Source organism: Mytilus californianus, unplaced genomic scaffold (assembly GCF_021869535.1).
Source record: "Mytilus californianus isolate M0D057914Y unplaced genomic scaffold, xbMytCali1.0.p SCAF_8, whole genome shotgun sequence".
NCBI lineage: Eukaryota > Metazoa > Mollusca > Bivalvia > Mytilida > Mytilidae > Mytilus > Mytilus californianus.
The window spans coordinates 41,685,983-41,830,161 of record NW_026262734.1 but is presented as its reverse complement, the minus strand read 5'-3'; the positions used below and the strand labels follow the sequence as shown (position 1 = coordinate 41,830,161).

Genomic DNA, 144,179 nt, shown 5'->3' with positions numbered 1-144,179 from the left:
TACTTTTGAATCCATTTCAAAGATGAGAAATATAAATACGACTATATAATTTTGATAGTATAAAGAGTTTTTCTAGATTTAATTTTATGGATGAATGAAATATATTAGATGCTATTGGATTAATTGATTGGTGTTTAACGCCACTTTCAGCCCTATTGGCTATTTCATGAGTTAATACTAAGATTCCATCATGGCTAAGAGCACTAACAGCAGCATGAAAAGCCAGGGAAACCATGTTTTTTCAAAAGCTACCTCTTGTAAAAGGGATGGTGCAGATGGCCAGCTTTTGTCTAGAACAGTTTTCGGTAGATTCCGTTGTATTTTATAGAGATAATTGTGTTTTGTACACTGTATAAATTCTCTGTTCTCATCACATTCTGCTTCCTTTCTGTGTATAAATCCATTGATAAATCTAAAAATATACAAAACTAAATTCATTGAACTTGAAAATTTCATTTTAAGACAATTTTTTAACAGATTGTGTTAATACCAAAAGAAAACTCATAATTATATTTGCAAATCTGTATATCAAGACGAACATTCATAGAACTTATATTACATCAGAAAATGTTCACTTTCTTTCCAAATGATCTATTTTCTTCAAATCCTTTTTACTCTATAAACAGATTCATCGGCAATTACATAACATTTTTCGTTTAAAATTATAGTATACCAGAGTAACTAGTTAAAGGAGCTGCTGGCATTCATAAAGGGATTTCTTACAGAAATAGCTGTTTTTATTTGAAAATGCTATCAATGATGGAGGCAAACAATTCTGACTCTGAGATCAAGAGTCTTCAGCATTTGGATAAAAACACAAATTTATCACATACTTTGCAAGTACTTCATCATGAACATATGTACTCTTGATATGACCACAACTATTGACAAATTGTAAAATACCCTTTACCAAAACCTGAAATGGGACTGCAGGATGATGCAGACCAGAAAACATGACCCACCCCATTATTATCCTATGTAAGGTGTAAACATACCAAACTAGTTATAATATCTCACTAGGATTCATAAAAAAAAAACTTCTTATACTTTTTTAAATTCCCTGATCTAAGATTTATACTTGCAGAGCTATACTTATTAATGTACAGGTGTACTTAGTATTTAAGTTTTACATGTAAGTTATACATTAATGGAAAAAAACAGATCTTGCCCAAGAAATTTTCCCTATTCCAGAAACCCTATAAAGGATTTAGTGTGGATTCATTTTTATTCGTGGGATACCAATTTTCAGGCATTTAGTTGGTACAGGTGAATCAAAAATTTAAATGTTCTTTCTAGAGGCGTGTATGCAGACTCGTGTTAAGACATGAAAATACAATTTTTCCTCAATCCAGAAAAATCAATACCCACAGAAATGAATGAAATTGCTTTAAATCAAGTGAAATTCAAATTAATGACCATAGCACTTACTTGCGTATAACTTGTGTAGCATGTTTTCTTTTCTCCATCAGTTTCTTGGCTTGATATCTCCTCCAGTAGCTCTGCAATATTATAGCTGAAAGAAGAACATTACAAAATTGGTATATCAATAACCCTCTGGTTTCAAACTGTTCTAAAGAACCTACTGTGGATTGGGTTATTTTCGTGGGTAACAATTTTCATGGATCTAGGTATACATGCATGTTTGTGAATATTTGATTCGTGGTTTTAACAATGTCTGTATAAATTCTTATAGAAAATTTGCATTTCATTGAACATCTAAATTTGTGGTTCCAGGGTATCCAACAAATAATAATGAATCCACAGTATATGAAATTCCTTGTTAAATATTTCTCCTCTTTGGACAATGTATAATGTCTACAAAAGGCATTAATTTTAAAAGATATCAGCATTTCAATATTCACTCTTATAAATACTAAATATAATTTGTTCATATATTTAGCTGTATATCAGGAAAAACATGGACATATTCAGGGAAGCCCTGTCCCTGTTTTTAGCTAAAAATTTGTGTTATTTTTTAGTGCATTTTTCCGATTTTTTAACTCCCACAACTGCTTTATTTCAGCAAACATCCTGGATATGCACCTGTAAAATCATTAAATAAATAAACTAACTGTCTATGAAACACAAAAAAAAATAATAAACAAATTCTTTTTCATTTCTTTCTTGGTGTATATTATTGAGATAACGATGATCATTTTTTGAATGAAATGATAAAACCATTGATTTTCTGATTTATTTAATAATTATATTTTTTCTAGAATGTCTTCTCATTTGACCTCACATTGAACCTGACCAATGTCATATTAATATTATTATTCTTAAGCATTTAGGTAATTCATTCTTACTTGAAGATCTAAGTTTTTTGTATTTCTTCTTCTGTGCAAACCCTCTGTACTGTGCCTGCACAGCTGTCGCTAAAAAGATACAAGGCTGAATATAAATGCATGTATACTTTCAATACATACCAACAGGTTCACTTTGATTTTGATAAGCAACTGTAATTTTACAATTAATTATCAATGATTTACAGACCTACTAGGGTCAACACTCAAATATCACCTTTATAATGATCATGACGAGGCTAATATTTTCAAAGAAGGTCAAAGTCAATACCAAACATGCAGTTTGGGCTTACACAAGGACCTTTAATCATATAACCCTCATCAAACATAGCTAATGGCAGTTAGGCTTACATTTAACCGAAAAACAAAAAAGTCATCAAGACTCTGATGTCTAACAGAATTCAAACCTAGTATTTAATACAAGAGCAAAATATTTGCTGTTCTATGAGTCATTAAACTGACTTGTATAAATACTGAATATAATTCACTAAACACAGAAAAGATTGATCAATTGAACCAGGATTTTTGTCAGAGGCAGAACTAATAAATGTTTCTTTCTTTGCTAGAATTATCAGTTAAGAATATAAAACAGGATTTGTTATTACCTAAATCATGTTTTCTGTGCTGGAAGGCATCTTCTGTTGCAAACAGTACTCTAGGAAATCTTATAAACAGCTTTGTCCTACAATTATACGAAAAACATAAATCTATATTAAAACATTACTTGCACAGAAAATAAAAGAACCATTAAAGTACCTAATTTAACAAAATAACTTAAAAGTTCAAGAGTTCATTATGCTTTTTTGTTTTTAAAATTGTTAAATGAAAAAAAAATATTTCAAATGTTATGGTCTTAAACCAGACCCTAAATGTTGCCAGGTCAGCTAATTAGAACTTCTGAAATTTTCAATGACCATTATTAATTGTTTTTTTTCATGCTAACATAATGAATAGAAATCCCATTACAGAACATTAATTTACTCCTTTTCATAATTGATTGAACAATGTCCCAACAACAATCACTGTAACTGCAATAAAAATAAAATTAAAGGGTTAACAACTGACAGTCAGTTTGTTCTTTGGTTCAAAGTATCGTCAGATTTACTTAGTATTGACGATGATATAGTTTTTGGCATAGTATATATTCCTCCAGAATACACAAACTACTCATCTCAAGATGCTTACAGTCAGTTAGAAAATGAATATATTATTTTTTCTAATACTTATAAATATGTGTCATTACTAGGAGATTTTAACGGACGAACAGCAGACGACGACGATTTTATTATTATACATAATGATAAACATACCAATAATCTAACCGATTTTATAGAGAATAAAGTGTATATGCTTGATGAATTTAATATACCAAAGAAAAGAAATTCTTTGGACAGGGTAAAAAATGGCTACGGGAAACGATTGTTAGATTTATGTAAAGGAAACAATTTATTTATTGTAAATGGTAGAATTGGTGATGATAGACAGTATGGTAAATTAACATGTAGAAATAGCAGTATTGTAGATTATTGTATTAGTAGTGCTGAGATGTTAAAATATTTTACTAATTTTCATGTACTTGAGTTTTCTACTTTATATTCTGATGTTCATTCCCCATTAGAGATAACTTTGGCGAGCACTAAGCAAGATGTTGAAAACAATCAGTGTTTAAATGCTGGAACAGATACATGTAACCGTCCAGAAAAGATCAAAAAGTGGGACAATGATAAAACTTTAGATTTTCAAAATGGGATAGATGTGGAAGGAGTATACGCTCTAATTGAAGAAATTGATAAAGTTGAAGCAAATATGAAAAAAAAATTAATTGAACATGATTGTAGATAACATGTGTGACTTATTTTTGGACTCTGTCAAGGCAACATTTGGGGTTACTAAAACTAGTGGTTCAAAGAAATCTAAAAACAAGCCAGTAAAATTGGATAAAGAATGGTTTGACAGTGACTGTAAATTTGCTCGCCAAAATTATTGCAAGCTCAAAAGAAAATTTAAAAACAATAGATCAGAACAAAACTGCCAAATTATGAAATCTTCGGAGAAACAATACAAAAAAACTTTAGATAAAGCAATTATTGCACATAGAAAAAAAATGGCTAAAAAAATAAACGTATTGAGATCCAATAACTCAAAAGAGTATTGGAAATTGTTGAACAGTAGAAAAAAAAGAGACCAACCCGACATCCCTATTACTAAATTGTCGTCATCTGGTATATTCATTGAATTATACGAAAAATTATTTAACGTTATATTTCGCACTGGTATTATTTCTGACAGTTGGTTAATTGGTTACATTAAGCCTGTTTATAAAAATAAAGGTAGCAAGTTGGACCCCAAAAATTTTAGACCTATTACCATTTTGAGTTATATGGGGAAACTTTTTAAATCAATTTTATGCGAGCGACTAAATCTTTTCTCTGAAGAATTTATGATTTTAAACGAAAACCAATGTGGTTTTAGAAAGGGTTATTCAACAATTGATAATTTATTTGTAATTCATTCATTATTTGAAATTTTAAAATTAAAAAAGAAAAAACTATTTTGTGCATTCGTCGACTTTGAAAAAGCGTTTGACACAATTTGGCGAGACGCACTGTGGTACAAAATGCTTTTGAATAATATGAATGGATGTATGTATAATGTAATTGTTAATATGTATCAAGGTACTAAGTCGTGTATTTCATATAACAATTCCATGTCTGATTTTTTTCCCATGTAGTAACGGGGTTAGACAAGGCGAAAATTTATCGGCTTTTCTTTTTTCTCTATTTTTGAATGATCTTGATTTTTGCAAACCTGTAATATAGAGGGCCTTAAATCAGTGTCAACAGAGCTTGAAGAAAAACTTGACATATTTTAAAACTTTTTATTATTCTGTATGCTGATGATACTGTGTTGATGGCCGAATCCACAACTGAACTCCAAAAACTATTAGATTGTTTTCTAGATTACACAGATGTATGGAGGCTAAAAGTAAATGTTGATAAAACAAAGGTCGTGGTTTTTTCAAGGAGACAACCATCATGTAATTTTCAATTTTTCTTTAATGAAAAAAAACTGGATATCGTTGATGAATTTAACTACTTGGGCATTATTCTAACAAGAACAGGCAATTTTAATAAAACAAAACAATTTAACGTAGAAAAGGCCACTAAGGCTCTTTACGAAGTGTTAAGACTAGGTCGTATTCATAATCTTTCTATATGTAGTCAGTTGGACTTATTTGATAAAATGGTGAAACCAATATTACTGTACGGTTGTGAAGTATGGGGTATTGGAAATAATGACATAATTGAAAGGGTACAACTGGAATTTTGTAAATTATTATTAGGTCTGAAAACATCAACACCCTCTTACATGATTTATGGGGAGCTTGGAAGATATCCTATAGACTTGGACATAAAAACTAGATTGATCTCATTTTGGGGGAAATTAAATTCTGGTAAAGTGACCAAACTATCATATACTTTATATAAATTGTGTTATCACATGTCTATTAATGAAAATGTGAATTTTTCATGGTTAAACAGAGTTAAGACTATTTTAAATGAATGTGGTATCCCTAATGTATGGGAAACACAGTCATTTATAAATTGCAAATGGTTAGTTTCATTCATCAAGCTAAGACTTAAAGATCAGTTTGTACAAGTCTGGCATTCTCTGCTTGAAAACTCACCAAAAGCACTTAATTATAAACTTTTTAAAGATTTTTTTGGAAAAGAAGATTATTTTGAAATTCTTGGGAACAAACTATCTATTGATTTGTGTAGATTTAGGACCACAAATCACAAGCTCTCTATTGAACAGGGTAGATGGAACAATATAGTTAGAAATAATAGACTGTGTCTTCTATGTAATAAAAATGACATTGGTGATGAATTTCATTACATATTAGAATGTAAATACTTTGAAGAAAACAGGAAACATTGTATGTCACATTATTATTTTAAAAATGCAAATATTGTTAAGTACAAGCAGATTATGTCTTCAAAACACAAATCAAAACTGATTAAACTTTGTAAATTTATAAAGATTATCAACACAGGTATATGTGCTCCTGGCTAAAATTTATTTCATGTATTGTCTTATCAATTGTCTGGTTTGTTCTGTCTTATTGTAAAAATTGTACATAAATGTCTTCTCTATACCTATGTATATGGTTTATTGAGAATAAAGATATATATATATATAACTGTATGATGTCAAATATATATTACTTTAGCACAATTATAGAGAAACACAATTTGTCCTGTACAGGCCATTGCAAAAATTCAAGATTTTTCAACCTTATTTATTTTCTATCAGAGACTTTCTAATATATATCTATTTAACACAGTTAAAGGGAACACAATTGTTGTGTAAAGGCAATTGCTAAATTTCAAGATTTATCAACCTCAATTTTCTTTTCTATCCAAGACTATCTAACCTACATTTAATAACGAACATGTTCATGTGGCCATAATCCACTTATCAACAATATTGCAATCCTTTTTTTCAAAGTGTATACGTACTTGCCAAGTCTGAACTCCTCTGGATCATAGTCTAGATGTTGTACCAATATCTCTACACCATCCTTGGCTGAACCTCTGTAGTGAGGCCATGTCTCTGGACATAAACATTTATACCTTAAAAAAAAATTAATTCCAATGTTTTAATTTTGTAAGATTTCAATATTCATTATCATGTTTCTTTAATAATTAGAAAAAAATATGGAATTCATTTACAGCTTATAAGCCTTAAACATGATTTATAATGACATGTTTTATGGGAACCTGTCTTTCATTGAAGACTAAATGTTAACTTCTAGATGTCTTTATCTTATTTCTTGTTTTCTTAGGTTGCTGTCACATTGACATATATTCAACTCCTCCCTTTTTTTCATATGTTTAAAACAAGGAAATATTTTAGTCTAGTTTTAAAAGTTTTATATGGTCTTTAAATAAAAGTTATCAAAGCACTTGTGAGCACTGAAGGGTAAAGATTGCTTTCATTTTACAATTCTGTGAATTTTTAAATAAAACATTGAATTGTATCTAGCTAGGTAAGTTAAAACTAGAGGCTCTCAAGAGCCTGTGTCGCTCACCTGGATTTACTGATGCTTTGGAAATCATGTAAAATAAGGTTAATATCATAATTAATAGTATTAGATATTAGATATTATAATGATATCTAAGATAATAACAAAAAACTGCAAAATTTTTGTAAAATTACTAACTCAGGGGCAGCAACCCAACAACGGGTTGTCAGATTCGTCTGAAAATTTCAGGGCAGATAAATCTAAATCTGATGAACATTTTTGCCATATTTCAGATTTGCTCTTAATGCTTTAGTTTCAGAGATATAAACCAAAAACTGCATTTTACCCCTATGTTCTATTTTTAACCAAGTCGGCCATGATGGTTGGAAGGCGGGGTCATCGGACAAATTTTTTTAACTAGATACCCTAATAATGATTATGGCCAAGTACGGTTAAATTTGTCTCAGTAGTTTCAGAGAAGAAGATTTTTGTAAAAGAATTGACTATTAAGGGCAATAGCTCCTTAAGGGGTCGACTGACAATTTTGGTAATGACAACTTATTTGTAGATCTTACTTTGCTGAACATTATTGCTGTTTACAGTTTATCTCTATCTATAATAATATTCAAGATAATAACCAAAAACTGCAAAATTTCCTTAAAATTACCTATTCAGGGGCAGCAACCCAACAACAGGTTGTCAGATTTGTCTGAAAATTTCAGGGCAGAAAGATCTTGACCTGATTATCAGTTTTACCCTTGTCAGATTTACTCTAAATGCTTTGGTTTCAGAGATATAAGCCAAAACCTACATTTTACCCCTATGTTCTATTTTTAGCCATGGCGGCCATCTTGGTTGGTTGGCTGGGTCATTGGACACATTTTTAAAACTAGATACCCTACTGATGATTGTGGCTAAGTTTGGTTAAATTTGGCCCAGTGGTTTCAGAGGAGAAGATTTTTGTAAAAAGTTAACGACGACGGGCTACGACGACGACGGACGACGGACGCCAAGTGATGAGAAAAGCTCACTTGGCCCTTTGGGCCAGGTGAGCTAAAAATGAATTAGAGTTATCTTTCTTTGTGCATGATTGTACATTTGTATTCAACCTATTTTTTATAACAGATTCATACACCATACATTACGTAATGTTTTCTTGATAAGTATGGTAATTCAAATACACATCATATTATAACTTAAATATCAAATTATGACATATCATCAATAAATTGCATGACTTTGAATGGATAGGATCTAACTAATGACCACTTCACTGCACTATTTTGTTTGAAGTATCACAGGTATTATCAGCCTAGGAAGATATAAATATCAAGTCAGCACCATAGGGTTTTGATTGCATTACATGCAATCTTTACCCAAAAACTTGAAGCATCAAGTCCCTAAATAAACTGGGTAAAACATTAGCAGTATACTTACAGTATGTTGTATAACTGGCCAAATTTATTTGTTGCAAGGTGATGGACTTCATCATGTGCATTCCTATTATTTAAAACCTACAAAAATCTGCATTTAACTCATAAAAAAGGTCAAAGAAATGTTTAAAGAAAATGAGTTTACCTTCTGAGAAAGACTTCATAAGGTCTCCTGTAAGCAAAGCCAGCTCTCCTTACTCTAAGGTTCTCCATTAGACCTAAATATTTCACCTGATGATGCACAATTCTCTCATCAAAAACACCTGTAAATAAAAGAAACTATATCAGTATTCAATTAAATATTGTTGTCTAACTGTGATTTTTTTATTATTCCTGGCTAACTAACTTACAAGGATTTCATGGGTGAACCATGAATCTAAACATTCAACGAATTTTCTGTTGGGTTGTATACAAACTTTTGCAAAACCACAAAATCAAATTTTCCATGAAAATGAAAGTTTTCCTCAAACCTTGAAAATTGGTACCCAGGAAAATAGAAGAATCCACTGTACTCTAAACTGAATTATAAACAAGAGTCATTTATAATTTGAGCACAAGAAGTTTTCAATCAAATTAAAGAAGAATTTCCAGTGTTTTTCAACTTTGACTTCAAGCTGGAATTTAGCAACTACTCTGTCCTACTTACTATAGTTACAAATTTGAAGATATTTCTATTGTATATATGTTGATACTGCCTTAAACACTGAGAACAACAATTTTTGGTTAAGCATAACATCATAATCCAAATTAAGATTCCCAAGACAATTTCTTTTGCTCTATATTCTGTGTAAAACAATTTTTTTTCAAAATATTCTCAATGGTCTTGATCAAGCCCAATTTTCATGAAATTTTCATAATACATCCCAATTTTTGGTTAAAGTCCTTATAAAAAGTTAAAAAAAAAACCAGAAATTATAGATATTCATAAGGACTATAAAATAGAGGAAATGTTTCTGCTTTCAGTGGTGAATATTAGGCTCGAAAGGAGATCAGAAGATCTGTTAAAAAAAAATCACACTAGCGGAAATTTGGGAACTTAGTATTTCTTAGGGAAGGCAAAATTGTAAACTAACCTCTCATTTTGAAGTCATTAGGTTTAATACATCTGACATATGAAGGTTCTTTTGACATCAATATAACCATCAGCTGTGACAAACTATTTTTAAACTGGGTCCCTGCCTGAAATATACAGAGCTCTCCTTATAAAACAAGGTATACGCTTTTGACAACATGTGACTATCTAACTTTATCATTGCTATTAATTTCTGACTATTCTACCTGAACTGTTTCAGCAATAAATATGAGGGGTGGATGAAAGACACTACTGATTTTCACACTGCATGATAAACATGATAAAAGTTAAAAGAGCTTACAAATCAACAGTGTGATTCGATGTAATAAATTTGAATATTTAATCAATCGAAAAAAATCACTTTCTAAATGTTTTAATTCCCTTCATTAAAGAACTCTCAAGCAACATGATTTTTGTTCAGAAAGTAAAAGCAAATATCAAAAATAAACTCTTTGAATTGTTACATTTGTTCTGAGAAAAATTCTGAAACAAATACAGAACGCAAGGACTATGAATTTACCTTTACAGAATCCAACTCAGTCTTGGTAATATTTTCAAATGTGTACACCAAAACTTTGTGATTGGTTAAAAAACATGAAAAAAACAATGTAAATTCAAAACTAGAGGCTCTAAAGAGCCTGTGTCGCTCACCTTGGTCTATGTGCATATTAAACAAAGGACACAGATGGATTCATGACAAAATTGTGTTTTGGTGATGGTGATGTGTTTGTAGATCTTACTTTACTGAACATTCTTGCTCCTTACTATTATCTCTATCTATAATGAACTTGGTCCGGTAGTTACAGTGGAAAATATTTTGTAAAAATTTACAAAAATTTACAAAATTTATGAAAATTGTAAAAAATTGACTATAAAGGGCAATAACTCCTTAAGGGGTCAATTGACAATTTTGGTCATTTGACTTATTTGTAGATCTAACTTTGCTGTACATTATTGCTGTTTACAGTTTATCTCTATCTATAATAATATTCAAGATAATAACCAAAAGCTGCAAAATTTTCTTAAAATTACCAATTCAGGGGCAGCAACCCAACAACAGGTTGCCTGATTGGTCTGAAAATTTCAGGGCAGATAGATCTTGCCCTAATGAACAATTTTATCCTCATCAGATTTGCTCTAAATGCTTTGGTTTCAGAGATATGAGCCAAAAACTGCATTTTACCCTATGTACTATTTTTTAGCCATGTCGGCCATCTTGGTTCGCGGGCGGGGTCATCGGACACATTTTTTAAACTAGATACCCTAATGATGATTGTGGACAAGTTTGGTTAAATTTGTCTTAGTAGTTTCAGAGGAGAAGATTTTTGTAAAAGATTACAAAACTTTACGAAAATGGTTAAAAATTGACTATAAAGGGCAATAACTCCTTGAGGGGTCAACTGATCATTTTGGTCAAGTTGACTTATTTGTAGATCTTACTTTGCTGAACATTATTGCTGTTTACAGTTTATCTCTATCTATAATAATATTCAAGATAATAACCAAAAACGGCAAAATTTCCTTAAAATTACCAATTCAGGGGCAGCAACCCAACAACAGGTTGCCTGATTAGTCTGAAAATTTCAGGGCAGATAGATCTTGACCTAATGAACAATTTTATCCTCATCATATTTGCTCTAAATGCTTTGGTTTCAGAGATATGAGCCAAAACTGCATTTTACCCTATGTACTATTTTTTAGCCATGTCGGCCATCTTGGTTTACGGGCGGGGTCATCGGACACATTTTTTAAACTAGATACCCTAATGATGATTGTGGACAAGTTTGGTTATATTTGTCTTAGTAGTTTCAGAGAAGATTTTTGTAAAAGATTACAAAAATTTACGAAAAATGGTTAAAAATTGACTATAAAGGGCAATAACTCCTTAAGGGGTCAATTGACCATTTTGATCAGGTTGACTTATTTGTAGAAGTTACTTTGCTGAACATTATTGCTGTTTACAGTTGATCTCTATCTATAATAATATTCAAGATAATAACCAAAAACGGCAAAATTTCCTTAAAATTACCAACTCAGGGGCAGCAACCCAAGAACGGGTTGTCCGATTCATCTGAAAATTTCAGGGCAGATAGATCTTGACCTGATAAACAATTTTACCATGTCAGATTTGCTCTAAATGTTTTAGTTTCAGAGATATAAGCCAAAAACTGCATTTTACCCCTATGTTCTATTTTTAGCCATGGCGGCCATGTTGGTTGGCAGGCGGGGTCATCGGACACATTTTTTAAACTAAATACCCTAATGATGATTGTGGCCAAGTTTGGTTAAATTTGGCCTAGTAGTTTCAGAGGAGAAGATTTTTGTAAAAGTTAACGGACGACGACGACGGACGCCAAGTGATGAGAAAAGCTCACTTGGCACTTTGGGCCAGGTGAGCTAAAAAGGTGTAATGTTTTTTTCATTTAAGGTAGGAACAAGGAAATTACCCATAGTCCTTTAATTCTGAAACAGTGAGTTAAACTTTTTTTTTTTTTTTTTTTGTGAGTTAAACTTACAGTATCTGGTCTCTTCTTGTTGTACAACTCTGATTTAGGGAAACATTTGGACAAAATAGGATTGGATGTCTCACTCATAGCCTGTAATGTAAACCTCATACTGGCTATTCTTGTTATAAACACATGGTTATATATGTTATACATTTGGAAACAGAATAATTTTACTGGAAACAGACTAAATCTGGTTATCATTATTGAAAATCGGTACAATTTAGAGAAGCTGTAATGTTTAACAGAATCTCCACTGTGGTATAGTCATAAAATATAACATTTTAAAACTATTTAACATTTTAAAAGACTGTAACTATATTTCCATAGATTGAAACCTTTTTTAGACATCTGAATACTGATATTTTAGAAATTTTTGAGAGGATTTATTAGACTAAGTGTGATAGTTGTACAAAGGACAAACATGTGAGTTTACTTATTATTATTTCAGGAAATCCTGCATAGAATCGAGGCTAAAAAAATTAAAATGCAAGTTTTTATTTTTGTAAAATCTGTCCAGTCACAATTTTTGCATTATAAACCCATGGCAAACATTTCTAAATTCAAAGTAACAGCTGATTTGTGGAACCTATGCATAACTTATTAAAATTTCTGAACAATAAATTATCTTACTTAGTTCTTACCTCTTTTAAATCTCTAAACAGCAGATCATTGTTTTTATCTAAGAAACCTTTGACATTATATGTTACTTCCCCAGCATAATGGATGAGTCTAAACTCCTGTAATAAAGAATTATAAAATAATCATAAAAGAAATTTGAAAGGTCATGGTGACTGACTGCTATGGATTTTAGATCAATCAGCGATTATTTTTCAATATTTGAGTTCTTGGATTCGTTATTCTTTTTCATTACATTGACTTTTAAGGTAAATGAAGTAGATTATACATGGAACTTTATCTTTTTCCTGTTCTCTAACTTAATTTTGATTCAAATTCATTGAAACTTCAATTTGGTTTGTGCTTAGTACCAATCTGAGGAGTCAAGCCCTTTCCTATTGATGGTTACAGCATGTTCTTATGTTGTATTATTACACCACTGTCCCAGCTCATGGGAGGGGTTGGGACTAACAAACATATAAACATGTACTCACATCTCTGGCAATGGTCTTCCTGGTAGAGTTATCTGCTCTTGCATGGCACAGGAAATGTGGGTGTGTCCCAATAGTCTCAGATAGTTTGTCTAGGAATGTTATATCAGTAGTATCACCTGGTCTTAAACATTCCTCATCCTGTGAAATAAATTTGTCAGAGTGATTAATTGTATGCTAATTTTGGTATTTAGATGTTATATTAATTGTCAAATATTTTCGGCAATAGCTTTTCTTAAACCAGCGACTCTTTTCACAAAATATCTTACATTTAAAATTGATCGTAAGTTATACTGAAATGTTCATGACTTACGAGTATTTTTTGTGAAAAGAGCCCCAGTCACTCAAGTAAAGTGTAAACTTGACAGTCTGAAAATAAGACTGTTTCACAACACAAGTACCAGTACTTACTACCCTGTCTTATACAACTATCTCATTTATGCACATTAAATCATTACCCAAAAGTTTCAACTTACTAATGGTATTGGATGTTAAGCAAACAACAATCAATCAATTTACAAAAAGTATTACTGAAATCTTTCTTAGGACCAATTTTGCATCATGGCATAGTTTAATAATTGTAAACTAAGAACAGGGATTTTTCTATCCTTTATTATATCTTCATGGATGCGAGTGAACCAACGTCTAATGAAGTGGATACCATGGATATGCAGGGTGGTAATGATAAAACACATAAAACTTATTAGTGTTGTTGATATAATCCATTTAAAAATGAAAAATGGTTGGAAAAAATATGTATATTTCAATTTTCTGCTTTTAAATTTGGAAAAGTTGAGTTAGTGGTTTTCTTTTCAAATTGTTGCATGTTTCTTTTAACTATTAACAATACCTGAATGTCTTAATTGTTGAAATTCTGAAAGAATATTATTACCGTAGAACAGATGTAAAATTTTTAATACATACCAGCAATGTGATGATACCAATCGGTTTACCTTCCACAAGATCACATATTATTTTGTTGTTAAAATAGTGTACTGGTTCCCACTGAAACATAAAATTAGGTAACTATGAACATGAAAATACACATTTATTTCAAGGTTCATACAATGGTTTTAGACAGAGATCCATTGTCCCCTTTTATTTTTTACTAGTAATCAACTTTTAACTTACATTTTAACCAAAGATTGAACTAATTAAAATATGCATGCTTTTGAATTAGAATCATGTCAAAAAATTACTGCTGAAACAAAACATGTCCCTTGAAATAGAAAAAAAGACCCAAATGAATTATATGCAGTCTTAATGATAGGGTTGAAATTTAGTCAAATTTACTTTAGGGTTTTTCCATTTAAATGGATGTGGGTTGTTAGGGACTTCCAAAGTCTATCCATAACAAACGTAAGTTTATAAGAGTATTTTGCATACATCAAATAGACAAAAACAACCATTAATAAACCAAAACCATGTCCAAAAAATAAAACTTCTCTTCATACCCTTTACATCCATTCAAATAGAATATCCCTTTCTATATAAGGATTAAATTTAGTCAAATTAACTTTACTTACCTCAATTCCTTCTCTCTGGTACTCCTCTTGTTCTGATTTTAATGTCAGTTCTATAAATAGCTGTTGTAATTTCTCATTACAGAAGTTAATACAAAATTGTTCAAAACTACAAAATATAAAGTAGAAATCTATTATACTACAGGCTTATATCACTTATGGGGGTAAATATTATCATGAGCAGAACAAATTTGCAATTACAATTTTCATGGATAATTTTCTCCAACAGCCCTGCAATAACTCGGTCATTGCATGGCGGAATTTTGCAAGTAGTGTTATGAATATGTCCCAGTACAAACTTAGGATCACTGTCTTTATCAATCCAAAATGCTTTTTCCTTAAGAGGTAGAGCCAATTTTACTTGAATTCATTTCATTCACAGGATCTAAAGCTATGAGTAACTAGAGAGGTAATCAAAGTGATCAAAGATACTGCAGCCTGCAGCAACTGAGAGATCATGATTTGTTTAGTGTTCCAAAACATCCCATCAAAATTTCAATCAATTTCAAAGGGGATCTCCATTTATCAACTGGAAATAAAAAAAAATTTAACTTTTCATACAATCAAGTACCATAACTCTGTAAGGATAAAAATGAAAACCACAAAAACAGAACTTAACTTGTCTTAAGTGATCAAATAAATTTCAATTAAATTCAAAATGTGGTTTTCTATTGATCATCTGTAAACCAAAAGTGACTGACAGACGTATATGAGGATTTGTATATACCTCCAACTCTGTCAAGTGGGGGTATAAAAACCTATTAACATGATTGCGTTGAATTTTTCATTAAACAACATTATTAACAAACATGAATAATTTGTCATAAAAAAAGACCTAATTGATGATCAATATTTCCCCATGTCAGAATTTTTATAATTTGTAACACTCACCTATTAACACCAACTATTTCAAAACCATAAATATCTAGCAATCCCATCAGATTACATTTAGATCTTCTCTGAAAATAAAATCATATTTTTTTCAAAACTTTATTATTATATAACTTTATTTCTGACCAAATCATATAGTTTACCCCAATTTCTTGAAATTTATTTTTATGAAATTTTTGCCATGAATTTTTATCTTTAAAAAAGTAAATTTTTAATCTCTTGAAATGTTTTTTTTTTTTAGAATTTCCAAAATACATGGGACATAAATAGGTCTCAATTATGTCTGGCATATAAAAATGAAATATTCTTGTGTAATAATAAAGTAAGTAATGAGTAAACTGTCTTACCCTACTACTCAATGATTCATTGATTTTCTGGACAATCCAAGTAAACAATCTGTCATACACTCCCTTGGCCAAGGCATCTCTGGCATACAAGGCTTGTTCCTTTGTTAATGAGGATTTCAACTGAAGACAAAAAAAATAATACTTTGAAGCAGAATGACACTTAAATACATTATAATCCATTGTCATCTGCTATTTTATGAAAAATTCTACATAATACTTTTTCATATGTAATGTACAATACTGCTAAGTGAAAAATGCACAAAATATCAGTAGCATATTGCAATTTGTAAACAGAATTACATTTTAATGATCTCTTATCGAGAAGAAATGTTTGAAACTTAATAAGCGAGAAGAAATGTTTGAAACTTAATAAGCGAGAAGAAATGTTTGAAACTTAATAAGCGAGAAGAAATGTTTGAAACTTAATAAGCGAGAAGAAATGTTTGAAACTTAATAAGCAAGAAGAAATAATTGAAACTTCAATAAGCGAGAAGAAATGTTTGAAACTTAATAAGCTAGAAGAAATGTTTGAAACTTAATAAGCGAGAAGAAATACTTGAAACTTTAATAAGCGAGAAGAAATGTTTGAAACTTAATAAGCGAGAAGAAATACTTGAAACTTTAACACGCGAGAAGAAATGTTTGAAACTTAAGCAAGTAAGGATTATCCCATGTATTTTCTCATTTGTTTAGTTTAAAGAAATCTCATATTTTTTAGAGGACAAACCTTTTCTCCATTAGCTTCAATAGTTTTGTTCTGTAAGGCAGAGACCAATATCTCTTCAGGACATCCCAGTAACTGAAAATAAACATTAGAAATTGATTCTTAAATCATAAATAACATACTTTAACTCTGACATTAATTAGTTTTGAGTTCCCCTCTAGTTTTTCCTGGTGTTGGTATTGCCAAATCTTTAGTTGGTTTGTTTTGTGGACTATTTTTCTTTGCTTTCTTTGTGCTTTTGGTTTTTTTTTTCTTTGACTTGTTTTTTTATTACCCCTTGGTATCTTCTCAGTCTTTGACTATTTGTGCTGATTCTTCATCATAAAACTGAATCAGGATCCATCATTAAGATCTACATATGTGTGTGTAGAAGATGACGTAGGCTAAAATTGGAATCTTATGTTCAACCTTTTTTTATCTTTACAACATTCAATTTAAAATTTATCTCGTTATTTTCTGTTGCATGTAAGTGCAGGAAGTTGAGAGGATTCGCTGTATGTTAAGGCAAACTTAAAGTTTTTATTTTGTAAAGTGGAAAGAGGTCTTAAGATTAAAATCTTTGTTTTGACACAAATATAGGCTTTTCCAACTGTTGTTTCAAGAGAAAAAGAAACAAACCTGTGAAATGATTTCTACTGGAGCTTTATCACAAATATATGCTTGTCCATCTTTCGTGTCCTCAAACTTTAGATTACCCAAGTGTAAAACTGATCCAACTATAGAAAACACAGCCTGCAATAGAAAATGAAAAACAAAATTTTATTTTACTGTAGATTCATTTGTTTTCATGGGTAACATTTTTCTTGGATAGCAGAAATTTGTAACTTTCTTTTATATTTGATTTTATGGTTATCCCAGTTTGTATACAAGCCTATATGAAGTTTGTACTTTGTTTTAAGGTGGTACATAACACTACAGGGAGATAACTCTGTAAAAATAAGCTGAACGTTTTAATCGCATTCTATTGTTGAGGAAATATTAAGCTTCTAAATGATCAAAATTAGTGTTTGTCAAACTGCTATATATCCAATGAAATTTTTCCGATGAAGTATGTGGTTCAAGTTTTTTGAAATTTTTATATTTTTGTCAAAGGGTCAAAGTAAATATTTTGTCAAAATTTTATGAAAATTAAACAAGCCAATTAATTTTAGTCAACGTGTTTGGTACAACCTTAACTTTTAAATTTGTGGTTTACCTATAACAATGAAGTCCACGAAAAATTGTAACCCAGGAATAATAATGAATCCACAGTATCTAAATTATGGAAAACTTTAACATCAATGTAGTTTAAATTATTTTGTACTAATGGTTATGACGACCAGCATAAAACTCTCAAACAACCTGGCCATAACTGAGGGAAGGCCTCATATTGAATTCCAGAATTCATTAAAGATTCTTTATTTTGTATTGAATGAAAAACAAATAAACAAGAATGAGTCCATAGTACACGGATGCCCCACTGGCACTATCATTTTCTATGTTCAGTGGACCATGAAATTGGGGTCAAAACTCTAATTTGGCATTACAATTAGAAAGATCATATCATAGGGAACATGTGTACTAAGTTTCAAGTTGATTGGACTTCAACTTCATCAAAAACTACCTTGACCAAAAACTTTAGCCTGAAGTGCGACAGACGGAGGAATGGACGAACGGACGGACGAATGAACGGACGAACAGACGCACAGACCAAAAAACATAATGCCCATAAATGGGACATAAAAAGAAGAAAAGATTGTAGAAACTTGCCATAATTTGTGTTTAAAAGAAACCATTAGTAAGTCACTGTCTTATACCTTAATTAGCTTGTTATCTGCATGTATATTCAGAAAGATATTGTTAGACATTGATTTAACATATTATCAACTTTAAAGGAAATAGTCAATCAATAAATATAACCTATGGCTATTTGTTTTATTATAAACTATATAATGACTGTTTTTACAACAGTTATGTTTGCATGTTAAACAGGTGTTAAGCCAAATATAGAGCAATAAATATTCCCCTAGGTACATGTAACTCCTGATGGGAATATACATATGACAAAATCTCAGGGATTTCTGCAAGTTCAGAAATGGATGAATACTTGTCAGATAATTATATTAATATGTCAAAAGACCCCCTTTTATATTGGTATATTAACTGTCAACGTTTTCAACGTCTAGCTAAGTTAGTAGCCCAATATTTGGCTATTCCAGCCAAATCTGCACCGCTTGAACATTTATTCAGGACTTCTGGAAAGACATTTAGGCCCGAAAGGTGCAGGCTGGCTGATCGATGGAACATTTGAAAAATTGATGATGGTGAACTGTAGTGGTAGAATGCTAAAATAAGTAATATTTTAAAATACAAAAATGTACATACTCGTATAAGTTGAACACTGTTATATGTATGTCAGAAACATCATTTTATGTTCTAATTGTTATTACTATAAAGCAATGTATGATACTTATATACATATCATAGAATAAATGCATGTTTTCAATATTTTATCTAAATTTTCCTTTCAAAAGTAATTGAAGTATTTAATCACATTTGTCAAGTAATTGGAAAGTAATTAATTACATTGGTAAAAAAAGTCAAATGCAATGTGTAATTTAATTGAAGATTTTGTAATTGTAATTGAATGTAATTAATTTCTTTAAAAAGTAATTGACCCCATGTCATGAAAGTGCATATGTGTATAAAAATACTATTTAGTATGGTTTTAATTTACTGATAACAAAATCAATATTCATACAAAAAAAAACAATATTCAAAGATCTAATTACAGTGTTGAATTGGTAACCTTTTAGAATAAGTTTATTTAAAGGATTGATAAGTTTACCTGGATCATATATAAATTCCCAGTAGTTCACAAGATAACAGTCCACAGTGAGACATGTCACCCTACCCAGAAACATTATTCTAACCTCGAGTGGATAAGTCTTTGCTCTTACTCTATAAATAACAATTTTACAGTCTTTGGTGTGACTCAGCCACAACAGCAAGCATAGGCAAACATGCTACCATGAGACCATCGAGGTGGTCCTTTACATTTAGGATTTTCTTAATAATGATTACAGAGAACATATATAGACTTACATCTTGATCTTGTTTGGAGAAGTCACAAACTTCCATGGCTATTTTCACAGCATGGAAATCTTTATGGTCATTCAAAGAATCTACTTTTGTACTGTTTCCCTGTATAAATACACATAATGCTATTGTTTTATGGCATGTGGTCTGAAGGAAAACTGATGTACTACAGTTAAATGTATTAAAAGGATACTGAAAACAATAGTTTCATGATTTCTCCCCTTTTTAAACTATGGCAAAGAAAGTTAACATTTGTTTTTAAAAAAACTATAGTGCAATTCCATATTTTAATTACTGCATAGAACATATCAGTATTTATTGCACATTTAGGAATTTACTAAGTGTTAACTCTGAATTACATTGGGAAAGCATCTGTTTGTGATAATAGCAAATATATACTTCTGAGAAGAAGTAATTTGAATAAAATACTCTTCTTTTCTTTAATGGTTGAGCAGTTGTTAAATTTGTGCATTGTGCAGACATTTTTATTCCCACTATTGTCTTACAATTGTATTTTTAATTCCCCTTGTAACATATGTTATCAGTATATTAAATTTTCTCTCAAAATTTTTAGAATACAACACATTCATTGTTTGGTTTTTTTTGCTATTTTAAGTAGCAATTCTTATGTACAAAAATGTATTTATAAACAATATAAAATTTAAATAATGTGTCCTCAACTTATACATAATATTACTAACCTGTTTTAAGTAATGGTACAACTCAGGGTCTTTTTGAATCTTCAGTTTACTCAGTAACATGGGTGTGGCTCCCTGGACCAGCTGATAGAATATATGGAAATTCCTCTCCCCTTCTGAATGATGCACAACTCTGGACTTCTCCAAAAGGTAGTTCAATATATGTCCCCCTACTGGACCTCCCTAAATGAGAGTTCTTAGTCATTTCAAAATAAAAATGATCCTTTACAAGTAACTATAATGATATGTAACGAACTATTAAAAATAATTTTCAATGTATATGAAAATATTTATTTCAGAAAACAAAAGTTTAATTAGAAGTTGATCTTTCAAACTATATTTCTCGTGTTGCAGATTATCAGTATTTTGGAATATTTTTATTGCATAAAACAAGTAATAAAACTTTAAAATAGGTTAAACAAAAGCTATGAAAAGTTAAGGGATTCACAGGAAATGTATTGCAACTATTAATGATGGTTGGCTATTTTAAGTTTCAGTGTAACTCAGAGTAAGCTATGTATTTTAAATTATATAAAGTATAAAATTTTGTTCCTTGAACAGAGACATATGGAATGACTGACAGACCTAAATCATTACATCACTTGATGGAAAAGTAGGTGATAAAATACACTAATACAATAAATCTGATCAATTACACAAGCAGCTATAGAGGAAATCAAAAAGTTATCATCAATCATGAACTTATGCCCCTTTCTTTTCATTAAGAACTATAATTACATGCAAACAAATCATTACTTAGTTCTAATCATGCAACTTATCAAAAGGAAGATTCAAGTTGTGTTATCTAAAATCTTTGTTTTCACAGACTTCAACTGAGTGTTGCATAAACAAATCTGTTCAGTGTATAAGCTAGTCTATAAAATAAATACCTTAAAATCAAACTGTATGTCCATGTACTTCCCAAATCTACTGGAATTGTCATTTCTGTTTGTTTTAGCATTTCCAAAGGCCTGAAAAATTTAAGAAATCTCACGTTTCAAGACAAGATTTGGATTTAAATAATAAAAGTAATTTGGTTTGGCTGATAAGTAGTTTGCTAAATTCAAAACTCGTATTTCAAATCCTTTTCAACCTTTTACATAACTAAACATTGGAGACAATATTTGTGATTTTTGGAAAACTTAAACTGCTGGTCCTGGATTTTGTGGCCTTTGCTTTTCTCACAGATTAAGTCAAACAATAGGACAAAAATGTGAATTTTCTGTTCTCTGATAAGCATGTTGCATTCAAGATAAGATCAAATACAAATAAGCTTAGAGTTAGAATAATGTCTCCAGGTGAAATATATGGTTTGCCCACTGTATGTCACTATCAGAATGTATGTGTCAGACTGGTATAAAGAGGGTCATATCACATTGCTGTTGCCCTGAATATGGTTGATTGTTGTGATATAGCATTTTTTGTGCTAATGTGATGTGCAGAAATCTTCAATTAATTTGGTTGAAGGATCACTCCCTGGGCAATTGCAAATCAATATACTAATCCTTACATTAATGGTTTTAAGGATGTTTGCTCCTCTGTTTCATAATAACAAGCTTTTTAAAAGACTATTATAAATTGATAGTTTATAAATAACGGTATTTAAAAAGCAGAAAAAATGATAAGTCCGTTTCCTTGTTTTAGAGATATAATCTTTTGAAAATTTGGTGGGAAATTGATTCGCTCTAAAGTTTTCATACGTTTAACATTGGCTCCTTTTTTCTTTCAAAAACTGCAAAAATAACAAGGATCTTATAAGATTTTCAAAAATGGCCTTTTAAAACTATATGTAACAAAATTATAAAAAGAAAAGTAGGGGTCAGCAGGCAAAATTTTTATTGGCACTACATGGATAAAACTAGAGGATTCCGAATATCTGACAAAAAGTCAATAACAAGAGTAGCGAACACCCTTAAGTTCAGAAAAATGATATGGACAATACAGATAAGGACACTATTTGAACTTCTGCTGTTTTTTACCACACAAATAAAATAATTAAACAGTCAAAATATAAAATCTAGCAAAATGTTTTTAGCCCTTCTACTGGTGAAATGACAATCTCCATGAACATTGTAAAGAAAACTGATAAATGGAAGTGTAACTAAGGGTATAACATGTAATGTTTTGATGTTCCTTAAAAATGAACCTCATTTGTACCTCTAATAAAGGATTTGACTGCAGAAGGCGTTCCTTTACTCTCTCTAGATCTTTTGAGTGAACACTGCTGGCTGCTATATAATGTAAAATCTTCTTAGAAGCCTCTGTCTTTCCTGCACCGGATTCTCCAGAAATAAGGACACAAACATCACGGGTCTCTGATCGCATGGTTCTAAAGGCGGCATCAGCAATAGCATATCTATAACGGAAACAATAAAAAGTAAACGCATCTCAATCTTACAAATTAATTTGATTTTTAAAACATGATTATACCATAACTAATTAAAGAATTCAAATATAGAAAAATATTCAACAAGTGTCCAAATAACACATTAATTCAGGAATGTGCATAGCGCATCAGTTAATTATCAGTGTTGTTCAGTCATGAGATGAATATGTTTCAATATTTGAACTATGTGTACTAAATTTTATGTTTATAGGACTATGACTTTGTTAAACTACCTTTAACCATAATCTTAATAACCTTATATGAGAAGGATGAACAGGTGGACAAAAGCCTTGAAAAACATTATTTGTAAGCACAATAATTAATTTTGCAATTTTGTCTATTGTTCAACAACCAAAATGATAAATGCATTAAATAAAATTCTGATTTTACAGTATGGAAATGAGACATTTCCATACTGTAAAATCAGAATTTTATTTAGTGCATTTATTTATTATGTGCCTGACAATTTTCTGGAAAATTAAAATTTTACTGCCATGTTAAGGTGGTACATAACACTACAGGGAGATAACTCTGTAAAAATAAGCTGAACGTTTTAATCATGTTCTATTGTCAATGATTGTTAAGGAAATATTAAGCTTCTCAATGATCAAAATTAGTGTTTGTCAAACTGCTATATATCCAATGAAATTTTTCCGATAAAGTGTGTGGTTCAAGTTTTTTGAAGTTTTTGTTTGTCAAAGGGTCAAAGTAAATATTTTGTCAAAATTTTATGAAAATCAAATGAGCCAAATTAATTTTAGTCAAGGTGTTTGGTACCACCTTAACAAGCTTGCTCAGAAAATAATATATTTGCTTGGATTTGTTGAAAGCCTTTCCAGATTATGTCAAGTTTTAGTTGACAAATGTGTATTTAGTCATTGAATTTAATCAGTCAATATTTTAATGATGTAATATCATAAATTTCCTATGCACATGTTTTATAATCTGAGATACCAAATCAATAATCAATCACCAGAATTACTTCCATGTCACCATAATTAGAAATTTGAACGATCTGTCATATAACTCCATAAGGTATACCTATATATATACATGCCACCTGGATAAAATTACAAAATCTGCAATTTGAGACTTAATTTTGACAGATTAATAACATGAATGTGTTGCAGTTCTATTTCCTTATTTTATGTTTCAGTTTCTTATTGCGAATACTTACACTTGTTAACATTCCTAAATAATTTCTTTCTTCTTATTTATTAAATTTAGATATTTTGCATGTAGTATAAAATTTGCCTCAGTATTTTAGCTTAAGGCTATTGAAAAAAAGAATTTATTCTTATTTCAGTCTGACCATAAATCGAATATTGGAAATTAAAACCATTACTTCAAAACCTATGTACAAGTGTTAACTAATCATTGCATTATTGCAACAGGTCAATTCTTTTTTATTTCATAAAGACATTTATTATAAATATCCTGCTGTCCACGCTTCGCATTATAAAACAATCTAACAACACTCTATTCTTCTTTCTGTTTTAAAGATCCCCTGATTTTTTCATCATAATACACAGTGACACCTTCAAAAATTTCACTGTCTGATGATATAACTACCAGAACAGAAAGTAAAACGGAGTGTCATCAGATCCTAATGTAAGCATAGCATGGACACAGGATTTTGTATTTTAAACAAAGTGAGCTGTTATTGGATGTTTAAAAAAAATACCAGGTGTTGAAAGCAAAACTGATGAAGTGGAACTCAGGAATATTTAAGGTAAAGTTAATTGAAGCAAGCTGTTTCATTAGTGTACTATTGATTTCAATTCAAAACAAACATTTTAACTTTACTATAGATCAAATTCAAATCGAATTGACAAATGTACAATAAACGGTTGACACAGAGATGTCTCGCCTGTATGTAACTATGTTAGTCAAATGCAAATGTTGAAATTAAATTGCAAAACTTTAACATGTAATTTCTGTGTCATTTGTCTATTGTGGAGAGTTGTCTCATTGGCAATCATACCACATATTCTTATTTTTATATGTAAAACATTCATTGGCAATGAACCATGACAAAAAGTGCAAGTTCAAAGATATGCCATAACTAGTACTGTATATCAAATATAACTGAGTTTATATGTTATCTATGCTAAAGTTCCAAAATCAAATAAAAGAACAGAGTTCCAATGTCCCCCGCGTTGCACATATTTTATATTTCCAAGGGGCATAACTCTTTTAAATAAACAGCTTCACCATGAGCACATGATACGCCCGTCATCTTGTGTGTGAATTTTTATGCAATAATCATAAATAGTTTCTGACATACGGCGCGGCATGCGAAAACCCCCCTTTTTTACAAAAAAAATCAATATCTCTAAAATAAAATTTTGAATCAAAACCAAAAAGTATACAGATCTTTAGATTAATATAACTAAGAAGTGTGTAAAATTTTAAGCAATAATCATAAATCAGGGACAAATAATCTCCATTGATTTGAGATGTTCTAATGCTAATGCAACTGCATACCAAATATCATTGACTTTCCATTAATACCCTCAACTGACCTAATCACAAACTTTACGCGGCCAGAAACAGCAGGCCAAAGTCTTGCCTTTGTGACTTCTTGAAGGCTAGACAAAAATCAGTGAACATGATTAAGCTAGAGTATAAGTTTTGGTAAAACATTCTAAATATAATGGTGCAGTACTCCTAGTAAACATACATGTGTGGTGGCAACTCATAGAAGTTGACATTTCTATATGTTTGTATAATTTCATCGTTGTAGATATCTAACTGATGGTATGGGTTAACTGATACTAGAACTGGTCCTATGTAAGTCTGAAATGTAACAGAAAAAAATTAAAGAGTAAAAATCTTCTCTGTAAATCAATGCACAGCTACAAATATCAATGGACACATTGGTTAAACTGGAACAAAAGCAAGAGGTAAGCATGAATTTTAGTCCTTCATTAGGGCTATTCCACGAAAAAATAAGAGGGTTAGTGCACCACACTTTTTATATACACCATCACCCATTCTTTTATTTTCATTTAGCTGTAGCAGTTTTATTTGCTTCTCTCCCAATTAGCCACCAAAAAAAAATTGTGGTGTCCATCACTCCCAAACATTTTTTCCCGGAATATCACTTATTCAGATACGTGCATCAAATCTCAGCTTATTTTCTAACTGTCTAAGATCATAATAAGGAGGACTATAGTGCTGCATACAAGGAGAAAGGTAAGACTACATGTATATGACTGTGATTTATACCTGGGGTTTGAAAAAAAACAATACAATACAACTTCTTTTGAAGGATGTCTGGAAAGTTAAAAATATTTTATAAAATGCTGATTTTTTTTCACAAATGCAGATTAACAGGGATGTAAGGTGAATACTTTTCTACTAAATATCCTGACTGAACAGTATCTACACCTTCAATGTAAACAAGAAATCTCCTGTTAGTAGTCATGCTGTTTATACATGGAGTGTAAGTTACAATGTAAAGCTATATATCTAAATATAGTGATACAGCGTAAAACTGATTGACCGTAAAACATGACAAATATATCTGTATTGGTATCAAATTTTAAAGATTTGACTTAAACGTCCTGTAGAAGGTTAAGAAAAGGATAAGACACTTTAAAAGTTACTCCATTGATTTCTCTTTGTGATCATGATGATATGGTACAATTAATCTTTTTTTCTAATAATTCTTTCCTGCAAATCCATCCCATCTTCTCAATTGCAAATTCCACATTCATCATGTTCATAAACATAATTTATAAGTTACCCACTATTTTTCAATTTGTGCTTTTTTTTTAAACTTTTTTCAGCTACAATATTCTTAAGTCATTGTAAGTGTTTCTATACAATATAATCCAGTAGCTTAACTGTTGACACTGATATACCTTGCTTGTGAGTAATTTCATGAGTATAATGAAAATATTGTAATCCAAAGAGCAACACTTTAACATAACTAAATAGACTAGCTAAATAAAAAATTCAAAGCCAATGCAACCACATACCAAATATTGACTTATCAATAGTGGTTCTTTTCAAAGTGACCTAAACATATACTTTGACAATTGTTGACTATTGCTTTTGTTGACGTAAGAAAAATATCTCTTAATTTACTTGAAGCACCAGGGTGATTGCTAGTGATTGGAGGTTTATCAGTCCTCGAAATTAGCACAGGACTGACAGGACATGTCCTGTAAAAATATACTCGGTCTTGTCGATTTTTGTTAATTTTGTAATACATTCTTAAGAAAAATTTTGAAGAATCATCAATTCAGTCCTGTAAATGCCAAACCCCAATTTCTATGACTGGTTTATAATGACACTCTGATTTCATTCCCATCGTTACCTTTGACATTATAACAAAAGAGTCAACAGTGTCCTGGTATTTCAGAGTGAATCACTATAATAACCTGTATTTACTGTGAAAAATCATCACCACAAGTGATGTTTAACTGAATCATCACATGTGCTGTATATAAAGAAATATGAATTTAACTGTATATTTTTCAAGCTTACATAAATAAGATTTTCTGTAAATCTTTTCTTCAAGTTCTCTACGAAGGCTTCAGGGTGTTCATAATCCTCAAGTAAGACAAAATCCTGCACACCAATATGGTCACGCTTAGTTAATTCATTTTCCATAGTTGATCACTTCAAATTCATAACCTGCAAAACAAAAGTCTAATGAATAATAAAATGTGGACTGGCTGAGGACATAAAGCAAGATCAGTGGAAACTGATATGACCTTGATTCCTGAAAAAATATAAATACCCATTTCACGAACAAATGATATCCCATTCCATCTATGAACATGATGCAAATTCAAAGCAATTCGATCTACACAGCTGACATTTTATCCTTAGACTTAACCTAAAACACTTAGTTTTATTAGTTTTTAGTTTAAACAGGGAAAAAACAGGCTAATGAAGAAATATATTATTTTTAGATTTTATAATTCTAAATAAAATAACTTTATTATTAAAGTTCAAATCAGACTATCTGTATTAATAATCCAAATCCTGAACAAAGTCCTTAATTATACACTTTAATATCCTGAAGTCGAAACAGCATGTTTATGTAACCTATCATAAATAATAATTTTGATTAAAAGAATACACATCAAAATAATTGTATTGTTAAGTTAACAGTTTTATTCTATGCAGTTCTTCATAATAAAATTGAGAATGGAAACGGGGAACAACCCTACCAAAGAGCAGATTCATAATACTTGTTCTACTTTCTAAATGACAGACAGGTGTTTGCTTAAATCCTACTGGTATTAGACCTACAGGTATTTGCACTAGTCCTATAGTATTTGGAGACACACTTAGAAAGTTGACTTCATTAAAGCACTAAAAAAAATCTTCATTAGTGATTATCTAATTGCTTTTATGTACAGTGTTATGCAAAAAGTAAGTTTTTTTCAAAAGATTATTTTCAATTTAATTATGGTTGGATTTTAACAAACCATGCGTTGAAAGACACAGAAATGACTGAGGTATATTCTGTTTATTTAATTATAGGCTTGTCTTAAGTTGTTTTTGTTAAATCTCCTGATATGAACATGTGCATTTATTAATTTTTTACGTTTTAATTTTGTTGAAATATATAAAAATTTTCTAAATAAAATAATAAACAAATAAACCTGTGAAAATTCTGCTTCTAAGTTCTATTGGTACCTACATGTCTTCTTTAAAATCCCATTAAAAACTTCCTCACAATATTTTTTGGTAACATAAATTTTTTAATGTAGTTTCATATAAAATATATATACATGTATAGCAAAAAAATATGTAGATGACGAATACTGATTGCATAACGCTGTATGTCATGATCAATTAATCAACTTGAAGGACTACAACTTTTTGTGAATTTCTTATCCACAAAGGACAATATAAATGCACGATTTCTGTGCAAGGTTTACTTTATTTTCCTAACATAACAACCTGATGGTCAAGATCATGATCAAAATTTTGCAATTTGTGATATCAACATTTATACAGTACTATTAGATGCTAAATTATAGTAAATACAAATTTTGTATACATGCACTATTTTTTTCAAAAATTATTCCTAAAAAAAAGTCGGTCTGGTTGGAGGCACTTTACAAAATTTAATTCATACAAGTAGGTCATGCATATAAATAACATATATAAGAGCAACAGTCCCTATTCCATGTATTCCCATTCAATAAAAAAATAAAATCTTGTAAAATCAACTTAATTAAGTGATGGGTTGAAGACAGTTATATTGCAGCTTTCCAATACCCTCACCCCAAAATACATCTTTTTCTGGATTAGCTATTATAAATTTCATTTTGAATTTAGTGACAGCTTAAACAATGTAAAAGTAACTGCTATAACTTTTCTCTCAAATTGAAATATTCCAAAAGATAAGCTATATATATCAGACCATTTATCAAATAGAAAAAAAGGAGAATAAGTTTTAAATCAAGACTGTGGTGAGATTCTTCAATATCTTAAAAGATCTTTAAATAAATATTGAAATATAAAATATATATCATATAAATTCTTTATATGTAACAATCATAATTTATGAAAAATTCAACTACAATTTTACAAAACCTTACCTCATAAAGATAACATGTAACAAATAAATTTTTTAAAAGTACATAATAATAAATCACGTTTAAACTATGTAATATAAAGATGATGAAGTCATTGTTAAAACATGTAGGTGTTTCTCACCTGGACGTAATCAATACAGGTATTCAGTATTGTATACCTGGCCAGGTGAGGCTGCTGATATCATTGTAATTTATTGTATATCTATAATATTTCCTTTTTATAATGACATTGACATGCAACAAAAAGAGTGAACAAAATAATGTGATAATGTGATATAAACATTATCATGATTATGATGTATGAGATCAATGATCTGACTAATCTGTTGATCATTGATAAAAATCAATGATCATCTGGTCTATTAGTTTGTAAATATCAATACAGAAATAGATATTAAAGAAACCTAAGCTTTAGGCAGTTTCTATTTAAAAGTTTTCTAGGGCATGCCCTTGTCTATAAAATTTGAAATAAATTCAATTATTCCAAATGTACTACATTTGTATCTTGAAATCAGTTTTTGGTGTACTGCACCTCAAAAACAGAAGTAGCTATTAAGCCTTACATGTCCCTTATTTCACTAACTAAAAAGGATACATAATAAATACTGGTCAGTTGAAGCAGTGTTTAGGGGAGAGGGGGACTTCTAAAAGTAACCAAAAAAATTTAAAAAACAAAAAACCTTCTGTATGCTAATAGTTTAGTGCTTATAGTCAGTGTCCTCTATTATTTTCTTTTATATTTGCAATATTTTTTTGATGTTACAAAAAATTGTATGTTTTTGCCTCCTCCTCCACAACCCCCCCCCCCCCCCCCCCACACACACACACACACACCTTTCAGCTCCTATGCCAGTGCTGGTATAACCTTTAACCATTGATTGGGATGCATGAACAATCAATTAGCTGAGTAGTATAATAAAGTAATCATTTTATTTCAAAGCAGATAAATAAGGGATCCAATTGTATATAAGTCAGAATCAATTGTACTTGTTTAAATAAGGTTCAATATTAATAATGTACTTTAAAGGTTCAATGTATTTAAATTTAAATTCTGATTCATCCTGTAAGATAAAACTTACTCTTTTATTGGTTACAAAAATCTGTGTTAGTGATTCAGCCTACAGTATTTATCTTTAGAAATATGACTGCTATATCACTTTAGCCAAGTCATAACAAATGTACTCTGTATACTGTGACCTATAGTTGCTAGCTTCTTTGTCATTTGGTCTCTGGTGGAGAATTGTCTCATTAGCAATCATATCACATCTTCTTACATATGGGAGAGAACAGAAGAGCACACCATAATTTACAACAAAATATTCATGAAAAGTACATTATTGATTAAAATTCATATTCCTTTTATAGAGTAAAGAATACTGCCTTTAGTGAACTTGACTCCTGAAACCCTGTTTTTTTTTTAGTTTACAATGGTTTAAACAGAACTCTTTGAAAATTTGTATGCACAGGACATTGTTTAAATAAGGCCCCAGATAGCTTCAACTGGTTTGAAAGAGTTGTGTAATTTTAGAACTTTTCCAGATTGGAATAAATAGCGATAAGGTGTATAATAGCCAGTGATTTACAGATTATGCCTTAGACTCAACAGAAACCTCACAACTTACCAATAAGATTATTATGCACTGCCTCTTACATGTCTTATGACTTTATTTTCATCTGTCCTCAGAACAAACAAACTCAATTTTTTTCACAAATCATGGAAAATTTACTTCAAAGTAGCAAATCATTTGTAGAAAACAGGAAAAATTGATTTGCCAAAGGTTTTAAATTAACCCTTTCTGAAACTGTGGACATCCAATTTCAGATAAAACTGAAAAGCCTTATAACTTTTTATTTTTGAAAGAAACTATAAGAATTGTTGTTATGCCTCTTTTCTTAAAATATCTATCTGATCATACTGAAATATTGGATTCCCAAATGTGACCTCCCACCTTCAGAATCTGTCACAATTTTTAAAATCAAATATATGTTGCAGTCTCAGCGTTTTTTTTAACGGCATAAGACTGCAACATGTCACATAAAAATGATAAAGATCAAGATTACTCGGATAAATTACATTACTTCAGCCAGGATACCTATTTAAAAATAAGCTTGTATTTTCAGATATAAATTTATCAAATTTTTCAAATACCTCAGTTACTAGATATACCGCACACAGCAGCTTCTTTGTACAAAAGATTTAATTAGGACTACTTTTCTCAAGTCTTCTGCTTGTATGAAGCTTTCATCTGAAATCAATTCCTTCAAACGAATGTCAAAGGATATTATTGCATTGAAGAATTGGAATATATATGACATAATAATCAACAGTTTTGCAATAAAATCAATTTGCTAGTCTCAACATTTTGATACATTTTCTATGTAGATATTTTTTTATTACCTATGTATGCCCATTAAGTCTTTAGCTTCCATATAAAATCAATATTTAATCTCAATCTTTATATTTTCACCAGCTGATGCACATGTAGAATTTTTATAGATATTATCTTCAATGATGTACTTTGAAATAAAAGCTTTAATCATATTTTTTCAATCAAATATCCTAATTATTAAGGATAACCTTGAAGCTTTATGTTTTTGTTTTCAATACAAAACATCATTTTGTTGGCTTAGTTAAGGGATATATATATATATATATATATGTGTAACCTTGTAAATTCTTTCGGTATAATGAAAAACAAGAAATGATTGTAACAGGATGCTGTTACAAAGTCTCCCAAACAAAGTTCCCATAATTAGTCATTCCCAGGGTCGCTGGACATTGGGCAGTCCAGTAAAAATTGGTTTGGTCCAGTAAAGAGATATGAATTAGTGACCCCTGATGACTGACCCTATATATCATTCAAATCTTCATGACATGACAAACAGGAATATATATGCTTTAGGGGTTGGGTTCTTGACCATTTACAAGATATTTGAACATATTCAAATGACAGGGGGTGGGGATGACCCCTTGGGTCTTACCCTGTATATCAATCAAATCTTCTTGGTATGACAAACCAGAATATATATGGTTTAGGGGTGGGGATCTTCACCACTTACAAGATATTAGAACTTTCTTGAATGGCAGAGGATGGGGGGTGACCTCTGGGGACTAACCCTATATCATTCAAATCTTAGTGACATGACGAACAGGAATATATATGGTTTAGGGGTGGGGATCTCGACCATATACAAGATATTAGATCATTGGGGGTGGGGTACCCCTGGGGACTGACCCCATATATCATTCAAATCTTCATGACATGACAAACAGGAATATATGTAGTTTAGGGATGGGGATCATGACCATTTACAAGATATTAGAACATTTGGGGTGGGGGGAACCCCTTGGGACTGACCCTATATATCATTAAATAAAATCTTCGTGACATGATGAACAGGAATATATATGGTTTAGTGATGGGGATCTCAATGATTTACAAGATATTAGAACATTGGGGGTGGGGGAACCCCTGGGGACTAACCCTATATATCATTAAAAATTTTGTAACATGCCAACAGGAATATATATGGTTTAGGGGTGGGGATCTCAACGATTTACAAGATTTTTAACATATTCAAATGACAGGGTGTATGACCGTCATACCCTATATATCATTCATTGTCATGACAAACCAGAATATATATGGTATATATGGGTGGGGATCTTGACCACTTACAAGATATAAGAACTTTCTCAAATGGCAGGGGGTGGGGTGACTCCTGGGGACTAACCCGTAACTTCATTTGATGTGCTTTACAATGACAAACCAGAATATATATGGTATATATGGGTGGGGAACTTGACCACTAGTACAAGATATTAGAACTTTCTCAAATGGCAGGGGGGGGGGGGGGGGGGGGGTGACTCCTGGGGACTAACCCGTAACTTCATTTGATGTGCTTTATCATGACAAACCAGAATATATATGGTATATATGGGTGGGGATCTTGACCACTTACAAGATATTAGAACTTTCTCAAATGGCAGGGGGTGGGGTGACTCCTGGGGACTAACCCGTAACTTCATTTGATGTGCTTTATCATGACAAACCAGAATATAAATGGTATATATGGGTGGGGATCTTGACCACTTACAAGATATTAGAACTTTCTCAAATGGCAGGGGGTGGGGTGACTCCTGGGGACTAACCCGTAACTTCATTTGATGTGCTTTATCATGACAAACCAGAATATATATGGTATATATGGGTGGGGATCTTGACCACTTACAAGATATTAGAACTTTCTCAAATGGCAGGGGGTGGGGTGACTCCTTGGGACTAACCCGTAACTTCATTTGATGTGCTTTATCATGACAAACCAGAATATATATGGTATATATGGGTGGGGATCTTGACCACTTACAAGATATTAGAACTTTCTCAAATGGCAGGGGGTGGGGTGACTCCTGGAGACTAACCTGTAACTTCATTTGATGTGCTTTATCATGACAAAACAGAATATATATGGTATATATGGGTGGGGATCTTGACCACTTACAAGATATTAGAACTTTCTCAAATGGCAGGGGGTGGGGTGACTCCTGGGGACTAACCCGTAACTTCATTTGATGTGCTTTATCATGACAAACCAGAATATATATGGTATATATGGGTGGGGATCTTGACCACTTACAAGATATTAGAACTTTCTCAAATGGCAAGGGGTGGGGTGACTCCTGGGGACTAACCCGTAACTTCATTTGATGTGCTTTATCATGACAAACCAGAATATATATGGTATATATGGGTGGGGATCTTGACCACTTACAAGATATAAGAACTTTCTCAAATGGCAGGGGGTGGGGTGACTCCTGGGGACTAACCCGTAACTTCATTTGATGTGCTTTACAATGACAAACCAGAATATATATGGTATATATGGGTGGGGAACTTGACCACTTACAAGATATTAGAACTTTCTCAAATGGCAGGGGGGGGGGGGGTGACTCCTGGGGACTAACCCGTAACTTCATTTGATGTGCTTTATCATGACAAACCAGAATATATATGGTATATATGGGTGGGGATCTTGACCACTTACAAGATATTAGAACTTTCTCAAATGGCAGGGGGTGGGGTGACTCCTGGGGACTAACCCGTAACTTCATTTGATGTGCTTTATCATGACAAACCAGAATATAAATGGTATATATGGGTGGGGATCTTGACCACTTACAAGATAATTTAGAACTTTCTCAAATGGCAGGGGGTGGGGTGACTCCTGGGGACTAACCCGTAACTTCATTTGATGTGCTTTATCATGACAAACCAGAATATATATGGTATATATGGGTGGGGATCTTGACCACTTACAAGATATTAGAACTTTCTCAAATGGCAGGGGGTGGGGTGACTCCTGGGGACTAACCCGTAACTTCATTTGATGTGCTTTATCATGACAAACCAGAATATATATGGTATATATGGGTGGGGATCTTGACCACTTACAAGATATTAGAACTTTCTCAAATGGCAGGGGGTGGGGTGACTCCTGGAGACTAACCTGTAACTTCATTTGATGTGCTTTATCATGACAAAACAGAATATATATGGTATATATGGGTGGGGATCTTGACCACTTACAAGATATTAGAACTTTCTCAAATGGCAGGGGGTGGGGTGACTCCTGGGGACTAACCCGTAACTTCATTTGATGTGCTTTATCATGACAAACCAGAATATATATGGTATATATGGGTGGGGATCTTGACCACTTACAAGATATTAGAACTTTCTCAAATGGCAAGGGGTGGGGTGACTCCTGGGGACTAACCCGTAACTTCATTTGATGTGCTTTATCATGACAAACCAGAATATATATGGTATATATGGGTGGGGATCTTGACCACTTACAAGATATTAGAACTTTCTCAAATGGCAGGGGGTGGGGTGACTCCTGGGGACTAACCGTAACTTCATTTGATGTGCTTTATCATGACAAACCAGAATATATATGGTATATATGGGTGGGGATCTTGACCACTTACAAGATAATTTAGAACTTTCTCAAATGGCAGGGGGTGGGGTGACTCCTGGGGACTAACCGTAACTTCATTTGATGTGCTTTATCATGACAAACCAGAATATATATGGTATATATGGGTGGGGATCTTGACCACTTACAAGATAATTTAGAACTTTCTCAAATGGCAGGGGGTGGGGTGACTCCTGGGGACTAACCCGTAACTTCATTTGATGTGCTTTATCATGACAAACCAGAATATATATGGTATATATGGGTGGGGATCTTGACCACTTACAAGATATTAGAACTTTCTCAAATGGCAAGGGGTGGGGTGACTCCTGGGGACTAACCCGTAACTTCATTTGATGTGCTTTATCATGACAAACCAGAATATATATGGTATATATGGGTGGGGATCTTGACCACTTACAAGATATTAGAACTTTCTCAAATGGCAAGGGGTGGGGTGACTCCTGGGGACTAACCCGTAACTTAATTTGATGTGCTTTATCATGACAAACCAGAATATATATGGTATATATGGGTGGGGATCTTGACCACTTACAAGATATTAGAACTTTCTCAAATGGCAGGGGGTGGGGTGACTCCTGGGGACTAACCCGTAACTTCATTTGATGTGCTTTATCATGACAAACCAGAATATATATGGTATATATGGGTGGGGATCTTGACCACTTACAAGATAATTTAGAACTTTCTCAAATGGCAGGGGGTGGGGTGACTCCTGGGGACTAACCCGTAACTTCATTTGATGTGCTTTATCATGACAAACCAGAATATATATGGTATATATGGGTGGGGATCTTGACCACTTACAAGATATTAGAACTTTCTCAAATGGCAGGGGGTGGGGTGACTCCTGGGGACTAACCCGTAACTTCATTTGATGTGCTTTATCATGACAAACCAGAATATATATGGTATATATGGGTGGGGATCTTGACCACTTACAAGATATTAGAACTTTCTCAAATGGCAGGGGGTGGGGTGACTCCTGGGGACTAACCCGTAACTTCATTTGATGTGCTTTATCATGACAAACCAGAATATATATGGTATATATGGGTGGGGATCTTGACCACTTACAAGATATTAGAACTTTCTCAAATGGCAGGGGGTGGGGTGACTCCTGGGGACTAACCCGTAACTTCATTTGATGTGCTTTATCATGACAAACCAGAATATATATGGTATATATGGGTGGGGATCTTGACCACTTACAAGATATTAGAACTTTCTCAAATGGCAGGGGGTGGGGTGACTCCTGGGGACTAACCCGTAACTTCATTTGATGTGCTTTATCATGACAAACCAGAATATATATGGTATATATGGGTGGGGATCTTGACCACTTACAAGATATTAGAACTTTCTCAAATGGCAGGGGGTGGGGTGACTCCTGGGGACTAACCGTAACTTCATTTGATGTGCTTTATCATGACAAACCAGAATATATATGGTATATATGGGTGGGGATCTTGACCACTTACAAGATAATTTAGAACTTTCTCAAATGGCAGGGGGTGGGGTGACTCCTGGGGACTAACCGTAACTTCATTTGATGTGCTTTATCATGACAAACCAGAATATATATGGTATATATGGGTGGGGATCTTGACCACTTACAAGATAATTTAGAACTTTCTCAAATGGCAGGGGGTGGGGTGACTCCTGGGGACTAACCCGTAACTTCATTTGATGTGCTTTATCATGACAAACCAGAATATATATGGTATATATGGGTGGGGATCTCGACCACTTACAAGATATTAGAACTTTCTCAAATGGCAGGGGGTGGGGTGACTCCTGGGGACTAACCCGTAACTTCATTTGATGTGCTTTATCATGACAAACCAGAATATATATGGTATATATGGGTGGGGATCTTGACCACTTACAAGATATTAGAACTTTCTCAAATGGCAAGGGGTGGGGTGACTCCTGGGGACTAACCCGTAACTTAATTTGATGTGCTTTATCATGACAAACCAGAATATATATGGTATATATGGGTGGGGATCTTGACCACTTACAAGATATTAGAACTTTCTCAAATGGCAGGGGGTGGGGTGACTCCTGGGGACTAACCCGTAACTTCATTTGATGTGCTTTATCATGACAAACCAGAATATATATGGTATATATGGGTGGGGATCTTGACCACTTAAAAGATAATTTAGAACTTTCTCAAATGGCAGGGGGTGGGGTGACTCCTGGGGACTAACCCGTAACTTCATTTGATGTGCTTTATCATGACAAACCAGAATATATATGGTATATATGGGTGGGGATCTTGACCACTTACAAGATATTAGAACTTTCTCAAATGGCAGGGGGTGGGGTGACTCCTGGGGACTAACCCGTAACTTCATTTGATGTGCTTTATCATGACAAACCAGAATATATATGGTATATATGGGTGGGGATCTTGACCACTTACAAGATATTAGAACTTTCTCAAATGGCAGGGGGTGGGGTGACTCCTGGGGACTAACCCGTAACTTCATTTGATGTGCTTTATCATGACAAACCAGAATATATATGGTATATATGGGTGGGGATCTTGACCACTTACAAGATATTAGAACTTTCTCAAATGGCAGGGGGTGGGGTGACTCCTGGGGACTAACCTGTAACTTCATTTGATGTGCTTTATCATGACAAACCAGAATATATATGGTATATATGGGTGGGGATCTTGACCACTTACAAGATATTAGAACTTTCTCAAATGGCAGGAGGTGGGGTGACTCCTGGGGACTAACCCGTAACTTCATTTGATGTGCTTTATCATGACAAACCAGAATATATATGGTATATATGGGTGGGGATCTTGACCACTTACAAGATATTAGAACTTTCTCAAATGGCAGGGGGTGGGGTGACCCCTGGGAACTAACCCTTTATTTCATTAGATGTGCTTTATTATGTAAAACATTTCAATTATAAAAAAAAACGATTGTGTCTATCACTAACTGTTTTCAAGTTATAATCATTTGAAAATAAAATAAAGAACTGCGCCATGAGCGCATGATACGCCAGTCGCTTTTTCAAAGAATAAAGTTCCATAACTCCTCAATGTCATATCAGAAATTTATAAAAAAAACTAAAGGGAGGGTTATTTTAATAGATATAAACCAGTCACCAAAGTTTCATGAAAACTGCTTAAAGAACTTTTGAGTTATTGGTCGAAAACTGGAAAATCCCCCTTTTTTAATGAATAAAACCCCATAACTCGGAAATGTAAAATCCAAAATTTATAGAAATTGAAAGGGAGCTCACGTCAATATATATGAACAATTAACCAAAGTTTCAAGCAAATTGGTTAAAACTTTTTTGAGTTATTGTCCAACATGATTCAAACCAGAATATATATGGTACATGTATATATGGGTGGGGATCTTGACCACTTACAAGATATTAGAACTTTCTCAAATGGCAGGGGGTGGGGTGACTCCTGGGGACTAACACGTAACTTCATTTGATGTGCTTTATCATGACAAACCAGAATATATATGGTATATATGGGTGGGGATCTTGACCACTTACAAGATATTAGAACTTTCTCAAATGGCAGGGGGTGGGGTGACTCCTGGGGACTAACCCGTAACTTCATTTGATGTGCTTTATCATGACAAACCAGAATATATATGGTATATATGGGTGGGGATCTTGACCACTTACAAGATATTAGAACTTTCTCAAATGGCAGGGGGTGGGGTGACTCCTGGGGACTAACCCGTAACTTCATTTGATGTGCTTTATCATGACAAACCAGAATATATATGGTATATATGGGTGGGGATCTTGACCACTTACAAGATATTAGAACTTTCTCAAATGGCAGGGGGTGGGGTGACTCCTGGAGACTAACCTGTAACTTCATTTGATGTGCTTTATCATGACAAACCAGAATATATATGGTATATATGGGTGGGGATCTTGACCACTTACAAGATATTAGAACTTTCTCAAATGGCAGGGGGTGGGGTGACTCCTGGGGACTAACCCGTAACTTCATTTGATGTGCTTTATCATGACAAACCAGAATATATATGGTATAAATGGGTGGGGATCTTGACCACTTACAAGATATTAGAACTTTCTCAAATGGCAAGGGGTGGGGTGACTCCTGGGGACTAACCCGTAACTTCATTTGATGTGCTTTATCATGACAAACCAGAATATATATGGTATATATGGGTGGGGATCTTGACCACTTACAAGATATTAGAACTTTCTCAAATGGCAGGGGGTGGGGTGACTCCTGGGGACTAACCGTAACTTCATTTGATGTGCTTTATCATGACAAACCAGAATATATATGGTATATATGGGTGGGGATCTTGACCACTTACAAGATAATTTAGAACTTTCTCAAATGGCAGGGGGTGGGGTGACTCCTGGGGACTAACCCGTAACTTCATTTGATGTGCTTTATCATGACAAACCAGAATATATATGGTATATATGGGTGGGGATCTTGACCACTTACAAGATATTAGAACTTTCTCAAATGGCAGGGGGTGGGGTGACTCCTGGGGACTAACCCGTAACTTCATTTGATGTGCTTTATCATGACAAACCAGAATATATATGGTATATATGGGTGGGGATCTTGACCACTTACAAGATATTAGAACTTTCTCAAATGGCAGGGGGTGGGGTGACTCCTGGGGACTAACCCGTAACTTCATTTGATGTGCTTTATCATGACAAACCAGAATATATATGGTATATATGGGTGGGGATCTTGACCACTTACAAGATATTAGAACTTTCTCAAATGGCAGGGGGTGGGGTGACTCCTGGGGACTAACCTATAACTTCATTTGATGTGCTTTATCATGACAAACCAGAATATATATGGTATATATGGGTGGGGATCTTGACCACTTACAAGATATTAGAACTTTCTCAAATGGCAGGAGGTGGGGTGACTCCTGGGGACTAACCCGTAACTTCATTTGATGTGCTTTATCATGACAAACCAGAATATATATGGTATATATGGGTGGGGATCTTGACCACTTACAAGATATTAGAACTTTCTCAAATGGCAGGGGGTGGGGTGACCCCTGGGAACTAACCCTTTATTTCATTAGATGTGCTTTATTATGTAAAACATTTCAATTATAAAAAAAAACGATTGTGTCTATCACTAACTGTTTTCAAGTTATAATCATTTGAAAATAAAATAAAGAACTGCGCCATGAGCGCATGATACGCCAGTCGCTTTTTCAAAGAATAAAGTTCCATAACTCCTCAATGTCATATCAGAAATTTATAAAAAAAACTAAAGGGAGGGTTATTTTAATAGATATAAACCAGTCACCAAAGTTTCATGAAAACTGCTTAAAGAACTTTTGAGTTATTGGTCGAAAACTGGAAAATCCCCCTTTTTTAATGAATAAAACCCCATAACTAGGAAATGTAAAATCCAAAATTTATAAAAATTGAAAGGGAGCTCACGTCAATATATATGAACAATTAACCAAAGTTTCAAGCAAATTGGTTAAACTTTTTTGAGTTATTGTCCAACATGATGACGACGGACGGATGGATGGACAACGGTATACCATAATACGTCCCATAAACGGGCGTATAAAAATTAAAATCCGATAAGGTTCTATAGAAAACCCCTCCTTCCTTTTTGCCCCTCAAAGTACCCCTTTATAAACCCCATTGCACCACTAGACATGTTAGTCTAACATATATTGTAGAACCCTAAGTTAATCTGATTTGGAGAACAGGTGCAGACAAGTTCAAAATTTAGAAAAAGAAGAAGAAGAAGAACCAATAAGTCTCCAAACTTTATTTTGCAGACTTAATAAAGAGTACATTTTGTTTTTCTCAGGTCTCACCAATGTAAGACTTTAAATCAAACTTTTATGTACTTCCTGCTTTATTTTTTAAAATTTAGAAGATTATAAGTGTTAACATGGTTAAGGGATGTTTAAACACATCAGAGACATCAAGAGTATTTTTTTTTCATCTTTTTAAATACTTGGCTTCAACAATTAAAGTTGCATTAGCTGTCAAAATCATGTTCATCGATTAATGACTCAAATTCTCATATTTGATTTATACATACTAAAACGTATATGTATTCAAATTACAAAAAGTCTAAAATAAACCATTAACAATGCATGGACTAGATAATATGTATAACATGTGTGTATTTTTGTCTAGACGCCATCTAATTAATTATCTAGATGACCTCCGACTGCGACTGCGGATGGTCATATAAGCTGATATAAACATAAATATAAATAGATAGCTACCACATGCAATTGAATTTTTCTAGGTCTGTTTGATTTCATATTGTAGGTTAAAAAGTATGTTTATCATCATTTTTACCTACATATAAGAATGATTTTTTTGTGAATCGAATCAGTCAACCATATGGTTCATCCATCCTTGTTTCACTTTCAAGGTTGACATTCTTTTCCTTTTAATAGCTGAATACATGCGTAACTCATCTCTAGCTAAGGGGTTTAATTGAAGGTCACATGAATACGGATTCAATGAGACTGAATTATTCACTTGCAAGTGAATAATTCATCAGCAATGATTCTTAGCTTATTTTGACAAAATTGAACCAAATGGCTAATAAAAGCGAATTATTATTTCACTATTTCACTTCCATTAATGATTGAACCAAAAAAATCATATTTTAATTTTTTTTATACATGTATCTCATAGCTAATGGCCCTTTAAGACATAATAAACTGCTTCGCCGAGCGCAGTTGGAAACGACCGCAGAGGTCCAACCCTGAACAGTTGGGGCAAAAATGGACACAATATTCAAGCTTGATATAGGTCTGAATTTGGATTGTAATTAAATATTTGACACATTACAGGTTTCTGACACAGAATAAATGTAGTCAAAGAACTTGAAATTGGTTATATGATTTGAATTTATATTCAATTGAAGATTTCTTGCTGTTGTGCAATACACTGTGCTGTTGCGCAATACTTTGGAATTTTTCTTTGGAAAATTGACAATTTCTTAAATCTTGAGGAAAATTTAACCCCCCCCCCCCATCTGCAGATTTCTTAAGACTATTAAAGCCTTTTTTAAAAATCAACTTATGGTCTGAAAGTCTTAAAAAAAACACTTAAATTGTTTTATAGGTATAATTTTTTTTAGCCAGCCACTTATACCATGGCTACATGTACAAATGAAATGAAAACATTTCAGTTTGCATTAATCAAATGCATCATGTACAGTAAAGACCTACAATGACCAACAGAGTCTTAATACTTGAAAATGAGTAGACTACATGAACATGTTTATCAGATACAAAAACATTTCAGATGATGATTATATCACAATAAGCTGATGCATTGCAAGCTTTCCCATAAACCTTAATTTAAAAGAGTTCCCATAAAGTTAACATAATTGAGTTTCTAACATTTTTAAAACAGGAGATGTTAGTGATCTTCAAGAGTTTAGTTCTACATTTGTACATGTAATAGCACTTTGATTTTATAAAAAAAATGTTACAGCTGCACACATTATTCTGGTAACCCTGTCTAACATGGTCAACAATTGGGACACACCAATCATATCATAAGTTACAATTTCAATACCTAACTAATATGGTAATTAACACTTGGTATGAATGAACTAATATAGTTCCCATTGGTTTAGATTTAGTGAAAATTCAAAGCATATTAATTTTTTTTTCTTTCTTTCCTTAGATAACTTTTAGTCATATTCAAGTCAACTGTTTTAAATACATTTTTGTACTCAATTAAAGTTCCTCTTTATGATCATGTCTAGTCATAAATAATAGAATAAAATTCTTCTTATAATATAAATTCATTTCATAAATTCACAAAATAATTTAACAGTAAAAAGTACATCTTACTTTTTGTTGCAGACTACATACATGACATTTGTATGTGTATGTATGTCCAAAAGTCCAATACTGCAATATATATATGTTACATGTGGATATTTACAGCGCTATCAATGCAGCAGATGCTGATTTCTGTTTGTTCTCTTAGAAATGACCTCATTAAAAAGATTTACAATCATGAATTTTAAACTAAGGCTGTACATATCCTAGATCTATTAAACATTTGTATATTTCTTTAAATTCTCGTTTGAAGTATAAAATTGAAGGGCTTATGCAAAAACATAACCAGGAAGCAGAGTTATATACACTTACTATTTAAACATGTAAAATACTGACATCTGACCTGAACAGCAATTAATCAGATGCATTCTAAATAAATGTTAAATCACAGCCGATCCCTAGGTTTAAATAATCATGCTAAAGTATAAACATATATACCATGTATACAAATCACATTCACTGAGCATATTACAAAATAACACTTGAATTTTTTCTGTATTCCCAAATGATCTTGATCATGTTGATTTTTATCATTTTATCTTATATTTTTTTAGACAACTTAATCTTTTTGCTTTTTATAAAATTTAAACATAAACAAATCTTAAGTTCTATCATAGACTTCAATGAAAAAATGTGATTTTTATAATATAATCCATAATTGAAAGATGTCACCATTTATAATTTGAAACATGCAATGTACTATACTATACAATGAATAATTCTTTTCAGTGGGGGTTGTTAAATATGGATAGCAAAACAGGAATTCAATCATAAGCATTTTGTTGTTGCTAGTATTGTGTTAAATGGCTTGTCATTTTAAAAAACAGTATACATTGATCCTGTTGAACAAGTAACTTATTTTTGTCATTCAAATCTTAACAGTTTATCATGTTTATCAAGGATATAAGAAAGTCTATTAGTATAAAAAAAATCTTTTAGTCTGTAAAATCTAGATCTTTACATACATAACATATTCTTTTGATTTAATGTTTTAATTTATTGGTAAATATGGAAATAAAATAATACTGACAGAAAAAAATATTACATATATGTAAAGGCTTACCTGAAGCCAGCTATCTGTCTGATTTCCAGGTAAACCTTCGAAGACTGTTACCTGTTCAGGTAGACATTATGGGTGAGACCACAACAAATTCCTTGATAGTCCCCATAAACCAATAAACACTTCCTTCCTCTTATCAATTAATCCTACTTTTATGAGAAGCTCAAGTTTGTTTTATCAGGATTAAGTACTTTACGGCTATCATTAAAATGTTTGATTTCACTTTTAAAAATGTTACAAACAAAATGTTTTGTGATATGTAAAAGCTTTGCTACTGACTTTATACAGAATTTATATATGTATGTACCATTAAACAGAAGTACAAGTTTCATGCTTTGTTTTGAGGTTTTTATATTTTTAAGGTGTTCCTCTGTCAATATTAGAGGTAAACAGACATGAAAGATATTTTCAAGGGTCAACTTGAATTCATAATTTTTCAAGACTATGTAACAATATTGGCAGCTTCATGTTTAATGTTGTGAAGATTTTTTTATCATTTTTATTACAAGTAAACATTGCAACCAGGGGAGAAATATAGGCATCAGTTGTCACTCCATCATTGTGTAATCTGAAAATTTAAGGCAACACAAATATTTCGAAATCCTTTTTATTTTGTTTTGGAAAATGAATAATTGAGGTATATTTCTTGGTTACAATCTTCTCTTTTTAATGACTTAATCGTCAACAAAAATATCTGAGATACAGACTTGACCACATAAACTTTACCTTGATCACTGAACCATGAAATGAGGTTGAGGTCAGGTTAACTTGGTCTGATGGACATGTAAACCTTACAAGGAACCCATATATTATCATGATTATAGGTATCTTATTAAAATGTATAATAAGTGAGAATTAACATGACAAAAAAACTGTTTTTTCAAGCAGTCGCTGAATCATGAGAATGCTGTCAAGGACAATGGACATATGACAGACCGAAACTTTGTAACATACGGCATCTGCATACAAGGTTATGTATGAAGCGTTCTGGTCTTCTACCATGTCTACCTTCTGAAATATAAAGCTTGAAACAAATAGTTTCAACGTCGCAGCCAAATTGTAATCCCTATATCCCGAAAACAGCCAAGACCATAATCAAATGACAATATCAAATATAAGATTTCAGTAAGTTATTTTCAGAATTTCTACATGTATATTATATTTTAATGAAACCCACATTAATAAAACCATGGATTTGTATAGTAAGATCTTACTATACAAATCCTTGATAAAACAGAATGCTGGACAGAAATCTGTCACATGTACAAAAAGTCATATCATAAAAAGTCGCACTATTCAATCTTTAAAAATTATACCATTATGATAGTTAATTTAGCCATGTTAGCTGACGTAATATTATTTTGATATACTGTAAATAATTAATAATAACTTCAATATGTTTATCATGATTTAATTGATATAATATTAATTCAGTTTATATGGATTAAATGCTATACTTTTTACATTAGTCATTACCATATTTTTTATGTCTTTTTTTATTTCCTGACTCAAGCTGTTTCCTTTAAAATAACATTACTTATGTCAGCTGTATTTATTACTCATATGAGAGTTTTAATTGTCACAAAGGTTTGTAAATCATGCATTGTCATACATGTATCTACAGGATATAGGTAAAAGAGGGGGGTCAAGCTAGAAGTGAGAATTATTTACTTGATGGGATAAATCAGATAATTCAACAGAACATGGGTGCAAAGACTGCACACTTTACAAAAATGGTTATTATGTATTGCATGAAACTGGAAAATTTACCTTTCTAACCTTTCTTCCCTATTTACTTGCAATATCCCGCCAGTCAGTTTGTAAATAAATCATCACACGTGATTGTGATTGTGACTGACATTTTGGCGCGAACATAAAACTATACGGAAAGAATGTGTATACATTCCGGGATAGGATATTTCTATGTCACAGCTGGTTCATAATACATTGTGTCTGATCCCAGATTGTGTTTTTTGTTTTTCTCAAGTCAAAGGCACATGCCGTTACAAAAAATATGCCTATCAATACTTTTGATTAACACAGGTTAAGGAAGGTATGGCATGGTATGAGGCGATGATTTAGTCAAAATTATTGCATTTAAAGAACTCTTGAAATATTTCAGGACCTCCGATATAATTCGATTTCAGGATCGATCTATAACATCAAAGAATTATATATTTAAATATACAATTCCTTAATAACATGTATAAAGCATTGAGGAGCTTCTGAAATATTTCAGGACCTCAGAAATTCGATTTCATGATATCCTAAAAATAATTCAGGTCCTCCACAAATATTCGGTCAACATAACTTTATTTCAGTCCTTACACGAATATTTCAGGATATCCTTAATATCAAGTTATTTAGCTCCATGATTATATATTCCAGGACCTCCACAATTCAATTTCAGGATATCATTAAATATTTAAGGAGGCCTATTATTATTTCAGGACCTCCACAATTCGATGAAAGGATATAATTAATGAAATCGAATTGTAGAGGTCCTGAAATAATTGTGGACATCCATGGGCCCCCCCCCTTTCGTGGGAAAAATTTGATTGATTATATAGGGAATCACTGAAGCATGACTGGAGCCCCCCTCCCCCCCCCCCGCCCCCTTATTCAGTCAGCGGGCCCCCCTTATGAAAAGTTATGGATCCGCCACTGGGGGTCTAAATACAGCACAAACAACATTTTCCAAAAGACCAAAAAAGTGAAAAAGTATATTTTAACAAAACGCATTTGACTAACAGGTCGAACAACAAAATTAATGTTCTTAAACCCTGCTGACTGCCATTGGCGATTGCCAAATAAACGGATCACCGATGTAATAAATGGATCTTAATTATAAATTTAATACTAAACAGAAAACAATAAACTTGCGGAAAAGATGTTATACCGCAAACAAAAGGTGCAAAGGTTTTTGTACACCATATCCGGATTTCGACAATTAATGTCTCTTAAGTGATGTTAGGAATCAAAACGGGATTCGGAAAGCCATACAATTTACCTCAATTTAGGATAGACTCTTGAATTTTGAGGAGTCAAAATAGGATGAACGGATCATATTTAAACCCGAAGGCAAATATAATACAAGCCCAAACGAAAAAATATAAACAAGTCTAAATTGAAAACAACGTTCAAACCTATGATTGCGTTGGATAAAAACCGCAATTTTTATACGTGTGCATGCAATTTATATACCATGGAAACCAGACCAAGAACAACATGATTCGTTCATGAAACTTTTATACGACGATAACTTACACCTAAGGGAGCAACCATTTAAATTCAAGGGGGGGGGGGGGGGGGGGGTTATGGTTTTTTGTCAGAAATTTTTCTTACCGATCGTACACAAACAATTTTTCTGGACGAAGAGTCATCTGACCAGTCACCTCAGGCACCTCTGGCATTCCATCCAGACAGATACACACTTCTTACGGTAACTCTTCTTACTTTAAAAAACTTAAAAAAAAAAAACAGGGCTACATTCTTCATAAACTTCAAACTCGGCTAAATTTCTGGACATTATACAGCAATCAAACTTAAAATTGCAAAAACATACATAGAACATCATAGATAATGGCAAGAAATCACTAGGCTCCTTAAAAAGATATTTAAAAACATCAAGCTACATCAAAATCAGGCTTGTCTGGCACTTGTTCGACCAAAACTGGAGTATTCATGCTCAATTTTTTTCCTCATACTACTGAGCAGATTACAAAAATTTAGATGGTCCAAATAAGAACTGCCAGATATGTGTGATATGTCTGCAATCGATACCATACTTTCAAAAGCGTATCAAAATTTTAAAATGGTTAGCATTACAAGAAAGGAGAACACTTTCAAGATTAAATTATGTTCTACAAGATTATAAAAAAACAAATCATGACTCCACATACCGGCCAATCTTAACCACTAAAGATACATACAATTCCCATTCTTTCCGTATACAATAGTTCAATGGAATTTACTCCCACTCCATACAATGGCCGTTCCACAGTCGACACATTTAGAAAACAGATCACTTCAGCTTATCTCACAGAGCTCCAGATAAGAATTCACAAATTGGGGTTTTTACCCACCATTTTTATATGTAATTGGGTGATAAAGTTTTTTAATTGCATTATCAATTCCAATTCACCCCTCAAGCAAATATCAAATTGGGTTTTTCACCACCAAGCTCCTTAATGTATTGGGTTTTTTCATCAACACAATATTGAATATTTAGGCATGTTATAATCACATTATATCAACCCCAGATGTGTTTCCATCTTAAATGTGTTTCTTTCTTTGTAGAATATGTGCTAGCTGTTTTATTTGGTTTATTCACTGACTAGCAATTGTACATTTAATTTGTGAACCGTTTTAAACGTTCTGTCAGTTTTGTATTTTCTCAAAACTTATGTAAACTGCAGCTGGTGTCACTAGTTGGACAGGAACTAATTGCCTTTCTAGATCCCATATGATCACCCTACAGTTTAATTATAGTTGGGGTAGGTGTGACTAAGTGTTTAGATTTTTGTGTAATATATTTGAAATTTAGGTGCTGTAAGAAAGTTTTGCCAGTCCTTTCACCTATTTGCCAGTCCTTTCACCTATTTGCCAGATCTACTTTTTAATAAAAATAAAAAGTAGTTTCCAGATTTAAGATATACCCCCAAAACCTTGAGGTTTATAGGGTGGTTTATAATGACAGAGACCACATTCAACTTAAATTTACAAATAATTCTGCAACATCAAGTAAATAAATGACAATGTTATACTGCACTTGCCAATAAGACAACTATCTTAAGCATCTAGAACAATTAGACCAAAAACAAAGAAAGTGTCAAGCTGCATTGACGTAAAAAACGGATATGTGTATTCACTCATCAACTAAAATGAAAAAATAATATATAAACTGTTTTCTTTTAATTCAATTTACATAAATCTGGGTTAAGTTGTCCCTTATCAGAACTTGTGGTTTCCGATGCTTTCAAACTACATATCATGTCATAATTGATTTGGCCTTTCACTTTTTCCAACTGATTTCTTTTTTGACGGAACCCCGTGTTTATCGCTCTAGCAATGTTCTCGTTATGGTACGCAAACACGACCGTGCGTTCAATTGCCGCTTCCTAAAATCACTAGCTGAGTCTTGTTATCATCATAACTTTCCCTCAGCTATCAAAAAGAAGCAGAAAACATGCTTCTATTCAATATTTTTACCGGACATTTACTTTCGTTTTAATTCATTGTATGTTATGATAATGCCCTAGCAATTCGAAAAAATATGACAGCATGTCACACGCTAATTGGATAAACGCCGAGAAGATCGAAATGTTTTCATAAACACGTGTACCTTTTGAGCAACGGAAAATTCCAACAGGGACCCATTACAGCTACTTGATGCAGGGCTCTATTTTTAGAACGAAAGGACATTTTCCAATTATAAATATTATAAAAATAGATTTACGCGACGACTGTAATCAAGTAAGGGTAAATAACGCAAACGATAGCGAATAAAAGCGTTAAGAACCCATGTTTTTGGCATATAATTGGGTTTTCCTTTGAATTAATTGGGTTATTGAACCCTGCAATGGGCAATTGCATTGGGTTTTTAATTATTTTTATTGCGTGATCACGCAAATACGCAGCTTATCTGGAGCTCTGTCTCAGTATCTTCATGTAAACACATTTACCTAGTATGTGCATGGTTTTAATTTCAAATCAAAATTTTGCACGCCCAATCATTTATTATATAATATACATTATCAGATATAACAAGCCATAGGTTAAGCATCGAAGCAGATTAGAAAACATTAAAAACTTATTTGAAACAAATTAAATAGGTAGGTAGAATTCCGGTCCATTTTTCGAATGATACCACCCATATTCTAATGTTTTGCCGGGAATTGGCGAGGAGCGGCGGTTGGAACCCCCTTTTTTTGACGATCAATGCTTTTGGATGGGGACATAATTTATGGTTGGAAACCCCCCCCCCCCCCTTTATCCTGGGTAGGAACCCCCTTTTAAAAATGGCTGGATCCGCCCCTGCTCCCTAAAATAATTTTCAGATAAATGTGCTTTAAAAACTCGAAGCAACTTACTAGAGGTACACAGAAAAACATGTGCAATTTTAAAATGTATGTGGCAGCCAGATTAACAACACGAAGTAAGATATTGACAAGGTTTGATCCAGATCCACTCCGTCAGAATTTTTTTTTTTTTTTATAATCAAATTTTTTAATGAAAATTACCACAACAAGAAGTCGATTGAAGATTGCAATCAATGTATTACCAGTAGGGTTTTTCTTGCTGATTTTTTTTATTAATCAAGAGGCAATGAATATTAGCTGAAGCTGCTATTTTCTTTTATATGGCAAACGTTTCTCTTTATCTATTACCTATATAGTTTTTAAGAAATAGTCATAAACTGCGAATTAAGCTAAAAAAGGACATTTCAGGTGCAAAATGGGTGAACATTTTACTGTAGACCTGGTTGTCATTTCTAACTTTTCAGTTTTCCTCTTACACCTTTTTTTATATTAAAATAAGGCAAAAATATCGTTTTACCGTAGTTTAGTTTAAACATATTTTATTTGCAAAAAAAAAACTAACAAAAAGGATTAGACACAAGTTAGTCCAACTTAGATAGTCTTCTCCTAAGATACAATATTAGACAATAGAATTTCATAGCATGCAAATATCAAATTTATTATTACAAAATATATATTCAAACATCTGTACTTTAAATGACATATTAAGAAACAGTATAGAAAAGGGGAAAGAAAGGAAGAAGTAAAAAAAATATATATGCATGTGTGTGTGTGTGTGGATCACTACATTCAGCTTATACACATGATCAGTAAACAAGGAACCTTTTGGTCTTTTTTATATAATCAAAAACATTTCTAAATATTTCTTCATTTTGCTCATTTGTCAGATTTATACTACCAGATATTAAAATCTTTAGATCCAAGACAAGGTCATCTGGTAACCAACTAAGACTATTCCTAAGAATGTGACGTAAATTTGTATATAAAGGACATTTAAAGAAGAAATGATTAGATTCTTCACGGGGATTCCCACAGCGACAAGATGGATCTGATACAAATATTATTTGAAAGAGATCATAATTAAGGAATGTAGCTGAACATCTAAATTGCGTTAAAATAATAATACCGTATTTGGCACAACTTCTTCGTATTGATTTAACCTTTTGACTTTTTTTATTCGAGTGACACCAATGAGTCTTTGTAGACGAAACACGCGTCTGACGTACCAAGTTATAAGCCTGGTATATCTGATTAGTTTTTACAACCACTGCCAGGGTCAATACCACTGTTGGTGGACGTTTGGTTTCTCTTGGGTCACCAGCCTAGTAGTCATCACTTGAGTGTTGACATGAGATATCATTGATATGTTAACTTTTCTGTAAATTTTAGATTTACCGTTTATAAAATGTAAACAAATTATCGAAGCACTATAGTTTTTCTACCCCCAGGCAAAGAAAACATTGGCCGTATTTGGCACAACTTTTCGGAATTTTTGGTTTTCAACGCTTTTCAAATTCATATTAATTTTGGTCTTTTAACTGTTTTCATTCAAGCGCCACTGATGAGTCTTATGTAGACAGAACGTGCGTCTGGCGCACCAAGTTATATGCCTGGTATCTTTGTGGATTTGTATAACCACAGGGTCTATGCCAATGCTGGTGGAAGTTTCGTCCCCGAGAATATCACCAGCCATTACTTTTGTTTTGTGTTGACATGAAATATCATTAAAATGTTCATTTTCTGTAAAGGAGAAAGTACGAAGATGAATAGACTTTTTACAAGTATCACCCTAAACGTTAGCTTGACAACTCCCCCCCCCCCCCCCCCCCCCCCCCCCCCCCCCCCCCCCCCCCCCCCCCCACACACACACACACTTTTTCAAAATCCTGGATCCGTACCTGGTAAGATCATTGTGTGAAAACCTATGTTTACGATCTTAAATAAGCCACTCTTTTGTTTTCTGATGTTTGTTTTAAACATGATGACAACTTCAAAAGTATGATATTTTTCAGGATTTCAGCCGAATTGCCTGTTTTTATGCATTTGGTAGGTTATTTCCTTCTGAACAACATTGGCCACACCCTTTGACCAAAATAAATTTGTATTCGGGTAAGAATTCTATGTTGAAAGTTTTTAAGATCATTGTCTTACAAAAGGTACGTACTAGTATCACATGAACATTAACAATTAATAAACAATGAAAATTTACTCGTCAGATGAATCCTGTCAGACGGACATATACTTTGACCTATAATGGTTTACTTTTACAAATTGTGACTTGGATGGAGAGTTGTCTCATTGGCACTCATACCACATCTTCTTATATCTATATACACCTTGCGTAATTCCATTCTATTAAACGAATACAGTTGACTAATTACTTATAGAACCTGAGAAACAGAACTTATTACGAAAACTTAAAACCGACGAATGAACCTTGAAAAGGAGGTCCAAATCAAAGGATCAACGCCACAAGGGCATATACACCTTACAATAATTATATATGTCAACTGAGATATGATTGACCTATTATTTAAAATATCTGAGTCAAAGACTTTATCACCGTCAAACTTAACGTGGATCAATGAACCATATAATTTTATTAACCCTCTCAGAGAAAGATGAATCTCCCTCAGGTAAAATTGACCTGCGATAGATTTGGATCTGGCTGTTATTTTAGGTCCCTTTTCGTCATATAGCTCTCCAACTGTTTTGGTTCTTATAAATCTTTCGATCGCTTTCAAATATTCGCCATTGAGCGTTCCCGACGAAGGTTAGTATAGAAAAGCATTTCGGACGCATACAATTCATAAAAAAGAGTTGTTTTCATTTATAATAGACATGTAGACCTTAAATCAAGGCTGTAATTGTTTGCACCTGTCCTAAGTCAGGAATCTGATGTTCAGTAGTTGTCGTTTGTTGATGTGGTTCATAAGTGTTTCTCGTTTCTCGTTTTTTATATAGATTAGACCGTTGGTTTTCCCGTTTGAATGGTTTTACACTAGTAATTTTTGGGGCCCTTTATAGCTTGCTGTTCGGTGTGAGCCAAGGCTCCGTGTTGAAGACCGTACTTTGACCTATAATGGTTTACTTTCATAAATTTTGACTTGGATGGAGAGTTGTCTCATTGGCACTCATACCACATCTTCTTCTATCTATGAGTAGCTTACCGGTGGAAAAATGGGATCATTATTTGATCACTCAAACAAGCTATCCATTCAATCTGTCAAACATTTCTAAGAAGATGTTTTTATTTTTTCCCATTGGGTCCTGTGTTAACTGTCTTTCAGTGGTAGTCATCTTGGAAATTTACAATCGGAATCTAAATTACAATCTCGGTACAGCCGGCATCTTCATACAGGTATATTGCTTACATCCACTTCATTTAAACTTTGGTGGATAACTGTCTCATTAGCAATCATACCACATCTCCTTGTTTTCATATATATATTATCAATTAAATGTGTCAAACGGTTTCGAAGTTGTTTGTATGTATTTCCCGTAAGGTCTTATGTTAACGTTTTGAAAACTCTGCCATTCTTAAGCCTTGCAGTCATGTTGAATATTCGATCGGCACCAAAATTAAAATCCTGTACTGGATCTTCACAAGAACATTGCTGCCAAGTTTGGTTCCATTTGGTTCAGTATTTTCAAAGGAGAAGATTAGACTGTAAAAGGTTAACAGACGGATGGACGACAACAACGGACACAAAGTGATGTATTTCTCTTTGTAAATCGTCATGCAGTATTTCCTGCACGCTTGATAAACAAAAGTGATGAAAGTAATTTAAAACACCACGATAATTGAATTCTGAATTAATATGTCAGAAACTATTAAGCATAAATTCAGACAGAAAATATTTTAAATAAATAAATTATAATAAAATTGAGAATGGAAATGGGGTCCATATGTCCGAAATTAGAAAAAAAAGATTTGGATGATTTTTTTCAATGTCATAGATTTTTTTATCTTTCTACAACTGAAAGGAACTCCGCGATTCGCAGGTAGATCGAAATAACGGAATCGCGAACCCTGTTACTTCCTGAATCTCTATATATATATTGTGTGTAAAAGGTTTATCTCCTCGGAAACAGTTTTCAGTTTGACAATTTCTGTTTTTTATTTGTAAAAAAATGATTTTGATTATCTACTTTCAGTTCTTTAATCTATTCTGATGTGTTCTTTTTTCCGTTCCATTGCAGTCTTGAATAATATGTCATCCTGATGATACTGTTCTTTTCGTTTCATCAATTTTGCATACAAATCTTTCATTTGAATTACAAGTTCACCTGGATTGGTCTCGTTTCTTTCTGTTCGATCTTTTCTCCAAAGAAGACTTCGGAGCGTTTTCCTTTAACAGAGGTAATCCAAATTTTAGTGGCTGCTGTTGAATTAAAAATAAATGTGGAATGTGTCCATGGGACACAGATGATGCCCCCGCTTGCATATCATATAAAGTTATAAAGGGACATAACTGAAGAACGGTAAAAGTGACGCTACCCAAATTTGAACTTGATCTGAGTTTTGTGGTAATAAGTATTGTATATAAGTTTCATAATATTTGGTTGAGGCAAACTTAAGTTAGAGAATAAAAACGAAAAATTCAGCAATTTTTCCATTTGTAAAGGGACATAACTCTAGAACAGTAAAAGTGACACCACCAAAATTCAAACTTGATCAGTATTTTGGGTAATAAGCATTGTGTATAAGTTTCATAACATTTGGTTGAGGATAACTTAAGTTAGAGAACGGAAACGAAAAATTCAGCAATTTTTCCATTTGTAAAGGGGCATAACTCTAGAACGGTTAAAGTGACGCCACCAAAATTCAAACTTGATCTGTGTTTTGTGGTAATAAGCATTGTGTACAAGTTTCATAACATTTGGTTGAGGATAACTTAAGTAAGAGAACGGAAACGAAAAATTCAGCAATTTTTCCATTTGTAAAGGAGCATAACTCTAGAATAGTAAACGTGACACCACCAAAATTCAAATTTAATCTGTATTTTGTGGTAATAAGCATTGTGTTTAAGTTTCATAACATTTGGTTGAGGATAATTTAAGTTAGAGAACAGAAACGAAAAATTCATCATTTTTTCCATTTGCAAAGGGGCATAACTCTAGAACGGTTAAAATGACGTCACAAAAATTCAAACTTGATCTGTGTTTTGTGGTAATTAGCATTGTGTACAAGTTTCATAACATTTGGTTGAGGCAAACTAAAGTTATAGAACGGAAACGAAAAATTCAGCAATTTTTCCATTTGTAAAGGGGCATAACTCTAGAACGGTTAAAGTGACGCCACCAAAATTCAAACTTGAACTTTGGGATGTACGGACAGACAAGGGTAAAACTTAATGCCCCTCCGCTACGGCGGGTGCATAAAAATTGAAAATTGCACTATTCCTATAGCATTATTAAAGTTAAAATGATCTTTCTCTTGAAGTGTTTAACTAATGTTTTTCGTGATGGAGAGTTGTCTCATTGGCAATAATACCACATCTTTCTTATTTTTATATCTTGTACTCGCGTTATGCAACTGAGTAGGTCTGTGGATAGTCTGAACTTGCAAAATATTATGGTTTTACATTTTAAATGTGGGTTACACCGCAACAAGTTTCCTCATGATCCGATACAATACTATAGAAGGTTTTCCGAAACAGCAGAAACAGCATGACTGTTTTGATTTGATTCATTTCACTTGTGTGTAAAGCCTTCTAATCTTTCGACAAAAAAAGACCTTTACATGTTATCCCTCTTTCTAAATCATTTAAGTTCTATTGACCTAGCATGTACGCAATAACTGAGCCACTGACACTGAGGCGAGAACAAAGGACCTTGACATGTTAGGATTGGCTAGAATATGTGCATAACGTAACATTGTTTAAGTTTGTTGAATGTCATTTGGTACTTGTCTGATCATTCAAAAGGAACATAAAGTCTGAGGAGTCTGGTAAACGCAATTTGACTGTACCCTATAATAAATTTTCTGGTATATTTTGTCAAGCCAAGAAAGGATGTTTTGTTTTTTGTAGTTTTTCAGTTGGAAATGACTTTTCGGCTTCCACTTAAGAATTATCTGTCTGGCCCTTTTTTGAAATATCAATACCAAGATACCAGGTTTGTATCACCTCAGGTAGAGCAATGGGGCATTCACTGGGCTTGAGGATAACACCTACAAAAATGAGCTTTAAAAGCCAACTAAAAATATTGCAAATGTTGCTCAAAGGACTAGATAAAGGTTAGAATGCAATCAACATAAACCAAGCCCTTGTGTAGGTAAGTTTTCTTAGAACCTGGGTCAACAAAGGTTGGAAAAAGAATGATGCAGAAACCAAACCAAACGGTAAACGCCTCCACTGGTATACCCTAGTTTGAGTGACAAAAATATCTGTGTGTGCTGGTTTAGGGTCATGGCTGTATTGCCAAGATGCTAACCGTACTAAATATTGGCTTCTGTATTACCATGAGCATCAAATATGTCCTCTATCCTTGGTAAAGGAAAATAACTTTGACCTACTAGTAGTTTCCACGGCTGTGTCGTCTACTCAAAATCTTAAATTTCTTCTTACGAATTATCATTGAGATTTTCCATTTGTTGTCTGATTCCTCTTTACTACCATACTTTGATCATTTTTTCTAGTAATTTCCTGCCAATGAAGTCAAAGTCAAATTACCATCAGTAAGTCAAACTATAATTATGGATGTATTTTGTAACTTTGATCTTGTAATTTGACTTCATTCAGATTCTACATATTAGTTTTTCATAATTAATTACGCAGGCGAAGCATCATTATCACAATCTTTAATTATATATGAATCGATTTACAGAGCAACTGAGAAATTCAGTTAATTACGAAAAACTAATTTTGATAAATGAAACATGAACACGAGGTCAATAGTATTCGTACAACGGAGGGCTTTGCAGAATTTCTAGGGAAAATTCAGCGGAATCTTTTATTCTGTTAACCACAACCCACACCTAATTGGTGTGTGACATGCGTATATATACACCATATGGATTGCTAAGCTGTTTCATATACTGAATTATTAAGCTTTATATAAATAAGTACATGCATGCACCATCAAACACCACACTAAAATAAAAGGAGATTTTGGAATATACATCATTGAGACAATATTTAACCCTTAATGTATTTTTCTAGTCTTCGACTTAATTTGTAGGTGCAGACAAAGTCGGGGTTATGATACCTAAGACTAATATTTTAATAAAACAACAGTTGTAAAACAGGACTGATGGAAAAAATAACGAAAATAAAAGAACAGAGTTCCAATGTCCCCCGCGTTGCACATAATTTATCTATCCAAGGTACAGGGCAATAACTATAAAAGCAGCTTTTTTTTGTTCTTTAAAACCTTTTATTAATATCTTAGAGAAATGAAGGCTTCAGAGCAAATGCAATGTGATTACCATTATAATTAATATTTCCAAGGGCCATCACTCGTTAAAAATATTTGATCAGTACTTATTTTCGAAAGTGTAAAAGTCATTGCTGATATAAACCTATGATATAAGTTTCATAAAATTCTGGCAATAATTGTAGACATGAGAACGCTGATAATGCAATTTTCCATATAATCAATATTTCCAAGGAGCATTACTCTTTTAAAAATAATTGATCGGCACTGAATTTTCGAACTTGTCAAAGACATTTATAAATGATATGAACCTATAATATAAATTTCATAAAAATCTGGCAAAAATTGTAAACATGACAGCACTCATCAGGCAATTTTCCATATCATTAATATTTCCAAGGGGAATAACTCTTTTAAAAATTATTGAATGGCACTGATTTTCGAACTCATCAAAGACATTGCTAATATAAACCTATGATTAAAGTTTCATAAAATTCTGCAAGAATTGTACAAATGAGAGCGTTAACAATGCAATTTTCCATATAATTAATGTTTCCAAGGGACATAACTCTTTTAAAATTAATTGATCGGCAGTGATTTTCGATTTCGTCAAAGACATTTAAGATATAAACCTATAAAATAAATTTCATAAAAATCTGGCAAAAATTGTAAACATCGGAGCACTCATTAGGCAATTTTCCATGTCATTAATATTTCCAAGGGGCATAACTCTTTTAAAAATTATTGATCGGCACTGATTTTCGAACTCGTCAAAGACATTGTTAATATAAACCTATGATATAGGTTTCATAAAAATCTGTCAAGAATTGTACAAATGAGAGCGCTGACAATGCAATTTTCCATATAATCAATATTTCCAAGGAGCATTACTCTTTTAAAAATGATTGATCGGCACTGATTTTTCGAACTCGTCAAAGACATTTATGAATGATATAAACCTATAATATAAATTTCATAAAAATCTGGCAAAAATTGTAAACATGACAGCACTCATTAGGCAGTTTTCCATATCATTCATATTTCCAAGGGTAATAACTCTTTTAAAAATCATACACGGCACTGATTTTCGAACTTGTCCAAGACATTGCTGATATAAACCTATGATATAAGTTTCATAACAATCTGGCAAGAATTGTACACGTGAGAGCGCTAAAAAGACCGGACAGACAGACGGACGGACGCCCGGTATTTCTATGCCCTCCGCAACGCGTTGCGCGGGGGACAAACATAGTAAGATACATGGCAAATTATTAAAAACAATATGTATTATGAAGAACAGCTGACTTTTAATTGTTTTGACCATTCAGGAGGAGGTGATGCAAATCCTAATGATTCAGCTTCGTCTTGGTACTCAAAAGGTCTCTCTAAAATCTTCAAAACTTGGTTTATATGTGTAAAATCGTTTTTCTCAACCTTTTCTATGACACTTTGTGCTATCCAGTTTCTAAGTATATATCGTGGGTTTGTATTGAGCATTATTTCTTGTCGTTCGTCTTCAGATTTTTGTTCTCTAAAAGATCGTTCTTTGTACATGGATATCCATTCTGTATACCATTTATGCTTTGATATTTTTTTCAATGCCCAATAGAACCTAGTGATTCCATAATCATTCAGCTTGTCGATAGGTAACTCTCCAAGTTGTCTAAATGTCATAGTGAAATCAGACTTGGTGTCCGACATCATTTTTAACAAAATGGCTATCAGTTGCTCATCGTCTTCAATATTATTATTATCAAACGTCAAACCTAACTTTTTAAGAAACAATTTCAAAAATTTTGATTTATAAATGTCAATATACCCGTTTAGAATTTGACCAGCTTGTTTCCTATGTTGTTTCGTCAACAATGGTTCCAAAGCAGCTCTTAGTTTATTTAGATTAAAGTGACCAACATTAGGCTGCTTCTCGTAACAATAACGACCTTCGTCGTCTGAAGTATTTGGGACAAAATCTGGATTATATTCCTCCATAAATCCAAAAGGACCGTAATCTATGGTTATAGATAGAAGGCTGAAATTATCGGTATTACATACGCCGTGTGTAAAGCCCACTGATTGCCATAGAACAATCATACGAGCAGTTTCTTCAACTACTGTAGAAAAGAACTCAAGATATCGATCAGCGCTACTTATATTTATCGATTTAAAATAATGTAAAATAACAAAATCTGTGAGGTTCTTCAAAAGTTCGTACTCTTTAGAATCAGTAAGTATCTCTAATGATCCGATTCTAAACCAAGATTCGGCTAATCTCAGAACAATTGCGCCGCGCTCAGTTCGACGATGACCATCATAAAACATGTCACGCACAACTGGATCATCGCTCACCAACAAGGATGCAGCTCTGCTTGTTGGAATTCCTAAAATAGATATAAAAGGACTGTTATATAACATTAACAAGGAAAATTCAAAAAGGGAAAGTGCATAAAAACTGACAAAATCAAAAATATCAATCAACGGAACGAGTGAAAAACAACTGAGATATTCCTGACTTGTACAGACATTTTGCCAAAAAAAAATGGTGGGTTAAACCTGGTTTTATAGCTCTCTAAACCTCCCACTTGTTAATATTTCCGTTATATTGACAAATTTGGTGAGAAACCCAAACAGACGAATCCCGTCATGCCCGTTAAATGCAAACATATTAAGTTCGATCATTATTGAATTGAAATTAGATGTTTCGGACGACTTAGACATGAACTTCTACACCCGTAACTTTATCTCTTAGTTTTGTAAATTACAGGGTATTAATCCCCCCCCCCCAAAAAAAAATAAGTAAGACAATCGACTCTAACAAAACTGTAACTCGTTTCTTAACTGTCCATAGGAAGCGGCACACTATGACACAGTAAAATAACAAAAAATACTGAACTCCACGGAAAATTCAAAAAGAAAAGTCCCTTATAAAATGTCAAAATCAAAAGCTCAAACACATGACACGAATGGAAAACAACTGTCATATTCCCGACTTAGTACAGACATTTCCTTATGTAGAAAATGGTGGATTAAACCTGGTCTTATAACTAGCTAAACCTCTCACTTGTATGACGGTTAATTATAAAATTAAGTTCGATATCTCACATGTCTGCAAGCATAAAGAAAAGATCTGGTTAACAAATACAGTTCAGAAGTAATAAAGTGATGGACAGAAGGACATGGATAACTGAACAGCCCGGGAACTTCGTAGCGTGATATAAACAAAATGTCTATTTCAATTACTTCAGTAAACATTGATTTTTAATAAAAACGAAGAACACACATACACATGACATAAACATACATTTGGACAATGAAAAAATTCTAAAGGCACTGAGGCATTTATACTAGGACACGGAAACGTAAATTCTGCTATCAACCAAAATAAAGGAATGCATATTCAACAGCAAACCAGATATTGAGAAGTGTTAAGAAAACGGAACATCTCCACAAACACAACTAGAAAACTTCACTTTAATATTTGAACAATGTCAGATTCTTCTTACAGAATCAGAATCAGAATCAGAATAATTTATTATAGTGTCACATACCAATATAAAACACAATGAATACATAATTACATAATATGCAATTAAAAATTAAATATTACAATTAGAATATTGGTACCCAGCCAAATAACTGACTTATGAGACACTTTAAAAATATACCTCCTTCGATAAAACATGTGATATAAAGTTTTTGCTAAAAATGGTTGAATTGCATCATTTGACATTAAGAAAATAAATTTGTCCTGTAAATCAAGATCGTTAAAAGTCTCACAAATATCATCAGATTTCTTCATTAAATCATATCTTAAATCTGCATAAAAATCGCACCCTAACAAAAAATGTTTTTCATCCTCAACACAATTATCTGTACAATATATACAAGTACGCTCATTTAAAGGAATTTTTGGCTTGGTGTATCTACCCGTTTCAACTGCCAGTGGTAAACAGCCACTTCTAAAATTTGACAAAACACGTCTATGCTGCCTATTACGAACTAATTTTACATAAGAACTAAATTCTAAAACATTTTTATACTCCCTATACATACGTAATTTATTACCATTACATTCATTTCTGTCATTAAACAATTTTTCAACCCATTCATTTTTATCTTTTTCATAGAGTTTGGATTTGATTTCTTGCAGTTTATGTTTGATGGAAAAAGTATCATTAATAACATTTTCAATACCTAAAATTTGTGCTTTCTTTATACAGTTTTTATCCCATGACCTAGAACAATCCTTACTCCACGCATGAACCTTATATGTAAGTCTTGTATCGTAAGTTTTGCTCACTCTAAGAAAAAGACGAAAAGTTTCCAAAAACAGCTGAATGCAGGGTTGGTAATATAACTAAATAAAAAAATATCAGTAGTCTATAGTAATAAACATGCCTAAAATTTGACATTTAAACATCGTAAATACCCAAAGCCACTCGGAAGATTTTAAACTATTCATTAACAACCAAAACTGTGCACAGTAATACATGCAACAGGCCATGCATCTACCGATCCCACAGAAAGATGTTGCAAAGGTTCTTTAACGTGCAAAGAGCTTAATTGGCACTCCCCTACACGGAACATCAGTCATCAGATTAAACATCACAATTCCAACTGGACGCCTGGTCTCTAAATATACATACCTATAATGGGTTACTTTCACAAATTGTGACTTGGATGGAGAGTTGTCTCATTGGCACTCATACCACACTTTCTTATATCTATGTAAATGATTGGCATTTGGGTATTGTATGAAAAAAAAATAGGATGGTATTATGATGGGCAAATGATGAAAGGGCCCTTAATTTTGACGCTTGAAAATTTATATTCCACATCTAAGAACTACAATAATAAATTGTAGCTTACCAAGATAAAACATAGCCTCACTGCAGAGAAATTCTCTCACAGATGATCGTATAACAGCCCTGCCGTCACCACGTCTTGAATAAGGAGTCAGACCAGAACCTTTCAACTGAAGTTCATATCGCTCTCCACGTTGGTTGAAATATTCTCCGATCATTACAGCCCGACCATCCCCTAATTGTCCAGACCAATATCCAAACTGATGGCCTCCATATCTATGGGACAGCGGGGTTGTTAGCAACTTTTCACCTCCTACAAATGCAACGAAATCACTTGACAACGCAACGATTGGATCCAAGTCCAAAATGTTACTTAAAACATAATTTGACACTGCTGCTAATTGAACATTATACTTCAAAGGAATCGGTTTCACTGTTGAAAATACACACTCGGATACTCTTCTTACATAATTTCTAGTCTCCTTTTCTATAGGAAACGATTGTCGCAGTAGTTGCTGCTTTGCAAGACTCCATTCGGCAAAGTTCGTGTGTACTTTTAAATGTAAATGACAAGTGTCATGGTTAATAAACTTTGCTAGCGGGTTGATGTTGTCACATTTGAAATCGTTGCTTGTTTTTATGGTATTTGAAATAGTTAAAAGCGTTATCAACTTTAACACGTATTTCATATTTCATAGCTCGGTTTGTTTATAGTTGAATTTTACTTAAAATTCTACCATCATGGAACATGCTCCCACTTTACAAAATCGATTTGCTAAAATATATTATCACAGGCACTTTATATGCTTTTTTCGTATTGTTTTTTTTTTTTTTGTATTTTAAATAAATGATTGTGTGGCAGACTGTTAAATTCAATTATAGCAAACAACCTCACATTTGTTGACATAAAACGCCAAACAAGAAAAGATAGTATTCTAAAATAAATTAGTCAATACACGGAAGATAACTCTACGAGAAAACATGGTAAAAAATGGCAATTACTTGTAGTCAGCTTGAAGACAAATTTAGATCCCAGCTTGGCGCCACACATGTTGTGAGTATTGTAAAGTTAATATCTCTGACGTTTAAAATCACAATCACTAATTATATTGTTCAATGTTGTTAAAGTATCCCGTAAAGTCAAAATCTTGAACAAGGCAAATACAGCAAACAGTTGCAACGAATCTAGCCCTGAAATTTGGCAAATTTAGTTTAATATAGATATCTTTCGACTTTGTCGTTTATATAGTGTACCCCTATTCTATCCTATAAATGTAATTTTGTTTTCCTTTTTCAATTTTGTGGTCACATCAACTTGAAAATTTAATACACATATTCATCATGTTCATTGACATTATGAAGTGAACTGGGACATAATATAGTATAATAGTCCCAGAGTTAACTGCTTGATGTATATGTGCCAAATTAAAGTTTTGACAATGATTTTGTGGTTTACTAAACATGGAAATGTGATAGCGTGTGCAGGGAATGGTGTTCTTAATTGGACATGTTGGACATATATTCTTGTTTAAACTGAAATATTTTGTCTTATTGATCCGAAAACCATCAACAACTGATGTTTACTTTCCGTCAATATGCATATAAATTCTAGAATGTTTGAATAAAGGTTATCCTTTACTTTAGATGTTTATTAATGAAAACACTACAATGTTAACAATAGTCTCCTTTTACTCTGCAGGATGTTGTGGACATGTCCGATGGCTGTGGGTCAAAGTTCAAAGCTATAATTGTATCACCTCAATTTGAAGGCAAACCATTATTACAAAGACACAGGTAATTGGTCATGATGGCATAGATATAAAGTAAAGAAATATTGGATTTTATCAGTAATAATAAAAATATGCAGTTTTTTTTTATGTTTGAAAATGGGGATGGGTTCCATGATATGGTCATAATTGTGCACCGTTTAGAATTATTCATATATATATACTACCATGATAAAATAACATGTTCAGATATTTAAACACATATCATGACACATATATCATTTCTCTCAACATCAATTAATAATAAATGATTTTAATTCATGATCTTTTGAAGCAATCAAATGATACAGAATTAAAATAACCTGTCTCACTTAGAAGCTCAGGATATATCTATGGAAATGGTTGACATAAACGTACCAGTGGTTTAAAAGATTTATGTCCCTTAACCCAGGTCGACCTTCTTAAATGGTTACAAATTTTCTATATTTTTTCATTTGAATTATATATTGTTGTTGGTTTTTCTGACCACAGACTGATTCTTTGAACTACTTATGCTTTATAATAAATAATTTGAAACTACATATGGTGGTCTTAAGGATAAGTAATTGATATAGAATTGTGATTGCTTCTGCAGCAAGGAATTTTGTTAATTTAAAAATGTTAAATCAACTTTATTCAGTACATGCATGTAGTAGATCTTTTTATATCGAAGTGTTTTCCACCAAAAAGAAAAATAGATGAGCAAAGTAAAATTGTCAAAACTAGTTTAGTATGAAGGGGAGTTGAAAAAAGAGTGTTTCAATTTGAGTAATCAACTAATTTACTCCTAGTACAATTGAAACCCACAGCCTTCACACTTTCTAATTTTGATTTATATACATTGAATATATGCACCTCAAATTCAAGTGTCATTATCATTAATATGCCCTTTCAAACTACAAACCATATAAGTATGACAACATGACCATTTGTGTATTTGACACATTTTCCACACAGTTTTTTCATTCTCATCATGTAAATTTTATTTTCTAGGTAGTGCATGTTAATTAGTAGCATTTTTTAGGATTTGCTTAAGGAAATCAAATATCAGTGTAAATACGTTTTTTCCTCAAAGAATAAAAAGTGGTAAAAAAATCAAATAAATGAATTCACAATAATAAAGTAATTATTTCATGTGTAGTGGAATGGATCTTGGTAAGCCCCTTCTATCATTGCAAAGTGTCTGAACACAGTGTATTATTCATAAAATAACTGGTGCTTTTACTTTCAGGTTAGTTAACTCTACTATTGAAGAAGAAATGAAAATCATACATGCATTTGAAATGAAAACTTGGACGCCGGAGCAGTATGAAAAACAGAAGAATAATGTTGGTTGACAAAACTTTTGTAGGACTGACTCCTTTGCTATGACAGCTCCAAGTTTGACATTTATAGGATGGCAGTATCAACAACTTAGAATAAATAATCAATTACAAATGTTTTACTTTTTGTCATTTTAGTCATAATCACCATTTACACAAATATACTGTGGGGTAAGATTAACTTGCTATTTCTAAACCTTGAATTGACACCATAGTGGTTTTAAAAGTCAATATATGTTTGGGGGCAGGTAAAAATTTGGTGAATATCAAAGACCTTACCAAGTCAATATGAGAGTGTTTTGAACTTCATATGTAAGAAGTTAATAATTAACCTCCTGAAGATCTAGTACCATAACTTTATATATGAAGAATAGTAATAAAAGCTAATACATCACAGACAAGGTGATTCATTTAAAAATCCCCTTGGTCACTGTGGCTTGGTCATGATTTTTACAGTGAATAATGGTGGCTGTTGGTCACTGATTCTACTATATCTTTCTATATTCAATAGATATTGACAGGGTTGCAGATCATTGTTAACTTGGATATGACAGAACATAATATTTTAAAGGTCTGCAAAGTCAAGGACAAACAAATATCAGATTGCAATTTACCTAAAGACAACATACTTATTAAAGATCATAAGTTTAAAATAACTGAAAAACTGAATTATCATGAAAAATTCCTTTGAAAAAATGAACCATAGAAAGGATATGAAGAACAGATGATCAGACAGGCATGTACAACTTACCAAACAAAATTGACCTGTCACACAACACCCAATGATTGTAAGATCAAATGTGGTTCATATAAAACAGAGACAGAAATTCATCTGATAAACTAGAGTGCACATGCTGAAATGTCTTGCCTGCTTTACTTATCATATTTGAAATGATGTTCAAAGTGAGTAAAATGATGGTTTTGCAACAAGTATCACATTAACTAAACAGTATCAAAGATCAATTGTAAATGAGGTCAAGGTCAAATGAACCCTGCTTGACAGACATATACACCTAACTATTATTCCATTCACCAAATAAAGTTACCCTTTTGATTGTAGTAACTGAGAAACTGACCTAATAAGAAAGTTGAACGTTGACCAATGAACCATATAAAATGAGGGCAAGGTCATATGAAACCTGCCAGACAGACATGTACACCTTTGAATCATTCCATACACCAAATTTTATTAACTTACTGTTTATAGTATCTGTTAAACCAAAAACTTAACATTGACCAATATACCATAAAAATGAGGTACACCAAATATTGGCCCTATTTCTTATAGTATCTGAGAAATAGACCAAACGACAAAAACTAAACACTGTCCAATGAACCATGAAATTAAGGTCAGGGTCAGTTGAAACCAGACAGTCGGACATGTAATCTTACAATCATTCCATACACCAAATATAGTTGACCTACTGCTTTTCATATCTTAGATATCATATGGACTTGACCACAAAAGCTTAACTTTGATCACCAATCCATAAAAAAGAAGTTGAGGTCAGGTGAACCCTGTCTGGCAAACATTTAGACTTTGCAAGGATCACATATACCAAATATAGTAATCCTATTACTCATAATAAGTGACTATTTCACATGACAAAAAAAAATACATTTTTTTTTCAAGTAGTCACTGAACCTTTTTGTGCTGATGCCGCTTAAAGCAATCACCAATCAATCAATCAGAACCATGAAAATGAGGTCAAAGACAATAGACATATGACTAACTGAAACCTCTAAACATAAGGTATCTGCATACCAGGTAAAAGCGAAACAAAAAAAAGTAAAAAATTTAAAAAAAAATGTTTATTTTAAGGGCAATAATTTAAAAATTGGTTTACAGATTTTTCTGTAATTTTCAGGGTTAACAGATCATGTTGTGCTGATCAATATTGCAATTTAAACTTTTAATTTAGCTTCTATATTTTTACAATAACAGCCAAAAACTGCAAAAAATGATATTTCAGGGGAAATAACTCCAAAACAGGCCAAAATATATTTAAACAATTTTCAGGGTAGATACATCTTGTTTAGCTGATCCTTTTTGTAATTTACATGTTTAACCTTACTCCTATAGTCAATAACTGCTAAAGATTGTAAATGATATTTAAGGGGCAATTACTCCAAAATAAGTAATCTGGTTTTTTTCCAATTTTCTGGGTGGATACATCTGAAAATTGGAAAAAAAATCAGATCACTTATATAGCACGAACACATTAAATAAGGGAAAATAAGTTAAAACATTAAAGAATATTAACTTAAAAAATATAAAAGAAATATGTATAGAAAAATTGTAAGGGGGTTCGTGGAGCCCCGTGTCTAGCCTGCGAATGCTGCTGTCAGTGTAAAAGTTAATGTTGACTTAAAAAGTGAGTCCATTTATCAGTAAAATACAGAATTTAAAAAAAAAAAAAAACTTTTTCTTTAGATGCTATTTCTTGGTCTTGAAGATTGTCTTCTGTCCAAGTTTCATAACAATCCATGAAGGTTTACAAATTCATCATGTCAAAAAATTATAATCCCAGACTGTCTGAAAATGTTAACTGTAAAAAGTGAAGTCCATCTATCAGTTCTTTGATGTATAACAAACTTTAACCCCAGACTGTATCTACTTGTTAACTGTATAACAAGAGTGCACACACTGAAATGTCTCGCCTTCTTTACTAATGATTGATATTATGTTGATAGTCCTAAATAAAAAGCTTTATTATACACATAAACTTAACATTAACCAAGTAAACTAAACATTGACCAATGAACCATGAAAATGAGGTCAAGGTCAGATGAACCATGCTAGGCAGGCATGTACAGCTAACAATTCTTCCATACAACAAATATAGTTGACCTATTGCTTATAGTTTAAGAAAAACAGACCAAAACACAAAAACTTAACACTGAGCAATGAACCTTGAAAATGAGGTCAAGGTCAAATAAAACCTGCCTGACTGACATATAGATCATAAAATATTTCCATACACCAAATATAGTTGAACTATTGCATATAGTATTAGAAAAAAAGACCAAAACTCAAAGTCTTAACTTTGACCACTGAACCATGAAAATGAGGTCAAGGTCAGATGACACCTGCCAGCTAGACATGTACACCTTACAATCATTCCATACACCAAATATAGTAGACCTATTGCATACAGTATAAGAAAAACAGACCAAAACACAAAAACTTAACACTGAGCAATGAACCTTGAAAATGAGGTCAAGGTCAAATAAAACCTGGGTGACTGACATATAGATCATAAAATATTTCCATACACCAAATATAGTTGAACTATTACATATAGTATTAGAAAAAAAAGACCAAAACTCAAAAACTTAACTTTGACCACTGAACCATGAAAATGAGGTCAAGGTCAGATGACACCTGCCAGTTAGACATGTACACCTTACAATCATTCCATACACCAAATATAGTAGACCTATTGCATACAGTATAAGAAAAACAGATCAAAACACAAAAACTTAACACTGAGCAATGAACCTTGAAAATGAGGTCAAGGTCAAATAAAACCTGGGTGACTGACATATAGATCATAAAATATTTCCATACACCAAATATAGTTGAACTATTACATATAGTATTAGAAAAAAAGACAAAAACTCAAAAACTTAACTTTGACCACTGAACTATGAAAATGAGGTCAAGGTCAGATGACACCTGCCAGCTAGACATGTACACCTTACAATCATCCCATACACAAAATATAGTAGACCTATTGCATACAGTATAAGAAAAACAGACCAAAACACAAAAACTTAACTATAACCACTGAACCAAGAAAATGAGGTCAAGGTCAGATGACACCTGCCAGTTGGACATGTACACCTTACAGTCCTTCCATACACCGAATATACTAGACCTATTGCTTATAGTATCTGAGATATGGACTTGACCACCAAAACTTAACCTTGTTCACTGGTCCATGAAATGAGGTCGAGGTCAAGTGAAAACTGTCCGACGGGCATGAGGACCTTGCAAGGTACGCACATACCAAATATAGTTATCCTACTACTTACAATAAGAGAGAATTTAACATTACAAAAAATCTTAACTTTTTTTTCAAGTAGTCACTGAACCATGAAAATGAGGTCAAGGACATTGGACATGTGACTGACGGAAACTTTGTAACAAGAGGCATCCATATACAAAGTATGAAGCATCCAGGTCTTCCACCTTCTAAATATAAAGCTTTTAAGAATTTAGCTAACGCCGCCGGATCACTATCCCTATGTCGAGCTTTCTGCGACAAAAGTCGCAGGCTCGACAAAAACTGAGTCCATTTATCAGTAAAATACAGAAAAAAGAAAATAAAGGTTTTTCAAAATTTTGCTTTGGATACTGTATTTTAGTCATAAACAAGCTTCTGTCCAAATTTCATAAATTTCCATGAAGGTTTGACACAGTTATAGATGACTGAAAAACTTCAGCCTTAGACTGAGCCCGAGTGTTAATTGTAAAAAAATTAAGTCCATTTATCATTAAAATACGGAAAAATAAAGAGAAATATTTTCAAAATTTTGCTTTGGATACTGTCTTTTGGTCATAAACAAACTTCTATCAAAATTTTATAAAATTCCATGTAGGTTTGACAAAGTTATTGATGTCTATAAAAACTTTAACCCAAGACTAAATCTTAATGTTAACTGTAAAAAAAACTTAGTCCATTTATCAGTAAAATACAGAAAAATGAAAATAAATATTTTCAAAATTTTATTCTGGATACTGTCTTATTGGTCATAAACAAGCCTGTGTCCAAATTTTATAAAATTCCATGAAGGTTTGACAAAGTAATTGATGACTGAAAAACTTTAACCTCAGACTAAATCTGAATGTTAGCCGTTAAAAAAGAAATAAGTCCATTTTTTTTAGTAAAATACGGGGAAAAATGAAAATAAATATTTTCAAAATTTTGCTCTGGATACTGTCTTTTGGTCATAAACAAGCTCCTGTCCAAATTTCATAAAATTCCATGTAGGTTTGACAAATTTATTGATGTCTAAAAAAACTTTAACCATAGACTGAACCTAAATGTTGACGCCGCCGCCACTGCCGAAGGAATCTAGGATTGCTATGTCTCGCTTTCTCAAAATAAATTTTGCAGGCTCAACATAAAGGTCCATTCCCCCGAAACACCTATTAATTTTCATGCAATCCATAAAGGGCAGGAGATTCAGTTTCAGGGGAGTTTACTGTTACTTTTTATACGACCGCAAACAAATTTTTTTTTGGTCGTATATTGGTATCACGTCGTCTGAAGACAGTTGGTTTCAGGACAATAACTTTATTATAAGTGAATAGAAATCTATGAAATTTAAACACAAGGTTAATAACCACAAAAGGAAGGTTGTGATTGATTTTGGGGGTTATGGTCCTAACAGATTAGGAATGAGGGGCCAAAAAGAGGCCCAAAAAGACATTTTTCTAGTTTCCAGACAATAACTTGTGTTTAAGTGTATGGATCTCTCTGAAATAATACCACAAAGGGATGGTTGAGATTGGCTTTGGGGGTTATGGCTCAAACCGTATAGGAATTAGGGACAAAAAAGGGGGAAAAACTAGGGTTTTCTAGTTAATGGACAATTTAAAAGCAGTGTAAAAGAGGTAATCCAAAAACAAAATTGTACAATGTTGGATTACCTCCCTTACACTGCTTTTAAATTGTCTATTTACGACTTTTATGATGTATTTAAATGGGTAATTATGGTTGCAAACTCCATTGGTAATTTGAATTGAGATTATGACCATATCTTGAGGGAAAGAATTTTTTCTCATTTCAGATTTTCAGAAATTAAACAAAATTTTTTCACATATTTTTTTAATTCTAAGTTCTTTGACTACAGTTATTCTGTGTCAGAAACCTATTATGTGTCAAATATTTAATTACAATCCAAATTCAGACCTGTATCAAGAGCGAATATTGTGTCCATTTTTGCCCCAACTGTTCAGGGTTGGACCTCTGCGGTCGTATCCAGCTGCGCCCGGCGAAGCAATTTATTTTGTTTATGATGACGTCTTAATAGCAGAATCAAATCAGAGTTAAAAATTTGAAAAGCAGAAAATATGCTAAAAAAAAATCCATCTATAATTGAGATTTAAAAAGAAATCTTATACTTTGGAATAAACAGAAGACAATATATTTTCTTTTTGTTAAAGTTGTTGCTTACATTTGCACTGCAATTGGAATCTATAGTAATGGATTTTAAGAAATCTTTTTGAAAGTTGGAAAGTGATTTTTATACAAGATGATGAGGGTATAAGGGGTATGTATGCATTTCCTAGAATTTTCTAGTTTTCTCTTAAATAAGAATAGAAACACATGCTTATTTTCATGTATTTATTTCCAAATGCACAAAGAAAGCCAATTTAACTCATGTAATAATAAATGAAAAATGACAATACCAGAAATTTGTAAACCTCAATTTACAGGTTGGGAAAACTGGAAATTTTGTCAAGTGAAATTTAAATAAAGTTTTAAAATAATACTATACTGCAGACATGCATTATTCAAATTTTTTCTCAATGCACATTCATTTTTAAGGTTACACTTTGTAAATACAGCTGTTTCACAAGCCACGCCTCTTTTGGGGAGATATATAATATTCATAGATATTTTGATTTGTTTATGTACTGGTTCCCAGATATGATCTCTATGTTTCATCTCATAGAGAAATAACTTGGGAATGTTACCAGTATAAAAACACATTGAAGCGGTGATAATTGAATTCTCAGAAAGACCCAAAATGAAGGTAGGGGTAGTACAGAATTTTAGTTTAAGTTTAAACTCTTATAAGTTCGGGCATATAAACGTTGAAAATATGCCGCACAGCCCTATGTTTTGACCTTTGAATAAAAATGTAGTGCATGTCAACTTTCCATTCTAGGAAATAATTTTTTACAAAACTTCATAGTAAAAGTGGCACAGCTTTAGCCGCAAAGGGAGTTCCTATGGGAAATTGCATTGTCTATATTTACAGAAGTGCAACCTTAAGTAACATGAAATGAAGTTAGGTTGTTTGTTTTGAGATTTAAAATAGTACTAATTTTTTTAATATCTAACTTAAATATACAAGTTTTAGCAAAATTGTACACTTGAAGTAAATGATATGTACATGTATTTTAAAAGGTAGATCAGAAACACAAGGAGGTATTATATGGTCATATGAATACAGGTCTATATTTGGAACAAAGCTCAGATTTAACCCATGACTAATTCCACACTTAACGAAGCATTGAGAAGTTTAGTTACACAATGTAGCAATATACCAGGTTTAATCCACCATTTTCCACATAAGGAAATGCCTGTACCAAGTCAGGAATATAACAGTTGTTTTCCATTCATTTGATGTGTTTGAGGCTTTGATTTTGGCATTAAGTGATAAAGGACTTTCCATTTTGAATTTTCCTTGGAGTTCGGTATTTTTGTTATTTTACTTTCTATCACCAATGCAGTTTTACAGTAGCAAATTTTGGTGCATAGGCTTATATGAATAGGACTCCTAAATCTTTTGGAAGAGAAAAAAAAAAAAAATTTTATCATTACAAATTTATGTGTTCATCACATTTCATAAGTGTACACAAAAAAGCTCCCATAGATATATTTACAGATTTGAAGAGCACTGATTCTCAGTAGAAGGTTAATGTCATAAAATCAAGGTATTAGAATACTGGGACAATAAATATTCATTAGGTAGCTGTCATACTCTATCAATGAAATTGTAATGTAATTCTTTCATTCAATTTACAATTCTTGAAAAGTCTTCAAAAACATAAAGTTCTTTATTTTTTAGTCTATTTCTTTCCTTTCTTGCCACCTCCTTTCTTCTTCCTTGCTTTAAGGGCTTTACGGACTTTGAATGATCTCCAGAAAGCTTGGATTGTTGTGGCAGCTTTGACCATGAGAGCCATCTCACGCTCAGCAGCTTCACGTTTCTCACGAGCCAGTCTCCTCTCCTCCTGAATCTGGTCATACTCAGCTGACATAGTTTTAAATCTTTCCTCCACTTCATCTAACTGTTTCTTCTGGGCATTATATGCAGCTTCTATTTCTTCATATTCCTCCTGAAAAATAAGAATAAGTTGAGTTCTCCTATTTCACTGTTCAATAAGGTGTAGGATAAAAATGTATGACACGACAATTATCAGTATAGTTTGTTCTGATTGCTGGAAGGATTTTAAATACATGTACAGTGGGTTTGTATTGTGCTTTTTTCCTACTGTTAAATTGGAAATATAAGAATCTGTTTTTATAAATCTATTTACAGTAAGAATTTGGTTGTGAAAATAAAATATTGTGAATTTATCGCTTATTAATATAGAAGTCTGTGAAGAAAATGCCCCTTCAAAATTAGATAACATTGCAATCTGATTAAATTACAAATCATGTGACCAAGCTACACTTACAAGGATCTGACAACACTCCGTTTTACTTTCTGTTCTGGTAGTATAACATCAGCCAATGAAAATTAAGCCTTCAAATTTTTGAAGGTGCATGTGTATATGAATCCAATAAAACCAGAGAATCCTAAAAGGTCTTAATAAAAACAGAAAGTAGAACAGAGCTTTTTCAGATCCTTGTAAGCAAAGCTTGGACACAGGATCTGTATTTCAGTCATATTATGGTAATATGATGTCATGATCAAAATGAAAAACTAAAATTTCCTTAGAACACAAGTTGTTCCCACTACCTGTATTTCTTTTCTCTTGACTTCAATAAAGGACACTTAATCAATTTAGTAGACAGTATGGTTTGAATTTACAACATTTTAATGTTTGATTTTAAGGATTCAGAGTTCAGAGTGTATCACTCACTGTCACAGGCTAGAGTGAAAAAATTTACCACTGAGAAAGTTTTTTAAACTGATTCCCCATTATTCATTAACAACTAAGGTCTATTCTGATAAGAATTTTGTGAGAGTTCATATCTGTAATTTATCTATTTATAATTTTACATTGCTTTGAAATGCATTCAAGCTTGTCCATGCAATCTTCAACACTCTACCTAATAGCAATTAGGTGAATGTAATGTGTTAAACATACTTTATGAAGACTTTTAATTACCATGAAATTCTCCGATGATTTATTTTCAACTTTAATTGTTTAAGATAACCACATCTATATCCTGATCTTATTTTTATATGTGTGTGATAATTCAATGAAATTACCTGTCTCTCATTCATTTCACCATCATATTTCTGAATTAAACCTTCAACTTGTGACTCCACCTTAAACTTCATCTGTAAAATATAAAATATAATTACTGTAATTTGAGAAATTTGTGATACAGAAATTAAGGTACATTATTATGGAAAATGCCGTGTACAATTATTAATACAATCAAGTCCAAATTAAGGAGCCTGTTATTTAGTGGCTGTTATTGTTCTCTATCTGCCATATTTGTTTTTTGTTTATATCATTAATCTGGCTGATGGTTTTTTTTTCTTTGTGTCACATGCAAAAGCCTTTTATACTGATAAATTACTACATAAATCATAAATTACTACAGTATAGGCTTTACAGTGCCCTATAATTGTTTACATCCACATTCTTTGGTTTCTGATGGATTATAATTGTCTCATTCGCAATCATACCACATCTCCTTATTTTTAAATCTGAGAATTCAACATCATGAGAAATCTGAATATATATGCATTTTTTGCAATATTATGTTAAAATCAAATAAATTCAATGCATACAACATAATGTCATCTTTGAATTTGGAGAACTGAATTTAAACAAAAATCAGGTTTTTCTTGGGTAATTGATTAAATGACAGTTTGAATTAATGAACTGATGCACGTCATCATGTATTTTTCTTATAAACCAGTCAATAAAAACAATGTAGATATAGATAAAATGATATAAAATGTAAAACTTTGAATTCTTAAATAGATATTATCAAATTTTTCATTAATCTGACTTAGTTCAACAACATTTAATTTAATTTATGTTGTGTATATGAGATGATATCTCACGAATATTTACCATGTTTACCTGACATCTCATTTTATTCACACAGGGTTGTTACTAAGAATTTTTTAAGGCAAGTCCAGGGACTCGTCAATTTTGGCCAAAGCAAGTCTATTAAAACAGTGAGAAGATGAAATTTTATTGTTATATCATTTATTCTTTCAGTCCCCATGACATAATATAAGAGCAAGGAAATGACATCACCTTTAGATAATTTTTAAACTTTTGTCATAAAATAATTATATTTGTGCTTACATTTGTCATGTTTGTAGTTGTAACAACATTTTTCAATCCCGATGCATCTTTGGACTCACCAATTTTGAAAGTGATGAGACCAGACAGATTTTCATGAGTCCAGGACTCATGGACTTGCTTTTTAAGTGAGAACCCTGATTCACAGTCAATACAAACAATATTTTGAGATAGAATTTCAATATATATTTTACCCTTCTTAGATCTTGTTCCTTTTCTCTATGCTCCAATACAAGGTTTTGAAGCTGGGTTTTTAGTTGTACTATTTCATTCTGAAGCCTTTGTACTTTTCCTTCATGGTTCTTTTTATCAGCTGATTCTTGTTTATCCTGTTCATTCTTAATCCTTCCTATATTTTCTTTGGAAAAGTTTATAATCTGTTGTAACTCTGTCTGTAGCTTCTTTATTACATCATTTTTCTTTTTCATCTAAAAAAAGGAAGAATCTTTATAAATACAAAATTAATATATAAAAACTTATGTATTTTATGTTATAAATTGTACATTTGTATGTGTTTAATACAATCTTTCATAATAAATTCATACATGTACATACATATATATATATGAAAATAATGTTATATGAAATAAATGGAACTTCTGGCCAACCTGCATTACTACTGACAATAAAAAGTAGATACATGATTGTACATGCAGTATTAAATTTATATGTTTAATATATTTTGCTTCAGCTATTTGTACTGCATGGTGATCTTGACTAAAATAAATAAGTATGTCACTGTGTGTTGTTTTTATCTACAATTTTGTGGTCACATCATATGGTTGTTGTTGAAAGTCAATATAATTTGATGATTCCCTTTTTCGGTTTTCATTGTAAAGGTAAGATATATATCATTGTAAACAAAGCATTGCAAATAATATTCTTTTAAAATTTAATACATGTAGTATAACACTTTAGAACTTGGAGAACATTGAGAGGTCAATTATGATTTGAAACACAACAGTTCAGTGCTCTTAATAAATGCCTATCTACAATGTATTAATAAACTGACGTGTTGGAGTCAACAAAATATGTCAAGTCTTACAAATTCAATTGAAATTTAACATGCTTATATTTAATACCTCCTCTTCCTTATCTGCAACTGCAGCGTCAAGTTCCTCTTCCATCTTTGCAATAATAGTAGCATTGTTTCTCTCTCTTTCAGAAACTTCCTGGATGTAAGCCATTCGTTCTTTCTCTTCTTCAGGTGTTGTTAACAGTTTATTTAGCAAGATATCTCTTAAATCATTCATGTAAGATAAAAGCTGGGTACTCTCTTTAGGTCGTGCATGAAAGTGGGTCTTCACAGAATTAAATGCAGTCCCATTTATCTGAAATTGTCTGAGAATGTTTTTGCACGAAGAACTAAGTTGCTGAGCTACAAGACTCAAATTTCGCATTGTACGTTCTGTTTGACTGTCAAAACTAGCAACAGAAGGATTAGATCTTCGACTGCTTGCACTACTACCTCTGGATGGAGGCTTATTAACAGGGCTCTGTGGAGGACTTTGACCATCATAATTTGAAACTTGATCTCCATCATCTTCAGTAGGTTGAGTTTCATTAGTCTCATTTTGTTGATCTTGTGATGCATCACTTCTGACAGAACTGGCTGATCGTATTCTATTCCGTTGCATTTGCCTGTCAAGCTGTTCTTTTATCTCATTGTAGCTACCGATTATTATACTGTGGTTATCTAACAAGCTGCACAGCTCTGCACCAAAGCTAATTCTAAATCTGTCCAAATTTTCAAGAATATATGGGATCATGGAGGAAATTTCTATTTTTTGTATTGTATCCTCAAATACTGACATAACACGCTGCGCTTCAACCGTAGCTATTTTTTTTCTTGCAGGTTCTAATGCCCTCGCTGGATCTAAACGAAGTCTGTTTCTTATTTTCCCTGGTGCTCCTTTTTGAGGAGGTACAGGAACCGTTAGTTTCATGTTTAAAATTGGCTCCGTGGCAATTGAACCTGTTAATGTCTGTGTTCGCATTGCTGTGGTGGCCATTTTCGAACAATATAACAGCGATAACAATGTTCAGAGTAGGCTTATTTGTAAATAATTCCAAATTTACATCGTCAACATTACCAATTTACTTTCTATCGGTCTTGCAGCCGCTCTACATTGAATTTGTTTAATACGCATTCCCTAGCAACAAATAGTACTTATAAAATTTCTGTGTGTCTCTTTATTGAATAGCGTAAATTTACAAAGTAGCATGAGAGAAAGAAAAAATAGTTTAAAGATATTGAATGTAAGAAAAGATTTCAGTCTCTTGAGGAAATAATGCAAAAATTATCGCTCATGATTTTACTGAATTGCTATGGAACTACTTTTAGGCGGAAATAACCTTTGTTCGGAATATTTTTGGAATTCACATGATACGTTCGTAATCCTCTATATTTATCATTTATCATCGAAAATGAAAACAATATGGCGGGTAATATTGAAAGTCCTCTCTTAATCAGAAATGAAAATGGATTTTCACCCTCAGGTATTTATTTTTAATGTTCATGTCTCCTTTTAACACTTAAAGTTGACTTTTTATTCTGGCTGATGACATCGCTTATTAATAACTGTATTAAAAAAAACCAAAACAAGTGCTGTGAGTGTGAGTGAGATTCTGAGTAGATAACAAGGGTTAAATTAGTCCATATGAACTAGTGGTAAATAAAAACCTGACAAGTCGAAAAATACAACCCCACGATCAAAAGAAATAGACAAACAGCCAGTCAACTGTCAACAAAATACTAATCAATAAACTAAAAATTAAGCATCAAAGCAATATAAACTTGTGGGATAATCTGCGATTTTCTGATTTTGAGGGTACCACGATTCCCTGAGAACTCCCAAAAACTTGACATTGACCTGAGAAACGATAGATATTGCTATGCAGTATTTAACAATACCACATTATTAATTTTGTACTGGTGTAAATAGCCATAATTTTCACTATAAACAAATACATCATTAGATCTGGAATATATATGCTTTTCTTTCTAGCTGACTACTACACATGGGGCGTCAATAGTCTATTTGCCAATTACCAATGTGATTCTATTATAACACATGCAAAGCATGATAAGGTAAAAGGGATTTATTGACCTTTTGAACCATTTTAACAAAAAAAATAACTATTCTTATCAAAAGTTTTTAGCTCAACAAAAGATGTCAAGTAATTAAAAGATCTGAAAAAAACACATAAAGCACAGATACAATTACTCTTTTTGCGCATGCTCTTCATTGTTACTAAAAAGTATGTCCCTTCTAAGGGAAACAAATGGTTCTTTGATAACAGGATTAAATCGCCAATTGGCAAATAGACTATTTAGATATTAATGATATTATTAATTAAGGCTATCAATGTCTATTTCAGATGAAGACCATTACGATGTTCCATCAAACAGAGTACACAGTAATGGTGAGACTATTTATGATGTAAACAATGGTTTTGGATCTACCCATCAGATTATGGAGGGCCAGGGCACTCCATACCATGCTATCAGCAGACGACATAAACAGTATAAAACTTGGGAACTGAATTACCAAGAGGCAGCTATTTATCTGCAGGAAGGGGAAAACAATGATAAATACAGTACACATCCCAGAGACTTTAATGCTTTGCCAGCCTATAAAATTGCTCACAAGAAAATTTTCTATGCTTTAGACTTATTTGCAGCACTGCTGGTGATGGGATTAGCTGCCTGTGAACGACCAGCAGTACCATTTCTAACTCTACCTGTAGGGGTAAGTAATAATTTTAATTGTTGCCTGTGAAAGACCAGCAGTACCATTTTTAACTCTACCTGTAGGGCTAAGTAATCAAGTAATTGTTAATGTCTCTTTCCTGTAGGGGTAAGTTAATCATGTAATTGTTAATGTCTATCAATATACCTGGTATATTGGGCAAGAATTTTCCACAATCAAAGCAACAGACTTCTACTGAACCTTCTATTTATAAACAAAAAATCAACCAATCTAAAGTAGTCACTACCATGACTACTAAACATAATCCATATTGGGTAAATGTATAGGGGTAGGGTTGAGTTCTCACAAAACATGTTTAATCCTGCAACATTTTTGCGCCTGTCCCAAGTCAAGAACCTCTAGCCTTTAATTTGTTAGTCTTGTGTGTTTTTTTCTAATTTTGGTTCATTTGTCCGATTCAGAGTTTAGTGTGGTATCCATTTTACTGAACTAGTATACATTTATTCATTTCAGATTTAGAAGGTCCTTTTTTAGGTCTGCTTGTCTTATAAACATGATAAATTTAATATAAATATACTTAATATTTCAGATAATGAGCCCCTTATATTTTATATTTGACTTGCACTTACATGTAACTGAGGTTTTTACCTAATAGTATTAGTTCCAGAGAAATATCTTTACACAATTCAATCCTATCTGTGAATTCATAAATTATTGCAAGGTTTTTATTAATGCAAAAAATTATGCAGTTAATTTGCATTAATAAAAACTCACATTCGTATTTTCAGTAGTGGTTTTCCTTCATGAAATTTTAGCAATCACATTAATTATATTTCACATTTTTTGCAGTAGTCGCAGATTGGCAAAGATAAACATGATAAATGGACACATTTATTTCTGAATATATAGTATTTGGTTTTAAATGTAAATTATATCGAAAAAGAACAGTGAAATATGTAGACTTGTTAGAAGTTTGTATGTATAATTTGCAGATCTAACAAAATCTTTTTATAAGGATAGCAAATGAAAATCAAGTCTTTTCCAAAAGATAGTAAAATACAATATCATTTACATTGTATGTCTTGTAAAAATGCAGATTGCTTTTTCTGTAAGTGAATTAAATCATTTATTTAAGTGTTCTCAGTTTATGAAATATTTTCGTGCAATGATGATGGCTCCTAGAAAACATACAATAAAGATAAGAATAAAATATTTTCTTGTATTACATGTATTATACAGGTTCATGGATCACTGGAATTGTTTGGACTTTTGATATTAGCGTTAGAATTAGGAATACGGATGAAGTGGTTAGGATTCAGAACATTCATCAAACATAAAAGAACTCTTATAAAGGTACTTATATTTATTAATGATTTATAGTGTATCAATAGCAATAATGATTTACAGACTAACAAGTAATTTGTATGCCCCCGCCGCTGCGGAGGGGGGCATTAAGTGTTACTCTTGTCCATCTGTATGTCTCAAAATTAGTTTCTATTCTTTAACTTTAGTTTGCCTCAACCAAATGTTAAAAAACTTATACACAATGCTTATTACCACAAAACACAGATCAAGTTCGAATTTGGGTTGCGTCACATACCATTCTTGAGTTGTGTCCCTTTATAACATTATATGCAAGCAGGGGGCATCATCTTTGTCTCATGGACACATTCTCCATTTATTTTTATTAATGTTTAATAATGATACAGATATTTATGAATATATAGTTCATGATTTTGTTGTTTACCATCATGATGCCAATAGTAAAATACTGTGGAAACCAATTCTTGTGGATAAAGGAAAAATTGTAATTTTGTGGATTATTTATTTTATTGATTTGCTAAAGTCTGCATACAAGCCTACAGACAATCTGTACTTAATTTAAAAGCATTTAAATTCGTGGTTAACCAATACTCATAAAATCCATGAAAATTTGTATCCCCAGAATGATAATGAAGCCACAGTAGTGGAATGTAGCCTAATATTTCAAAATCTGATTTTCAGTTAAGGCATTGTTAAGCATTTTACCTCATGTTTAATCAAACTCTTTGATCTTGTATCAACAGTTTCAGTTCTGAAATTTTCTATACATCTCATAGTTGTTAAAATAAAATATCACAGTTCTCCTTGTTAATGTGACCAATTGTAAAGGATCTTTTTTGTTTACAACAGTTGCTGGAGCATTTTATTATGATAGAAATTTTCCATATAAAATGCAAATTTTATGAAAAATTGATTGTAATTGTTATTTTTCAGAGCTGTACCTTGATCATCGTATTCATAGAGACTATAGTTGTGATTATACGACAGCATAACCATTTTAGAGTCACAAGATCACTGAGGCCATTGTTTCTAATAGATACATATTACTGCAGGGGGGTCAGAAGGTATGTTTGATAATTTTTTTAATTTTACCAAATTGTTTAGGCCATTGTTTCTATTAGAGAAGTCGGAAAGTATGTACGACAATATATTGAAATTTACCAAATCTCTGAGGCCATTGTTTCTAATAGAGGAGTCAGAAAGTATGTACAACAATATATTGAAAGTTACCAAATCTCTGAGGCCATTGTTTCTAATAGAGGAGTCAGAAAGTATGTACGACAATATATTGAAAGTTACCAAATCTCTGAGGCCATTGTTTCTAATAGAGGGGTCAGAAAGTATGTAGGACAATATGTTGAAAGTTGCCAAATTGCTGAGCCATTGTTTCTAATAGAGAGGTCAGAAAGTATATAGGACAATATGTTAAAAGTTACCAAATCGCTGAGGCCATTGTTTCTAATAGACGGGCCAGAAAGTATGTAGGTCAATGTTGAAAGTTGCCAAATCGCTGAGCCAATGTTTCTAATATATACATACTACTGTAGAGGTGTCTGAAGGAATGTATGACAATATGTCAGATTTTACCAAATCGCTGATGCTATTTTTATATGATCGCAAAATTTTTGTGTTCATATAACACTGTATAATGTTATCATGTTGTCAGCGTCTTCGTCGTCCGAAGACATTTGCTTTCCAGGCAATAACTTGATTATAAGTGTATGGATCTCTATGAAATTGAACTACAAGGTTCCATACCACAAGGTTGGGATTGATTTTGGGGGTTATTGTTCTAGTTTAGGAATTAGGGGCCAAAAACAAGCATTTTGCTTGTTTTAGGACAATAACTTGTGTATAAGTGTATGGATCTCTATAAAATTGTACCACAAGGTTCCATGCCTCTAAAGGAAGGATGGGATTGGATTTTGGGGGTTATGGCCCTAAATGTTTGGGAAAAAGGGGCCAAAACCATTACTATTTTAATACCTTATATAAATTGCTTATTTCTTAAGAAATTTCAATGGGGTTTAATTCAGTCTTCAATTCTTGGGGTTCTTTATTATGCTGAATCTAACTGTGTATTTTGATTTTGGATTTTGAACCCAGTCTTTAAATTGGTCCACATTGATTTCCAAAGGTTCCAAAATTAAACTTTGTTTGATTTCAACAAAAATTGAATTCTTGGGGTTCTTTGATATGCTGAATCTAACCGTGTAATTTAGATTTTGTATTTTGGGCCCGGTTTTAAAATTGGTCCACATTAGGGTCCAAAGGGTCCAAAATTAAACTTTGTTTGATTTCATCAAAAAATGAATTCTTAGGGTCCAAAGGGTCCAAAATTAAACTGAATTCAAGGGGTTTTTGATCATATGCTGAATCTAACTATGTATTTAGATTTTGGATATTGGACCATAATAGGTAAAATCCAATTTCAAAATTTTCAGTTCTTTGACCACATTCATGCTGTGACAGAAACCTATGCTGTGTCCAGGGTTCGACCTCTGCGGTCGTATCTAGCTGCCCCACGGAGCATTTTATTTCCAATTATAGCATGCATAGAAAAGAAGTTATGGGGAACTATTGGAATTCACCGGCTTCTACCTCCTAGCCATTCCTAAAAATATAATAACCATACTGCAGTATAATATTGTGTGCTGAGGCATATTGGAGAGACCTACCACTTGCTATAAGATGATGGTCACATTACCTATGTTTCATGGTTCATTGGCTTTGCCACAGGATATAAAATTCATAAAGTTTAACATCAGTTAGAGTTTAGTACATAGACTTACAATCTTAAATCTTGGTTACAGAATTTATGATTTCACAGCTGCAAACATAACTTTGAAGCGGAAATTTTTTAGAATAAGAATTAAGTAGAGTTTACTAGTCCTACTACCTATTTAATTATTTTAAAGATTTTACATCTGCTTCAAGTGTTTTAAGATTTATGCAACAATATACCCCATCAAGAAGCACTTGAGAACTTGAAATGATTTAGTTTCTCATGAGTAACAGGAAGCATCTTGTTACTTAAGGAAGTTGATTGAATTTTAACTATTTTAAAATGATGTAATAGCTAAGTGTTTAAAAAATTCATTTCATGGATTTTCATTTCACATTTACAGTCTAAGGCTGTTATTATTTAATATTTTATTAAAACCCATGCATGGCCAAAAGGGCCTGTATGAGCTATTATCATCAGTTGGTGTCTGTTGTCTGTCTGCTGATAACTTTTTCTTAGTTTACATGTATTAATTTGTGATTAGGTCAGTTTAAGGGGAACCATTAGTGGTAGGTCAATGATATTTAGTATGCAGTTGTATAATCATTTGACACATCTCATTACCATGGATATTGTTTGGCTCCTACCTTCAGTCAGGGTTCATTGACTTTGAATGTTTTGCATTATTTACATGTTAGTGTTTGATATTAGATCAGTTTAAGGTGACAATGATATTGAGTATACAGTTGTATTGGCATTTGAAAGTCTCATTTCCATGGAGATGATATGGTCCAACCTCATAATCATGGTTCATTGACTTTGAAAATTTTACATAGTTTACAAGTTAAAGTTCATGTTTAGGTTAGTTCTAAGGAAACCACTTAATATGATAAGTCAATGGTATTTGGTACGCAGTTTTACATTGGCATTTCACATTTCCATGGACGTTATTTGGCCCTGCACTTTCAGTCACGATTCATTGAATTTGAATGATTTGCATAGTTACATGTTTAAATATTGCCATTTTAATCAATATTTGCATTAAACCATCAAAATTACAAAACGAGAGACATATCTCTGTGTCAACAGTTTATTACCTATACATGCTATTATCTTGAAAACTACAATAGATAGACAAAAAAGCTCAGTCAGACAAGATTTTGTCACCCACAGTTACTATTTAATACAAATATTCTTGTAACATTGTATTAATCTTATGCAGAAAAGCCAGGTGAGCAATAAAGGCTCCTTGGAGCCTCTTGCTGTAAATTCAAGAAAATTTTAACTAATTTTTTCAGTCTTTAACACCTGTTTTAACTTTTTGTCATGTTTAGATTCCACACTTAATATCTGTAACTATATATTTCGTTTGCAGAACATTCCGACAGATTTTACAGTCCATGCCACCTATTATAGACATGCTGTTGTTGTTACTGTTTTTCATGTTGATATTTTCTATATTAGGTAAGCCTTTTGAACCCAATTTGATTTAATGTCTTATTGAAATTGAAAATTTTTATCTGATTAAAATAAAGAAGTAAGAGGGTAGTACAGAAGCAAAAACAACATAATAACAATGAACAAACAAATTGATATTAAATTGAGGAGATGTGGTATGACGACCAATGAAACAACTTTCAAGCAGAGACCGAATGACGTAATAGAAGCAGCAAATGTGTACATAGGTCAAATTTAGACAAGAAAATTCAATGCATATGTGGTATATTCTTAAAAAAAAACCAGAAACATTTCCAATTTTCAGTTAATTTTCATAAATAATTTCATAATTCTTGCATGAACATTTTATAACTGGGATGTTTATGAATCAAATATTAAAATATTGAGGTGCTTGGAGTGTGTGAGGTGATGGTTTAGGATGATCCGATGGCAGCAAGAAATAAATGAAATTTAGTTTACAGCTATATTGTACTATGTATCGACTATGGAATCAGTCAAAACACTTTCAGAAAAATTTACTTTAAACACATCATTACACGTCTTAAAAAAGTTCAATCTTACATATTGCTATTTACATTAGAGAATAAATGGAGACCATTGATATGAAACAAACAAAATATTAATTATTCATCAAGTAATGATATGAAAATTAATGTTAATGTTAATATTTTATACATGTGGTTTAATTGTAGGGTTTTATTTATTTTCTGGGATTCATGGGGATGCAGTAAGTATGAATATAATGTTATTTATAGGTATTTAAGTATTTCTGTTCGTTTTAATTGTATAGACTATAAACTTTTGTTTAAAGTTTATGAGTAATTCATTAAAAATACATGTTATTACACATAAGCAGGGCTTTATATCTACAAGTTAAACACAAAATATCAATTTGAAAATAATTACTTGTCCATGCTATTTGCACTCAATTATAATCTACCTAACCAAAACTTGTATGTTACCACATAATTTCGGAAGACCTTATCGCTATATGTCCTTCATAACTGGACATTACAGCCATTCCCTAACATTTTGACATCACAGGAGACAATGATTGCATGGCGCCTCAAAAGTAAAGTGATTGTTGTTTGATGTCAATAGTTCAAAAAGTGTCTCAAATTCTTGTATTAAGTGTCTCAAATTCTCGTATCAAGTGTTTCAAATTCTTGTATCAAGTGTCTCAAACTCTCGTATCAAGTGTCACAGATTCCCAAATAGCAATAAGAAGTGATTGTTGTATGATGTCAATAATTCAAATAGTGCCGCAATAATGTTTTTTGTCAAGCCTGAGACTTTTGTCGCAAAAGCGAGACATAGCGATCCTACATTCCGTCATCGTCGGCGGCGTCCACAAAAATTCACTCTGTGATTTTTTGCGACTAACAATAAAAAGTAGGCGAGACACTGGGTTCTGCAGATACCTTACGAATTTTTGAATTTCAGAAAGGGAATACATGCATTTAATTCAAACTTCAGATTTTAGTGAAATTAAGACTCAATTCATCTTAGAATTTGTCCAAAAATTTATTTTCTATTTATTTGGATTTAACAGAACATTACACTTAGAAAATTCTTGCAAGTATAATATAAAATGTTTATAATTGCAATAATTGGTATATTTTCCAAAATTTCAATGAATCTTGTCACACATAGAATATATGAAATTTAATATCTTAAAAATACATGAAAAGCAATATTCTATAAGCCAAAACTTAATTTAGTTCCCTTTTTGAAGATTTAATTCTTTTTAAATAACAAAACTGTTTATATTTCAGTATTTTGCCACACTGCAAGACAGTTTTATTAGTCTGTTTGTTCTTTTGACTACTGCAAAGTAAGTTCGTAAAAATAGAACAAGTATGGAGCTCAAATTCAAACTGTTTTGAACCGTTTAATATTTAGTAGTCATATGAAAATTACATTTAAAAAAGTGCATTACAAGACACCTTCACTTTAGTATCAAGAAAAGTTCAAAAAAATGTTCTATAAAAAAAAAAAACGGTATGATCACACAATATATATTATACTATTATACAATAAGTGGAAACTTGTAATTTTTAAAAGTTTTATTTCATTATATTTGTACAGGAAAACTAAGTTTATAAGTGTTCTTGATGGTTGGATCACCATTGTTTTATTTTCCACTTGTGTCAGACACATTGTCTGATCGCACATTCTCATGTTATTATTTTCCAAACTCAAGGGTTAAAAACTGTGAACTTGAATAATTATGTTATTCAAACATCAAACCTAAGGTATTTTTATATGACCGCAAAAATTAAAAATTTTTTGGTCGTATATTGGTATGACGTTGGCGTCGTCGTCGTCGTCTGGCGTCGTCCGAAGACACATTGGTTTTCGCACTCTAACTTTAGTTTAAGTGAATGGATCTCCATGAAATTTTACCATGAGGTTCAATACCACGAAAGGAAGGTTGGGATTGATTTTGGGGGTTATGATACCAACAGTTAAGGAATTAGGGGCCAAAAAGGGGCCAAAAATAAGCATTTTTGTAACTTCCAGACAATAACTTGTGTGTAAGTGTATGGATCTCTCTGACATTGTACCACAAGGTTCCATATCACAAAGGGAAGGCTGTAATTGATTTTGGGGGTAATTGCCTCAAAATTTTAGGAATTAGGGGCCAAAAAAGGGGCAAAAAACAAGCATTTTTCTAGTTTCATGACAATAACTTGTGTGTAAGTGTTTGGATATTTCTGAAATTGTACTACAAGGTTCCATATCACAAAGGGAAAGCTGGAATTGAGTTTAGGGGTAATTGCCCGAAACGTTTAGGAATTGGGGGCCAAAAAGGGGCCAAAAGTAAGCATTTTTCTAGTTTCCAGACAATAACTTGTGTTCAAGTGTATGGATCTCTCTGAAATTGTACTGCAAGGTACCATACCACAAAGGGAAGGCTGGGATTGAGTTTGGGGGTGATGAATCATAAGGGGGTTCAAAAAATTTGGGGGGGGGGGGATTTTTTTTTTCTTTTAAAATTTTCCATTTTAAGTTGGTTATTTCTGATTAATATTTAAAAGTAAATAATAATGATATGGTAGGAGATACACACCAAACAGGATGTGTAAATTATTACATAATAAGTATTGTGCAATAGCAAGAAATTTTCAATTGCACAGTATTGCACAATAGCAAGAAATCTTCAATTGCACAGTATTGCGCAATAGCAAGAAATCTTCAATTGCACAGTATTGCACAATAGCAAGAAATATCCAATAGCACTATATTGCGCAATAGCAAGAAATTGTCAATTGTACAGTATTGCGCAATAGCAAGAAATATTCAATTGCACAGTATTGTGCAAAAGAAGATACTTCGTATAAATTGCTTATTTCTTGATCAATTTCAATGGGGTTTTATTCTTGAATTCTTGGGGTTCTTTAATATGCTGAATCTAATCATGTATTAAGTTTTTGGATTTTGGGCCCCGTTTTTAAATTGGTCCACATTGAGGTCCAAAGGGTCCAAAATTTACTTTTGTTTGATTTCATCAAAATTGAATTATTGGGGTTCTTTGATATGCCGAATCTAACCGTGTATTTAGATTCTTAATTTTTGGTTCCGTTTTCAAATTGGTCTACATTAAGGTCCAAAGGGTCCAAAATTAAACTTAGTTTGATTTTAACAAAAATTGAATTTTTAGGGTTCTTTGATATGCTGAATCTAAACATGTATTTAGATTTTTGATTATGCGCCCAGTTTTCAAGTTGGTCCAAATCGGGGTCCAAAATTAAACTTTGTTTGATTTCAATAAAAATTGAATATATGGGGTTCTTCGATATGCTGAATCTAACCATGTATTTAGATTTTTGATTTTTGTGCCCCGTTATCAACTTTGTCCACATTGAGGTCAAAAGGGTCCAAAATTAAACTTTGTTTGATTTCATCAAAAATTGAATTCTTGGGGTTCTTTGATATGCTGAATCTAACCATGTATTTAGATTTTGGATATTGGACCATAATAGGTGAATGTCCAATTTAAAATTTTTAAGTTCTTAGACCACATTCATTCTGTGTCAGAAACCTATGCTGTGTCAAATATTTAATCACAATCCAAATTCAGAGCTGTATCAAGCTTGAATGTTGTGTCCATACTTGCCCCAACTGTTCAGGGTTCGACCTCTGCGGTCGTATCAAGCTGCGCCCTGCGGAGCATTTTATTTATTTATAAAATACCCCTATTTTAGGAGTGGGGGCTTTTATTGTATTCACCTTGTCAGCCTGTTTGTCCATTTGTCCTAACACTTATCTCAGATACTACTGAACAGAATGACTGCATATTAGATGAGTAGCTTGATGATGATGAGTTGTAACGTTTGGATCTGTCAGACACCTACCTTCTTTTTTTTCAATACTTTGAATTATGAGTGGGGTTAGCTTAGCACAATAAGGTGTAAAGTCTTGTTTTCAATTTTTTTTAATGAATACAGCTTTTTTGTCATCTTTATACCACTGTGGAATCATTTATTTTCATGGTTATCAATTTTCATGGATTTATGAAACATTGTATTTTTGTTTATATTTGATTTCGTTGTTTTGCCTAAGTCTGCATTCAAGTCTATCGAAAATTTGTACATCCTTGAACTCACAAATTTGGTTCATCTATATTTGGAAATCCAAGACAATTGATTACCCATGATAAATAATTAATCCCCAGTATTTATATTTTATTTTTCTTCAGTTATCCAGATGTAATGATGCCAGCTTATGCCAGTTCACGATACTACAGTATTTTCTACATTATTTACCTGTCTCTAGAACTTTATTTTATAATGAATCTGGTTAGTAATATTAAAGTGCATTAAATTTACACAACCTTTTTATTATACGTGGTTTTACATATTGCCACTAGAGGGCTTTTCTATTATAATGGATGTTGGAGGGTAAAGGGATTTAAAAATTCCACCCACAACCAAGTTACTTTGTATTAAGTAATTATCCATACATCGAAAGGACACAGAACCATAAATAACCTTCAACCGATGTCCAAAAATAAAACATTCCCTTGCAACCTCCCCTTATTCAATTTAATCACATTAATGGAATAGCTCTGTGATATATCTTCAAATATCAATGACCAAAAAGAAAAAAAACCATTAATATTGAAAATACAAAAGAGTGTTTTATAAGAAGAAGATCAATAGTATATGATTACAACAATAAAAAAGTAAGTAGATGACAAAAGAAATATCTGTTAGAATTTAAAACAAATCTCTCACCTGCTTTAATAAACATAAATTTCTATTCTGTATTAAATGCTGTATTTTAAATTTTTTTGGAGAAAAGAGTTTATCCAACCACATTTTGTATGAAGAAATATAGAATAGTAACTGAATTATTAAGCTACTAAAAAAAAAATCAGTTATATAAGTGCTTTTTATGGTTTAATATGTCATGTTTTGAACTTACAAGCTTTTATATTTTCTTATGGAAAAAAAAGGAAAAGTGAAAGAAAAAAAGGAGATTGATTAGAAATAATTTACACATTTCTATAAAAGTATATTTTACATTTATTTTTGTTTTTTAGTTTCTCGCCGTAGTTTATGATACATTTTCAAATTTGGAAAAGACAAAAGTAAAGAAATTATTTTTCCACAAGAGACTTGGCTGTCAACACGCCTTCAGATTGCTGGTAACTAAGGAGGTAAGTCCTGGTTTGGCCTCGAAAGGCAAGTGGTCTAAGTAGCCTGTCAACACTAAGTTTGTGAGTTTTGAACCCCACATGTTGCAAATGTGTTTTACTAAATCTTAATTGACTAGGATTGTTTGTTTTTCTATCTAAATTAATGGTTCTCTCATGCTTCTTCCACCATACAAAACTGGCAGTCATCATATAATAAAGAGTGCTAAAAGTGGCATTAAACACAAAAAATCAATCAATCAATCTAAAAGTCTTACTCCCTGCAATGTTTGTGACTGGGGAATATAGGTTTATTTTCATCTGTTTGTTTGTTCATACATCAATTTGTTATCTAGTCATGTTGTGCTAAAAATTGAAATCCGTTGAAATATTTCTTACTGGGCTAATTGATTGTCAGTCATTGCAATTAGTGGGACAAAATGAAAATGACAGATGACCACTTTTTAGTCTGTATGTCTGTACTTCATTGTAAGGACAATCATTAATTAATCTATTGGGATCCATTATTATTCGTGGGAAACCAATTTTTGTGGATTTCCTGGGCATAGGTTAACAGCCAATTTAATTTTTCCAACAAAGTACAGATTTGCTGTAGGCTTGTATGCAAACTTTTGCAAAACCATGAAATCAATAATCCACGAAAATTGGTACCAAAATAAATTTATCTAGGCAGCTTTATAGCAAAAATTTAACCATATGTTTCTGCAGAATAATAGTGAAGAGAATTGATATATACAATATATGCATAATATCCAGAAAAGATATGTTGTAAAGAATACTGACCATAATACTGATGTATTTTTCTGTTGTAGGATAACAAGTCTATAAAATTGAAACATTTTCTTGGCATGATGAAACATCTTAGACCACAGAAAAGTAAGTCAAATACAAAGAAAATTTGGATATTTTATAATAGAAACTTAATACCTAGAATATTATAGTGCATAGGATTGTTTATTTTAATCACTGAAAAAAAAACTGATTTTTTACGGAGATGAAATAACTGAATGTCAGGTTGTTGATTTTTCTTCTGAATTGTTTCACATTTTGCCATCCTGGTTTCTATAAGCAATGGGTTCTACTCATTATTGATGGCTATCAGGATGACCTGTAGTTGTTCATATCATTGTTATTTTGTCTTTGGTGGATAGTTGTCTCATTGGTAGTCATACCACATCTCCTGATTTTTGTCTCACCTGCAAAGAAATGTCCTTGCAATGTCTTTATGTCAGTCTAACAGGATTCACCTAACCTTGACTTCATTTCATGATTCAAGGATCATGGTTAAGTTTGCACTCTAAAGATTAATTCTCAGATATTATAAGCAAAAGGACAACTTTATTTGATGTATGGAATAATTGTAAGGTCTGGGCTACTGGTCCCCTGCTAAACTTTTCTCTTGTATTGACAGGTAGAAGAGATGGTTATTTAGTTTTTAAGATGTTAAACATGGGCACATCAGGAAAATTAACTTTGGAAGAATTTCACAAGATATATGAAGCTATAGACTTGCAGTGGATGGTAAGTATGATAGTTTATATACTTTATTGCTGATATACTACTATTGATTATTCTAATGCAATTATTTTGTATCAATGGTTTTGATTGGATGACAATAAGCGTAAAATTCTCTATCTCCCTGTCTGTAACTAACGAAGCCAAAATTTTGAATTCTCGAATGTATTGACATGTAATTTCTCCAATAAAACGCCAAAAAAACTCACATTTTGCACCTAGAAATCTTCTTTTTTTAACATTTTGAGGCGGACAAGATACCAGAAAACGCCTGGTGTTTACATTTGACGCTGGAAGCATACCTATGACGAAATCTAGTTCAGGCGCCAAAGAAGATAACATCATTTCGCAGAATTTTCGTATAATGAAAATTTTACAATGAAATAATGACTAAAATTGAATGAGTTGTTTATTTTGCATTAGAATAGAGATAAATGTATTGTATTTGAAGCTTTGTGGACGTCCATCGGTAGTTTCACTGTCGCAAATATCCGTTTACCTGTCTCTGCTATGTGTCACCAGGTAAACTCAATTTGCCACAGTAAAACTACCGAAGGATGTCCGCAAAGCTTCAAATACAATACAGTTATCTCTTAATTTATCTTCGTGGATTGAGGAAATTTTGAATTTATTTGATATCTCAATAAGTTGTTTTGCCAAAGTCTGTATACAAGCCTATAGAAAATTTGTACTTAGTTGAACAGTTGAATTCATGTTTAACCTTTATCCATGAAATCCATGAAAATTGGTATGCTACAAATAATAATAAATACACAGTACTTTCTTTTATACATAAAAGCTTGTCTAATAATGAAAATGTACACCGAAATTATTAAAGGTAAACTTCAATGATATGGCAACCAAAACCAATTGTTTAATTTAATCTGAAAACTATGTTTGAAAATGAAAGTAGAAAATATAATGCTATCTAAATGAGTAAATATAGGAAGAGTACAATATTTTGCTATGTTTTAAAAACAGATTATGGCACATTCAGTTGTGCATGGAAGCTGAAAAATCTATCAATCTGAATAGAATAAAAACCTGTAAAAAGTATTTAAGTGATTGTTTGAATTGTGAAACTCATAAATTGTTTTGCAAAATAAAAATTTTCATCAGCAAGTTTTATCAGTATTTACTTGAAGATTTAGTGCAATTGTTGTGTTAAAGTTACTTTTGTTAAATGTTCTTACATTATGAACACTATGAAAAAAATAATTATCATATGTTCTTAATTACCAGGAAGTTACTGAAGGTCTTCACTCTCTCCCTTTAAAACAAAAAGTATGACATTAGAAATATGAAGCTTTGAATGTGTATTCTCTATTTCAGTTAAAATCTGATGAAAATATTATCTGGTCATCACATTTCAAATATCCTTTCAACAGAATTTTTAGATGTAAGTAATTTTGTGTGTGTGTGTAATAACCCTGTTTGAGCTCAACAGATCTAGATAATTGCAAAGTATTATAAAGTACTTTCTTTGGCTGACAGCATTTTTATAATGGAATATCTTTACAAACATATTAAACAAATGTCATTGTTTTATTTTAATAAACATACTACACATTATTTTTATATGCCCGTTTACGGGACGTATTATGGTATACCGTCTGTCCGTCCGTCCGTCTGTCCATCGTCAACATGTCGGACATTAACTCAAAAATGCTTTAACCAATTTGCATAAAACTTTGGTGAATTGTTTATATCTATTGACGTGAGCTCCCTTTCGTTTTTTATAAAATTTAGATTTTACGTTTCTGAGTTATGGGGTTTTATTCATTAAAAAAAGGGGGATTTTCCAGTTTTCTGACAATAAGTCAAGAATGCTTTCACCAACTTGCAAGAAATTGTGGTGAATTGTTTATATCTATTGACATGAGCTCCCTTTCGATTTTTATAAATTTTAGATTTTATTTTATTTTAATAAACATACTACACATTGTTTTATTTTTATAAACATACTACACATTGTTTTATTTTTATAAACATACTACATATTGTTTTATTTTTATAAACATACTACACATTGTTTTATTTTTATAAACATACTACACATTGTTTTATTTTTATAAACATACTTCACATTTTTTTATTTTAATAAACATACTACACATTTTTTTATTTTTCATAAACATACTACACATTGTTTTATTTTTATAAACATACTACACATTGTTTTATTTTTATAAACATACTACATATTGTTTTATTTTTATAAACATACTTCACATTTTTTTATTTTAATAAACATACTACACATTTTTTTATTTTTCATAAACATACTACACATTGTTTTATTTTTATAAACATACTACACATTGTTTTATTTTTATAAACATACTACACATTGTTTTATTTTTATAAACATACTACATATTGTTTTATTTTTATAAACATACTTCACATTTTTTTATTTTAATAAACATACTACACATTTTTTTATTTTTCATAAACATACTACACATTGTTTTATTTTTATAAACATATTACACATTGTTTTATTTTTATAAACATACTATTTATAGACCAGTTATTTCCTAATGTAAAATGACGACAATATACGGATATCTACATGTACGAACAAACTAGTAAATGTCTCATGTCATATACCACAATAATAGAACTGGATACATGTATTAAGAAAGCCAATCTTTGGAACTTACCAACCTATTACTACATGTATTTCTTGCACAACTTAAAGACCAACAACATTGTGACCTGAGCAAACTATACCAACTTATAAGTCCTATACTGTAGTATTAAATAAACTATTGCCAAGTTTGAACTGATGCTGCTTCTAAGAACATGTATACGAGATTCTATTCATTTTTTGCTGTCTCACGGATTTATACCAGCACCTCTATCATACTTTGAATCTATATATGTTAACAACAATAGGATAAAAGAAACATTTTATTACGAACTACGCATTCTAATCTAACAACATATATACATATTTACATAAACAAATTTCAACTTGGAAAAACTGGGGACTAACAGCTGTTTGACACTTTAGAAATTAAAATTGAGTTATCCCCCTTTTCATATAAATATAAAAATTAAAACTTGGGGGATAAGATACAAAGGCTAATGTGTAGAATTTGTATCGAATTGGCATACCAAAGTATAATTTAACTGAATAAACATATGATTTAGTATTGGTAAGCACAAAATTTAATGATGCAAAAATTTAAGATCAATACAATATATACGTCAGCATACGTAAAAGCAAATGAATAATTCATAAGTCAGCATGGTAAAAATTTATACATAAGCATATGGATAAATAGTGAAAACAAAAGAAATTCCATACGTCAGCATGGATAGTAAAAGGCAAGTAGACCATACGTAGGCATGGATAATAAAGCAACAAAAAAAAATTCCATACGTAAGCATGGAAAGTATTTAGACAAAGAATTTCCATACGTCAGTATGGATAGTAAAAGGCACAGTAGACCATTTGTTAGCATGGATAATAAAATACTGAGATAGTTCACACGTTAGTATGAATATAAGATGACAAGAAAAAGAGACATATGTCGGCATGAAAAGAAAAATCAAGTGAAACCCATACGTCAGCATGGATAGTAAAAGACAAGAAGAATCCATACGTCAGCATGGATAGTAAAATATAAGAGATCCATGTGTCAGCATGGATAGTGGAAGCAGGTTGAAACCATACGTCAGCATGGATTGAAAAAACAAGTAAAACCCATATGTCAGCATGGATAGTAAAAGGCAAGAAGAATCCATACGTCAGCATGGATAGTAAGATATAAGAGATCCATACGTCAGCATGGATAGTAAGATAAATAGATCCATACGTCAGCATGGATAGTGGAAGCAGGTTGAAACCATACGTCAGCATGGATTGAAAAAACATGAATTCCATACGTCAGCATGGATATTAAGAACATAAATTTCATAAGTTAGCATGGACAATAAAGCATAAAAAATCTATACGTCAGCATGGATATCAAATCAACAACAGAAAAATCCAAACATTAGCATGGATAATAAAACAAAAATACACATGGGATAAGTAATAAATATAAACAACGCAAAAATGCTACTAAAAAATAATAAGAAATATATAGTGTCATGTATGTCCATAAAAATTTACTATTAGTTTCTATAAAAATTAATTGTCCCCAGAGGCACTGACAACAAAGGCGATTGTAGGGGATGGCGGTGGGTGATGAAATTCTAGATATAAATTTTCAAACGAGAACTATGCTCTGCACATGAAAGGAACAAAGAGGTTATTGAAATCTGAGACGTCTTGTACATTGTACCAAAGTGAGGCTGGAATGACCACGCGGATGAAATTCCTTAAGAGGGGCACCAGGGGGAAAAAACAGCTATAAACTATAATTATATACATAATTGCCATTTATAGACCAGTTATTTCCTAATGTAAAATGACGACAATATACGGATATCTACATGTACGAACAAACTAGTAAATGTCTCATGTCATATACCACAATAATAGAACTGGATACATGTATTAAGAAAGCCAATCTTTGGAACTTACCAACCTATTACTACATGTATTTCTTGCACAACTTAAAGACCAACAACATTGTGACCTGAGCAAACTATACCAACTTATAAGTCCTATACTGTAGTATTAAATAAACTATTGCCAAGTTTGAACTGATGCTGCTTCTAAGAACATGTATACGAGATTCTATTCATTTTTTGCTGTCTCACGGATTTATACCAGCACCTCTATCATACTTTGAATCTATATATGTTAACAACAATAGGATAAAAGAAACATTTTATTACGAACTACGCATTCTAATCTAACAACATATATACATATTTACATAAACAAATTTCAACTTGGAAAAACTGGGGACTAACAGCTGTTTGACACTTTAGAAATTAAAATTGAGTTATCCCCCTTTTCATATAAATATAAAAATTAAAACTTGGGGGATAAGATACAAAGGCTAATGTGTAGAATTTGTATCGAATTGGCCAAATACAGGTGTGAAGCAGCTGTAGCCCCCAAGTGGAATGGGGAACCTTTGTTGCCAGTACAATTTAACCTAACTTCTGTCTGTCTCTGCTAATTGTTTTTGAGCATTTTTAAGAACATTAGGAGAAGTATGAATGTATCTTGTGTAACAATTAGATGACCATCTACCAAGTGTTTGAATTAAATGATCTTCAAGACGGGCTTCTTGAGCAGATGTAGCTGCACCAATTCGAAAGGAGTGTCCATTGTAGGAGTCACTAGATAAGCCTAATTTGTCGAGTAAAATTTTGACATGTGAAATGAAAAATTTTCTGTTTAAAGGTTTCCTATCTTCAGAGATGAAAAAGGCCTCAGTATTAGAAGAGTACACAGACTGCCTCAACTGATTGTATTTCAATATGGATAAAACAGGACAAATAGAATAACCTGTTTTGTAAAGTGGAATAGTAATACCTTGTCTAAAAGGATCAGTTTTAGACTTTTTAAGAGTTACAAAAATACAGTCAGCAGTGATTTGCATATCACTACAGCATAAGTTACATTCAGGATCAAACTGATTCATTACAGTGAATTCACCACATCTTAAAAAACCAAAAAAGGCTGTTGTACAGGCAGCCTCTAACATAATACTATTGAAATTACCAAAAATACATGTATGTAGTAATTTACACATTTTTGACAAAATTGACATAGTTATAGGTAAACGTTTGCGTTTGACAGTAGACCCCTGTTTTTTCTTTAAACCAATTAAAATTGTTTTAAGACACTCAAGAGGCTTTCCAAAACTAATTAATGGATTAAAACCTCCATACTTTAAAAAATGAAACCTTATGCCACATAAATATAATTTAATTGTTAAACATACTACACATTGTTATATTTTTATAAACATACTACACATTGTTTTATTTTTATAAACATAGTACACATTGTTTTATTTTTATAAACATACTACACATTGTTTTATTTTAATAAACATACTACATATTGTTTTATTTTTTTTATACCCCTGTTAACGGGACATATTATGGTATACCGTTGACCGTCTGTCCGTCTGTCTGTCCATCCGTCGTCAACATGTCGGACATTAACTCAAAAAAGCTTTAACCAATATGCATGAAACTTTGGTGAATTGTTTATATCTATCAGATTTACCGATTCCGAGTCTTGGGGTTTTATTCATTAAAAAAGGGGGCATTTTCCAGTTTTCCGACAATAACTCAAGAATGCTTTCACCAACTTGCAAGGAATTTTGGTGAATTGTTTATATCTATTGACATGAGCTCCCTTTCGATTTTTATAAATTTTAGATTTTACGTTTCTGAGTTACAGGGTTTTATTCATAAAAAAAAGGGGGATTTTCCAGTTTTCGGACAATAACTAAAAAATGCTTTCAGCAGTTCTCATGAAACTTTGGTGAATTGTTTATATCTGTTGATGTAAGCTCCCTTTAGAATTTTATAAATTTTAGATTTACATTTCTGAGTTATGGGGTTTTATTCATTAAAAAATGGGGGATTTTCCAGTTTTTGGACAATAACTCAAAAATGCTTTCAGCAGTTCTCATGAAACTTTGGTGAATTATTTATAGCTATTGATGTAATCTCCCTATTGATTTTCATAAATTTCAAATATGACATTGAGAAGAAATTAAACTTTATTTGTTTATAGTCTGACAACAGATTTACTAAGTATTGCACAACAGCAAGAAATCTTTAAATTTTAATTGAATATAAATTCAATTCATATAACCAATTTCAATTTCTTTGACTACATTTATTCAGAAACCTATAATATGTCAAATATTTAATTACAATCCAAATTCAGACCTGTATCAAGCTTGAATATTGTGTCCATTTTTGCCCCAACTGTTCAGGGTTGGACCTCTGCGGGCGTATCCAGCTGCGCCCAGCGAAGCAGTTTATTATAAACATACTACACATTGTTTTATTTTTATAAACATACTACACATTCTTCTAATTTTAAAACACATTTTACACACATTTACAGACAAAATTTACAATCTATACCATTATGAACTATGTCAAACTACAGGTGGCTAAAGTAGTATTGTAGGGAGAAAGTACCCTAATTTATACTTAATATGAAGATTCTGAGAACACTTAGATCTAGACATATCAATGTAAAAAATTAAATAATTCAATTGAAATGTTTATTGCCATATAAACTTTAAATAATAAGGTTGTGACAAATACAAAATAAGTATACAATATAACTGACACATATATATATATACAATTATTTGATGATAGTAAATAGTCCAGAGTCCCCTGTTCTAATGACTTTTTGATGTAGGTCCCCAATTTATTTACTTGTGATGGTGTTGATGGATTGAGCATAAAAATCAAATTTTTCTTCATCAGACAAATCTTTAATAGAAAAGTTTATTCTCAAAATATTTATAAAAAAAAAGAAAAATATACAATCCTAGGAAGTGATTCCTTTTTACCTTTGATTTATAGAAATTTTTGTTTTAGTTTCAAATTTTAAAAAATCTTTTTTTAAGGTTCAGTTTAGAATTATTAAAAATAATTATTTAATATGTATTGATATATGTCTATTTATTACAGGTATACATAGTTTTGTAAAATGGAAATGGTTTAGAAGATTTATTTGTAAGTTTTCTTGTATAGAGGTGGTGGCTCCATGAAGGTTAACGACTTTTGGAGGTCTGGCAGGTGACTCTCATTTAAAAGTACATGTGACCTTTACAAATGTTCAAAACTGTTTATTTTGAATTCAAGATTTTTTATGATGCCCCTGCTGCAGCGGAGGGGGCATTGAGTGTTACCTTTGTACGTCTGTCCATAAATGCGAACATCCAAAAATTAGTTTCTGTTCTCTAACTTTAGTTTGCCTCAATCAAATGTTTTGAAACTTATACTTAATGCTTGTTACCACAAAACACAGATCAAGTTTGAATTTGGGTGGCGTCACTTTTAACGTTCTAGAGTAATGCCCCTTTACAAAATGGAAAAATTGCTGAATTTTCGTTTCTGTTCTCTAACTGAGCATTACTTCCATGTGCATTACTGACATTGTTATTCCGGCTCTTGTAGCCTAAGCTGCACTGAGTAAACAACTACTTTTCTGCTGGGATAGCTTTCCAATAGCTGCTACACCGAGTTTAACTATGTCAGTAATTTAGAAAATGCTGAGTCTGCCCCAAACCCAAATCAAGTATAAGTTTTTAGTTATTTTGTATTAAGAAGTTATGTAATATAGTATAATCTTTTTGACTAGAGTAATTTTGAGTGAATTATTGTGTATGTAAATATATTGATATTATGTTTTTAGTAATAGAAATTATTAACTACTTTAGTTTTGTCTAATTATTACATTAGGGAGCCATATAATTAGAGAATCAGAATAGTAAGTCGACATCACTTTTCTTATTACTATACTAGTGATAAGATCCATCGTCAAACTATCCATTCATGTAAATGTAGAAATTGGTATATGAGTAGCTGCACTCTTTGCAAATATGGGGTTTATGTCAATGCATACCAAGCAGAGTCTTAACAGTATTCAGTAACCGGTAATGCCTTATAAATAGTAGATTATATGGCATCATTTTTTGAGCTGTGCACACACTTTATTTATATGCACATGGTTTATTGTCAAACTCTACAGAGCTCACAATGAGAAGTTACTTGCATTACACTATGACCACTAAAACATCAGGCACATTACAACTATACATGTATGCTGATTGATCTCAGAATTATGATGCAACACAATTACTATATTGGTATTACCATTCAAGGTGGGATAAGAATACTGTTGAAGGATCAAACTTGGTTTTCTATTATTATTAAGTATTTACAAAATAAATCTCAAAATGACCGAAATTGTGTAAAAAAAATTCCGAATCTTTGGTTCCATGGACACATTCTCCATTTATTTCTTTATAAGTGACCTTGTAACCTGAGGCAATTTTTAAATGTGATGCTGTGAACTATAAAGGGTACCCTACTGTATCCCGATAGAGTTGTTTCCTTACACCTCTATTAGTTTGGGTATACTTTTCAGATATTTAAAAGAAAACTCTTTAATCGTGGACAGGTAAATTTTGACATTTCATACATCTTTATCAACTTTGATAAAGTAAAAGGGATAGTTTATGAAAAAATGTTCCATTTATAACATTGTTCAGCCCTCAATTTAGGCTATTAAAACAGTCACCTGGGCGACCTATAAAGCCTCCAGGCGACCTTAATTTCATTGTTGGTTGTCATTTGGCGACTGGTACTATTTGGACCTGGCGACCCTAAAATTCCAGATAATCTACCTGCCTCCGGTCGTTTTTTATGAAGTTTTTATTCACAGTCATACAAGCACTTCAATGTATGCTAAATCTTGAATATGATTTCACGTATTTTTAATCTTAACAGGGTCTATAAAGCACTTAACTTAACTGGGAATTCAAGCGTCTGATGAAGTGTTTTCGGGGCCAATACATCATGGCAGCCAAACAGATGTCGCTGTCCTGTTTTTTCAAAACAACGATGTTTCACCGGCTAAGAAACAAAAAGAAGGGGTGGAGAGTTCCTCTATAGAAACTCAGGCTTCTGAAGAGCCAAGTACATCTTCTAATGTAACGATTAAGCGAATAAGAAAAATATTAGAAAATTTATTGATATTCTTCATTCATGTCATTAGCTCTACTGACTAGACTTTCATAACAAATTTCTTAGGCAACCTGAAATTATTTCCTGGCCACTAAAATTTTGAATTGCCACTGAAATTTTATATCTGGTGGCCAAAAGGCAACCTTGTCTTTAAACCTACTTTGAGGGCTGTTGTTTATCCAGTAGTTAATAGAATATTAGATGTAAATTTCCATATCTGTGATCCCTTTCTAACTTTTGGTATTGATGCAAGTTATCTATTAAATAATTATGTTTTCCTGTTTTAGATTTTGCAATAGCTAGCAACTTCCTGATTATTTTGGTAGAAACTATACAGATTTCAGGTAGGTTTCATTGTTTGTTAGATAGAGTGATGGTGTGTGTGTCTGATTGACAATAAACCAACTCAAGAAGCTATTCTTTAACATGAAATGAATGTGAATGTCTTTGAAATTTGATTTAAAAGATATTGATCTATTCAAACCATAAAAATTATTTAAGAAAGGAATCCTTTGTTTCTCTCTTCATAAATGTACTGTGTAGTAATTAACTTTAAAAGGCACTGGCATGACAAAATGGGAAACGATTTAATATAAAAAATTCGTAAGGGTTCTCCGGAACCCAGTGTCTCGCCTACTTTTGCTGCTAGTCGCAGGCTCAACAAAAATGGGGAAATAATTATTAAAACTTTTTCCTCTAGATACTATCTTTTGAATGTAAGAAGCTTCTGTTCAAGTTTTGGTAAGAATCCAGGATGGTTTATGAATCTAATAAATGTTTTAAAAACTTTAACTGCAGACTGTATTTAATGTTAACTGGAAGAAAAACTAAGTCCATTTATAAGTAATATATGGAAAAACAGGAAATTTTATTTTACAAAATTTCCTTCTAGATACTATCTTTTGATCATAAACAAGCTTCTGTCCAAGTTTGGTACAAATCCAGGACAGTTGAAGAAAGCTATTAAAATTTGGAAAACTTTAACCACAGAGTGAATGTAATGTTAACTGGCAGAAAAACTAAGTCCATATATGAGTAAAATACGGATAAACGGGATTTTTTTTTTTACAAAATTTACTTCTGGATACTATCTTATGATCATAAACAAGCTTCTGTCCAAGTTTGGTAGAAATCCAGGATAGTTTAAGAAAGTTATTAAAATTTGAATAACTTTAACCACAGAGCGAATATTTGTGGATGCCGACGACGGAATGTAGGATCGCTATGTCTCGCTTTTGCAGGCTCGAAAAAAATCAAAGAAAGAAAAATGGTCAGGTATGACAAAATATGAAACCATTCAAACAATAAAACCGATTGCCTGATTTATGCTAAAAAAATACATGAGAAAAGCGCCGGCATGGCAAATGTGAAACAATTGAAAACAAAACAACAGCCTGAAGTCTTTTATTTTATTCTTACAGTAACAATAGAAGCAGACAGACATAAGATAACAGACAGGGAAGACTGGGCATCTGTTGCATCAACAGTGTATGTTTGTAGTAAGTAACCACAAATTGTTGACAAGTTTCAAAATTTCTGGAGTAGAAATTAGAAGGGAATATTTCCATTAAAATTGACTATAAAGCACAAACACATCCAAAAATAAGCTCAATTATACATGTGTTACAACAAGTAAAAACAAGATCTGATGATGTATTACTATTAATTTTTATATGACCGCAAAAAATTTTGCAGTCATATACTGGTATCACCTCCTCGTCGTCATCAGCGTCGTCAGAAGACGTGGTTTCCGCACGATAACTTAAGTAAATGTAAATAGAAATCTATGAAATTTAAACAAAAGGTTTATAACCACAAAAGGAAGGTTGGGATTGATTTTGGTGGTTATAGTCCTAACAGTTTAGGAATTAGGGGCCAAAAAGGGGCCCAAATAAGCATTTTTCTAGTTTCCAGATAATAACTTGTGGAACGGTGTATGGATCTCTCTGAAATTATACCACAAGTTTCCATACCACAAAGGGATGGTTAGGATTGGCTTTTGGGGGTTATGGCTCAAACTGTTTAGGAATTGGGGGCAAAAAAGGGGGAAAAACAAGAGTTTCCTGGTTAATGGACAATTAAAAAAAAGTACAATGTTATGTTTGGGTTACCTCCCTTACACTGCTTTTAAATTATGTATAAAGAAATGTTGTATTGTCTTGAGGTGATTAGCTGTCAATTTATTTTTAGAAGTTACTATTTAAAAATTCTTATTAAGGAATATTAATTTTAGCCATGATTATGTATGTCATTTTCTATTTTAAGAATTTTATGATGTATTCAAATGGGTAATTATGGTTGCAAACTCCATTGGAAATTTGAATTGAGATTATGACCATATCTTGAGGGAAAGAATTTGTTTTTGGAAAAAGGGGTGGGTAGGTGAAAAAAAAATTGGGGGTGGGGGGTAAAAAAGATTTTTTTTTTTTTGGAGGGGGTCAATTCGCAACAGCATAGTGTTTTGCACAAAAGCAAAATAAAGGGGGGAATTTTTTTTTTTTGGGGGGGGGGGGGGGTCAATTCGCAACAGCATAGTGTATTGCACAAAAGCAAAAAATTGAATATAAATTAAAATCATATAACCAATTCTAAGTTCTTTGACTACAGTTATTCTGTGTCAGAAACCTATTATGTGTCAAATATTTAATTACAATCCAAATTCAGACCTGTATGAAGTGCGAATATTGTGTCCATTTTTGCCCCAACTGTTCAGGGTTGGACCTCTGCGGTCATATCCAGCTGCGCTCATCGAAGCAATTTATTTATTTTTGGACATTTTTCCAGTTAAATTAACAACAAAACACAAAATTTCAGAATAGCAATCAGAAAAAATGGATAAATGTCTATGCAGTGTTTATTTTCATTTGTTTTCAGTATATATAGTAGAAGCAATATTAAAGATTCTAGGAAAGGGACCAGCAGTATACTTCACCAGTGGCTGGGATTTGTAAGTACTATTGTTCTTCATAATGTGGTTAAATACTCTCAATTGGATTGTGAGTGAATCACAAAGATTTATTATTAAAATAACTTATCTAAGATTTCAGATATTGAAAAATATTCAACAAGTGATCGAAGAACACATTTATATATAATTAATGGATGCACATATCGCATGGGTGAATTATCACTGTTGTTTAGATATTAAATTCTTGAATTGTATTCTATTTATAACATTGAATTTAAATATAGATAAAGTAGAAAATGCAAAAGAAAATAATATTTTTTTCTAATCTGGCATCCTTTTGATTCAACATCATTGACATTAGTTTTATGTTTTTATGACTTTAAATGATGAAGAAAGCAGAATACCTAAGGGCTATTCCATTAAAATGTATGTAGGAGGGTAGGAAGGGACTTTCAAAATATCCCTACAACCAAGAACCATTTTTTAGATAATTTTGCATAATGGTAATAGATGCATACTGAAAAAAGACCCATGACCCACATTCAATAATTAAACTCCCCTTTCTACCCTCCCACATACATTTTAATTGAATAGCCCTAAAGAGAACCACCACCTTCAGGCAAGTAAACTGACAATCCTTTTCAGTTAAGCTCGGAGTCAGAAGCACCTCCAACAAACAGGGTTCGAACTCACAATCTCATTGTTGACAGGCTAGTGATCACTGTAGATGATCTACTTATACTTCATGGCTAAGGAGACCCCTGAAGTTAAAAATGTGGCAAGCCAACATCCTTAAACACATTCTTTGATAACAATTTGAAAATTGGATATCTTGTACATTGAAGCAATTTTGACATTGGTGAACAATAGTTGTGAAATATGATGTACACATGTCTATTGGGACAGATTTTCTTTCATTTTAGATTTTGACCATGTTTACTTAAATCGAACAAAGCTTATTTTATAACAATCCTGTCATTTTGGATTTTCAGATTTGATTTTGTAGTAACAGGCACATCTGTGATAGGACTTCTGGGAGAATTTTTTGACGACTCATTTTATTTCATAATAGTCCTGAGACCATTCAAATTATTGAGGTAAGCTAATACAAAAATGTACAGAACAACCTTGCTCTTTTTTTAGATCAGTATCATCAGCTGTTCTCATTAATATGATGGTTAAAACTTAATTTCTTCAAGGATACATAATTAAAAAATGATTTATTTCTGTCATTCAATTAAAATGTTATGCATAGAAGTAGAAATTTTGATTTAAAATGAATATGTCTTAAGTTCAGCTAATTATTTTTCACTTTTATTTGTCACAGAGTCTCTAAACTGAAATCCTTGTTCATTTATCTTTTATTTCTTTTAATTATGAAATATAGTTTAATTATTGTTTAAAATTATTTATTATTTACAAAATATTATAGTGCATAATGTTTAAGTTTATTGAAGATTCTGTTTATATATTTAGGTCATAGTTCATGAGGCTAAATATTATGTAAATGAGGGAAAACATGCACATGTTACATGATTATATCGACAAAAGTCAGAATTCTCTGTTTAGAAGGGATTTATATGTTTATTGCATTGAACTATTCAGAGGAATAACGATAGGTTGATATAAGATTTGGAACACCTCATGTATACCTAAATAGATATTTTCCTAGACAACATCAATGATATAGGTTTTTGGAGACATCTGAGTCATTCTTAGATAATTGTAACTGAGTTCCATACACACACATTAATCATTAATGTAGGTAAAAAAAAAACTCATCAAAGATGGTAAATGTCAGAAAAGTCGCAGGATAAAAATTTGCATGAAAAAAGTCACAAATTTAGTAGGAAAAAAGTAACAAATCTGTTAGGAAATAATGTCCATTGTTTTACAAATGTTTAATAATATTTCATTGTTTTTCTCTTCTTTCAAAGTTATAGGGAACTTTCAATGGCAAATTATAAATGACATGTTATTAAAAAAGTATATTTTTTAACGTTTTATGTGTTAGTCCTTTGATTGACAGGAAATGTAGATAGTAATTGAAGCCAGTTAAATTAGTTAATAACCATCTGTTGATTTGTTTTAAAAAAATGATATTTTCATGGACAACATTTTGTTTTAATCTTATAAATTTATTAAATTACAATAAACACAAACATTGAAATACCTTACTCCTCTATTCTAACATTGAAAGATGTTGAAACACTATTCAGTTGAATAACAGATTTGATTTACTTCATACAAATTCAAATAATTTTCCTGTTACCTTTTTCATATAATATAAATAGACATATAATACATATATACGTTTCTGCCTACATCTTGATAAAAATCTCTTAAAAAGTGTATATATTCAAAAATTTAATATACAACATTTAGTATTATTTTATTGTGATTTTCTTTCCTGTGACCTTTTTTCCTGTGATTTTTTTTCCTGTGACTTTTTATTCGTGACTTTTTTTTCTGTGACTTTTTATCCATGACTTTTTTCAGTGACTTTTTCCTACATTCTCAAAGATACCTGCAGGCTTAGAATTTTGTACAACAGACACATAATTGGTAAATGATTTGATTCTGTTTGTAGATTATTTAAAGTAAAGGAAAGATATAGAGATGTACTTGGTACTCTGTTTGTTTTATTTACCAGATTGATAAGGTATACAGTTTGATAGATTTTTATATTATATACTGTAATTCAGACATTATTGCATGCATTTCCAATTTTTGAAAACTGGACAAAGATGTAAGTTTTGTGATTTCAAGAAAATCTGCATACACATATATGTATCAGATATAAGAATGTGAGTTCATATTATTGCCATACTCTTCCAATGGCATTATTCACATTAATAAAAACCATGCAATAATTTCTGAATTTACAGTGCTTAATAGCTATATAGTAAATACAAGTAAAATGTATTTGTAATACAATCAATGGAAATTGTGCTATATCAGTCACCCCTGATTATATGGATATCAGTCATGGTTGCAAAGGCTTTATAATACCCCTAATCTGTATGACGTCACATGATCGATATCAGTCACGGTTGCAAACCCCAGATCTGTTTTGTGTTATGCCGCATGAAAAACATCAATATATGTACTTGAGATATATGATAAAGTGTATATGATATGGCTTTTTATATGCCCATCTTTAACCGTTTCGCCAATGAATCCCGGTTTACTGGGATTCACACTTCAGACAGCTGACAATGAGTCTAGGTTTACCGGGATCGGAATACCTCTTTTATATTTCCCGCTAAAAAACATTGCAAACACAAGTTATCTTTCTTTGTTTATACTCGGATGAAAGTGTAAACATGGCGCTTCCGTTTGTTGAAAATCGTGTCAAAATCAGATGAAATTTACAGATTTTACTTGAAGTTGGAAATAAGGGAATATTTTTTAAAGGAATAGGGAAGAATTGAAGCCAGACTAGTATACTTTTTTTTTTACATAAAAAGCCGTTTTATGTACAAAAACACTTGGAATGAACCTGTAAGGAATTTGTACAACCTCGTTAAAATTTTCATACTTATGCTGTTTTGGTTAAAAAATTACGATTTTGGGTCAAAAAGTCCAATTTTGTGAATTTCATCTAATTCATGCTGAAAATTTGCAAATTTTGATTTTTTTTTACTAAAAAATTATCAAAACATTAACAAAACTGTGCCCATGGTGTAAGTGAATAGAATAAAGACATAAATAACTACAAACAAGTTTTTATTGATATTTATATGAAGATCTCCCACTTGTGTCACAATAGCCAGGGAAGCCATCGTCTCAGAGTAGCTTCTGTCAGGGCAGCTATCAGTGAAAGGGTTAAGGAAAGGACATATTATGGTATACCATTGTCTGTCTGTCTGTCTGTCTGTCTGGTTGATACAGATGTGTTCTATTTTAGTAGTGCTCACAGTATATATGATTATATAAATTTATTTAATGCAAAAAGACAAGGTAAAAGGGAGACGGTCCTTTCATGTGCTAATGGCACAGCTCTTTATTTAATATCACTCACCTTATGTACCCTCAACCAATGTAATCCCTTAAGCTGAGCTCTGGGAAATATATCAGTGTCTCTTGTTGATATGGATGTGTATGATATTCTTTATATATATACCCTCACTGAATGAGTGCATTCACCTTGTCAGTTTGTTCATCTGTTCGTCCAACAAATATTCTAGTCACACTTTTCTCATGTACTACTAAACAGAATGACCTCATAATTGGTCAGCACCACAACGTGTACAGTCTTAATCCACTTACTACCTTTTGCCTATTATTTAGAAAATATTTCCTCACCATGTTTCTATAGTCTAACATAAAAAAGACTTTTTTCCATGGTTTTCCAAATATATCAAATATATCAGTGTCTCTTGGAATTCCATGGAAAAGAACCTATTTGGGAATAATTCACACGAGACAAATTTCCCAAAATATATGGAAAAAACCATTACATCATAGAAACCGTTTTTTTAATACTGATCTACATCTGAGGAACTGAAAAGGCGCATACAGTTTACCAAGGGCAAGAATTTCCTTTATCATCTTACAGTCACATATTTTTATCAAATTTTGCATACAGCTGCGTTAAGCTTGAACTGAAAATTGAAAAAAATGAATTTATTTCTTATTTTCTGAAATATTATTGAATGAATTATTTCAGAATAGATTTGTATAGAAAGCAGATAAAACGATGAACAATGTTTAATAAAGTTGTCTTAAATCCTAAAATTTTTAAAACCAATGCATAATAGATATTAATATCAGGTTGATTGATATAAGTAATCAGGGTACACAACAGAGAAATTTTAAGATTACTGTGGATTCATTATTATTTGGTGGGTTTACCAATTTTCATCGATTTTGCATGTATCCGTTAACCACAAATTTGAATGTTTAACGAAGTAAACATGTTATAGAGAGACATTGATTGTTGAAATGCGGATCTGGTGCAGAAAAATTGGTACCGTTTATGTCATTTTAGAGGCTTGAATGCAGATTCTGGGCAAACCAAGAAATCAAATATCCACCAAAGTATAATTTGTCTTCAATCCATGAAAATTGGTAACAGTACTAAATATATATTACAATAAAATGGCAAGGTAGTTCTGGTGAAAAGGTTTATCTATCAAACCATTAACAAACATTCCTTAAAATCATTGACCAATGACTTATTATTATAATAAAATTGATAATTAGTACCCATTAAAAAATAATAAAGAAGCCAGGACATGAAGTCTATGTAGTTTAATTTTAAAGATACACATATCCATACACATACTCGCCAATAAACTAACATATCATATTTGTTTTTCTTTCATTATTTTGTACATAAATCAGGCCGTTAGTTTTCTCGTTATTGTTTTACATTTGTCATTACGGGGCCTTTTATAGCTGACTATACGGTATGGTTTTTACTCATTGTTGAAGGCCGTAGAATGACATATAGTTGTTAATGTCTGTGCCATTTGGTCTCTTGTAGAGAGTTGTCTCATTGGCAATCATACCACATCTTCTTATTTTTATATAACAGTCCAAACTTTAAATATTGATGTTTTTTTCTTTCAGTCTTGCCATTGTGATAATTCTAGTGTATTATTTCTTTGCCATTATTGGAATGGAGATGTTTTTACACTCAGATCTACGTAACTGCTGCAAGTAAGTCTATTATGCATCTCAGATTGTGTTTTAAACCTTTGTCTTAATGAACTTTTATTAAATTCTGATAATATAATTATAAATCTGAGAGACATGTTTCTGCACCAGTATACCGGACTCATTCTAAGATAGGAAAAAAGGAGGTGAAAGATACCAAAGGGACATTCAAACTTATAAGTCGAAAACAACGCCATGCCAAAAAAAGAAAAACGACAAAAAGACAAACAACAGTATACAAAACACAACATTGAAAACTTGACTGAGCAACACAACCCCGTTAAAAATCAAGGTTGATCTCCTTTGCTCTCTGGAAGGGTAAGCAGATCTTGCTCCACAGGCGACGCCCTTCGTGTTATCTTGTAAGCGTGCAAATCTAATGTGAGCATTTATGTAGGCCAGACACTAATTAATAATAAAAAAGCTAATGCAGAATAGTGAAGTCATAATATTGATGTACAGGTTAACGACCTCTTTTTAGCCCAAATTAAACATTAAGCAGGTTTTTTATCAATATAAATGTTGGATTACATTTCTACAGGTTGAAGCGTATTCCTGTATAATGATGCCAGCTCTATAACTGTTTTATACGATATATTAAATATTTTACTTAACCCATGATTGGAAATAAATTAATCCAAAGTATTTTTTTGTTATAACCCCTGATTCGTTATACAGTGTATTGGTTGATGTACACATTATTGATTTAAGCTTTGACAATGTTATCATGCCAAAATATGTGTGCACAGCAGACTTAACACAAATGTACACTTATATTACAGAAATACAAGTGTGGAAGCTTATTACAAATACAGTAATGACTCAACCAATATGATGTATTATTACCTCAACAACTTTGACAATATATTAGTATCAGGAGGTATGTTATGTAATTACGTTCAGACTTATAGGAATTTATGTAGCAAAACTTTCACCACACCATAAAATCAGAATATCAAAAAGAATAAAACCATTAATAAAGGAGACGTTATTAGTGATTATTTTTTGCCCTGTATCTTAACACCACTGGCTCTGTGATCCATTTTCAAGGTTCTTTCTTGGAGCTTGGTTATCCCCGCTTCACAATATTGAGTTCAGATGATGAATATCTGTGGAATTGTTTGGAAAAGAAAATGATTTCTAAATGTCCTTCTCATCATCTAGTTTTGATTTGATTTTGATTTATGTCAAAACTTCCATTTTCCATGAGCATTGTGACTGGATGAAAGGTGAAACTGATAAGCAACAACATTGCCAAACAATCACCACAATGTTCCTTATGTAAATAGGTAAGACCAAAAACCAACTGAAAATTTATAACACCACAACACAAAGTTCCTTATGAAACTAGATAAGAATAAAAACCAACTAAACATTTAAGATACCACACTACAAAGTTCTTAAAATGAAAATAAGATGCATATAAGATTGATGTCAGTACTAATGCTTTCCATTTAAGAACATGGGAATTGGAAAAAAAGATATGACGGAAAACCAACTTAATTGAAACAAGATAAGACAAAACGAAACAAAACAATCACAGCACAACAATAATGACTTAAAACAACAACTCACTACAATGTACAAAAATGAATTAAGAATGGACCAAAAATAAACCAAAAATTTTAAACGACATGCATAAAAAAACCTAAAAGTAGTTAATTTACTACTTTCATTAGTAGTAATTGTCTCGCCTTGACGGAGTAAAAAAGCGACAGATAGGTATGCTGTTTCCGGCGTCGGTGGCGGCGGCGTCAACAATGTATTAGTTTGTGATTAGGTCTAGTTTATGGTGAACCACTAGTGATAGGTCAATAATATTTGGTATGCAGTTGTATAAGCATTAGCACATCTCATTTCCATGCAGGAATATTTGGCCCCGCCCCCTCATCTCAGTCATGGTCTATTGACTTTTAAACTTTTGCTTAGTTTATATGTATTAGTTTGCGATTAGATCAGTTTAAGATGAACTGCTAATGTTAAGTCAAGGATATTTGGTATGCAAATGTATTGGCATTTGCAAGTATCTATTCCATGAAGATTATATAGCCCCAACCCCTCATCATAGTTCATTGACTTTGAAACTTTTACATAGTTTACAAGTTAATGTTTGTGTTTAGGTTTGTTTAAAGGAAACGACTTATGAAAAATCAATGGTATTTGGTATGCAGTTGTATTATCATTGGCACATCTCATTTCCATGGAGATTGTTTGGCCCTGTACCTTCAGTCATAGTTCATTGACTTTGAATATTTGCATAACTTACATGTTAAAGTATTGCTTTTTTTGTCTCGCCTTGACGGAGTCAAAAAGCGAGACATAGGTATGCTGTTTCCGGCGTCGGCGGCGACAGCGTCAACAATGTATTAGTTTGTGATTAGGTCTAGTTCATGGTGAACCACTAGTGGTAGGTCAATGATATTTGGTATGCAGTTGTATTAGCATTGGCACATCTCATTACCATGGAGATTATTTGGCCCCGCCCTCTCAGTCAAGGTCTAATGACTTTGAAACTTTTCATAGTTTACATGTATTAGTTTGTGATTAGGTCAATTTATGGGGAACCACTAGAGGTAGGTCAATGATATTTGGTATGCAGTTGTATAAGCATTGGCATATCTCATTTCCATGGAGATTATTTGGCTCCTCCCCCTTAATCATGGTCTATAGACTTTGAAAATTTTGCTAAGTTAACATGTATTAGTTTGTGATTAGGTCAGTTCAAGGGGAACCATTAGAGGTAGGCCAATGTTAATTAGTGTTCAGTTGTATAAGCATTAGCACATCTCATTTCCATGGAGAATATTTGGTCCCGCCTCCTCAGTCATGGTCTATTTACTTTGAAACTTTTGCTTAGTTTACATGTATTAGTTTGTGATTAGATCAGTTTAAGATGAACTGCTAATGTTAAGTCAATGATATTTGGTATGCAAATTTATTGGCATTTGAAAGTATCGTTTCCATGGAGATTATATAGCCCCACCCCTGATCATGGTTCATTGACTTTGAAACTTTTACATAGTTTACAAGTTAATGTTTGTGTTTAGGTTTGTTTAAAGGGAACGACTTATGATAAGTCAATGGTATTTGGTATGCAGTTGTATTAGCATTGGCACATCTCATTCCATGGAGATTGTTTAGCCATGTACCTTAGCCATGGTTCATCGACTTTGAATATTTGCATAACTTGCATGTTAAAGTATTGCTATTTTAATTTCAACATTTGCATTATCAAAATTACAAAAAGGCGAGACATATCTCTGTGATAACAGTTTATGATTTCAACATTTGCATTATCAAAATAACAAATAGGCGACACATATCTCTGTGTTAACAGTTTATTACTGTATGAAATTTATCACCTGACAATAATTCTATTGAAATTAGACATAATAATCCTATGCACATTTCTTTGATTTCGCAGGTGTCTATTAATTTGATAGATATATATATATATTTCTCTAATTCTGTGGCAATTTAACCCTTTCTGGACCCATTGTATAAAAAAATTTAATCAACGTGTGGTTGCCGATGATCTCAGAAGATGATTGGATGAGTTTAAGGGTCATAACCTTTATCAGCTCACAGGATGAATCAAAATATGATAACAGGTGTTAATGAAATTGACAACTTTGTGGAATTTTGGAAGGCACTCTAAAGGGATTTTCATTTATCAAAAATGAAAATTAATTTGATAATCATTAGAGAAACAGATTCTTACATAGTTACTATTGGATTATCGGATTTATCCAATTTTAATAGTTAAATTATCAATTTTTAAGTCCTCGCCAAGGCTCAGACTTTAAATTTTGATAGCTTAACTATCTCGATTGGATAAATCTGATAATCCACTGGTACCAAAGTAAGAATCTATATATATACTTTCAAGTCTTGTTCAAGTTTCTAAAGTTGTAAGCTACACTCTTCTATCTGTATGTGATGACAGATTTATCCTTAACTTAGGCTGATTGTTTCTTTATGAAGGTTTACAAGAGAGTTCTTTGAACATATTAAATCCTGTATATTTAATTTACATTTATCTTGGCCAATGTGGCTTCCTCTGACTGCTTTGGCAAATAAATGTACAGTAAGATTACATTAAACTCAATTACAAGTAAAAAATAAACAAAAACAAGATACAAATATTTGATGTGGTGTAAATATTTATTTTCAGTAACTTTATTTGAACTGACTGTTGTCAATAACTGGTTTATAATTATGGTGAGTAGATATTCTTATGTTGGATTATTAATATGCTTGTTTGTCTCAATTCAGTTATGTACCATAAAATAAATTAAAAAGAAATATGTTTTGATATTGAAAAAAAAAAAAACAATTGGATAAGTAAGTCATTAATTAGAAGTTGCTTTTTAGATTCAGTTTGCATTATTTTTTGCAGCTTTTCATCTCATTACATTAATTTATATCATGTTTTTGTTCATTTCTTAACAGTCATAATAATGAATGCCAACAATAATTAATGAATTAACAGTAACAAGACAACAATATATTTGGAAGGAAAGTCATAATCAGATATGCACTAGAGTTGAGTTTTTTTATTATGGCCCGGTCGCGACGGAGGGGCATTAAGTGTTACTCGTGTCCGTCCGTATATCCCAAAATTACTTTCCGTTCTCTAACTTTAGTTTGCCTCAACCAAACATTATGAAGTTTATACACGATGTGTATTACCACAAAACACAAATCAAGTTTGAATTTGGGTTGCGTCACTTTTACCGTTCTTGAGTTATGTTCTTTTATAATGTTATATGCAAGCGGGGGCATCATCTGTGTCCCATGGACACATTCTCCATTTTCTTCAATTTTATTTTAAGCTAACACCCCACATTTTTTTTTATCATTGTCTTGCAACTTTGTCTTCTGTCATCTTTTATACACAATCTGATTTACAAGAAAACCTTTTTTAATTGACTTTGTGTATCTTTTTTGGTTAAACAGACTTTGGGTGAAATGAAAATCTCTAAATGCAAGTTACTGTGGATTCATTATTATTCATTGGCGACTAATTTTCAAGAAATACCTGGGTAGAGGCAAACCACTAATTTAAATGCTTAACAAATTGTACATTTATTTTCTATTCGTTTGTATGTAAAATCTGACAAAACCACGAATTCATGAAAATACATTTTCCTCCAATCCCCGAAAATTGATACCCAAGAAAATAAATAAATCAACAGTAGATCACCATCCAAAAAAGAATAGATAGATTGTTTATTTTAGGCATAATTTCTGGCCTACCCTGCGAGACCCTCCTGGATAATTAAGGTCATTAAACATCCCTGAATAGTATACATGAAATGGAATATCTTGAGAACTAGTAACACTACAATTATACAAATGTATAAACAAGAGCTACACTTTTGGCTACAAATACACACTGACAGCACAAAAAACACACTCAAACACAAAAAATAAATGCCTTCTCTATTAGATTGTCCAAATATTTATGATGCTTTGATAACCATGCTTTCATCTTTTACAGGAAGGTTATGCTCATCACATAGGAGAGTGGAGTCGAGTTTATTTCATGTTGTTTTATATTGTTATGATGGTAAGTGACAATAAATAAATGGAGATGTGGGAAATACGTCAAAGGAGACAGCAACCCCACGATACAAATAACCAAAAGACATCTGGATGTCAATATATAGTCCTCAACAATGTCCATGTGTCTAAAAAGTATGTCAAGCTCCTAATCATTCCGACTCTAAAAAAGTTGTGAAAACATTAAACAGAAACTGTCAAAGATTAAATTCTCCAAATAACCAAAAAAACTTTGAAATTTGACATAATACAATAATTTCACATGGAATAATGAAAAATGCATAGATGAATATAATTGTTGAATTGTACAGTTATGACAAAAGATTTCTAATGAAAATAAATGAGTATACTTTATTCTTCACAGATACAGCTGCAAAATTGTTTTGCTTAATAAATGAAAATCTTTAGATTTGCTTGAAATTGAAATTTGACATTGAAGTACAGTCAAACCTGCTTTAAAGGTCGAAAACCTGTCTTGTCAGGTCACGCTCTTCTTGTACTGCTGTTGATTACCTATGCATTTTGAACCTGAATTCACAGGTCACCTCTCTTATAAGGTCAGTTTTATCTTGTCCCAATGCAGGTTTTTGACTAGTCTTTATAAACTTTTTCTTTTGACATTCTAAAGAGAGAGTTTATATTTGCATTTCAGGTGGTGATGAACATTGTAGTGGCCTTTATTTTAGAACAATTCCTGTTTAGAATGCAGTATAACAGAAAAATGGAGGTCAAAGATATTGAAGGTAAGATTTTTATTTAAAAATAAAAAGTTCAAAAATGAAAGTCATTTAAATGATTATTGTCAGTAAAGTTTAAAATCTTGTATGAATTTGCTACATTTAAAACTCATAAATCGAAGAAAAACTGACAACACGATGGCAAAAAAAGTAAACTAGGAAAAGATGAACAAGTCCACATGATACAACAATGAAAATAGAGCAACATGAACCCCATCAAAAACCAGAGATGAACTCCGGTACTTCCTATGCTAATGTACAGCAGGAGAACAAACTTTATCAGATGAGGTAGATACAAGGTACTTCCTATGCTAATGTACAGCAGGAGAACAAACTTTATCAGATGAGGTAGACACAATGTCATTCTTTCTATTAATCATGAAGGTCTTTTACCATTTCTAAATATGAATTTATATATGAAATTGATATCATTTGAAATCACAACTTGCACTTAACTATGAATAATCATTAGCTGTAATTGTGAATTTATATTCACATTTTAATTCTTTTGAAAGAAATATGTATTCTAAATAAATGGAAAATGGAAACGGGGGAATGTGTCAAAGAGACAACAACCCGACCAATGAGCAGAAAACAGTTCAAGGCCACCAATGAGTCTTCAATACAGCGAAAAAATCCTGCACCAGGAGGCGGGCTTCAGCTGGCCCCTAAACAATAATGCATACTAGTTCAGCGAAAATGGATGTCACACTAAACACCGAAGACTAACAAAGGCCAGAGGTTCCTGACTTGGGACAGTCACAAAAATTCGGCTGGGTTAAACATTGTTGTGAGATCTCAACCAACTCCCCATACCTAAAGTATGCTTTAATATACACTTGTCTGTAAATGCCAAGCTTTCTAAAGTTGAGGACATTATAAAACTATGTTAAGGGGAACAGATTTGATAAGTCATGGATATTTGGTATGCAGTTGTATTAGCATTCATTCCAGGGAGATTTTTGGGCCTGCACAATTAGTCATGGTTCATTAACTTCGAATATTTTACATAGTATACATGTTAAAGTATTAACATTTTAATTTCAGCATTTGCATTATACATTCAAAGTTACATACAGAAGAGACATATATCTGTGACAACAGTTTATTTTAGTCTAATGCCATATTCTATATTTATATATTGCAATTTGAAGACATTCTGAAATACATTTGATTTGAGGGACAATTTGGCCTCTAATCACCTTTCTTTATCAAAATACCAGTTTTCATCAGTTTTTGGTTAGGGAATGAACTCGTCTTTGGAGAAAGAATTTAAATTTCGTGAGAATTTGTTAATATATATAACATTGATTATGCCCCTGCTGTAGGCAATGGGGGCATTAAGTGTTGCCCTTTACCGTCCATCTGTCTTTCTATCCATCCGTCCTTCCGTCCATCCCATTTTCGTGTCCGTACTGAAACTCATACACAATGCTAAGAACCACAACACCCAGTCAGAGTTCAAATTTGGGTTGTGAGTCATTTACCGTTCTAGAGTTATGCCCTTTTTGACTTGGAAAATTGCAAAGCTTGAGCGGGTTCATATGTGTCCTCAGAAACAATCTTATTTGATTTTATATTGATCTGTTTAGCCCTAAACTTCTCAGTGTATGATAAGCAGAAAATACATCCCAAAAAATCAATTTTGAAAAGGGTTTTTCTGCTTTTTAATTGTGATGAAGTAATCAAGAAGTTTTTATTTGCTCAGAAGTCGTTGTTATTGCTTAATGTCATGTGGCAAATATTACATATAGAACTTTGAAACATTTAATATTTGTTTTCAATATACATGTTATTTTACAGATCATGCCAAACACACTGTACATATTACAATATCTGAGGAAGAACAAGCTATGTGTGAACATCGGTATCATAAAATTACTGGTGACTACATCGTCAATCAATCCAAGTCATGTGATATACCTGTAAGTCATGTGATAAGATTCATGGTAATATTGGAAAGTATTAGAAGCCACGTATAATACTAGACAAAGGATTACAAAAATACAAAACAAAAAGGAAAGTAACAACTAATTGGGTTTATTATCTGAAAAATTGAGGTTAGAACTTTAGCAGTGAAACAAACAATCATAGTTGACTACATGATTTAAATATTTTCCAGTAACAAATAACATTTTTTATTTTTATGATATAAAAATGTATGAGTAAGTTCCATTTATAACAAAAAAGTAAAACTATTATGATTATAGTGTGAATCTTTTAATATCAAAATAGTAATTTTGTTGTACACCAGAACATCAAGTTGCTTTAATTTTTTAGTTTAAAATTTTTCAAACTAAATAATGTTGGCTTTACTATGTCCGACATCATATTGCACAGGTTTAAATGTTGACATTTGCAAAGCAATAAATTTTGGATGTCAAACATTTTCTTTTGTAATGCAAAAAGTTACAGGGAATTTTTTGTTTTTTTTTCTAAAGCGAACAAATTTGGATTTTTTGTATTGAGTTATTATTTTCTATTGTAGACACCATACTTATACAATGGAGAGAGATTTTGTAACTATTTTCTGTTGTAGACACCATACTTATACAAGGGATAGAGATTTTGTAATTATTTTCTGTTGTAGACACCATACTTATACAAGGGAGAGAGATTTTGTAATTTTTTTCTATTGTAGACACCATACTTATACAAGGGATAGAGATTTTGTAATTATTTTCTATTGTAGACACCATACTTATACAAGGGAGAGAGATTTTGTAATTATTTTCTGTTGTAGACACCATACTTATATAAGGGAGAGAGATTCAGAAATAAGGATGATTACAGCTTAAAGATGTACAGTGATGAGGTCAAGGTAAATCAATAAAAGTTGCAATGAAATAACATGATTACCTTGTGTAAAAAACAGATGTTTCTCATGTGAAATAAATCTGTATTTTCATTGCGATAAGATGAGAGTTGTTCTTCACTCATACGCTGTACACATTCATGTATAAATGTGTTCAGTCATTCAAATATATTTTGTCAATTCAATTCTTGAATTAGTTATTCTATAATTATTATATGCTGTGTTCCTCAGCTTCATCTGTTATTGGATAACTATAATAGTTTCAAATAAAACATTCAGATTATATTTCATTAACCTCACATTATTTTAAAAACTTTTCTGCTGATGTTTATCATAATGCAGACCTTTACTGGTGAAAAATCTGGTAAGTGGAGAATTAATTCAGAAAAAATGGGTCATTTATTAAATTTTTTGAATTCTTGACAATTTAAAATTGTGCTAGATATCTCAAATGTGATCACAGAAATGTATCAGGAGTTTCTATGAAAATTTAAAAAGTAGAATTTTCATTAATGCAGAACTATTCTGATCAAAGTTCTCACATCAATAAAGATGTTTTGATATGTAATTTTTAAGTCTTCAAAAATTACTCCATAATAAACATGTTTTAACTTTTTCAACCATTTTAGACTTGGATAGAAGAAGATGAGCAAAACAGAGAAGAAACCATAGCTAATTTGGAGAATCTGAGACAAAGACGGCGTGTCAATCACAGTTTGAATTTGGATGAACCAATTGCACCAGTATTTTTACATCGAACAGTATCTGAGTTAGAGTCTCCTGATATTGAAAACAGTTTTGCTTAAAGATATTTTTTTTAAATGTTTTGAGAATACTTTTATATGTGTTTAGAAGATCAGACTTGAATTTCAAAGGTGATGATGAAAAGGCAAAATAATTCTGAAGATTTGAATATTATTATGATATTATTGCAAACAAAAAAATCCACATGCATTGTATATTCATTTATCAGTATATCTCATTCTATCGTGATCTGTGATGTAATTATTGGACACTAATTTGCATATTGCATATTGCTAATTACAATATAATATTTCTGTCATACCTTGTATACTTGTGTATAGTTTGGAGCAGTTTCTTATTTCAATAGCTTACTCATCTTGAGAATAATAGGTTTACTTTTAATCCTTGTACAAGTTCAAATTTGAGCCAAAGAAAGTATGATGAAACATTAAAAAGAAAACAATGCTCCTGAATATTTGTTATGGTTGTATTATTAAGTAAAGTGGTTTTCTCCTTTACTGTTTGCAACAATACATGTAGCTGCCATAGGATTTTGAAAAAGGGGGGCCCACCAAGGCAATATTAGGAATGGGACTTGTAAAAAGTCTATGCATTAACCATACTTATAACTCCATAATGGGAGGACTAAGATCCAGGCCCCCTACATAAAATCTGCCTCTGGTTTTAAAACATAGTTGTTTTCCCTCAATATGTTCAATAACAAAAATATGTTGATGAGACAACGTAGAATTGTATGGGTATTCAGATCAATGACCCATGTCTAAAAATAAACTACCCCTCCTACCCTTCCACATTCATTTTTAAGCTTATTAAAGCCTCAAATATAAAGCACACCTTATCTTTGTTTTAAATGTGGTCTTGCCAAAAACAACAATTATAGGTTGAATTTAATAATGCATTGAGATTGGTGCTAAAAATGGTGTTATAATGAGTATTGTACCTTTGAATATTTGAGGTAAATTTGTCAATGTTTTGTTTTATTTCAAAATAATAATAGAAATGAAATTGTTTGTGTATTAATTTTTATTAATTGAAAATATAAAGATTACTTTTGTACATTTTTGATAACATAGCTCAACATAAAGCTAGGTTGATTATTGTGCCAAACAGCTATATTGGGGTGACAGGGTTTAGAACTTAACATGCTGTATATACACTTGTTCATTGTTGAAGGCTGTTTGTTGACCTTAAGAGGCCTTGTGATTTTGTCTCTTTTCATGCCACTGGATGTTATAAATGGCCATCTCTCATCATTATCATCTGTTTTTATTCATATTTACGATACTATAAGTTTCTTCAACTATGGAATTGTTGACATGCAAGAGTTAAGCACTTATGTTCAAATTTATGTGAGAAAAAAATCTACTTTCAAAAACCAATTGATTAAAAGTTTAACTGCTATTTAAGCACTTACATTCAAGTCACAACAAGAGCAAATATTAAAAATTGACATTCAAAAATCAAAAAAGTTATTTGCTTGTGTACTTGAAGAATATTTTAAAATAACATTTTCTTTTCTTTCTTTTAATATTTTTGTATATATTATTTGTATAACAGCAAATATAAGAGCTCTAATTGGAGTAAAAATTGTGTTTGTTAATAGCCAGTATTTTTTTTAGAGGTTTAGAAATCCCGAACTGTGACTAAGTGGGCTAAACAGACCTATTGTACAGGTTATTGTAGAAGAAAAAATCACCTTAACAGGTTATTGTAAAAAAACTATTATTCTGTTATGGGGGTTGTGGTCTTAGTCACAGTTATTCCAGAACGAGAGGAAACACATATTTTAGTTTTATACATGTGGGACAGGGGAAATTAACTATATAAATGATGTAAGATGTAAAAACTAGAGACATTTCCATGGAAAACTAATTACAATAAAAATCATTGTGATAACCAATTAATATTGGAAGTGGACAATTCTGTTTTGTGAATAGTTCTATTGTCATCATGTGTTGAAACTAAATTGCTGAAGTCGAACATGAGTAAATTCATGGTGAGATAATCTGTAGCTATCTGTGTTATCAGAGCAGTAGTTAATTATTTCAATACTTCACAAAAGTTTAAGAAGTTCTTAAGAATATCCAAAATGGAACTGACCACATGACGAAATGTAGTTGATAATTGAAAGTTTATTGTTCAATTTAAAGATAAATATCTTTATGACAATTTTGATATTGTGATGTTTTTGTCCAGCCTGCAACATTTATGTCACGAATGCAAGTTATAGCGATCATAGATCCCGGCGGCGGGGTCAACATTTAGGTTCAGTCTGTGGATAAAGATTTTTAGACATTAATATCTTTGTCAAACCTTCATGGAATTTTATAAAATTTAGACAGAAACTTGTTTATGACCAAAATATAGTATCCATAGCAAAATTTTGAAAATATATGAAAATATTTATTTTCATTTTTCCATATTTTACTGATAAATGGACTTAGTTTATTTTACAGTTAACATTCAGATTCAGTCCGAGGTTATAGTTTTTTAGTCATCAATAACTTTGTCAAGCCTTCATGGAATTTCATGAAATTTGGACAGAAGCTTGTTAATGACCAAAATACAGTATCCAGAGCAAAATTTTGAAAAATATTTATTTTTGATTTTTGTATTTTACTGATAAATTAGCTTTAGAGTAAACAAGTAGATACAGTCTGGGGTTAAAGTTTGTTACACATCAATTACTTTGTCCACAGGGGGGTCTCAACATGGTATTTTAGGTACAGTTGTGCAGCTGGGATTTAAAAAACACCCCCATTCATATATTGAATAATTGTGAAATCCCTACCTATACATATATTTCACAGCGAAATCATAACCCATTCATATATATTTATCAGCTCAAATAGTACCAAAAGGTCTGATATGTGACCTTTTTTTTACTATACTCTAGTGGGTAAAGATTATTAATTGTGACAGTGTAATAAAATTTGATCAATAACAAAACTTATGTCAATAAGTTTCAGCAGATGTGGAAATTTTAATGACAAAGAGTTTGGGAAATTCAGTGAAGATTAATATTGTTGCACAACAAACTGAAAAATTATGACCCATTGATATATCACAATTGGTCAATTACTACCTATTGATATATTTCCTCGGTAAAATTGCACCCCATTGATATATTTGACGTATCAAAAAAGGGACCCAATCCAGCGGCACATATGTATATACCTTCATATAGGAAGAGACCCCCTCCCCCCTATAGACTTTGTCAAACCTTCATAGAAGTTTATTAAATTTTGGCAGAAGCTTTTTAATGATTTAGAGATAATGTCTGAAGTAAATTTTAAGAGTATGGGATTAATTTTTTTGACATGATAAATTTGTAAACCTTCATGGATTGTTATGAAACTTTGACAGAAGCTAATTTTCAAGACCAAGAAATAACATTTAAAGAAAAAGTATTTTTTTACATTCTGTATTTTACTGATAAATGAACTCACTTTTTAAGTCAACATTACACTTTTACACTAACAGCAACAATCGCAGGCGAGACACAGGGTTCCACTAAACTCCTTATGAATATTTTTTTGTACTGGATACTTATTACTATTGTATTTTTGTAATTTGTTTTATATATGTATTGAAAATACACATGTTATTTTATGATTGTGATAATAATAATATGACATCTTCCTAGTCATCTGTTATATGAGATATATTTGTATTGGAATTGATTATACAAAAAATTGAAATAAATCAATATATTGTTTCTTCTTAGTATTAAGATAATCTAAGCTTTCTTTTCCTAAGCTGTGTGTGAAGTTCACAGGACTGTTCAGGTCATATAGTTTAATGGTTTCTAATCTATTTGCTTGTAAATAATCATTTTATTCCATACTTTTTCACCATTTAAGAATTTAAAGTATGAAGGAATAAAAGGATTAACAAAAATACCGAACTCCAAAGTAAATTCAAAAAGGGGGAAGTCCATAAAACCTGACAAAGTCAAATGTTAAACAATATCAACCAATGGAATGAATGGAAATAACTGTTATATTTCTGGCTAGGATACAGGCATTTTCCAAAATAATTTTCAGAATTTACAGGAAAACTTTTGAGATTGGTTAAAAGGCACATTATTCAGCCAATGGTGTCACACTACTTCATTTTGGTGTTTGAAGAACAAAATAATAATGTTTTTGTCTGATGAATGTAGCATTTCTCTTTCGCACTTGATTATTGTGCCAAACAGTTATATTGGGATGACAGGGTTTAGAACTTGACATGCTGTATATACACTTGTTCATTGTCAAAGGCTGTATGTTGACCTTAAGGGCATACGATACAGTTACAGGGGAAGTAATGACGTTGCTAACGTAAATTGTTATTTTCGCGACGTCAAACTGTGACTTATCGGGAAAAGATGCAGTTTTCGACTGATTTTTAACATTCAAACTGATTTAACTTGAAAACGAGTTCATGGACCCTTCTTTTTTAAAATGACATTTGGTTTGATTACGTATGAAGATTATGTGTACCAATTTTCATGAAAAAGTCAATAGTGCAATTATTTTAAATTTGATAAATATACAGCAAAAAATGACGTTTGTTTTTTACATTCATGAACATTTGATAAATATGAGTTATTTGTAAAAATAAAATGTACAAATTTATAGAACATTTATATAAAACAGAAATTACAAATAATTTAACAAAAAACAGCTTGTGTTTATCTTTTAAAACAAAAAAGTTATGTATTTCTGTCGAAAGGAAAAAATACGTCCACACATCCGAATTTTGAGGAAATATCTGAAATTTCAACCTCAATTTACTCAAAAAGTAGCACATGATGGTATATTTTTTATTGCATATTTGATTTAATCAGGTAACAAATAGCCTATATGCAAATTTTCATCAAAATTTCATTACGGGATCAAAACTGTATCGTATGCCCTTAAGAGGCCTTGGGGTTTTGTCTCTTTTCATTCCAGTGGATGTTATAAACAGCCATCTATCATCATCATCATCATCATCATATCTATTTTACTCGTATTTACAATGCTATAAGTTTCTTCAATTATGACATTGTTGACATTCAAGAGTTCAGCACTTATGTTCAAATTTATGTGAGAAAAAAAAATGCTTTCAAAAACCAATGGAATAAAAGATTAATTGTTGTTAAGCACTTTACATTCGAGTCACAACAAGAGCAAATAAAAATTGACATGCAAAAATCAAAAATGTTAATTGCTTGTGTACTTGAAGAATATTTTAAAATAACATATTCTTTTCTTTCCTTTAATATTTTTGTATATATTATTTGTATTGCAGCAAATATGGAGCTCTAATTGGAGTAAAAATTAATAGCCAGTGTTTTTTTAGAAGTTTAGAAATCCAGAACTGTGACTAAGTGGGCTAAACAGACCTATTGTACAGGTTGTTGTAGAAGAAAAAATCACCTTAACAGGTTATTGTAAAAAAACTATTATTCTGTTATGGGGGTTGTGGTCTTAGTCACAGTTATTCCAGAACGAGAGGAAACATATATTTTAGTTTTATACAAGGGGGACAGGGGTCTTCTCAAAATTAACTATATAAATGATGTAAGATGTAAAAACTAGAGACATTTCCATGGAAAACTAATTACAATAAAAATCATTGTGATAATCAATTAATATTGGAAGTGGACAATTCTGTTTTTTGAATAGTTCTTTTGTCATCATGTGTTGAAACTAAATTCATGGTGAGATAATCTGTAGCTATCTGTTTTACCAAAGCAATAGTTCATTATTTCAATACTCCACACAAAAGTTTAAGAAGTTCTTAAGAAAATTCAAAATAGAACTGACCACATGACGAAATGTAGTTGGTAATTGAAAGTTTATTGTTCAATTTAAAGATAAATATCTTTATGAAAATTTTGATATTGTGATGTTTTTGTCCAGCCTGCAACATTTATGTCACGAATGCGAGTTATAGCGATCATAGATCCCAGCGGCGGCATCAACATTCAGGTTCAGTCTGTGGATAAAGATTTTTAGACATTAATAACTTTGTCAAACCTTCATGGAATTTTATGAAATTTAGACAGAAACTTGTTTATGACCAAAATATAGTATCCATAGCAAAATTTTGAAAATATATGAAAATATTTATTTTCATTTTTCCATATTTTACTGATAAATGGACTTAGTTTATTTTACAGTTAACATTCAGATTCATGAAATTTCATCAGAAGCTTGTTATTGGCCAAAATACAGTATCCAGAGCAAAATTTTGAAAAATATTTATTTTTGATTTTTGTTGATAAATGGGCTTTAGAGTGAACAAGTAGATACAGTCTGGGATGAAAGTTTGTTACACATCAATTACTTTGTCCACAGGGGGGTCTCAACATGGTATTTTAGGTACAGTTGTGCAGCTGGGATTTAAAAAAACACCCCCCACTCATATATTGAATAATTGTGAAATCCCTACCTATACATATATTTCACAGCGAAATCATAACCCATTCATATATATTTATCAGCTCAAATAGTACCAAAAGGTTCGATATGTGACCTTTTTTTTTACTATACTCTAGTGGATAAAGATTATTAATTGTGACAGTGTAATAAAATTTGATCAATAACAAAACTTTTGTCAATAAGTTTCAGCAGATGTGGAAATTTTAATGACAAAGAGTTTGGGAAATTCAGTGAAGATTAATATTGTTGCACAACAAACTGAAAAATTATGACCCATTGATATATCACAATTGGTCAATTACTACCTATTGATATATTTCCTCAGTAAAATTGCACCCCATTGATATATTTGACGTATCAAAAAAGGGACCCATTCCAGCGGCACATATGTATATACCTTCATATAGGAAGAGACCCCCCCCCCGAGACTTTGTCAAACCTTCATAGAAGTTTATTAAATTTTGGCAGAAGCTTTTTAATGATTTAGAGATAATGTCGGAAGTAAATTTTAAGAGTCTGGGATTAATTTTTTTGACATGATAAATTTGTAAACCTTCATGGATTGTTATGAAACATTGACAGAAGCTAATTTTCAAGACCAAGAAATAACATTTAAAGAAAAAGTTTTTTTTTAAATTCTGTATTTTACTGATAAATAAACTCACTTTTTAAGTCAACATTACACTTTTACACTGACAGCAGCAATCGCAGGCGAGACACAAGGTTCCACGAAACCCCTTACGAATATTTTTTTTGTACTGGATACTTAGTACTATTGTATTTTTATACGACCGCAAAAACATTTTTGTGGTCGTATATTGGTATGACGTTGGCGTCGTCGTCGTCGTCGTCGTCCGAAGACACATTGGTTTTCGCACTCTAACTTTAGTTTAAATGGATCTTTAAGAAATTTTACCATAAGGTTCAATACCACAAAAGGAAGGTTGGGATTGATTTTGGGGGTTATGGTACCAACAGTTAAGGAATTAGGGGCCCAAAAGGGGCCAAAAATAAGCATTTTTGTAACTTCCAGACATAACTTGTGTGTTAGTGTATGGATCTCTCTGACATTGTACCACAAGGTTTCATATCAGAAAGGGAATGCTGGGATTGATGTTGGGGGTAATTGCTTCAAAATTTTAGGAATTAGGGGCCAAAAAAGGGGCAAAAAACAAGCATTTTTCTGGTCTCATGACAATAACTTGTGTGTAAGTGTATGGATCTTTCTGAAATTGTACTACAAGGTTCCATACCACAAAGGGAAAGCTGGGTTTGAGTTTGGGGGTAATTGCCCTAAACGTTAAGGAATTTGGAGCCAAAAAGGGGCCAAAAAAACAAGCCTTTTTCTAGTTTCCAGACAATAACTTGTGTATGGATCTCTCTGAAATTGTACTGCAAGGTACCATACCACAAAGTGAAGGCTGTTATTGAGTTTTGGGGTGATGAATCATAAGGGGATTCAAAAAATTTTGGGGGGGGGGATTTTTTTTTCTTTATAATTTTCCATTTTAAATTGGTTATTTCTGATTTATATATAAAAGCAAATAATAATGATATTGTTTGAATAGGTAAATTTAAATTTTTTAAGTTCTTAGACCACATTCATTCTGTGTCAGAAACCTATGCTGTGTCAAATATTTAATCACAATCCAAATTCAGAGCTGTATCAAGCTTGAATGTTGTGTCCATACTTGCCCCAACTGTTCAGGGTTCGACCTCTGCGGTCGTATGAAGCTGCGCCCCAGCGGAGCATTTTATTGTAATTTGTTTTATATATGTATTGAAAATACACATGTTATTTTATGATTGTGATAATAATAGTAATGACATCTTCCTAGTCATCTGTTATATGAGATATATTTGTATTGGAATTGATTATAGAAAAAAATCGAAATAAATCAATATATTGTTTCTTCTTAGTATTAAGATAATCTAAGCTTTCTTTTCCTAAGCTGTGTGCGAAGTTCACAGGACTGTTCAGGTCATATAGTTTAATGGTTTCTAATCTATTTGCTTGTAAATAATCATTTAATTCCACACTTTTTCACCATTTAAGAATTTAAAGTATGAAGTAATAAAAGGATTAACAAAAATATCAAACTCCAAAGTAAATTCAAAAAGGGGGAAGTCCATAAAACCTGACAAAGTCAAATGCTAAACAATATCAACCAATGGAATGAATGGAAAATAACTTATATTCCTGACTAGGTACAGGCATTTTCCAAAATAATTTTCAGAATTTACAGGAAAACTTTTGACATTGGTTAAACGACACATTATTCAGCCAATGGTGCCACACTACTTCATTTTTAACCGGATTTTCGAAGGAAATATCGGTTATAAAAATGGTGATGTACGGCGGGCGGCAGGGCGGATCTACGGGCGGCAGGGCGGATCTACGGGCGGCTGCCAAACAGTGTCAGCACAATAACATGAAAACGCTTTAACAAATTTTTTTCAAATTTAAATATGTTGTTTCCTCGGACTTAATGAAGGTCTAGTTCAATTTTCAAGATATTAGTATATCTCCTTTGTGAGTTATCGCCATTTTTAATATCCTAAAGTGGAATTTTTAAATATTTTACTCTTGTTATCTTTTTTATGACTAAGTATAATGTCTTATCTCACAATAAAAATTGGAGTGACAGATTTACTTAAAAATTATCTATTTCCTAAGTGGTAATGATTATAAGCTATATTATTAGACATTTTGAAGTTAATTACATTATTAATTATTAATTAGTTCTGGGTTATATCTTAGCATATAATATCATTGGAGTGACAGATTTATTTGAAAATTTTCTGTTGCCTGATAAAATCTGTAGGACTGTATATATAAAGTTTGAAATTTACTAGTAGGACTGTATAAATGAAATTTGAAATTTACTGTTTATTATTAGACATGTTGTAGATAATTAAGTCTCCCTACACCATATATATTCTTACCCCCACCCCCTTTCAATTTGATAATGTGCTTTTATCTTGTAAACGGTTGAGATCCCCACACCTAAACCATATATATTCTTGTATGGGACAATAAAACAAATCAAATGAAATATTTGGGGAGTCCCCGGGTTCACCCCACCCCCCTACTTTTTGAAAACTTGTAAACAGTCAAGATCCCAACCCTGAAACCATATATATTCTTGTATGTGACCACAAAACAAATCAAATGAAATAAAAGGCGAGTCCCCATGGGTCACCCCCACCTACTCCTGTTTAAGAACTTGTAAACGGTCGAGATCCCCACCCCTAAACCATATATATTCTTGTATGGGACAATAACACAAATCAATTGAAATATAGGGGAAGTCCATGGGGGTCACTCCCACCCCCTTTCTTTTTGAAAACTTGTAAACGGTCAAGATCCACACCCTGAAACTATATATATTCTTGTATGGGATAATAAAACAAATCAAATAAAAAATACAAGGCGAGTCCCCTGGGGTCACCCCCACCCCCTCCTGTTTGAGAACTTGTAGACGGTCAAGATCCCCACCCCTAAACCATATTTATTCTTGTATGCAATAAAACAAATCAAATGAAATATAGGGGAAGTCCATGGGGTTTACCCCCACCCCCCTTCTTTTTGATAACTTGTGAACGGTCTAGATCCCCACCCCTAAACCATATATATTCTTTAAATGGGACAATAAAACAAATCAAATGAAATTAAGGGGAAATCCCTTGGGGTAACCCCCACCCCCCTTTTTTTTTGAAAACTTGTAAACGGTCAAAATCTCCACCCCGAAACCATATATATTCTTGTATGGGACCATAAAACAAATCAAATGAAATATAAGGCGAGTCCCCTGGGGTCACCCCCACCGCCTCCTGTTTAAGAACTTGTAAACAGTCAAGATCCCTATCCCTAAACCATATATATTCTTGTACAGGACAAAAAAACAAATCATATGAAATAAAGGGAGAGTCCCCTGGGGATCACCCCCTTTTTTGAGAACTTGTAAACGGTCGAGATCTCCACCCCTAAAACATATAAATTCCTGTTCGTAAATTCAAGAAGATTTGAATGACATACAGGGTCAATCCATAGGCGTCACTAATGCATATCATAAACCAATTTGTACTGGACATTGCCCAATGTCAAGCGACAATGGGAATGACGAATTATTGGAGCTTTGTTTGGGAGACTTCGTAACAGCATTCTGTTACAATTATTTCTTGTTACTGATAAGTTTTATATATTTATGAATGACATTGTATTAATGATAAATAAAATTTTGGATTTTTTTCTTCTTTTCTTTGGTAAATTGTTTGTATAATTTTGTGGCAAGTTTGTTTGTTATTCCTTTAAAACTAATTTTCTGAATGCTATATATATTTTTTTTTTGATGAAGTAAACTCCTTTAAAAACTAAGCTTATATTGTCTATTAATAAACATATATTTAGATTTCTGATTTTGGGCCCAGTTTTCAAGTTGGTCCAAATTGAGGTCCAAAATTAAACTGTGTTTGATTTCAACATAAATTAAATATATATAGGGTTCTTTGAAATGCTTAATCTAAACCTGTATTTCTTTTCATTATTGATAATATGATAACACATTGAGGTCCAAAGGGTTCTAAATTACACTTTTGGTTCTTTGATATGCTGATTCTAGCAATGTTTGAGTGTTAAATCATGCCTAATTTTAGAGAACTTAGTCATCACTGGTTGTTGTTATTATATTATTGATTATAATTTGAAAAATTGCATCATATCTTATTTTAGAGAACTATTTATCCAGTTTGAGTTATTTCCCTTTGCACAGAAAATGTTAGGGATAAAATTAACCTGTGTTTCATTTCAACATAAATTAAATATATATAGGGTTCTTTCAAATGCTGAATCTAAACCTGTATTTAAATATTAGATTTTTGGGCCCAGTTTTCAAGTTGGTCCAAATCAGGGTCCAAAATTAAACTTTGTTTGATTCAACCAAAAAATTGTTTATGGGGTTTTTTGAAATGCTGAATCTAACCATGTATTGAGAGATTTTGGATTGTGGGCTCCTTTATCAAATTGGTCCACATTGAGGTCCAAAGGGTCTTAAATTAAACTTTTGTCTGATTTCATCAAAAATTGAATTCTTGGGGTTCTTTGATATGCTGATTCTAATATGTACTTAGATTTTTTATATTGGACCATAATAGGTATTTAAAAGTCCAATTTCGAGTATTTCAGTTCTTAAGCCACATTCATTTTGTGTCACAAACCTATGCTGTGTGAAATATTCAATGACAATCCAAATTCAGAGCTGTTTTAAGCTTAAATGTAGTGTCCATACTTGCTCAACTGTTTAGGGTTCGACCTCTGCAGGAAAAATTCCGGTTTGCTGTCACTCTGACAGCCTCTTGTTGGTGTTTGAAAGACAAAATAACAATGTTTTTGTCTCACCTGTGATGAATGTAGCATTTCTTTCTCTCTCTTGTCTATGTAAACACATGATGGTTAGTTTTCTGATTCTGTCGATTTCAGAATAAGCACTTATGAAATCATAACAGGTAGGATAGGTCATTGATATTTGGTTAACAGATCAGGGGCAGATCCAGCTATTTTCAAAGGGGGGGGGGGTCCCAACCCAGGATAAAGGGGGGGGGGCGGGTTCCAACCATATGTCCCCATTCAAATGCATTGATCGTCCAAACAAAAGGGGGGACCCCCGGTACACCACCCCTGGATCCGCCACTGCAGATCCTTAATTATCCATAGATCTTGGTCACATACAATGCCTCATCCCAAAGACATGACCAAGTGACTTGAGAATTCAAATGGTCAATCTATAATGAAGTTTTTGTGATATACTATTGATTTATGGTATGCTGTTGCATTCGTTATGCAGTTTTGTGGAAAATATGAGGCTCAGACCATCCAGTACTTATATAAGACTCCAATCGTAATTGGATTTGATGGATAGTTTTGCTACTGAAGATAGGGGTTCTCTCAGGTCGCTTCGGGTTCTTCCACCAATAAAAACTGACCTTCATGAGATAGCTAAGAGTGCTAAAAGTTGCATTAAACACTAACAATCAATCAATTGTACTAGACCACTGGTATTTTGTATCCTGTTGTAAAGGCCTCCTTTCATTTCACTCTCAATCAGAAAAAGAAAATCTGCCTCAAAGTCCTGCATCAGTGACCAAAAGATCAGTTCAATGTTTTCTGGCCCTTCTGCCACGCCTAAGATAGCAAAGGTATTTTATGTTATCTGGTCTGTGTGTCTCTACTGCCTCCCATACCAGGTTAAAGGTTTATTAAAGCTCTGGTTTTTTTGTAGTTTGTGGTCATATCAACTTGAAACTGAAAGTGAACTGTTTGATATACAAATATATATGCAAGGTTTTACTAAGATTTTATGGGTCACTGAACATGGAAATGTAATAGTGCCAGTGGGGCATGGTGTCTCATGAACATTTATTCCTAAGCTTTAGATTAATTGAATGTTGTCTGCTTAACATCCCTTGGCAATTGGACCAATTGAACTATAAAAGTAGATTTTGTACTTGAAAGGGTAACATAATAACCTTCAAAATATCGGTAGTGTTTTTATTTTCCTGGAAAGCAGGACAGATTTCTCTGTTCGAATACAATTCATTTAGATTCTAAAATGTTAAATTATATTATGTGACATTGATCTTAAGTTTGATGACGCTTTCTTTGTTTTTGAAGTGATACATCTTATTTAAATGATAATATATCAAATTTAACAGCCAGTTAAAGATTGCTTTCGAGTATCATAAATTACGTCGACATGAAGCAATAATTGTTAATGGGGGTCGTGAATATCCATGCTGTAATTTTAGTCCTTATTTTTCGTATTTAATATCTGCGCCTGTACAGGACATGATCCCAATTATGTATCTCATTCTGCCAATAGAACCTTAGTCACATCATAAGGCAACCAATCAGAACCGATATTTGTTAACTAATATTTTTAAGATGGCGTAAATATCAAAGAAAGTAATATATTTAGACCGTGGTGCAAAGCAACATTTTTTTTTAATGTGACTTCATGTTCTAAAACTTAAGATAGGCTTTTTAAAAATCATACACATACTAAAATTGTCTACCTTTAAAACCATATTATATACAAGGTCTAAACTTTGCTACTTTTCTAAACTCTACAGAGAAATGATTTTTTGTTGGTAAAAAATAATTGGATTGGTATAATATGCTTGAAAATGAGCTTTAAAACTAAAAAGAAAACAAAACTCTAAATACTTGTCTTTCTTCCGTTCTATATCAACAGTTTCAGCGGTTAATAATTTGAAATTATAATCCATGAAATCGTCTACGTATGTGTTATCAAGACTTTGTCAGCTTTTTCTTTCATTTGGCATCTGTCATTTGTTTTCTATTCTAATATTTAACTTCACTGAAACAGCTTTGGAAGTTGAAGGAAAGAACAAAATTTAAATTGAAATATATGATGATACCACACATATAGCCCAGTCTTCCACATATCTTGACTAAAATCTAAAATTGGACGATGAGTGTCAATGTAGAACTCATCTTTACGACAACAGAGATAATTTCAACTAAACAGCTGGACTTCAGTAGTCGCAGAAAGAACAAAACGTAATTTTACTCTGTCCTCACGAACAGGTATTACATTATATTTGATCTGCCGAAGGTGTTGGCCTATTCCCCTGATGACTAATCGGACAATCGATCAATGAAGCGTTACCTAATAGGGACAGACGGTTCCTTATACGGAACAGAAGATTCTGAAAGAGTTTGATTGACATTGCCAATTAGTGATTGGATGGCGTTAGTGTTATATTAGACTTCTTTAACGATATTTTTGTTGACTACATCTACCCCTCACTAACAGTTGTGACATTAGATTTGATCAGCCATCTGACTTGTTCAAACTTCTGACAATCGATCAGTGAAGCTTTAACAAATAAGGACACGATTTCATACGAGGGCATGAAGGATGGTGTAACTGCACCTACCATGTGCAATGCACTTGAAATAAATTTTACCACAGATCACCCCCTGTTTTTTAATGATAGGGTTTATGTTTTTCAGTCTTAAGTTTTCTATGTGGTGTTTTGTATACTGTTGTTTGTCTTTTGGTCCTTTTGTGTTGTGTGCCATGGCGTTGTCCATTTGTCATCGATTTATGAGTTTGATTATCCCTTTGGTATCTTCCGCTCCTCTTAAACAGTCCCGACTGCCTCATATCATGACTTACCTCTAGAAATTGCGGAAGAGAGTCGGTTGGGAACTAAACTTAAAGATAAAAGAGATTATTTCAACTTTTCAACAAGGTTGTGTAACAACATTCCAGTAGCACATGTATATGGAATCTATATCCATCAGTTGGCACGACATCCCGGGCTTGCGTTTCCTATCATGATTTCCTTGATAAGGTTACTGATTACAAAGAAGCTAATCTGCAGCAAAGATACAAGGTGGTACAGTTGAAACAATTCCTTCAAAAGTTTGTATATCCGATATTGTAACCGCAAAGAGTCATGCACATAAGACAAAACCGTCCGTGAACAGCTTTGACATATGGAGTTGAAACCTAAGTTTTAGTAATCACAAATAATAAAAATTCATAAGGGGTTCCGCGGAACCCTGTGTCTCGCCTGTGATTGCTGCTGTCAGTGTTAAAGTGTAATGTTGACTTAAAAAGTGAGTCCATTTATCACTAGAATACAGAATTTAAAAAAAATTCAAACATTTTCTTTAGATGCTATTTTTTGGTCTTGAAGATGAGCTTCTGTACAAGTTTCATAACAATCCATGAAGGTTTACAAATTTATCATGTATTTTTTTTTTATCCCAGACTGTCTTTAAATGTTAACTGTAAAAAATGAAGTCCATCTATCAGAAAAATACTAAAAATGGAAAAAATGTATTTTCAAAGGTTTACTTCAGACATTATCTCTTAATCATTAAAAAGCTACTGCCAAAGTCTCATAAAACTCTATGAAGGTTTGACAAAGTAATTGATGTGTAACAAACTTCAACCACAGACTGTATTTACTTGTTAACTGTAAAAACGTTAAGTCCATTTATCAGTAAAATACGGAAAAATGAAAATAAATATTTCCAAAATTTTGCTCTGGATACTATATTTTGGTAAAACAAGCTTCTGTCCAAATTTCATAAATTTCCATGAAGCTTTGACAAAGTTATTGATGACTGAAAAAATTAACTTCAAACTGAGCCTGAGTGTTAACTGTAAAAAACTAAGTCCATTTATCAGTAAAATACGGAAAAATGAAAATAAATATTTTCAACATTTTGCTCTGGATACTGTCTTTTGGCCATACACAAGCTTCTGTCCAAATTTTATAAAATTCCATGAAGTTTTGACAAAGTTATTGATGACTGAAAAACTTAAACCTCTGACAAAATCTGACGTTAACTGTAAAAAAAAATAAGTCCATTTATTAGTAAAATACGGAAAAATGAAAATAAATATTTTCAAAATTTTGCCCTGGATACTGTATTTTGGTCATAAACTAGCCTCTGTCCAAATTTCATAAAATTCCATGTATGTTTGACAAAGTTATTGATGTCCAAAAAAACTTTAACCACAGACTGAACCTAAATGTTGACGCCGCCGACGCCGACGACGGAATCTTGGATCACTATGTCTCGCTTTCGCGAAATAAATTTCGCAAGCTCGACAAAAATGTAACAAATTAAGGATATGAATCATGACAGTACCGAACACCCATTCATCAATTGATAAATAAGAAAGTTATTCATCTTGTTCACACGCAACGTTTACTATGTGTGACTGTCAGAATCTCTATCTTTTATGCTTATTGGTGTAAACTTTACCAAAACAAACACTATCTTTTCAAGCTTCATTTGCACAAACGGCAACATATTTGACACGAGTGAACGATTCTCTAAAACTTAAAATTACTTTAAGAGAGAGGCGAAAGATACCAAAGGGACATTCAAACTCATAAGTCGAAAATAAACTGGCAACGCCATGGCAAAAAAAGAAAAAGGCAAAAAGACAATAAACAGGACATAAAACACAACAAAGAAAAGGAAGGAAGTGTATTTTTGGATTAAGAGGAATCAATAACAGAAATATAAAGTTCTTATAGTTTTCATAAAGGCCTGTTCTAACTCCTGGACTATAACACCAAGGGCTGGATGTGATACCATGTATTGATTCTTTTGCAAAATATATACTAGTAATAAATGTAAAAGAAGACATTATATTTATATCATGATTTGTTTTAATTTAAAGACAGATTGTCATGAATTTCTGATTAACTGGTTTCTTGTCACTACAGTCGCTGTCCTTTTCTGATACTTTTGTCCTACAGTAAAATTAAAAATTCAGGAAAATGTTTTAAAATGATTGCGATAATATGTGTTATTTTATTAGTTTTTTTCATTCGTTTATTCATTCATTTGTTTTTCTTAACTCTCCAATTAAAATTTCCATGAAACATAAAAGTTTTTATAAATTTGATTTTCTACGAATTAATCCATGCCTGCGAGCACTAACATGTTTAGTGAAAACATAGCTAGAAAATCTTATTCGAATACTTTACTTTTGAAATTTCAAATGTAATATAAATAATAATACTAGTATTTATATAAACATGAACGTCTTTTAAAGATAAAAGCTTCAACTGATTATAGCAATTGTACATTTAAAGTTTTCTTTATAAAGTCGTTCGTAGCATCAACACAGTTCAACTCTATAGAATTGCAAATAAATAGCAAATGAAATAAATCGGATACAGGGACCTGTTTATCGAAGTAGTGTTAGGATTACGACATGCCCTTATGTCCTCTTAGAACATAATTTTGTAACCTTTACGTCATTTGGTCTCAGGTGGAGAGTTTTCTCTTAGCAATCATACCACATCTTCTTATTTTTATATTATCAAATATGTCACAGGATTCGTCCTATGTATAGGACACCAATTTAGGTGTCTTATGATGTTCCTAACTTTAGAATATATTTTATGATGTCTTAACCTTTAAACAGACATGACCACAGCTTATAAACGTTAAGGTAAAGGGCGAATAATATTCGTAAAAATATTCACCTAAGGCTATATACTGGATTTGCAGGAAGTGCCACCAAAAAAAGGCTAATAGAATTCTAAATATGTATTAATGTGCTTTCAATGTATCATTGCTACATGTATGATCAATAAATAATTTTCTATTCAGATACATTTCTTCAAATATGTAAAGCAACGTATACGGAACAATGACACGAAGACATTCCAAAGTCTTCCAATGCTACACATAAAAAGACATAATTTGCTAATGTAAAATATTGCAGGTAACAATAACTGCAGGTAACAATAAAAAATTCTATTATTGTTACTTATATTTTCCATATGTAATCGGGAAAATACATTTCGGCAATTAGTCTAGGAAGTAACAATAATTATTTCTTATTGTTACTTTTTGTGGGTAACCGTAGCCAGTACCTAATATATTTCGTTGTAACTAGTTACAAATAATTTATCATTACTTATATAAAACGCAGCTACATTTTCTTTTATTCATAAAGTTTCTATGTACAATTATTCTTCACATATATATGATTATTCTAATTATTAATCTTATTAACTTGTTATGAATATTATTATAATTATTACTATTATATCGTTATTATTATTATTATTATTATTATTATTATTATTATTATTATTATTGTTGTTGTTGTTTTGGTATAATGTGATTTTTTTATTTTTATTTTGCTACTAGTATTTTCTTTGACGCCAAAACTCAAATCAGCGGTTAGAAAGTCCTAGTTTAAATAGTCCTAAGATACCCTCGATGTTCTTGCTCAGACATGTTGCAAGTCTGTCCTTGAATAATCCTAATCTATGTCCTAAGACAAGTCTTAGGATTGAATTTTAAGACAGCTTCGATAAACATGCCCAGTTTTAAACAAAGTAATTCAAATTTAACTTCAATAAATTTATTCGATACCTCTTGTTATATCAAAGAATATTTTATACCATAAAATTGAGAATGGAAATGGGGAATATGTCAAAGAGACAACAACCCGACCAAAGAGCAGACAACAGCCGAAGGCCACCAATGGATCTTCAATGCAGCGAGAAAATCCCACACCCGGAGGTGGTACTCAGCTGGCCCCTAAATAAAATTGTGTGCTAGTTCAGTGAAAACGGACGTCACACTAAACTCTTAAACATATAAATGAACATAAAATTAAAAAACATACATGTATCTGGTTTAATAAAGCAAATAGGTCATCCAAAGTCATGAAGTATATAAATCAAACAGAATTTATAAAAGTATTTTTAAAAACAAAATAATGCTTTATAGAAGATCCTACCTTTGACATAGAAATCCTCTTTTACTATTACAGCTCAAGTCGCCCCATTTGAAGCCTTCGTTGGATTTCCAGTAAACCATACAATGCTCAACATTAGGATGCCTAGGTTGAGTGCTTTGCTAGTCGGAAAACTTTATAGGCTTAAGCGGGTTGTGCCATTTCCAGGTCTTTATGTCGGGTAAATTACTTGCCCCAATCCACAACCATGTTGTCTCTGAAAACCGAATGATATTCAGTGTATGTAAAGTGCATGACCTTTTCAAAGTACCCCTGTCTTTCATACACACAATATGCGAAATTGCCAGTATAAATATGATTTACACTTTGAAAATTACATTCATGAGTTATTGAAGATGAACACTGCTACATCTTTAAATTTGAAAATTTTGACTTTATTCACATTTTAACACATATTTCCCAACATTATGTCGCCGTACAAAAGTTTTAAAATTTGCTCAATGTCCAGTGAAAAAGGAAATATTATCAGTAGTCATTCGAGTACAATTCAACATATATCTAATTTAGCACGCTTCTGAGACAAAGCATACCGAAAGGTGGTGGAAACAATTGGTAAAGAGCAGCATAATCCCAAGTATGCATATGCATGATACTAAACTCCTAACTGTAGGGATTGTGCTTGATTCTTATATGATGAAGATAAAATCATTCAATCAGTTTATTTGAGGTCTGGAGCTGGCATGTCAGTAACTGCTAGTAGTCCTTTGTTAATTATGTTGATTATTGTCATTTTGCTTAGTTTCTTCTGTTACCTTTTCAAACATCGGACTCGGACTTCTTTTAAACTAAATTCTACTGTGCGTATTGCTGTGTGTTTGTTTATTCCACATTGGCTATAGGTATAGGGGAAGGGTTGAGATCTCACAAAACATGGTTAACCCCGCCGCATTTTTGCGCCTGTCCCAAGTCAGGAACCTCTGGCCTTTGTTAGTCTTGTATGTTTTTTTAATTTTGGTTCATTTATATGTTTCGGAGTTTAGTGTGACGTCCATTTTCGATGAACTGGTATACATTATTGTTTAGGGGCCAGCTGAAGCCCGCCTCCGGGTGCGGGATTTTCTCGCTGTGTTGAAGACCCATTGGTGGCTTTGGGCTGTTTCTGCTCTTTGGTCGGGTTGTTGTCTCTTTGACGCATTCCCCGTTTCGATTCTCAATTTTACTATCTGTTTAGTAATTCGAGCTATGATAAGAAGCGAAGGTTATACAGGTATCAAGTTTACTTTTATAAATTTTGACTTGGATGGAGAGTTGTCTCATTGGCACTCATACCACATCTTCTTATATCTATCAAGTACTCAGGAAAGGAATTAAACTCAAGTTCTGCCTATGATAATGTCTGGTATTCTGTATGCATTTCGTTGGACAGGGCTATAATGATTAAAAAGGCAAAACGATACCAAGGGAACAATAAAAAATAAACTGGATGAAAAAGGACACAATATATCCAAGATGAAAATGGCGAAAAGTAAACAAAAATCTACTAAAATCTTCACAGAAAAACAAAGGTTAAATACCATATGCTGTTCTGCTTTACTTATCCGACGAGGACAAGGATAAATTATATCACTATGCAATTTATTTTGATCAACGTCTATTTAATCAGAGAGGGTGAGGAAACTTGCATGTATGAACTTTTTCAATTTGTATCACTGAGATGAAAAATGTCACCATGCTATAAGTCAAACTGAATAATGTACATGTATAAGCATTTTTAGGAAACTACTCTCGTGTTTCTTTAAATAAAACACAAGACTTCTTTTCATGAAACGTACCGCAAAATGGAATATTTGTATTATCTTAATTATCATTCCTTGCACCCACGGTCAATGTCTTCAGTTTATAAATTAAAAAGTTTGAGTTCCTATGAAGTAATCATTGATTAACATGTACTGAACAGCTAACTTATAATTATGTTAAATGCATTGAGGTAGTGAAACTTACTGTCAGTTAGTGACTTCAGATAGTTGTTGATATCTGCACTTTCTGGCTGAGCAAATACACCTCCAAATGTGGAGCAATATCTCAAAAATACACAAAAACAATGGTAGTGTTTTGTTTTTTTTCGGTCAAGTTTTTCTATTTTAAATTTTTTAAGGGTTAAGGTTTTGGTATAGTTATATCATGGGGGGGGGGGGGGGTTGTATTTGTATACTTGCTGTTTTACTTTTGGTTTTCCTCTCCTTTAAATGCTATGGAAAAGCATCTGAAAACTCTAAACCCTACAACGTCAAATGAATAATTGTATGTCAGCTCATTTTTCATCTTAGTATATCTATTTATATCTTTTAAGGAAACACAGTCGTACTCCTCTTTTTGCAAAGGGTACATTTTTCTTCTATTAGAAAAAATAGTTTTTGATAAATTAAACTTTATTCTATTTGGTTAAAATAGTGACGTCAAATTTATCTAAAATTTTCAAAAATTCAATTAGAAGAAATAGCATTCAACGAATTTAAAGTAAGATGTAATCGATCTAGAACGATTTCAAAACATATTTCCGAACCCTAGGAATCCTTATTTATCAAATAGTTATGTTATTGTATCTAAGTTACCTGTGCTTCGATCCATGTCATTTTAGTTGATACCAACGCATATTCCATTCCTCTATACGTGTTCCATTGTAGTCCCAGACAGCAGACTGGGATGAATGCTAAGGTTATGAAATAAATGAAATTGAAGTTCAAAAATTGAGACAGAAAAAAATGATTTTGCTTGAATAAGTTGTGTATACTTTGATTTCTATCGTCATAATATTGATTTAATGATAACACCAAGCAAGGAAAAGATCCTAAAATCTTGCAGTTTTATTATGAGATGCTGTTTAGGAGATTGTCATAAACAAATTTGATAATTCAATAATTGAATCAATATATTTAATAATTCAATAATTGAATTAATCAATTTAATAATTCAATAATTGAATTAATCGATGTAATAATTCAATAATTGAATAAATCAATTTAATAATTCAATAATTGAATTAATCATTTTAATCATTTAATAATAATTCAATAATTGAATTAATCAATTTAATCATTTAATAATAATTCAATAATTGAATTAATCAATTTAATCATTTAATAATAATTCAATAATTGAATTAATCAGTTTAATCATTTAATGATAATTCAATAAAGCATTTTTTTAAAAAGAACCAAACTTACGAAGAGCAGTAAATGTACCTGTGAAGAATATGAAATGCATGGTTGATTAAAACAATTTCCAAAATGACAGCCAGCAGCATACACACGGGTAATGGAAACAAATATTATGGGTTTTTTTCACTGAATTGTTTTGCATTCTATTTTGATTGCAAAATTGATAGTCTGCCCTTTATTATATGTAATATAATATAACCATATGTTCGTGATAACAGGAGCCCTGCATCTAATTTCCTTTAAAAATGCACGGTTTTTTTGTGTGTTTTTCTATTACTTTATAAATATTATTATTTTTCGTTATATTAATTCTTATAATAGTTCTAATTATTAATCTAATTATCATTATTATAAGTAAAACATGATGAATTTTGTCACTTTGTTTTATAATTTTATTTGCTATTTCTTATACGCCAACACCAAGGTCAGCGATTAGAAAATTCTAGCTAGGATAGTCCTAAGATAGTTTAGATATGATTGCTCATACATGTCGGCAGTCTGTCCTCATATTAACGTAGTATATGTCTTAGGACACATTTAAGAACAGCTTTGATAAACAGGTCCCAGTTTTTTTAAAGAAGTTCAAATTTAATTTCGGTAAGTATATTCGATATTAAAGTATATTATTTGTTTTCATTTAAGGGTACATGTATCTGGTCTTATAGTTGATGTGTTTCCCTCGGTTATAGTTTGTAACTCGGATTTGTGTTCATTTAATCGATTTATGATTATTAAACAGCGGTATACTACTGTTGTCTTTATTGATAATCAAATAAGTGAAAATACACATCCACATCAAACAAAATTTATAAAAGTAATTATTAAAAAAATAATAACACTTTTAACAATCCGAACTTTTCTGATTGGGTTCCATTAATATATCCACCAGAACTAGAAATTAAAGAAACAACAGACACGGCTTCCTCCGCCTCATTTTTAGACTTATACCTCGAATTTGACATACACAGTCATCTCAGTACCAGAATCTATGACAAACGAGACGATTTTAATTTTGAAATGATGAATTTCCCCCACCTTAGTAGCAATATACCAACTTCACCTGCATATGGGATATACATTTCCCAACTTATTCGGTATTCAAGAGCTTGCAGCTCCTACACAGACTTTGTAAAACGTCACCAGTGTCTGAGCAGAAAGTTGATGAACCAGGGGTATGTCAAAGAACGTCTCGTCCTTTTTCTAAAAAAGTTCATCGGAAGGTACCAAGAACTTGTTGATAAATATTCCGTATCAACTTCACAAATAATACACGATGGTCTTGAAGTATAGATTTTGCGTACTGACGTTGTTTATCATATTAATACCGTGTTGTAGTATTCTTTTATTTATCTTTATTAATATTACTTTTACTGTTAAGTCTGTTTTTTTTTTAGATATCCATTTGACGTGACTCTGTGCTTATGTATCCCGTCATACTTTGAACGACAAAATTATTTTATTTATTAATATTACTTTTACTGTTGAGTCTGTTTTTTGTGATATACATTTGACGTGACTCTGTAACCCCAAATATAGAAATCAGTCTTTCCTGTCGCCCCATCTTTAGCATTTAGTCGATTTATATTATATCACACAATTCGCAATAGAAAGATTATTAAGCTCACTGCTTTTCCAGTCG

The 144,179-nt window shown here is 32.0% G+C and overlaps 5 protein-coding genes and 2 long non-coding RNA genes across 11 annotated transcripts in view; 2 read left to right on the top strand and 5 right to left on the bottom strand.

Annotated features, from left to right (window-relative positions):
* The window catches only part of LOC127710478 (unconventional myosin-Ic-like), a 55,527-nt gene extending 11,737 nt beyond the window's left edge, over positions 1-43,790 (bottom strand). Inside the window, exons 1-23 of the mRNA XM_052216354.1 lie at positions 43,535-43,790; positions 27,595-27,744; positions 25,781-25,896; positions 22,869-23,067; positions 21,602-21,682; positions 20,715-20,894; positions 20,020-20,118; positions 17,554-17,667; positions 16,939-17,010; positions 16,212-16,331; positions 15,865-15,932; positions 14,977-15,082; positions 14,375-14,455; positions 13,454-13,591; positions 12,986-13,081; positions 12,354-12,434; positions 9,839-9,944; positions 8,911-9,028; positions 6,827-6,940; positions 2,909-2,985; positions 2,307-2,375; positions 1,429-1,513; positions 253-412 (exon numbers count right to left, since the gene is read on the bottom strand). Coding sequence (XP_052072314.1) covers positions 253-412; positions 1,429-1,513; positions 2,307-2,375; positions 2,909-2,985; positions 6,827-6,940; positions 8,911-9,028; positions 9,839-9,944; positions 12,354-12,434; positions 12,986-13,081; positions 13,454-13,591; positions 14,375-14,455; positions 14,977-15,082; positions 15,865-15,932; positions 16,212-16,331; positions 16,939-17,010; positions 17,554-17,667; positions 20,020-20,118; positions 20,715-20,894; positions 21,602-21,682; positions 22,869-23,067; positions 25,781-25,896; positions 27,595-27,720 — 2,406 coding nt within the window. The 5' untranslated portion in view covers positions 27,721-27,744; positions 43,535-43,790. The remainder of the gene's footprint in view (positions 1-252; positions 413-1,428; positions 1,514-2,306; positions 2,376-2,908; positions 2,986-6,826; positions 6,941-8,910; positions 9,029-9,838; positions 9,945-12,353; positions 12,435-12,985; positions 13,082-13,453; positions 13,592-14,374; positions 14,456-14,976; positions 15,083-15,864; positions 15,933-16,211; positions 16,332-16,938; positions 17,011-17,553; positions 17,668-20,019; positions 20,119-20,714; positions 20,895-21,601; positions 21,683-22,868; positions 23,068-25,780; positions 25,897-27,594; positions 27,745-43,534) is intronic.
* Positions 43,791-59,291: 15,501 nt separating this feature from the next.
* On the bottom strand, positions 59,292-63,721 carry LOC127710875 (protein adenylyltransferase SelO, mitochondrial-like). Of its 3 annotated transcripts, none has more exons than XM_052216832.1 (3): positions 63,699-63,721; positions 62,873-63,121; positions 59,292-60,384 (listed from the first exon to the last, which is right to left on the bottom strand). In XM_052216832.1, exons 2-3 carry the CDS (start codon positions 63,024-63,026, stop codon positions 59,294-59,296), a joined length of 1,245 nt encoding a protein of 414 aa, XP_052072792.1. In that variant the 5' UTR covers positions 63,027-63,121; positions 63,699-63,721; the 3' UTR covers positions 59,292-59,293. The 3 variants fall into 3 exon arrangements, with proteins under 3 accessions (XP_052072792.1, XP_052072793.1, XP_052072791.1); XM_052216833.1 differs by having other exon boundaries at positions 63,704-63,721; XM_052216831.1 differs by lacking the exon at positions 63,699-63,721 and having other exon boundaries at positions 62,873-63,690.
* A 23-nt stretch (positions 63,722-63,744) lies between these two features.
* LOC127710876 (bolA-like protein 2) lies at positions 63,745-66,011 on the top strand. The gene is made up of 3 exons (XM_052216835.1): positions 63,745-63,862; positions 64,508-64,602; positions 65,806-66,011. Exons 1-3 carry the CDS (start codon positions 63,800-63,802, stop codon positions 65,909-65,911), a joined length of 264 nt encoding a protein of 87 aa, XP_052072795.1. The 5' UTR covers positions 63,745-63,799; the 3' UTR covers positions 65,912-66,011.
* A 6,227-nt stretch (positions 66,012-72,238) lies between these two features.
* Positions 72,239-78,277, bottom strand: LOC127710466 (dynein regulatory complex protein 10-like). Its single transcript, XM_052216340.1, has 4 exons — positions 77,219-78,277; positions 76,331-76,564; positions 75,080-75,151; positions 72,239-73,976 (listed from the first exon to the last, which is right to left on the bottom strand). Exons 1-4 carry the CDS (start codon positions 78,146-78,148, stop codon positions 73,707-73,709), a joined length of 1,506 nt encoding a protein of 501 aa, XP_052072300.1. The 5' UTR covers positions 78,149-78,277; the 3' UTR covers positions 72,239-73,706.
* Positions 78,278-78,532: 255 nt separating this feature from the next.
* On the top strand, positions 78,533-124,353 carry LOC127713039 (two pore channel protein 1-like). Of its 3 annotated transcripts, XM_052219638.1 has the most exons (26): positions 78,533-78,635; positions 79,518-79,888; positions 81,089-81,202; positions 82,106-82,236; positions 85,273-85,361; positions 86,048-86,082; positions 87,131-87,189; positions 90,058-90,157; positions 90,904-91,020; positions 91,830-91,893; positions 92,429-92,538; positions 93,865-93,931; positions 100,117-100,161; positions 102,465-102,521; positions 103,599-103,676; positions 105,052-105,124; positions 106,078-106,182; positions 107,676-107,747; positions 110,663-110,752; positions 111,532-111,629; positions 114,924-114,970; positions 116,253-116,321; positions 116,967-117,057; positions 118,855-118,976; positions 119,795-119,872; positions 120,496-124,353. In XM_052219638.1, exons 1-26 carry the CDS (start codon positions 78,575-78,577, stop codon positions 120,670-120,672), a joined length of 2,520 nt encoding a protein of 839 aa, XP_052075598.1. In that variant the 5' UTR covers positions 78,533-78,574; the 3' UTR covers positions 120,673-124,353. The 3 variants fall into 3 exon arrangements, with proteins under 3 accessions (XP_052075598.1, XP_052075599.1, XP_052075600.1); XM_052219639.1 differs by lacking the exons at positions 119,795-119,872; positions 120,496-124,353 and adding an exon at positions 119,693-119,737; XM_052219640.1 differs by lacking the exons at positions 119,795-119,872; positions 120,496-124,353 and adding an exon at positions 119,591-119,635.
* On the bottom strand, positions 123,264-127,963 carry LOC127713040 (uncharacterized). The gene is made up of 2 exons (XR_007987434.1): positions 127,487-127,963; positions 123,264-123,854 (listed from the first exon to the last, which is right to left on the bottom strand). It is a non-coding gene; the product is annotated as an uncharacterized LOC127713040 (long non-coding RNA).
* Positions 127,964-137,256: 9,293 nt separating this feature from the next.
* Positions 137,257-141,406, bottom strand: LOC127711300 (uncharacterized). Its single transcript, XR_007986638.1, has 3 exons — positions 141,324-141,406; positions 139,365-139,578; positions 137,257-137,352 (listed from the first exon to the last, which is right to left on the bottom strand). It is a non-coding gene; the product is annotated as an uncharacterized LOC127711300 (long non-coding RNA).
* Positions 141,407-144,179: the final 2,773 nt, after the last annotated feature.

Excerpts from the sequence above, each read along its gene's own strand:
- LOC127710875 (XM_052216831.1), bottom strand. The coding sequence starts at position 63,497 with ATGAAATACGTGTTAAAGTTGATAACGCTTTTAACTATTTCAAATACC. Across the intron at positions 60,385-62,872 it reads TGAGGCTATGTTTTATCTTG|GAATTCCAACAAGCAGAGCT; the intron begins GTAAGCTACAAT and ends TATCTATTTTAG.
- LOC127710876 (XM_052216835.1), top strand. The coding sequence starts at position 63,800 with ATGGCAATTACTTGTAGTCAGCTTGAAGACAAATTTAGATCCCAGCTT. Across the intron at positions 63,863-64,507 it reads AGCTTGGCGCCACACATGTT|GATGTTGTGGACATGTCCGA; the intron begins GTGAGTATTGTA and ends TTTACTCTGCAG. Across the intron at positions 64,603-65,805 it reads CCATTATTACAAAGACACAG|GTTAGTTAACTCTACTATTG; the intron begins GTAATTGGTCAT and ends TTTTACTTTCAG.
- LOC127710466 (XM_052216340.1), bottom strand. The coding sequence starts at position 78,148 with ATGGCCACCACAGCAATGCGAACACAGACATTAACAGGTTCAATTGCC. Across the intron at positions 75,152-76,330 it reads AGGAACAAGATCTAAGAAGG|ATGAAGTTTAAGGTGGAGTC; the intron begins GTAAAATATATA and ends TATATTTTACAG. Across the intron at positions 73,977-75,079 it reads GTGAAATGAATGAGAGACAG|GAGGAATATGAAGAAATAGA; the intron begins GTAATTTCATTG and ends CTTATTTTTCAG.
- LOC127713039 (XM_052219638.1), top strand. The coding sequence starts at position 78,575 with ATGGCGGGTAATATTGAAAGTCCTCTCTTAATCAGAAATGAAAATGGA. Across the intron at positions 102,522-103,598 it reads AGAAACTATACAGATTTCAG|TAACAATAGAAGCAGACAGA; the intron begins GTAGGTTTCATT and ends TTATTCTTACAG. Across the intron at positions 116,322-116,966 it reads TGTTTTATATTGTTATGATG|GTGGTGATGAACATTGTAGT; the intron begins GTAAGTGACAAT and ends TTTGCATTTCAG.